The sequence below is a fragment of the Pan paniscus genome, chromosome 13, assembly GCF_029289425.2.
Source record: "Pan paniscus chromosome 13, NHGRI_mPanPan1-v2.0_pri, whole genome shotgun sequence".
NCBI classification, from domain to species: Eukaryota; Metazoa; Chordata; class Mammalia; order Primates; family Hominidae; genus Pan; species Pan paniscus.
This window is the reverse complement of record NC_073262.2, coordinates 134104001-134225896: the sequence shown is the minus strand read 5'-3', so window position 1 is coordinate 134225896 and position 121896 is coordinate 134104001. Positions and strand designations below refer to the sequence as shown.

The following is a 121896-nucleotide window of genomic DNA, read 5'->3' as shown; positions in this document are numbered from 1 at the left end:
TTCCTGGTTGCCCTCCCCACTCCTGTGGCCCCTCCGCCGGCGTTTGTGCTGTGTGACATCCCTCTCCTCCACCGCTGCCTGGGGTTGGGGGCAGTCGGTGCAGTCAGGCCAGGCCAGGCCACCCCTGGGTGAAGAGGGCATTGGGGCCAGAGGGGTCTGCACTGACCACCTCCAAGTTTCTGGGCGGGCCCTGTTCTTAGGCTGTTCCCGCCGCAGCAGAATATAAAGTGCTGAAGCCAGAACCCAGACTGGGACGCAAGGCCCAGAACCTGCGCAGGGGCCACCGGCAATCGGCCACCATGCCCCTGCCCTGCTGTGCCTCGACTTACCCATCTGCTGCTGGGGTAATCCTAACCATCTCTTACTGAAGGACCGTGAGTGCCTTGTTCAAGTTCAGTGTGGTGAGCCCATTGGTGGGAGGTGTTTTTCCTCCCCGAAGACTGTATTTTGAAAAGTACTAATAAAATACAGGAGGTGAGTAGCCAAGGCAGAATTTTAGGTGAATTCTATTTCCTCATTGTTTGACATTTAAAATTTAGAGATGCAAAGGAATATATTTGAATCCATGGGGTTGGGGGGATGAGTACAGAAAGATCTGAGTGCCTTGCTCTTTCCAAAGCACGTGTTTAAAGGAAGGTTCTGGTTGTGTGCAGGGCATTCACAGGCAAGTTTGTGTGTTGTGGGGGGCATACCCCGGGTCCCAGAACCTAGGTGTGGGCTCTGTGTGGCCTTAGGCAAACATCGGACACCATCTGGAGTCCTGGCCTATTTTTGTGGGAAAGGCAACTTTTATCTGCTGGGGAACCTTCAGATATAGGAGGGATGGGGGTTAGGACAGTGTCCCTTGCAGTGGGGGACTTAGGGGAGCCACAAGGGACAGGCTGCTTTGGGCCCCTCCTTCCCCTTTCTGGGAGCAGCCTGCTCTGACAGGATCCAGGCTGGGCCAACCAGGGTCCTTCCCCCTAGGATTGATCAGATCCAACATGAGAAACCGAGACTTTTCCTCTCTGGTTTATCAAGGACCAGCCTGTGGGCCTGGAGTCTCCAGGAGCCACGGTCCCTGCAAGGAGCAGAAGCCTGGCAGAGAGAAAGAACCTCCATGGGAGGTGGAGGACACAAGTGATGGGGACAGAGTACTGGCAGCAGGGAGTTCCTATTCAGCATCCTCACAGCCAGTTCCTCTTAGCCCTTCCTTACCTCGCCCATTAATCCGGTTTGTGCCTAAGCTACTACATGCTGGGTTTCTGTCACTTTCAATTAAGAGGCTCCTCACCAATACACAGATCATGTGGAAAATCCTAGTAAAGGAAAACTGACATTTGTCAGATGCCCACTGTTAGATGCTGTTTTTGAAAAACATGCATTATTGCCGGGAACAGTGGCTCATGCCTGTAATCCCAACACTTTGGGAGGCTGAGACAGGTGGATCACCTGAGGTCAGGAGTTCAAGACCAGCCTGGCCAACATGGTGAAACTCCATCTCTACAAAAACACAAAAATTAGCTGGGCATGATGGCCGGTTCCTGTAATCCCAGCTACTCGGGAGGCTGAGGTGGGAGAATTGCTTGAACCTGGGAGGTGGAGGTTGCAGTGAGCCGAGATGGCACCATTGCATTCCAGCCTGGGCGACAGAGTGAGACTCTGTCTCAAAAAAAAAAAAAAAAAAAAAAAAAGCATTATTGACTACAGCATCTCTGTGAGGCAAATGGAAGAACCAACAACTTTGCAGATGAGGAAACACTTTTTTGTGTTTGGAGACACTAAGGGCCACAGTGTCCACTTGTGCAGGACTCCACAGGGTGGGCCAGCCTGCTTCTAGGCACGGAGTCAGTGGGCCTTGCCTGTCCTGAGACCCCTCAGCCAGACTCTACCCATGAAGACCTTTGCTCTGTGTCTGGGTCCTTCCTGGAGGACTCTGGGCCTTCTGTGGTCTGAGTCTTGGAGCACTGTTATATTGCCGTGCTGTTCAGCTCTGGCAGTCACTCCAGTTGGAGGGTCTATGCCCCTCTGCCCTTGTGCCCTTTTTTCCGCTTTCTTTAAAAAATGTTTAAAAATTATTTTTAATTTTATTATTATTTTTATTATTATTATTTTGAGACAGGGTCTCACTCTGTCACCCAGGCTGGAGTACAGTTACGTGTTCAGTGCTCACTATAGCCTCAACCTCCTGGGCTCAAGTGATCCTCCCCCTCAGCCTCTTGAGTAGCTAGGATTACAGGCATGTGCTGCCACACCTGGCTATTTTTTTTTTTTTAATTTTGTAGAGATGGTGTCTCGCTATGTTGTGCAGTCTGGTCTCGAACTCCTGGGCTCAAGTGATCTTCCCACCTTGGCCTCAAAGTGCTGGGACTACAGGTTGAGCCACCGTGCCCTTGGGCCACCCTAGTATGGGCCGGTGGTGCCTTCCCTCCAGCAGAGGGCGCAGTCTGTGTCCTTAGAGACTCTGGAAGCTCAAGATCAAGTCGGTCTAGGAAATAGGGCTACCTCTTAGCCGGGGGAGGTCTTTCGTTTAAATAGTTAAATACGTACTTAAGTACTTTGTTTACCTCTACACTTTATCACATCCTCCTTGGGGGACTGTCCTATGTGTGAACTTTGTTTTGGAGACACTCTTTTCCCTGATAGAAGCTATACCTCACCCAGCCAAACCTATAACCTAGACTACAGCGGCATAGGAATTTTAACCAATTAGCCACGGGCCCACAGACTAAACAGAAATATTTTCCTACATTCCTGCCAGCAGAGGTGTGTTGACAAGATTTAAAAAAAAAAAAAATTATCCTTACAAAGGAAGTACAAACACTGACAAAGATTTGGTTTCTTTACCATTCTCGAAGTTGCCTTAAATTTTTAACTTTAAGAAAAGAGAGACATTAAAAAAAAATCTTTGACGTTTTTCTATGTTTTGAATCCCCACCGCAACACATCTCACTCAGATGGGAGAAATTAGCAGCCTATGGTGATATCTTGGGTTCCCCAGAACGCAGGCCCTGAGCCAGGGTTTGGTGCACGGGATGTTTATTTGGGATCACGCCCTGTGAAGAGGAGCAGAATGAAGACAGAGCTGGAGAGGGAGAGGTCGAGCCTGTAGTGCAGGCTCAACGACAGCCCCAGCCAGCCCCGCGGGAGCTCTGGAGCTGTGGTTATCCCAAGCTGGGTCAGGATGATCAGACCTCAGACCCCTGCACAGACCAGTGTGGGGACTGGGCCACCTGGGACCTCACCACCTTGGGTGAGATGCTCTCTGCAGGAGCTGAGGCTGAAGGCTATCCAACAACAGTGCTCCCAGCGGCTGGAGGAGCAAGGCCTTCTTTGAGGGGGTCAGGACAGTCCAACCTTGGGGTGGAGGCCGGGTAGGCTGGGTGTCCCTTCTGATGTCTGCCAGGACTTGTTGGTGCCCTCCCCTTAGCCCATCTGCTGCTGGGCTCAGGCGTTAGGACACTGTGCCTGCCCTGCTGGCTCCTGGTCCAGCCTCCATGCCTATTGGCTGGTGCAGACCTCAGCTTACTTGGCCAATGTCTCCTGGCAGAACACACCAAAAAGATGGCTGTTGATCCTAGAGAAATGCTGATTGTTTTCAAACATTAACCCTAACATATAAACAAGAAGGCGCTGAGAACCAGGCTCCCTGATTTGTTGAGTGAGGAAATGCAAGGCTTTGTAGGGCTGAATTTATAGCTTTGTCATACCTCACTTCTCAACACAGAAGAGACCCTACACTCAGCCATCTTTTTATTCTATTGCTCATTCTTTATCCCCTCCTTCTGTCTCTATTAACTGCTTCTCCTCAACAGTTAATAGTGCTCCCCGCTTATTCAGTTTTCATCCATTGCATGCAGTGGACCACATGGGGCCTTTGCAGGGGAGGGAAAAGTATTCCCTACCCTCTTAGGTTCAGTAGCTGGGTCTGCAAAATAATTGGACAAATGACAGATTAACAGGAGAAAAGGGCTGGGTGTGGTGGCTCACGCCTGGAATCCCAGCATTTTGGGAGGCCAAGGCAGGCCAATCACTTGAGGTCAGGAGTTCAAGACCAGCCTTCCGGACATGGTGAAACTCCGTCTCTACTGAAAATACAAAAATTAGCCAGATATAGTGGTACATACCTGTAATCCCAGCTACTTGGGAGGGTGAGGCAGGAGACTTGCTTGAACCTGGGAGGTGGAGGTTGCAGTGAGCCGAGATTGTGCTATTGCACTCCAGCCTGGACAACAGAGTGAGACTCTGTCTCAAAACAACAAAAACAAAAACAAACAAAAAAAGACAGGTAAAAGACATACGCATTTTATTTCATGTTAAAAGTTTTGTTTTTTTTGTTTTTCAAATCGGGTGGACCCCTAAACCAGAATAGGTTCAGCATGACTCCCTAATGTTAAAAGTGTTACCTGGCATGGGGGAGGTGGTGGTGCTTCATAGAAGAGAAACCCCACAAAGCAGACTTGGTGGCTTTATACCATACTAACAAAAGATGATAAATTTGTAGAGAAGTGACAAGGCAAAGGAAAGTGGCTTCTGAACTTTTTAGGGGTAGTAAGCTGTGGGAAGGTAAACATATGGGGGACACTATGGTAGATAGGGCTATTTAGTAAGGCTTGTCTGTGTAGATGTTTCTCAGTGCCATCTCTCTCTCCAGTGATAAGGCCATTCTCCCCTTCCTGGTATGGACAAGGTGAAGGGGCTTCACAAGGAAATATACACCCTGTTTTTCAGGCAGAAAGGGAAAGGGCAGAAAGCTCATCCTGTCTGCTTTTTCTCAATTGCCTTCAGCTCAAATCATCCTTATGCCAAAGTGGCATATTTTGGGGGTGGTCCCCTATGCCTTCAAGCCCAGGTCCCCATAATGGGCCAGGTCACCCCCACTTGCTGACTGCTCCTGTGCTTTGTTTTAGGAACTGCTTCCTCTTCTTCTCTTGCCTGTGGGATGGGACCTTTCCCCAAGCTCCTGTCTCTGGGCTTTTGCTTTCTCACTCTACAATGTCTTCCTCAGCCATCCATCCTGAGCTGGAGTGTACCCTTTCTTTCTGTATTGGACACCCCGGCCCTGAGCGTGCAGCTCTGACTGCCTCCCCAGGTATGATATAGTACTTGGATCCCTGGGGGTCCCCATGTGTTGCCGGGTGGGTTTGCCAACACAACTGTTTACCCCACAGCAAGGAGGGAAGGATCAAGAAGAGCTAGCAGGGAGGGTCCGTCCAGCAGACACTGGACTGAGTGGGTTTCAAGGCAGCACAGAGTGAGTCGGCCAGTGGTGGGGCCCTGGAGACTCAAAGCAACCAATGTGGCGTGGCTGTCACAGCCCCCTGGGAGACTGGGAACTTGTCCCTGCAGAATGCAATGCAAGGCAGAGTTGTGTGGTTCCAGTGGGACTTCATAACTTTTCCCTGTTCTAGGCATGAGCTCTGTCCTTGTTGAGTAGCAGTGACTTCTAGGTGTTAATATGAGCCCCTCATAAACACTTTGATGGGAGAAAGTGTGCTAGCTTGCCACTTTTCTTTTTCTTTTGAGATGGAGTTTCGCTGTTGTTGTCCAGGCTGGAGTGCAGTGGCGCGATCTTGGCTCACTGCAACTTCCGCCTCCTGGGTTCAAGCGATTCTCCTGCCTCGGCCTCCTGAGTGGCTGGGATTACAGGTTCCCACCACCACACCCAGCTAATTTTTTGTATTTTTAGTAGAGACAGGGTTTCACCATGTTGGCCAGGCTGGTCTCAAACTCCTGACCTCAGGTGATCCACCCACCTCGGCCTCCCAGAGTGCTGGGATTACAGCACCGCACCTGGCTGAAACTCAATATTTCTAAAAGCAAACATGCCTGGGACAGTGGCTCATGCCTGTAACCCAGCACTTTGGGAGGCCAGGGCAGGAGGATTGCTTGAGTCCAGGAGTTTGAGACCAGCCTGGGCAACATAGTGAGAAAAAAACTATACAAACAAAAACAAAATAAAACAAAACAAACAAAAAAACACCAAAAGCAAACAAAAAAACAAACACATGATCCAGTCCTTTCCCACCAGCCTCCACTAACCCTTTCCTCATGTCCCACCACCTGTCAGGGACACCTCAAGTCTCCTAATTGCCCAGGCCCAAACCACCCAGGAATCATGTTTTCCTGGCCCCTCAATCCAGCTGGTCACCTGCAATGTCTCCTTTCCCTTTGCTTTGCCACCCCTCCCTGCCAGCCTGAGTTCCATAGGTCTGGGCCATCTCCTCATAGAGCAGCCCCCACCCCCATCACCCTCCTGCACGAAGGTGGCACCATGACCACATAGGCCTTTGCCCTTCTCTCTCCAACAGCAAAGACCCAGCTCAGGTAATTGCCAATGTGCAGCTGCTGCACCCGCATGTTTACTCCCCTTGGAATGAAGTCATGAATGCGCTGGCACACAGCTGCGCAGGCCCGTCTGCAGTAGTCATCAGGACCACATAGCACTCGACTACGTGCCACGCACTGTTCTAGGCACTTGATACATTAACTCATTTAATCCTCACAGCAGTCCTATGCAAAGGTACTATTATCACTTTGTAGATGAGAAAACAGCACGGGAAGATGAAGGTGACACAGTTTGTGGGAGGGAGAGTCAGGATTCAAGACAGCTGGACCCAAAGGACACGCTCGCTACCACTCTGCTGGTGGTGGGCCCAGCATCCCTTCCCCTAGGAAGGCCCCAATTCTGGTCTGACCCTGGCCCCAGGCCCGGTGATGAGGGATTTCATTCCTGTGGCCTCAGTGATTGGTTCAGGGGAGGGCACAGGCACCAAGCCAGGCCTGGCGGCGTCCTCCCCCAACTCTCTTGCCAGAGCCAGTGGGAACAAGCTTCTCTTTTCTCGGAAGGTGACTGAGCTGCCTGAGCACGGAGGGGGCCAGCCCTGGGGAGCTGAGCCGGAACGGCAGAGCCCTGAGGACCAGGGTGAGCCCTGGCCCTGGCCTGGCCTGGCCCACACCCGGCCGTTGTGCTGGTTGACTCATCTCTTTGCTCAATCTGGTTTGAGTTAGGTTTCTGTTCCTTCTGATGGCTGGTTCACCCTTGTGGTCCTAGTGTCTAGCAGTGCCGGGCACATAGTGGATGTTTAAAAAATACTTGTTGAGGCCAGGTGCGGTAGCTCACGCCTGTAATCCCCGCATTTTGGGAGACTGAGGAGGGCGGATTACCTGAGGTCAGGAGTTCGAGACCAGTGTGGCCAACATGGTGAAACCCCAACTGTACTAAAAATATAAAAATTAGCTGGGCGTGGTGGTGCGTGCCTGTAATCCCAGCTACTCAGGAGGCTGAGACAGGTGAATCGCTTGAACCCAGGAGGCGGAGGTTGCAGTGAGACAAGATTGCGCCACTGCACTCCAGCCTGGCGACAGAGCAAGACTCCATCTAAAAAAAAAAAAAGAAAGAAAAGAAAAAAAATTTATTGAAAGCATGAGTGAGGCTGGGTGCGGTGGTTCATGCCTGTAATCCCAGTTCTTTGGGAGTCTGAGGCAGGCAGATCACCTGAGGTCTGGGGTTTGAGACCAGCCTGGCCAACATGGCAAAACCCTGTCTCTCCTAAAAATACAAAAATTAGCCAGGCATGGTGGTGCATGCCTGTAATCCCAGCTACTCGGGAGGCTGAGGCAGGAGAATCACTTGAACCCAGGAGGCGGAGGTTGCAGTGAGCAGAGATCGCGCCATTGCACTCCAGTCTGGGCGACAGAGTGAGAATCCGTCTCAAAAAAAAAAAGCATGAATGAGCACATTTTGAGGTCACCCTGGCAGCTTGATCGCCCTCTGCAGTGGGCCCCAGCTGCTCGATAGCCAGGCCCCAGCACCCCCACCATGCCTGCCTTGGCTTTTGTTCTTATTGCCTCTGTCTGGGAGGCATCCTCCTTCTCTCTTTTAGGGACTGGCTTAATTGCTTCTCTGAGAATCCCCTGATTACTGGGATCTAAGTCCGCAATCTCACACCTCTGAATTAATTGCTTTCATGACGTGGGGACAGTTCCCGTTGCACCTACAGAAAGTGGCAGCTCCTGGTCTGGGCAAGGTGGCTCATGCCTGTAATTCCAGCACTTTGAGAGACCGAGGCGGGCGGATCACCTGAGGTCAAGAGTTCAAGACGGGAAACCCGTCTCTACTAAAAAATACAAAAAATTAGCCGGGTGTAGTAGTGGGCACTTGTAATCCCAGCTACTCAGGAGGCTGAGGCAGAAGAATTGCTTGAACCTGGGAGATGTAGGTTGCAGTGAGCCGAGATGGCGTCCCACTGCACTCCAGCCTGGGTAACAGAGCGAGACTCCATCCAAAAAAAGAAAAAAATTGGCAGCTCCTGGAGGGAAGCAGGTATGCACACCGGGCTCATCTTTGCATCCACCTTGGGGCCTGGTATCACCCTTCCTCATGTGAGCCTTCTGCACGGTGGGGCGGGGCTGGTGACATGGGTCACTGATGCAGGCCAGGTGGGCTGTGGTGGACAGTGTGAGCACATACACCCTAAAGCAGGCAGTTCTGCTGCCTGGGGTCCTGAAGAAACAAGGGCCCTAGATTTTCCCAGAGAAGCAGAAATCCAGATTTTAATGCAAAATCTTTTTTTTTTTTTTTTTTTTTTTTTGAGATGGAGTCTTGCTCTTGTCACCCAGGCTGGAGTGCAGTGGTGTGATCTTGGTTCACTACAACCTCCGCCTCCCAGGTTCAAGCAATTCTCCTGCCTCAGCCTCCCGAGTAGTTGGGATTACAGGCGTACACCGCTATGTCCAGTTAATTTTTTTGTATTTTTAGTAGAGACCAGGTTTCACCATGTTGGCCAGGCTGGTCTCGAACTCCTGAGCTCGGGTGATCCACCTACTTCGGCCTCCCAAAGTGCTGGGATTACAGATATGAGCCACCCTGCCCGGTCATAAAATCTATTTTTTAAATGCTAGCGATTAGTTTACAATTTGAGAAGCACTATGTAGGTTAAACAACCCATCAGTTGGCTGGCTGCAGCCCCAGGGTTCCCATTTGGAGACTCTGCTGGGAACCAGGAAGGACGAGTGAACCATCCATGGCCAGGGCCGCACATGAAGGCATGCGGGTGAGAGCTGCTGAGGGCACTTGGCTAAGGGTGGGGCTGGAGCGGACATCCAGCCGGGGCATCACTCACCAGGTCACACCACCGGGTGCTCCACAGGGTCTAGCCAGAGGGTGGGCTGACAGCTTCCGAAGCAGATGGCTGCCCCATCGCTGCACTCAAGGCCGGGCCTTGCTAATGCTTTCCCAGATGCATTTCTTCACAGACAAGAGTAAAGACCACGTAAAGAGACCTGGGTCTAAGGTGAGCAACTCATCCTAGTTTGCCTGGGGTTTTCCGGTTTTAAATATGAAAGTCCTACAACCCAGAAACCCCCTTAGTCTGAGGCAAACCAGGACAGTCGGTTTGCTTAGACTCCTGCTCCCTCTGCGCCCCCAGCTCACCGGAGGATAATGATAATGGCAGCCACCATGTGTGGGCTTATCAAGTGCCAGACACCATGCATTCTGGCCTGCATCGCTTCCCTTCTGTCTTATAACAGTGTCATGGTATGGATTTATTCTCTCCTTTCTACAGCTAAGTAGGCTGAGAGTGACGTGATTCGCCCAGGGCAAGTGCTGGCGCTGGGGTTTGAACCCACATGGTGTGACTCAGCACTGTCAACTGCACTGCCTCTTCTGCCTCTCAGCTTGAGCCTGCCAGGCCAGCCTAGGCCCCAGGGAAGGCTCCTCGGGAGCTTACCTGGGTGGAGGTTCAGTAGGGATGGGTTTTTGCAGGTCTGAGACATCCCCCTGCCACACTGCCTCCAGCTCTGCCCAGGCTCTTCTCTGTCTGCACATTTGCCCCCAGCGCCTGAATGGGACAGCCTGAGAAACCCTCAGGGGACGTTGTTTCCACTGCACCCCGAGCCCTCCTGTCCTGTCACCGTGTTGCTCACTGCACCCCAAGGGAGGAGGCTGGTGCTTAGAAATAAATGCTCACTGGTGATTTATTGCATGGGCTGGGGGAACCGTCCAGAGCAAGAATGGGCAAGGGAGCAGGGCGTGAGGGTCCCAGGGATCTCTGGAGGCCACTGAACCAGCCCTTTGGGAGTCCCTGTGCAGGGCTCTAATCATAGTTGGGGTCAGCCTGGGCCTGGCGTGGGGTGAGGTGGCTGGTCAGGTAGCGCGTGGCTGAGCGGATGCCCTCCACGGTCCTCTGCTCCACTGTCTCCAGCACACGGGTGATGGTGCGCAGGGCTGAGCTGGTCCCTGACACCAGCCCGGAGGAGAAGGCCGAGCTGACGCTTCCCACCAGGCTGGGGACCGAGCGCAAGCTGGGCCCCGAGCTGTGCAGCAGGTCTGCCACGGTGCTGTGGCCGGAATCCAGGAAGCCTGTGGCTATGGCCATGCCCATGGTGGTCTCGGACCACACCAGGATGTCTGCCAGGGAGCTGATGGAGCCCTCGCCCCTGTCCAGCAGGCTGGTCATGGAGCGCATGTAGCCGTTCTCCTCACTGGCCATGTACAGGCTGGGGTCCAGGGGCCTTCTCCCCAGGGCCACCTCGTGGGGGCCAGGCGACGGGGACACACTGCCTGCTGGAGGTGGAGGGAAGAACCAAGTCTGCAGGTCTCCTAAGCTGTCCACCACATTTGCCCCCATTGCCATTGGGGACTCATCAGATGGTAAAGCTTCAGCTTCAGGGTGTGGGGCCTTTGGATGCTCAGCTTTCTCCTCAGCAGCCTTGGTGGTGCTGGCAGCCTGAGGGCCATGCTGGCCATTGGCACCTGCTGTGACGTGGTCAGCACCACTCTCGACGGGCTGAGCCTCCATGTGCTGGGTGGACTGTAGCTCAGCACTCGGGGCAGAGGGGGCTGACTCCGGCTCTCTCTCAGGAACACTCGCCATTTGTGACATCTTGTCTTTACCCAGGAGGTGACTTGGGAAAACCACTAGACTCTGACTTGTCCTTGAGTCTTGAACCTGCCTGTCCCACGCTGGATTCTGAAGGCTCATAGACGCTTGCAGGGGACTTGGGTTTTGGCTGGGAAGCAGAGGTGTGATTTTTCTGGGTGTCTTCTGGCCGTGTTCTGGAACAACTGCACCCTTGTCTTTGTCTCCAGATGTTGATATGGCCCTGGGGGTGGCCGTCTTGAAGGAGGCCTGATCTATATCCTGCCAGTCAGTGGATGCGACAGAGCTGCTCACCGCCAAGACATCTGCTGTGAGTGGGACCTGACCTTGGGGCTCTCCTGCTGGGCTGTCCTTAGACCTGCTGTCATCCACGTTGCCCAGGGGGTACCCTGGGAGTGCCATGTATGGGGCTGCTGGTGGAGCCGGCCTCCCCCGAGGGCTCTCCTGTGGTCATCTATGCCCTTTGCTGCTTGTGGCGGTTGGAGGGAGTGGCTGCAACCCAGCTGGGCTGAGTTGTCCAAGTGGTGAGGTCACAAGGGACTGTGGCCACTGGTGATGTCACAGATACCCGTAGAGCAAGGGTCTTGAGCTTCTGGAGCAGCCTTCCAAGTGGGCTAAGTCTATGGGACAGTTTGTTGCCAACTTTGCAGGTACATAGGGAAAAAATGACAAATGTTCTTGAAAGGGCTGGAGGCGTGTGTACAGGGGCAAGTACAGCCACAGGGACACAGGAGGAGTGAGAGCTGTGACTCTGACAAATGAGAAGGGATGCAGATGTTGATTTAGAACAGTGTTTATAAGGGACCCCTCCTGGCACCTCTCTGTCTACACTGGTGCCTCAAGACCCCAGTTTAGGCTGGGCATGGTGGCTCACTCTTGTAATCCCAGCACTCTGGGAGGCTGAGGTGGGGGGATCACCTGAGGTCAGGAGTTCGAGGCCAGCCTGGCCAACGTGGTGAAACCCCGTCTCTACTAAAAATGCAAAAAGTAGCCGGGCGTGGCGGCGGGCACCTGTAATCCCAGCTACTGGGGAAGCTGAGGCAGAAGAATTGCTTGAACCCAGGGAGTGGAGGTTGCAGTGAGCCGAGATCGCACCATTGCACTCCAGCCTGGGCAAAAGCGTACTCTGTTTCAAAACAAATAAACAAACAAAACAACAACAACAAACAACAACAAAAAACCACCCCCAATTTAGTCAGTGTTCCTGCAGGGAATCAGTTTCCCAGCAGTGGTGAGTAGGTATAAGCAAAAGCCAAGGGCCTGGGCAGCTCCATTTGTGGCTGTGGGTTTAACCCTTTTGATGTAGGGCAAAAATCTCTATCTTCTCCTTGCTCATCTGGGCTAGAAGGGCAGAGAATAACAAAAGGTCTGCAGACCTCTGAGTGTTTCTTGGAGAAGGATAACCCCAGATACACCTACTTGTGCTTAGCTGGGCACGGTGGCTCATGCCTGTGATCCCAGCACTTTGGGAGGCTGAGGCGGGCAGATCATCTGAGGTCAGGAGTTTGAGACCAGCCTGACCAACATGGAGAAACCCCATCTCTACTAAAAATACAAAATTAGCTGGGCGTGGTGGCGCATGCCTGTAATCCCAGCTGCTCGGGAGGCTGAGGCAGGAGTATCGCTTGAACCCCGGAGGCGGAGGTTGTGGTGAGCCGAGATCGCACCATTGCACTCCAGCCTGGGCAACAAGGGCGAAACTCTATCTCAAAAAAAAAAAAAAAAAAAGCCTACATTAAGAAGATGTTTGGAGAGGAAGGCTCAGTCTGTCGTGTCTGTGCTTCTCCAGGGGTTATCAGCTAACATTTAGTGACTGCTTATGGGCAGAAAAGGGCGCATAGCATCCTTCTCATCACCCATCACCTCTGGGTAGGTACGGTTCTACTAGTATACTCAGTTTACACACAGGCATGCTGAGCCTCACAGAGAATAAGCGACTTACTCAAAGCCACACTATTAATAAGAGCTGAATCTGGGATTTGAACCCTGTCTGGCTTCAATACTAAGCTTTCCAGCACTCTCTCATACCCAGGAGGGATATTAAAAATGTTGAATGAGGGACTGGGCATGGTGGCTCATGCCTGTAATCCCAGAACTTTAAAAGTCCAAGGTGGGAGGATCGCTTGAGCCCAGGAGTTCAAGACCAGCCTGGGCAACGTAGTATGACCCTGTCTCTACAAAAAATAAAACAAAAATTAGCTGGGCATGGTGGTGTGCACCTGTAGTCCCAGCTACTGGGGAGGCTGAGGCCCAGGAGGAGGATTTCTTGAGCTCAGGAGTTCCAGGCTGCAGTGAGCTGTGATCACATCATTGCATCCCAGCCCGGGTGACGGAGCGAGATCCTGTGCCTTAAAAAAGAAAAAAGATATATCTAATGACTGGCATGGTAATCACGCTGGCAGATGCAGACAGAGGCCTCCCATTAGAACCGGTTCCACCACACCAGCAGGTGACAGCTGCTGCCAGCGCTGGGCTGCACCATCAGCAGCATGGTCATGAGTGTATGGAAAATTCCCCTCCCTGAAACTCTCTGCCCTTGTCCTCTATCCTGCTGCCTCTCTGGGCTGGCTCCCTCCCTCCTCCACCTCTCCCAGGATCAGGCCTTCCCTTCACACTCCTTTTACTGACTCCACCCAGCCAGCCTCCACCTTAACCCTCTGAGGCTGGCGGCACTACTGACACCAGGCTCCTTGCTCACTAAGTGTTTATTTTCCCCGCAGATACCCTGCCGCCACCTCAGAGGTCACAGGGCAAACCCAGGCTTGTTGGAGTGTGAGGGGCCGATGAGTACAGCCTGTAGCTTGTAAAGGAGTCCTGGAGAGAATGGTGGCTGCCCATCCCAGATGACCTTCTTCCTTAGTGTCAGACAATTGCTAAATAGAAATTATAGGAGGCTACTGCTTCGGATGAGGCTCCTGCACCAGGCCCCAGCAGACTGGACTAAACGTCAAGGTGGGGTCACTCACACTGAGGTTCCAAATCACCGGGAGACAGAGATGATTGCCAGTTTCCCAAATGGGCCAGTTTCTTTTTTCTTTTTTTGAGATAGAGTCTTGCTCTGTTGCCTTGGTTGGAGTGCAGTGGCGTGATCTCAGCTCACTGCAACCTCTGCCTCCCGGGTTCAAGCGATTCTTTTTCCTCAGCTCAGGCTGGTCTCGAACTCCTGGCCTCAGGTGATCCACCCATCTCAGCCTCCCAAAGTGCTGGGATTACAGATGTGAGCCATCTCGCCCGGTTTTTTTTTTTTTTTTTTTTTTTTTTTGAGACAGCATCTTGCTCTGTGGCCTTGGCTGGAGTTCAGTGTGTGATCCCAACTCCAAGCTGAAGCAATTCTCTTACTTCAGCCTCCCAAGTAGCTGGGAATACAGGCACATTCTAGCCCACCTAGTTAATTTTGTTTTTACTTTTTGTAAAGATGGAATTTCACCATGTTGCCCAGGCTGGTCCCGAACTCCTGGGCTCAAGGAATCTGCCCACTTCAGCCTCCCAAAGTGCTGACATGACAGAAACAGGCCAGTTTCAATCTTCAAGTGGCACGATAATGAAGTTCCTTCCGTTTTAATTTTTTTTTTCTTCTGTCTTGAACTCCTGGGCTCAAGCACTCCTCCAGCCTCAGCCTCCTGAGTAGCTGGGACTATAGGTACGTGCCAACATGTCCGGCTATTTTTTAAATTCTTTGTAGAGATGGGATTTCGCCATGTTGCTCAGCTTGGTTTCTAACTCCTGGGCTGAAGCGAACCTCTCACCTCCCAAGTGCTGGGATTATAGGTGTGAGCCACTGCACCTAGCCTGGTTTTTGTTTTTAGTTTCTGCTTTTTTCCACCCTCTTCCTGTCTATAAAGCCAGCTTTCACTGCTTGATTCATTGGAACCCTTATTCTATTTTAGGAAATCAAGTGTTGCCTGATTCTAGAATCACAAAGCCAATTGAGAGCTTTAAACTAAACTTGTAATTTTGTCTTTTGACACTTAGTGTCAGGACCCTGATTTTATTCAGGGCCTCTGTGTCTTAGCTAAAAGAACACATTTCCCAGCCTCCTTTGCAGGTAGGTAAGAACATGTGACCATGTTCTGGCCATTGAGAAGTAAGCAGAAAGTATTGAGTCGAACTTCAGAAAGGATCCTTCAAAGAGTTTAACATCTTTTTGCTCTTCCCCCTATCAGGAATGTGAAGGCTGGAGCAACAGCAACCCTCTTGGTCCAGCAAGAGGACTGGTCTAGCAACCCTCTAGGTAATCTTGAGGGTGGAAGGCACACAGTAAGAGGGTGGACCAAGCAAGGATGGAAGGACCCTGGGTCCCATGATTGGAGCTGTCCGGCAGCCACCAGACCAGACTATCGCCAACCTCTCAAATTCCTTTATGTGAGGGAAAATAACACTATATGTGCCCAAATGATTATTTTTGGTTTTCTATTACATGCAGCTAAACGTAATCCTAATCCAGTTCTAACAGTTATGAGATCCCTGTCAAGTAGTTGGTCCGTGTTTGCTTGAATATCTTCCAGTCCTAAACAATCAAGAGTAGCATATGGCACTGAGTGTCAGTAGGCCTGACGCTGGGCAGGGGTTATTTCCCCATTATTCAGATGAGGAAACTGAGGCTTAGAGAAGCCAAGCACATAGCAAGGTCAGTGGCATCTGCCTGACTCCAAAGCCCCACACCCCACACAGCTCCCTGCTTTTAGTTAGAAAGTTCTCCCCGCTCCCTATCTTTACCCAGGAAATAAAAACCTATATATTTAAGGTATATGACTTAATTTTTTTTTTTTTTTTTTGAGATGGAATCTCACTCTGTCACCCAGGCTGGAGTGCAGTGGCACGATCTCAGCTCACTGCAACCTCCGGCCCCCGGGTTCAAGCGATTCTCCTGCCTCAGCCTTCCAAGTAGCCGGGATTACAGGCGCCTGTCACCGAGCCTGGCTAATTTTTGTATTTTTAGTAGAGACGGGGTTTCACCATCTTGGCCAGGCTGGTCTTGAACTCCTGACCCGTGATCCACCTGCCTCTGCCTCCCAAAGTGCTAGGATTACAGACGTGAGCCACTGTGCCCGGCTGACTTAATGTTTTGTTGTACATTAGACTGAAATAATCACTACAATCAAGCTAATTAACATATCCCTCACCTCGTATAGTTTCCATCTCCCTCCCTCCCTCCCTCCTTCCCCCACCCTCCTTCCTTCCTCCCTCCCTCTTTCTTTTCTTTTTTCTTTCCCTTCCCTTCCCTTCCTTTCCCTTCCCTTCCTTTCCCTTCCCTCCTTTTCCCTCCTCTTCTCTTCTCTTTTCTTTTCTTTCCCTTTCTTTCCTCTTCCCCCTTCTCTCTTTTTTCTTGTTTTCTTTCAACAGGGTCTCACTATGTTGCCCAGGCTGGAGTACAGTGGTACAATCATAGCTCACTGCAGCCTTGACCTCCTGGGCTCAAGGGATCCTCCCACCTCAGCCTCTGAGTAGTTGGGACTACAGGTGTGTGCACCATGGCTGGCTAATTTTTAAATATTTTGTAGAGATGGAGTCTCACTATGTTGCCCAGGATGGTCTTGAACTTCTGGGCTCAAGCAATCTGCCTGCCTTGGCCTCCCAAAATGCTGGGATTACAAGCATGAGCCACCGCACCTGGCCATTTTCTTTCTTTCTTACTTTGTGTGTGTGTGTTGAGAATAGAAAGTTTCTGATGTCCCCTCATGTGGCCCACTAAAACCATCATGCACCTTATAGGCACCAAGGACAAACTCTGTATTTGGAATTCAGCTTTTGATTCTACATGTTGCACTTTATGTTGACCCTTGTTACATTTCATATGCTTGGGCCGGGCATGGTGGCTCACGCCTGTAATCCTAGCACTTTGGGAGGCCGAGGCAGGTGGATCACCTGAGATCAGGAGTTTGAGACCAGCCTGACCAACGTGGATAAACCCCATTTTACTAAAAATACAAAATTAGCTGGGCTTGGTGGTGCACCTGTCATTCCAGCTACTCAGGAGACTGAGGCAGGGGAATTGCTTGAACCTGGAAGGCGGAGGTTGTGGTGAGCCGAGGTTGCACCATTGCACTCCAGCCTGGGCAACAAGAGTGAAACTTCATCTCAAAAAAAAAAAAAGTTTCATATGCTTGAAAATCGTGCCCAAGGAAGGCTACAGTGGAATGAATAGGCACTGATGTCAAAGGCAGAGAGATTTATTAAAATTGGGGAACAAAAAATAAAGGATTATTTATTTGTAAATAAATATTAAATGAGATCAGTATAGAACAAAATATATTTATTCTGTTATGTGGACAATATATATTTTAGATATATTCTGTACATAAATAAAATACAAAATAAAATATATATGAAAGTTTTCTCCATCTTAGTTAAAAACTTTCCTACTTTTATTATTTTTTTTCTGGTGAAAAGATATATATATATTTAGAATTAGCCAGCTGGACTCAGTTTAGATGATCCCTTTTTTTTTTTTTTGAGATAGAGTTTCACTCTTGTTGCTCAGACTGGAGTGCAATGGCGCGATCTTGGCTCACTGTAACCTCCTCCTCCCGAGTTCAAGTGATTCTTCTGCCTCAGCCTCCCGAGTAGCTGGGATTACAGGCATGCGCCACCACGTCCAGCTAATTTTGTATTTTTAGTGGAGATGGGGTTTCTCCATGTTGGTCAGGCCATTCTCAAACTTTTGACCTCAGGTGATCCGCCCGCCTCAGCCTCCCAAAGTGCTGGGATTACAGGCGTGAGCCACCATGCCTGGCTTTTTTTTGTTTTTTTTGAGACAGAGTCTTGCTCTATGGCCCAGGCTGGAGTGCAGTGATGTGATCTCAGCTCACTGAAACCTCTGCCTCCTGGGTTCAAGTGATTCTTCTGTTTTAGCCTCCCGAGTAGCTGGTACTACAGGAGCGCACCACCACACCTGGCTTATTTTCTTGTATTTTTAATAGAGACAGGGTTTTGCCATGTCGGCCAGGCTGGTCTCAAACTCCTGACCTCAGGTGATCCACTCTCCTCGGCCTCCCGAAGTGCTGGGATTATAGGTGTGAGCCACCGTGCCCAACCACATGATTTCATTTTTGTTGGCAACATCCAAAGCATCATAATCAGCAGCCAGTTGAACATATGCCTTCTTCTCTCCATCAGGCCTATTCAGGGTGTTGACCACTGCCACGTCGATGTCATAGAGCTTCTTCACAGCCTGTTTGATCTGGTGCTTGTTGGCTTTAACATCCACAATGAACACAGTGTGTTGTTGTCGTCTGTCTTCTTCGTGGCCAACTCAGTGGTCAGCGGAAACTTGATGATAACACAGTGGCCAAGCTTGTTTCTCCCAGGGATGCTCTTCTGGGAATATCTGGGCCGCCTCCAGAGTCGCAGTGTCTTGGGCCGCTGGAAGGTGGGTGACGTGCAGATCTTTTTTTTGTGGCTGTGGATACCTTTCAGCTCTGCCTTCTTGGCCTTCAAAGCCTTTGCTTTGGCTTCAGCTTTAGGAGGGGCAAGAGCTTCCTTCTTTGCCTTTGGCATCATCTTGTAAAAAGAGTTCTCTACCTTTATTAAGTAGTTCTCATAAGAGGAAATTCGTCTCAAATAATTTGCCTTTGCTTTCTTTTCAATTCCTTTCTCTCTCTCTCTCTCTCTTTTTTTTTTTTTTTTTTTTTTGAGATGGAGTCTCACTCTGTCACCCAGGCTGGAGTGCAGTGGCATGATCTCGGCTCACTGCAACCTCTGCCTCCCAGGTTCAAGCGATTCTCATGCCTCAGCCTCCCAAGTAGCTGGGACTACAGGCATTTGCCACCACACCCGGCTAATTTTTTTTTTTTTTGAGATGAAGTCTTACTCTTGTCCCCCAGGTTGCAGGCTGGAGTGCGGTGGCGTGAGTGATCTTGGCTCACTGCAACCTCTGCCTCCTGGGTTCAGGCAACTCTCCTGCCTCAGCTTCCCAAGTAGCTGGGATTACGGGTACCTGCCACCATGCCCGGCTAATTTTTGTATTTTTAGTTGACATGGGGTTTTGCCATGTTGGCCAGGCTGGTCTCGAACTCTTGACCTCAGGTGATCCGCCTGCCTCAGCCTCCCAAAGTGCTGGGATTTATAAGCATGAGCCACCGTGCCTGGCCCTCAACTCCCTTCTCTTGGGGAGAATGACTCTCGAATTAAATAATTAAATACTCTTATTTTAGGGTAAACTCAGTTTATGGAATATTATGAAGCTGTATAAAGCCTCTACAGAAACATGGAAAAAGATTGTTATATAATGTTACTTTAAAAAGCAGGAGGTTGGGCATGGTGGCTCACACTTGTAGTCCCAGCACTTTGGGAGGCCAAGGCGGGAGGATTATTTGAGTCCGGGTGTTCGAGGCTACAGTGAGCTGTAATTGCACCACTGCACTCCAGCCTAGGCAACAGAGTGTGACCCCATCTCAAAAAATAAGGCTAGATATGGTGGTTCATGCCTGCAATCCCAGCATGTGGGAGGCCAAGGCGGGTGGAAGGAGACCAGCCTGGGTAACATGAAGAAACCCCATCTCTCCAACAACAACAAAATTAGCCGGACGTGGTGGTGTGCACCTGCGGTCCCAGCTCCTCTGGAGGCTGAGGTGGGAGGGAGGATCACTTCAGCCTGGGAGGTAGAGGTTGCAGTGAACTGAGATCATGCTACTGCACTCTAGCCTGGGTAACATTTATTACTGCGTCAATAAATAAATAGATAGATAAATAAAATTAAAATACGAAAATAAAAAAATTAGGACCAGGTGTGGTGGCATGCACCCATAGTCCCAGCTACTCAGAAGGCTGAGGCAGGAGGATCACTTGACCTGGGAGGTTGAGGCTGCAGAGAGCTAGGATAGCACCAATGCACTCTAGCCTGGGAAACAGGGTGAGAACCTGTCTCAAAAAATAAAATATTTTAAAAAGCAGGATGCAATATTTTATGCACACTATGTGTATTTATTTGCCCATACTCTTTCAGCTGGAAGCTATAGAAACCCAAATCAAATTGACTTCTGCAAAAATAACAAAAATCAAGAAATTTCTTGGCTCACAGGAACCTGTAAAGCCTGGAGGAAAGGGTCTACACAGCAGGTGCTCATGACACTGTCAGGGATTTGGTTCTTTCTCTTCTCTTTGCTCCCTTTGTCATTGATGGCTAGATTTTCAGGGGGATTTCCTCCATGCGGAGGCTGCTAGCGCTCCAGGCATCCTTCCTAACAGCTCAGGCCAGTTCAAAGAGATGCTGGTCCCCTGCGGTTTCGGCAAATCTCGGGACAGGCTCGTGGGCTCCTGGCGTGTCTCAGAAGCAATTTCTACAGCATCCTGATTGCTCAGGCCTGGGTCATGCAACCACTCCTGGCGTGGTTGCGGGGGGGTGCGGCCCCACCCTAACATAAGGCCTGTGGAAGGTAGTGGAATCGTTCCCAGGAGGAAAACTGGGGTGCTGTTACCAAAAGAAGGTGAACTGTGAACTGGATGCTGGGCTGGAAACATAAACTCCACTAAATGATAATGACAGACATGTGCAAGAAAGGCTGTTTATTGGGGGAAAGCCTGGCAGGAAATAGAGCAAAATGTCCGGAAGAAGTTCTGATTATTGTTAACAAAATCAGAAAACGGCCGGGCGCGGTGGCTCATGCCTGTAATCCCAGCACTTTGGGAGGCCAAGGTGGGTGGATCACTTGAGGTCAGGAGTTCAAGACCAGCCTGGCCAACCTGATGAAACCCCGTCCCTACTAAAAATACAAAAATTGGCTGGTGTGGTGGTGGGCGCCTGTAATCCCAGCAACTTGGGAGGCTGAGGCACGAGAATGGCTTGAACCTGGGAGGCAAAGCTTGCAGTGAGCCGAGATCGCACCACTGCACTCCAGCCTGGGCAACAGAGTGAGACTCTGTCTCAAAAAAAAAAAAAAAAAAAAATTAGAAGATACATAGAAGCAAAAATGACTACATATAAATAAAAATTTAAATCACCCTAAGAAATATGGTGGACTGAGTGAGTGGGAAGCCTGCTATCTCAGTGCACACACACATACCCCCTCACACACACTCTCACTCTCTTCAAACACACAGAAATGCTGGATAAAATGTGGTCCACAGTAGGTTAAATACCTAGCTGAGCTAGAAAGAATGGGAGACCCCCATGTTCCAGAAGGGTGGACTTAGACAGGGGTGTCCCTGTGAAGACACAGCCGTGGCCTCAGGGTGCCATCCAGATTGCCGTGTGTGGAGCATTTAGCAAACAAGCGGGGCCCTGGGTGGGCTGGCTGAGAGGGGAGAGTCCACTTCGAGAATCCAGCGAGGTGCTGCCCACCAAACTGGAGAGGGGCAAGGCTGTCCTCTCAGTCCAGGCCCTGAGTGGGGCTGAAAGCCTAAGACAGTGGAAGGAAGCTTCTGCTTGTCATGCAGACGCCGGTGGAAGCAGCTGCCCTCTTAGAACCACGGACCTACTGGGGACACCCAGCAAAGTCCCCAGCCCCACAGAGCTGTGCGTGGTGTGTGTTGCAGTCGGCTGGCGGCCGGTGATTGTGCATCTCTGTGCCCAACTTGGAGTTCAGTGTCGTCAGCTTTGGTGGAATTATTTTCACCACTGAAAGTGGCTACAAATCAGGGCTGTTCCCCCACAACGAATCACGGTTTCCCCGCACAGCATTGAGTCTGATTATGCTCTTTCTCCCAGTGGGGTGGCTGTTTGCCCTGCCCTCTGAAGGGGGCAACCCTCAGGGTTCCCTGTGGAGGAGGACCACACCCCACGACTCCCCAGAGTCCCACAGAGCAAGGCATTCTAGTTTTGTGGCTAACATGTGGCCTTTGGAGCTGGCTGTCTGGGTTCAAATCCTGTCTTTGCTATAGCTAGCTGTGTAATGTAAGGCAAGTTACTTAACACCTCTGTGCCTCAGTTCCCCTAACTGTAAAATGGATATAATAATAGTCCTTACCTTTGGTGTAATACAAAGTATATATTTGGTCTTTGTCCCAGGTCCCTGGCACAGAACTCCAAAAACCTTTGAAATTTCTTTTTATTTTTTGAGACAGAGCCTCGCTTTGCTGCCCAGACTGCAGTGCAGTGGTGCAATCTCGGCTCGCTGCAGCCTCTGCCTCCCCGGCCCAGGCTGGTCTTGAACTCCAGGCTTCCAGTAATCTGCCCATTTCGGCCTCCCAAAGTGCTGAGATTACAGGCCAACGCACCCGGCCTGACATTTCTTTTTTTTTTAGACGGCGTCTTGTTTTGTCGCCCAGGCTGGAGGGCATCTCGGCTCACTGTAACCTCCACCTCCCGGGTTCAAGCGATTCTCCTGCCTCAGCCTCTCGAGTAGCTGGGACTACAGGCGCCCTCCACTATGCTCAGCTAATTTTTGTATTTTTAGCAGAGATGGGGTTTCACCATGTTGGTCAGGCTGGTCTCGAACTCCTGACCTCAGGTGATCCGCCCGCCTCAGCCTCCCAAAGTGCTGGGATTACAAGTGTGAGCAACCACGCCTGGCTTGGCCTAAGATTTCTTGAGTGATAGATAGGAGCATCTTTTTTTTTTTTTAATAGAGACGAGTCTTGATGTCACCCAGGATGGATTGCAGCGACTATTCACAGGTGTGATCATAGTGCACTGTGCCTTTGAACCCCTGGCCTTAAATGATCCTCCAGTAACCCCCCGCAACGAGTTCGCCTTGCCTGCTGCCTAGACAAAGCCAATTTCAAGACAGGGAAATTGCAATAGAGAAAGAGTAATTCACACACAGCTGGCTGTGCAGGAGACTAGAGCTTTATTATTACTCGATTAGTCTCCCTGAGCATTCAGGCGTCAGAGTTTTAAAAGATAATTTGGTGGGTGGGGAGTTAGTGAGTCAGGATTGCTGATTGGTTGGGTCTGAGATGAAATCATAGGGATTCGAAGCTGTCCTCTTGCCCTGAGTCAGTTCCTGGGTGGTGGCCACAAGATTAGATGAGCCAGCTTATCGATCTGTGTGGTGCCAGCTGATCCATCAAGTGCAGGGTCTGCAAGATATCTCAAGCACTGATCTTAGGTTTTACAATAGTGATGTTATTCCCAGTAGCAATGTGGGAAGGGTCAGAATCTTGTAGCCTCCAGCTGCATGACTCCTAAACCATAATTTCTAACCTTTTGGCTAATTTGTTAGTCCTACAAAAGCAGTCTAGTCCCCAGGCAAGAAGGAGGTTCATTTTGGGAAAGGGCTGTTACTGTCTTTGTTGTAAACTGTAAACAAAGCTCCTCCTAAAGTTAGGAATGAACAAGGACAGCTTGGAGGTTAGAAGCAAGATGGAGTTGGTTAGGTCAGATCTCTTTCAGTGTCTCAGATATAATTTTGCAATGGCAGTTTCACTCCCACCTCAACTGGGACTATAGGCACCTGCCACCAGGTTGGAGATAGGAATGTCTTTTGTTATTCATAAGAAGCCCCTTTGACCATATCTTAGTTTATGCTAATGAGGTGACTCTTGATAGGGCCTCCCCACCCCATAGCTTCAGGATGGGGCTGGTCACCACAGGAACCAACCACCTTGATGAGAAGAGGGTTGGCGCAACTTCAGCACCCCTGTGCCCCGCGTCCTCCCCCTTCCTCCAGGAGGCTGGGGAATGAGTTTGGTTACCAGTAGCCAACGATTTAATCAATCATGCCTCCCCAGTGAAAACTTCAGCAATGAGGTTTGGGGAGTTTCTGGGTTGCTGAATACATCCATGTGCGGGGAGTAAGGCCACCCCAGCTCCACAGGGACAGAGGCTCTCTTCTTCTTCCTCTTCTTCCTCCTCCTCCTCCCCCTCCTCCTCCTCCTCCCTCTTCTTCTTCTCCTTCTCCTTCTTCTTCTTCTTCTTCTCCTCCTCCTCCTGCTCCTCCTTCTCCTCTTCCTCTTCCTCCTTCTTCTTCTTCTTTTTCTTCTTTTGAGATGGAGTCTGGCTCTGTTTCCCAGGCTGGAGTACAGTGGCATGATCTCAGCTCACTGCAACCTCTGCCTTCCAGGTTCAAGCGATTCTCCTGCCTCAGCCTCCTGAGTAGCTGGGATTACAGGCGTGCACCACCACGCCTGACTAATTTTTGTATTTTTAGTAGAGATGGGGTCTCACCATGTTGGTCAGGCTGGTCTCAAACTCCTGACCTCAGGTGATCTGCCTGCCTTGGCCTCCCAAAGTGCTGGGATTAAAGGCATGAGCCACCACGTCTGGCCATTTGTGTCCTTTATGATACACCATAGTCATAAGTATATGTTTCTGAGTTCTATGAGTTGTTCTAGCAAATTATTGAACCTCAGCATGGCCAGGCAGAATTGCATATAGCCAGGGGACCCCATTTATGGCTGTCATCTGAAGCAGGACTAAGCCCCTTGGCCTCTGGGGTCTGTGCTAACTCTGAGTAGTTATTGAAGGAATTGAATGGAATTGCAGAACACCCAGTTAGTGTCAGAGAATTGAAGAATTGGTTGTTTGGAAAAACCAAGCACTTCCCGAAAGCATTGTTGTGAGAATGCAAGGAGGTAATGGAGGTCACAGTGCCCTGGAGAGTGCTGGACAGCATGATGGTGGTGGTGATGGTAATGGTGATGGTGATGGTGATGGTGATGGTGATGGTGAAGATGATAGTGATGATGATGATGATGGTGATGATGATGGTGATGATAATGATGGTGATGGTGATGGTAATGGTGATGGTGATGGTGAAGATGATAGTGATGATGATGATGACGGTGATGATAATGATGGTGATGGTGATGGTAATGGTGATGGTGATGGTGATGATGATGGTGATGATGGTGATGGTGAGGATGATAGTGATGATGATGGTGGTGATGGTGATGATGATGATGGTGATGGTGATAATAATGATGGTGATGGTGATGATAATGATGGTGATGGTGATGATAATGATGGTGATGGTGATGATAATGATGATGGTGATGGTGATGATAGTGATGATGATAATTATGGTGATGATGATAGTGATGATGATAATGATGGTGATGGTGATGATAATGATGATGATGGTGATGGCGATGATGATGATGATGGTGATGGTGATGGTGATGATGGTGGTGATAGTGATGATGATGGTGGTAATGATGGTGATGGTGAGGTTGATGGTGGTGATGATGGTGATGCCAGTGATGATGATAATAATGATGACGGTGCCAGGTGTGTTGGCTCATGCCTGTAAACCCAGCACTTTGGGAGGCTGAGGTGGGTGCACCACCTGAGGCCGGGAGTTTGAGACCAGCCTGACCAACATGGAGAAACCCCGTCTCTACTAAAAATATAAAATTAGCCAGGTGTGGTGGTGCATGCCTGTAATCCCCCAGCTACTAGGGAGTCTGAGGCAGGAGAATCACTTGAACCCAGGAGGCGGAGGTTGTGGTGAGCCAAGATCACGCCATTGCACTCCAGCCTGGGCAACAAGAGCGAAACTCCATCTCAAAAAAAAAAAAATGATGATGGTGATGATGATGGTGATGGTGATGATGATGATGATAGTGATGACAATAATATTGATGATGGTGATGGTGATAATGATGGTGATGGGGATGGTGATGATGGTTCATCTCTTATGGACAGGCTGCCTACTGTCGAGAGCTCATGGATGATTTGTCCTTTGAAGGGTTTTCTCACCGGAAGCTCCGCCATTGCCTGGTGTGAGTGGTTCATCCACAAGTGGCAGCCAAGAGCCTCCTGGCAGTGGCATCAGGTAGGTGGTGCCTATTGCACCCCAGAAGTCATCCCAGCTCCAGATGTGAACACGTTTTCTTCCACTAGTCAGCACAATGTTAAGCTCTGTAAATGCAAATCAATTAATTCTTCCAGCATCTTCATGAGGCAGGGCTTGCTGTTTTTCCAGATGTCTACAGATGAGGAAACCGAGGCCTGGAGAGGTTAAGGAGGCCTGTTCAAAGTCATACAGTGGCGGCAGACAGGGTCTCATATGTTGCCCAGGCTTGTCTCGAACTCCTGGCCTCAAGAGAGCTTCCCGCCTTGGTCTCACAAAGTGCTGGGATTATATGTCTTTAATACACAGCAGCTTTTACATTTAAAAAAAATAAAAGGGGGTCATGCCTGTAATCCCAGCACTTTGGGAGGCTGAGGCGGGCAGATCACGAGGTCAGGAGATCGAGACCATCCTGGCTAACATGGTGAAACCCCGTCTCTACTAAAAAAAATACAAAAAAGTAGCTGGGCGTGGTGGCGGGCACCTGTAGTCCCAGCTACTTGGGAGGCTGAGGCAGGAGAATGGCGCAAACCTGGGAGGCAGAGCTTGTAGTGAGCTGAGATCGCGCCACTGCACTCCAGCCTGGGCGACAGAGCAAGACTCCATCTCAAAAAAAAAAAAAAAATGGGGGGGGTGGAGTTTTCTCAACAAGTGAGCCCAAGATTCTCTCGTAGTGAACGTCTGCCTGTGGTGATATCCACAGCTAGGAGGGGACTGACAGAGCTGACACCCTTGCCCCCCGTCTTCAAACAAGGAATCGGAGACCCAGGGTGGGGGTGATCAGGGCAGAAGCAGAGCCCCATCTGTCCAGGCTCTTCACCCAAGGAAGCAGAGGAGGTGCTCCCAGCCTCGGCCCACTTTCCCACAGCCTCGCCCCACCCCTCCCCATCAAAGGATCCTCCAAGCCAGATAGCAGCCTTCATGGGGAAGCAGGGGAGGAGGAGGGGCTGTGGATACTGCTATCTCCCTGTCTGTCCATGCCCTCCAGTGCTCACCCCAAGTGCCCCAGCCCCAGCATCCGGGAAGTGAGGTCTCAGGGCCCCTCTCCCAGCAAACCACCATGGCCTGCACAGGAGCCCTTTCTTCCTGGGTACCTGCTCTTAGCTTGTGGCCCCTCATTTTGAGGCTGGCCCTGCTGGGGCTGTGCCAACGGGCTGCTGCTCCACCATTTCACTCGGTGACCTGGGTGCCATGTACTAGCCATCCTCTTCCTCCCCACAAAGAACACTGATTTTCAGATATTTCAGGGGCCTGGCCCCAGTCTAGCTCCAGGGGTGGGTTCCTGTGGTCTCAGCCATTTCCCTGGGCATCACTGGCTCAGGCCCGTGCTCAGGGCCTTCATGCAGTCCTGGCTGTGGAGTCGTGAGAGCAAGGGGAGGCTCCCTGGAGCCCGTGGGGGGTTTCCTCACTCATTAGGAGGCCCGGGAAGTCATGGTCTTCCTCTCCTCCTATAAATGATCATATCCAGTTAGGCCTCTTGTGACCATGAGGGCATCTGGTCTGAGAAAAGCCCTACATAGAGAATGGCCGAACCAGGGAGATTGCAGAAAAGCAGGGCAAAGCCTTGATCAAACTGCGCCTGCAGCCACCCAGCCACCGGACTTCCTGTGATGGGAGGTGATTGTTTCCATGTTGCTTCAGCCAGTTGAACCAGGGCTTCCTGTGACTAACCACCAAAGGGACGCTGAGAAACAGCAGCCCTAGCCTGAAAGTCACCCAGGGAACCTGAGTGGCGGGGCCCCACCACACTGCCTCTCTGGGAGCACTCTGGCTCCTCCGGCTGCCATGGCCGCAGCTCTCGGGTCACCTCCCTCCTGCTCTGGGTGCTGGAACCCTCCATCCCTAGACTCTTGCCTACACTGGTCCATAAATCACTCCCACAGGCCCCTCCCACACCCGTCTGCAGAGCCTTCCTTGGCACTGCCCCTCACCTATGGCCAGATTCCTCACTTAAATTCAGCATGGAAAGACTCAACATTCAAAAAAGCAAAAGCTGCCGTCCCCGACCCCCAGTCTACACTAGCAAACAGAGAATTGATGAACCGATTCAGTAAGTTGGCATCTGTAGTGGGATGAATTGAGGCCCCTAAAAGATAGATCCATATCCAAACTCCTGGGATGTATGAATGTGACTTTATTTGGACAAAATGGTCTTTGTAGATATAATTAAGTTGAGGATACCCCTGGGCATGGTGGCTAATGCCTGTAATCAAAGCACTTTGGGAGGCCAATGTGGGTGGATCATGAGGTCTGGAGTTCGAGTTCAGCCTGACCAACATGGTGAAACCCCGTCTCTACTAAAAATACAAAAATTAGCTGGGTGTGGTGGTGTGCACCTGTAATCCCAGCTATTTAGGAGGCTGAGGCAGGAGAATTGCTTGAACCCGGGAGGCAGAGGTTGCAGTGAGCCAAGATCGTGCCATTGCACTCCAGCCTAGGAAACAAGAGTGAAACTCCATCTCAGGAAAAAAAAAAAAAAAGAGGAGAAAGGAGAACACACAACACAGGGAAGGCGGGCCTGTGAGGACAGAGGCGGAGAGTGGAGTGAGAGCCAAGAGCTCCTGGAACCACCAGAAGCTAGAAGAGTCAAGGGGGAGCCCAGCCCTGCCGACACCTTCACTGCGGACTTCTGGCCTCCAGAACTGTGGGATAATACATTTGTGTTGTTGTAAGGTGCCTGGTCTGTGGTCATTTGTTACGCAGCCCAGGGAGCTAACAGAACCTCTAAGGATGTGACCCATTATTGAGTCTTGACCCCGGACACTGTCAGACGAAGCACTACTTAATCCTCCCAAGAGCCCTCGGTGGTAGGTGCTGTTTTTCTGTTTGTTTTTTGTTTTTGTTTTTTTGAGACCGAGTCTTGCTTTGTTGCCTAGGCAGGAGTGCAGTGGTGCAATCTTGGCTCATTGCAACCTCCACCTCCCAGACTCAAGTGATCCTCCTGCCTCAGCCTTCTGAGCAGCTGGAACTACAGGTGTGCACCACCATGCCCGGATAATTTTTGTATTTTGTAGAGACAGGGTTTCATCACGTTAGCCAGGCTGGTCTCAAACTCCTGACCTCAGGTGATCTACCTGCCTCGGCCCCCCAAAGTGCTGGGATTACAGGCATAAACCACCGTGCCCGGCTGGTAGGTACTGTTATTATCCCCATTTTACAGGTGAGGAAACCGTGGCTCAGCAAAGAGGACAGCAGGGCTTTGAGCTTCGTGTCTAGCCCACGTTCCCGACTACTGCAAGATTGCGCAGGCTGATGTTGTGGAACCAGCACACCCTTTAGGGAAGCTCGGAACTTTGTTTATCACAGTTAGGCACACCCTTCCTCAGCCTTGTGTCCCTGCTGCAGCCACTCTCTGTCTCCACCTGCTGTGATGGGCACTGCTTACTGTGGTCCCTGCTCTAGCTGCTGCCACCTCCGGGTGGCCACGGGGATCTGGACCCACTGGGCCTCCCATGGCTGCTTCTGGGTGTGTGGGCCTGGACATTTCCAGGGCTCTGCTCTCCCTGTCTGCATGCCCCCATGGCCACGCCCACCTTGAGGAGGGCAGTGCACATGGCCCCTGCCTGCCAACGAGGCCTCTTTGGGGCGGTGCGGGGGTGGGGGGACCTGGGAAGGTCCTTGGGAACCTGGGTCATCGGGCCGACTGTCCCAAAGGGTGCTCTGTCCCAGCTCTCAGCTCTCAGGGCAGCCCCTCTGATCACCAGCCCTCTAGGGGACCTCCAGATTCCACGTCTCCCCAGTACTCCCACTCCCCGAATGTGTAAGAAATCCAGGAGCTGGAGCAGCACTCGCAGCTGGTGTGGGAATTCCCCTTAGAACACACACTGGATTTGTTTGGAAGAAACAGGTTAATAAGCCCCAAGGGGTAGGGGCTGGGGACCCAAACGCATTCTCAAGTTCCAAAGGACGCTGCCACCCTGCTTTCTAGGGAGGGTGGATGCTGTTACAGGGCCTCTGTCGGGAAGAGGTTGGGTTTGGGCAGGGGCTGCGGTAGAGCCCAGTTGTTCTGCAGGAGTGAGGGGTGAGGAGTGGAAGTTCCTGGGAAATGGGGGTATTGGAGGTGAGCAGTGAGGCCAGCAGTGCTGGGAAGGGGGAAGGTCAGGCCTCCCCGGGTGGAGCAGCTGGGACTTGGGGAGAACAGAAACGCCAAGGGGATTTTCAAGTTGTTTGTGTTGAGGTCCCCAAGGTAAATGCCTTGCCTCCTCCTCCACAACATCAAAAATCCCACCTTGCTTGCTCAAGCTTTTGTGTGAGCGCTGGCTTGGGGGCGACTGCAGGACCTGGGTGCTGTTTTCCCCTACGTGTTGGCTTGGAGCAGGCAGAGACTGCCCTTGAGGACGCAGAGAGCAGGGACAGTGGAGGGCTGAGTTACAAAATGGTGCTGGGACGATTGCTAAGTATTTGGAAAATACTGGGTTAGCCCTTCACTCTCACTGCCAGATGGCTCAGAGAGGTAAATGCAAGGAGAGAGAGCGAGCGAGAGAGAGAGAGAGACAAGCAAACTAAAAAATAAAATACATGATCTGGGGAAGAAAAAGTACTTTTTTTTTCTTTTTTTTTTTTTTTTTTTGAGTTGGAGTCTCACTCTGTAGCCCAGGCTGGAGTGCAGTGGTGCGATCTCGGCTCACTGCAAGTTCCGCCTTCCAGGCTCAAGTGATTCTCCTGCCTCAGCCTCCAGAGTAGCTGGGACTGCAGGCATGCGCCACCATGCCTGGCTAATTTTTTGTATTTTTGTAGATACGGGGTTTCACCATGTTGCCCAGGGTGGTCTTGAGCTCCTGAGCTCAGGCGATCAGCCCACCTTGGCCTCCCAAAGTGCTGAGATTACCGGTGTGAGCCACCACGCCCAGCCAGAAGAAGTACTTTCTAAACATAAAAGCCGGTACAGATGGTCCCCCAACTTAGGATGACTTTATTTATTTATTTATTTATTTATTTGAGACAGAGTTTCGCTCTTGTTGCCCAGGCTGCAGTGCAATGGCACAATCTCTGCTCACTGCAACCTCCCAGGTTCAAGCGATTCTTGTGCCTCAGCCTCCCAAGTAGCTGAGATTACAGGCATGCGCCACCATACCCGGCTAATTTTGTATTTTCAGTAGAGACGAGGTTTCTCCATGTTGGTCAGGCTGGTCTCGAACTCCCGACCTCAGGTGATCCACCCCCCTCAGCCTCTCAAAGTGCTGGGATTACAGGCGTGAGCCACCGCGCCCGGCAGGATGACTTGATTTATGATTTTCGACTTTCTGATAGTGTGAAAGTGATCTGCATTCAGTAGAAACCATACTTCAAACTTTGATCTTTTCCTGGGCTGGGAATATGCGGTGGGATCCTCTCTGCAATGCTGGGTGACAGGAGCTGAGGCTCTGGGCCAGCCACGTGATCAGAGGGTGAGTGTTCTGCTCCACCGTGGGCTGTGCTGCCTGTGATTTTGCCCAACTGCAGGCTGGTTGCAGTGCTCTGAGCATGTGTAGGGTAGGTGAGGCTAAGCGATGATGTTCTGGGTGTATTTAGTGCATTTTCCTCTTATGATATTGGGACCCAACCCCATTGTAAGTGGAGGAGCATCTAGCCCACTCTGAGGTGATCCTAAAATAATTTATTTTCTTCTTTTTTTTTTTTTTTTTTAGACGGAGTCTCACTCTGTCTCTCAGGCCGGAGTGCAGTGGTGCGATCTCAGCTCACTGCAACCTCCATCTCCCATGTTGAAGTGATTCTCCTGCCTCAGCCTCCTGAGTAGCTGGGATTACAGGCATGCACCACCATGCTGGCTAATTTTTGTATTTTTAGTAGAGATGAAGTTTCACCATATTGGCCAGGCTGGTCTCGAACTCCTGACCTCAAGTGATCCTCCCGCCTTGGCCTCCCAAAGTGCTGCGATTATAGGCGTGAGCCAGTGCACCTAGCCAGTAAAGTAATTTCAAAGGGGAAAACAGACATAGGTAAAAAAAAAAAAAAAAAAAAAAAAAAAACTAAAATTTTTAAGAACAAACCACAAACTGGAAAAAAATATTTGTACAAATACCATGACGGGTTGACATCAACACAATATAAAGACCCCAAACAGATTAATAAGGCACCATTAGATAACCAGTAACGGAATATGCAAAAGACAAAAACAGACTATTCCCCAAAGAAATCCAGATAGCTAATAAACCTGCAAAAATGTTTAAACGTATCAGTAGTCAAATAAATATAAGACACAAAAACAAGATCCTTCAGGTAGTAGGATTCCAAGTGACTGAATAAAATTGTTTTCCTTGGGCTAGCTGCATTTTCTAGTTTTCCTACAGTAAAAGTCTCTTGCTTTAAGAGACTGTCCTGAAAGTGAAAAGTGTACAATGCGAGACAAATAGCAACAAATGGGCAGCCAGTGTCAGAGACAGAATTCTAGTCATGGTAGAATTGTGGGCAAGTTTTTTCTTTTGAACTTTTGAACATGTTTAAATTCATACACTTCATTTGCCCTTTCAGTATTACTTAATTATTAGGACACATTTGCAAGTTAAAATAAATTCCTTCTTCCCAAGTCCCCAGGAGGCTTTGACCCCTTATGCAAATAGGATTCCTGGGGCCACCCAAACACCCATAGAGTGGGGAAGCAAGTTGAACTGAGAGACCATCCCTCCCACTCATCTCTAAAACAAAGGGTGCTTCAGCCCTCTCCATACCACATACACACCCTCTCCCACCGCCCCAGCCCTCCAGTCAACTTTTCTAGCCTCCAGCCCTGTAAACCAAAAATAAAATTCTAAGACTCCCCAACTGACTGAATGGTCCCCTCCTCTCAGCCAAGGGGATTCCAAAGTAAACCTGAAAAACTAGTTCAGGCCATGATGGGAAGCGGGGGTGTCGGCCATGCTCATCACACTCTCCTCCCTTCGCAGTTCAGGCACAACTGTCCAGCATTAACATTAAAACAGAGATCTTAAGACTGATCAAGCAGACTCTTTGTAGCAATAAATACCAAATTCCAAACTGACTCTAGTACAGCATCACATGACAGTAGGCCCTGAAAGAAATGAAAGTATTTTACTCCCAAATATATTTCTTTGAGATATTTTGAAACGGCCCTGCAAAGCTTCCTCTTGTGGGGGAAATTTATGTTCCATAGAGAAGCCCTGTCCTTTCCAGATCTTTTTCTTATCCTGAAGTGATTAGCTGAGAGTCCAGCTCCTTTTAAAGATCTGAATAGGAGGGGCAGGGTGTGGTGGCTCACGCCTATAATCCCGGCACTTTGGGAGGCCGAGGCGGGCGGATCACCTGAGGTCAGGAGTTTGGGACCAGCCTGGCCAACGTGACAAAATCCCATCTCTGCTAAAAATACAAAAATTAGCCAGGCTTGGTCGTGGGTGCCTGTAATCCCAGCTACTTGGGAGGCTGAGGCAGGAGAATTGCTTGAACCTGGGAGGCAGAGGTTGCAGTGAGGCAAGATCATGCCACTGCACTCCAGCCTGGGCCACAAGAGCGAGAGTCCATCTCAAAAAAAAAGAAGATCTGAATAGGAAACGTGCCATTTTTTTTTGCCTCTAAGGGCAGTCACCTATGAGACTTCATCTACATAATAAGAACCTTGGTCTACACAACCCCTTATCTTAACCCACACACTCCTTTCCATTGGTTCTAGGTCTTTAGATAATAACAACTCTTGGCCGGGTGTGGTGGCTTACACCTGTAATCTCAGCACTTTGGGAGGTGGAGGCAGGTGGATCACCTGATGTCAGGAGTTCAAGACCAGCCTTACCAATATGGTGAAACCTTGTCTCTACTAAAAATACAAAAATGAGCCAGGTGTGGTGGTGCACACCTGTAATCCCAGCTATTCGAGAGGCTGAGGCAGGAGAATCACTTGAACCAGGGAGTCAGAGTTTGCAGTGAGCCGAGATCACGCCACTGCCCTCCAGCCTGGCGAGAGAGTGAGACTCCGTCTCAAAAACAAACAAACAAAAAAACCCCAACTCTTTCAGACAGTTGTCAATCAGAAAATCTCTGAATCGACCTATGACCTGGAAGCCCCCCAGCTTTGAGGTTTCCTGCCTTTCTGGACCAAACTGATATACACCTCACATGAATTGATTGATATCTGCCTGTAACTTCTGTCCTCCTAAAATGTATAAAATCAAGCTGTAACCCAACCATCTTGGGCACATGTTCTCAGGACCTCTTGAGACTGTAACTCAGGCTCAGAATAAACATCTTTTTTTTTTTTTTGAGACGGAGTCTTGCTCTGTTGCCCAGGCTGGAGTGCAGCGGCGCGATCTTGGCTCACTGCAAGCTCCGCCTCCCGGGTTCAAGCCATTCTCCTGCCTCAGCCTCCTGAGTAGCTGGGACTACAGGCACCCGCCACCATGCCCGGCTAATTTTTTGTATTTTTAGTAGAGATGGGGTTTCACCGTGTTAGCCAGGATGGTCTTGATCTCCTGACCTCATGATCCACCCACCTCTGCCTCCTAAAGTGCTGGGATTACAGGCGTGAGCCACTGCGCCTGGCCAGAATAAACATCTTTAAATATTTTACAGAGTTTGACTTTTTTTTTTTTTTCAGTGACAATCCCAGGTTAGCCTGCCGAGAGCTCCGGGAGGTGGGTCATCCCAGGGCCCCCAGAGGCCTGGAGGGTGGCCATGCATTGGCCTAAGGGGGCCCAGGTGCAGACCAGCCTGGAGAGGCTGGAAGTCAAACTATGATGTGTCCACATGGTGGAGCGCCCCTCCATCCCTCATTCCCTTATGACTCCTGTGAATCCTTTAAACACTGGATAGAATCACAGAGATTAAAGACGGGGTGTGCCTGCAAAAACCTGTATCATTCTATTTGAGAGACAAGTCACTCTCCTGTTTTCATGCGCGTCCGTGTGAAGAGACCACCAAAGAGGCTTTGTGTGAGCAATAAAAGCTTTTAATCACCTGGGTGCAGGCGGGCTGAGTCCGAAAAGAGAGTCAGCGAAGGGAGATAGGGGTGGGGCCGTTTTATAGGATTTGGGTAGGTACAGGAAAATTACAGTCAAAGGGGGGTTATTCTCTGGCGGGCAGGGTGGGGGTCACAAGGTGCTCAGTGGGGGAGCTTTTGAGCCGGGATGAGCCAGGAGAAGGAATTTCACAAGACAATGTCATCAGTTAAGGCAGGAACAGGCCATTTTCACTTCTTTTGTGGTGGAATGTCATCAGTTAAGGCAGGAACCGGCCTTCTGGATGTGTACGTGCAGGTCACATGGGATATGATGGCTTAGCTTGGGCTCAGAGGCCTGACACCTGTCATCACAACACAGCCCATGGTCAAATGGATGTTCCCAGAAGCATGTGGATCCCCAGGAGCTGGGATGTTGTCAAGACCTACAGGCAAGACCAGCAGAGGCCAAACCATGGGGTTGTGTCGGGGGTGCCAGGCTCTGTCCTGAGGCTCTCCAGCTCTCTCCCAGGCCCAGGAGAGATTGGCTAGTCATCTGCGTCCCGGGGGTAGAGCCCAAGCCATCCTTACTCCTCCTTCTTGTAGCTCTCAGTCCTCTGCAAGGAGCCAGCTCTCCTCCCCTGGGGCACCCGAGGGCCCTGCCTCCAGGCCGGCACCTGCGGATGGTCCATGGCTCTCAGGGCACACCTCACTGCTGCTTCCTCCAATCCTCCCTGCACCTGCCCCCACCAGGGCCCTGGTCCCCACAATGCAGAGCGGGTGGAGAGAGGGGTTCTTCCACCTTAGCCAGCTTTCCTTGGGGCTACTAGCTAAGGGAGAGTTACTCTGAGCCTCAGCCCTAAACCTGTGGTTTTTAGCCTCTTTGAGTCAGGAGGGAATGATTTGGGGAAGCCCCCTCCACGGAAAAATGTGCTAGCATGGACTCTCTGAGCTCACCTCTAAGAACTGGATGATCTGTGTTTATTTGCATTGCAGGAACCTGCAGAACCCTAGAGCCCACCCTCTGTGTGGCTTGTAGGCAAACAGGGCTATGGACAGGTGTGGGGAGGATGGAGTGGGGTGCCAGCCAGGCGGAGCAGCACCAAGACAGACAGAGGTGGGACCCTGGGGGGAAGCTGCAGGAACACACTCCCTAAATCCTGGAAGGAGGAGCAGGAGGTCTTACTTCCTCCTGGAGGCCCTGGGAGTAGTGAAGGGTTCTGGGCAGGAGAGCAGCATGCAGGAAGGGGGCTGTGGGAGGAAATCTCCAGGAGGGCCCTGTGGGAGCCTGCCTGCCATGCTGCCACCAGGTGAGCATTGCTTTTTTGCAAATGTTTCCCAGAAAGACAGGCCTTGTCTTCCAGGACAAAACAGGAAGGGCAGGGTCAGGAAGTCAAGTCACATTTAGAAGGAATAGAGCAATAGGCCCCACCTGGCGCAAACCGAAAGGTGGTGGTGGGGGCTGGTCAGCAGAGTTTAGGAAATGAGGACTTGGCAGCCAGCACTGTTAGGCGGAGAGGGTGTTCTCCCCAGCAAGTCCCCTGGAGGGGATGGACCCTCAACTTGCAGACACCAGCCTGGGGGCGGGGCCCTCACCCCCAGCGCTGTGTCCACACTCAGTGGCCACCTTGGTTGTTCTTTAGCTTCTGCAGTGGATTGAACTGTGCCCCTCAATAGACATGTGTGCCTGGACCCTGTGAATGTGACCTTATTTGGAATAAGGGTCTTTGCAGATGTAATAAGTTAAGGATCTTGAGATGACATCATCTTGGATTTAGGGTGGGCCCTAAACCCAACGACTGGACTCCTGATGAGAGAAAGGGGATTGAGAATGAGATCCAGGCTGGGCACGGTGGCTTGCGCCTGTAATCCCAGCACTTTGGGAGGGTGAGGCGGGTGGATCACTTGAGTCCAGGAGTTCAAGATCAGCCTGGGTAACAAAGTGAGACCCCGTTCCTACAAAAAATTAAAAAATTAGCTGGGTGTGGTAGTGAGCGCCGTGCTTGTAGTCCCAGCTACTCTGGAGGCTGAGGCAGGAGAATGGCGTGAACCCAGGAGGTGGAGCTTGCAGTGAGCCGAGATCACGCCACCGCACTCCAGCCTGGGCAACAGAGCGAGACTCCATCTCAAAAAAAAAAAAAAAAAAAGAGAGAGAAAAGATCTAATGTTCAAATACATTTGAGAAACACTGTGTGAAACTAGAAATTTCTTTGCTGAGGAACTTCTCTGAGCCTTTAAGAGGCTAAAGAGCTTTGTGAATCACCAGGGGAGTGGGGGAAGGCCAGTACTGCACACAGCGTTTCCCAGACTTATTTAACGCGGGAACCCTTATGTATTATTCAGCTTGGGCTACCATAACAAAAACCACAGACAGGGTGGCTTAAACAACACAAATTTATATTCTCAGAGTTCTGGAAGCTGGAAGTCCAAGATCAAGGTGCCAGCAGGGTTGGTTCTGGTGAGGCCTCTCCTGGCTTGCAGACGACTTCCTTCTCCCTGTGGCCTCACATGTGGCCTTTTTTTCTGAGCACGTGCACTCCTGATGTCTCTTCTTATGAGGACACCAGTCCTACTGAATTAAGGTCTCACCCTTATAACTTCATTTAACCTTAATTACCTCCTTAAAGGTCCTATCTCTAAATACAGTCGCATTGAGGGTTAAGGCTTCAATATATAAATTTGGAGGTGGGGACAAATTGTAGCCCATAGCATCTTACTTCATGGGACTGGTGTCCCCAGATACATCTGGGAAAATGCACATTTAATCACCTTGAACTCTATCCCAGGAGTATGGGATTACTGTTAGTTGGCAAGTGCCTGCCATCCATTCCTGCCTATTTGTAAGGATATTCTTGGTGGTAGCAACAGAGGAGACAGCATGTGGAAGACATACTTTTATCATCTATTTTTTTTGAGACAGGGTCTTGCTCTGTTGCCCAAGCTGGAATGCAGTGGCACCATCTTGTCTCACTGCAAACTCCACCTCCCAGGCTCAAGTGATCCTCCCCCATCAGCCTCCCAAGTAGCTGGGACTACAGTCATGAGCCACAGTACCTGGCTAATTTTTTAATTTTTCTGTAGAGATCAGGTCTCACTATGTTGCCCAGGCTGGTCTCAGACTCCAAGCTCAAGTGATCCTCCCGTCTTGGCCTCCCAACTTGCTGGGATTATAAGGGTGAGCTGCGGCAACCCGGCCAGATACTTTTTTATAGTCCACGACATTTTGCAGCTCCTTCTTTCAAAAGATAGAGTCTATTTTCTCCACTACCTGAATCAGGGCTTGGCCTTATGAGTTGCTTTTGTCAAGGGGACAGTAAGGAGCATAACACAAGCAGAGGCATAGAAAGCATTTGTGTTCATCCCTGAGAGGTCTGAGAATAAAAATAATAGGAAAAGCATTTGTGTGCTGGGGCTTGGCCTCTCTTTCTTCTTTTGGAGCCCAGCTGCTGTGTGAAGTCTGGTCTGCTTGATGAGGAGATTAACCTGGCTCTGGTTGCCCCCACCATCCCAGCCAAATGCAGACATGTGAGTGAGGCCATCTGGGACCCAGACCAACCAGCTGCAGCCCACCTGCCAGCTATGGCCACATAGTGAACCAGGTGAGACCAGCAGAAAAACTGAGGCAGGAGGTAGGAGTTGACTCTGGAAGCAGGGCTCAAACACCTGACCAAATTGAGGACTAGCTAAAACAGGTTGGGGGTGGAAGCAGCTTTCCATAAGACCCTCCCACCAGCGTGCCCATGTTAGTTTACCATTGCCATGGCAACATCTGGAATTTACCATCCCTTTCCATGGCAACAAGCCAACAACCCAGAAGTTACCACCCTCATCCTAGAAATTTCTGCATAAACTTTGTTTGTTTGTTTTGAGATGCAATCTTGCTCTGTCGCCAGGCTGGAGTGCAGTGGTGTAATCTTGGCTCATTGCAACCTCTGCCTCCTGGGTTCAAGTGATTCTCCCGCCTCAGCCTCCCAAGTAGCTAGGACTACAGGCGCACACCACCACGCCCAGCTAATTTTTGTATTTTTAGTAGAGATGGGGTTTCACCATGTTGGACAGGATGATGTTGATCTCTTGACCTCGTGATCTGCCCACCTCGGCCTCCCAAAGTGCTGGGATTACAGGCGTGAGCCACCACGCCCAGCCAACTGTTTTTTAATTTGCATGTAATTAAAAGTGGGTATAAATATGAGTGCAGAACAGCCTCTGAGCTGTTATTCTGGGCACCCTGTCTATGGGGCAGCCCCACTCCACTAGGAGCAGTACCTCTGCTGCTGCTGTGCACGGCTGTGTCAATAGAAGTTGCTGTTTAACACCACTGGCTTACCTTTGAATTGTTTCCTGGGCAAAGCCAAGAACCCTCTCAGGCTAAGCCCCAGTTTTGTTTTTTTTGTTTTTTTGTTTTTTTTTGAGACAGAGTCTTGCTCTGTCACCCAAGCTGCAGTGCAGTGGCGCCATCTTGGCTCACTGCAAGCTCTGCCTCCTGGGTTTACGCCATTCTCCTGCCTCAGCCTCCCAAGTAGCTGGGACTACAGGTGCCTGCCACCATGCCTGGCTAATTTTTTGTATTTTTAGTAGAGATGGGGTTTCACCATGTTAGACAGGATGGTCTCGATCTCCTGACCTCATGATCCGCCTGCCTCGGCCCCCCAAAGTGCTGGGATCACAGGCATGAGCCACCATGCCTGGCCCTAAGCCCCAATTTTGGGGCTTGCCTATCCTGCATCAGAAACACTCAGCTGAGCCCAACCCAAATATAATAATAATAATAACAATAATAATAATAATCGTAGTTGCTTTTTTTTTGAGACAGAGTCTCACTCTATCGCCCAGGCTGGAGTGCAGTGGTACAACCTCAGCTCACTGCAACCTCTGCTTCCTGGGTGCAAGCGATTCTCCTGCCTCAGCCTCCCCAGTAGCTTGGATTACAGACACCCACCACCACACTTGTCTAATTGTCTAATTTTTGTATTTTTAGTGGAGACAGTTTTCACCCTGTTGGCCAGGCTGGTCTTGAACTCCTGACCTCAAGTGATCTGCCGGCCTTGGCCTCCCAAAATGCAGGGATTACAGGCGTGAGCCACAGCCCAGCTGTTGCTTTAAGTTACTCAGTTGTGAGGTGGTTTGTTACATAGTAAGGGCCAACTGATACCAAGCATCTTAGAAGAGACCTGTGACTATCATTGCTTTCTTTTTTTTCTTTTGAGACGGAGTCTTGCTCTATCACCCAGGCTGGAGTGCAGTGGTATGATCTTGGCTCACTGCAACCTCCGCCTCCCAGGTTCAAGTGATTCTCGTGCCTCAGCCTCCCTGAGTAGCTGGGATTACAGGCACCTGCTGCCATGCCTGGCTAATTTTTGTATTTTTAGTACAGATGGGATTTCGCCATGTTGGCCAGGCTGCTTTCGAACTTCTGACCTCAGGTGATCCTCCCACCTGGGCCTCCCAAAGTGCTGGGATTACAGGTGTGAGCCACTGAGCCCAGCCGACTATCACTGCTTTCTATGAATGGTTTTCTCTGGCTGCTCCCATCTGCACCAAGTTAACCTTTTCAGTATTTTAAAGAAACATTCTTGGATGGGCGTGGTGGCTCACACCTATAATCCCAGCACTTTGGGAGGCTGAGGCAGGCAGATCACCCGACATCAGGAGTTCGAGACCAGCCTGGACAACGTGGTGAAACCCCATCTCTACTGAAAATACAAAAATTAGCTGGGTGTGGTAGCATGCACTTGTAGTCCCAGCTACTCGGGAGGCTGAGGCAGGAGAATCTCTTGAACCGGGGAGGCGAAGGTTGCAGTGAGCCAAGATCGTGTCATTGCCCTCCAGCCTAGGAAACAAGAGCAAAACTACGTCTCCAAAAAAAAAAAAAAAAAAAAAAAAGAAAGAAACATTCGTTGCCACCAGCCTTGCTATTAAAGTTTCCTAGCATTTTAAAGACATCAGCATAATGAGTATCAGGTGAAAAGTCTTAAAATTAATACCCCACAAAAATAGGATGTGAGCTTTATTAGGCCAACTCCTGAAGTTACCCATATGTATTGTCTCAGAGGAAATTCAAAACATGTTTTAAATTATGGAATGTGTTTAACATGTAAAAACTGGTCTTGCTTGAATACTCTTGAATATCCCACTGGAAGGAGCTGGTGGAACACTCAGGTTTTACTTGCAAAAAATTTTCCTGAAAGAAATGGCATCATCTTCTGAAAACCAAACTGATGAGACTGTCTTGGTAGGGTTGGGCAGGGGCAAGAGAGTGGGGGTGGGTGGGAGGAGCCCTGGATATGGGGAGAAACCCAGATGTCCTCCCCAGCCAGATCCAGCTCTCTGCTGCCTCCAAGTGCTGGTTCGATGGCATCTCAGGAGAGCGCAGCCTGTGATTCTATGGGATGGCTGATCCCTCAGACTTGAGTCTGAGCCCCAGACCCCAAGTGGCAAGGTGAATAGGAGGTCTGTGCTCTGTACCTCACTCCCACCCTTACCCCAAAAGCTGCCCATTCACTGTCACGCCACAAGGTGTCCGGTGACAGGAGATCAGGAATCATTAGCAACCACTGCCTCTTCCAGAGCAATTTAATTTTGGGGGTCCGGTTAGCATTGTATTCAATACACAGAAGGTCATCCAAACCCCCCACTAAGTGTGAGTTCCATCTGCAGTAATTATATAAGAGTTGAATTGCCCTGAAATTGAACTTTTTGTTTTTGTTTTGTTTTGGTGGTCAAATACACATAAAACGTACCATTTTAAAGTGCAGAATTCAGTGGTATTAAGACCATTCACAATATTGTGCGACCATCACCACTACTTAGTCCCAGAGCTTTTTCATCGCCGGATGGCAACCCATACCCATTAAGCAGCCACTGTATTTGACTTTTGACATAAGGTTACAATTCCTAGACACTTAAACATCTATTAACTTTGAAATGGCATTTTAATTTTTATATTTGGAGTCAATTAATTTTTTTTTATATGGAGATTCACTCTTGTTGCCCAGGCTGGAGTGCAGTGGTTCGATATCAGCTCATTGCAACCTCCACCTCCTGGGTTCAGTGATTCTCCTGCCTCAGCCTCCCGAGCAGCTGAGATTACAGGCACATGCCACCACGTCCTGCTAATTTTTGTATTTTTAGTAGAGATGGGGTTTCACCATGTTGGCCAGGCTGGCCTTGAACTCCTGACCTCAGGTGATCCACCTGCCTCGGCCTCCCAAAGTGCTGGGATTACAGGTGTGAGCCACTGCACCTGGCCAAGAGTCAATTAATTTTTTAAAAGTCACACACATTTTCACAGGACCTTCAAAGCTGTAGGCTTAGGTCTATGCCTGGAGGGTCTGGGTCGAAGGAGGCCAGAAGAGCCCCTCTCTACTCCCACCTCCCCATCCCACCATGGGCTTCGGGGACTTGGGCCCTACTGTCTTCCCCACAGTAGCCCTGCCTCCCTACATCACACTGCCATTGGCCAGTGATTCTTCTCAATATCCCCATGCAGTATAATGATTTTTCCAAAATATGAAAGTATTACATGGCATTATAGATAAGCTGGAACGTGTAGATGAGCATAAAGGGGAATAGCCACCCTCCCCAATTCTACCCCCTTGAGAGAACCACTGTTAACATGTGGGCATGCTTTTCCCTCAATCCCTTTTTCTAGAGAAAATTGCCACTCAATTCTGGGCTTTCTGCATTTTATTTTTTAAAAAGTGCCCAAGTGCCGGGCATGGTGGCTCATGCCTGTAATCCCAGCAATTTTGCAGGCTGAGTTGGGCGGATCATCTGAGGTCAGGAGTTCGAGACCAGCCTGGCCAACATGGTGAAACCCCATCGCTACTAAAAATACAAAAATTAACTGAGTGTGGTGGTGTGTGCCTGTAATCTCAGCCACTCAGGAGGCTGAGGCAGGAGAAATGGGCAGCAGAGTGAGACTCCATCTCAAAAAAAAAAAAAAAAAAAAGCCAAAAGTAACCATTCAAATGACCATACTTCAGCCAATATATATACAAGTCATATTTGCATTTACAATATTGAGATCCTGATGTACTTTCACTTTTAAACTTTGCTTTTGTTCACTTATGAAAATGATATTTTGAGCAATTTTTATCTTTAAACAATTTTAATAGCTTTATAAATTTAAACTTAAATATAAATTTAATACAGTTTAAGATATAACTTTAAATTTAATAGCTGCAGGCTGGGCACAGTGGATCATGCCCGTAATCTCAACACTTTGGGAGGCCAAGGCAGGTGAATCACCTGAGGTCAAGAGTTCGAGACCAGCCTGGCCAACATGGTGAAACCCTGTCTCCACTGAAAATACAAAAATTAGCCGGGCGTGGTGGTGGGTGCCTGTAATCCCGGCTACTCGGGAGGCTAAGGCAGGAGAATCGCTTGAACCCAGGCGGCGGAGGTTGTAGTGACTCAAGATCGCGCCATTGCACTCCAGCCTGGGCAACAAGAGCAAGACTCTGTCTCAAAAAAATAAAAATATGTAATCCCAGCACTTTGGGAGGCCGAGGTGGGTAGATCACGAGGTCAGGAGATTGAGACCATCCTGGCTAACATGGTGAAACCCCGTCTCTACTAAAAATGCAAAAAATTAGCCGGGTGTGGTGGCTCGCGCCTGTAATCCCAGCTACTCAAGAGGCTGAGGCAGGAGAATCCCTGGAACCCGGGAGGTGGAGGTTTCAGCGAACTGAGATGGCACCACTGCACTCCAGCCTGGGCAACAGAAAGAGACCCCATCTCAAAAAATAAAAATAAAATTAAAATATAAAAAATAAAAATAAAAATAAAAAAATAAAAAAAATTACTAGCTACATTCTCATCATATAGGCACATCATACTTTATTTAACCAATTTATCATAGGATGCTTTTTAGTCAGTTTTCACAGGGTTAAGCTGTGATAACAAACCATCCCAACATCTCAGTGGCTCACAATGATAAAGGCTTATTTCTTGCCTGTTTTTCATTTTTTAAATTTTATTTATTTTTTCGAGACAGAGTCTCACTCTGTCACCCAGGCTGGAGTGCAGTGGCGTGATTTCGCCTCACTGGAACCTCTGCCTCCTGGGTTCAAGTGATCCTCCTGCCTCAGTCTCCCAAGTAGCTGGGATTACAGGTGCCCACTGCCACGCCCGGCTCATTTTTGTATTTTTATTTTATTTATTTATTTATTTATTTATTGGAGATGGAGTCTCGCTCTGTCACTCAGGCTGGAGTGCAGAGGCATGAACTCGGCTCACTGCAAACTCCGCCTTCCAGGTTCAAGCAATTCTCCTACCTCAGCCTCCCAAGTAGCTGGGATTACAGATGTGTGCCACCATGCCCGGCTAATTTTTGTATTTCACTCGAGACGGTGTTTCACCATGTTGGCCAGGCTGGTCTCGAACTCCTGACCTCAGGTGATCCGCCTGCTTCAGCCTCCCAAAGTGCTGGGATTATAGGCGTGAGCCACTGTGCCTGGCCCATTATTATTATTATTATTATTATTATTATTATTATTATTTTTACAGTCCAGAGGTCTGTTATTTTTTTAACACCTATTATGCCATGAATTCATAAGGAAGAGGTTCCAGCAGCTCAGGGTCCTTCCCACTGGTTCTCACAAAGTGAGCAGGCTGGCGCTTCGGTTGAACCCAGGTATGTTTCTCTGGCTTCTTTCTTTTTCTGATAATTTTCATTCATGTGTTTCAGGAAGCTATCTCGGCTCTTAGAGTGCTTAACATGCTCAATACGCACATTAATTGTCTTGGCAAGAATCTTGCCCTGAACTTGTTTGTTTACAATGCCAACAGCATGCTGGGGAACACTGTAGACTCTTCCAGTTTTGCCATGGTGACACTTGTGGGGCATTCCTTTTTGAACAGTACCATTCCCTTGGTGTCCACAATATCAACTTTCTTATAGATTCGCATATACATGGCCAAAGGAACAACTCCAGGTTTTCTAAAAGGCCTGGAGAACCTATATCGGGTACCTCTCCTCTTTCCCTTTGTGTTCGTAATTTTGGCGAATTACAGGAAGATGGCTACAGGAAGATGGCAGTTCCGGCCAAAAGGACTCATTTTTGTATTTTTAGTAGAGATGGGGTTTCTCCATGTTGGCCAGGCTGGTCTCAAACTCCTGGCCTCAGGTGATCTGCCTGCCTTGGCTTCCCAAAGTGCTGGGATTACAGGCGTGAGCCCCCGTTCCAGGCATGTTTTCTTTCTTTCTTTCTTCTTCTTTTTTTTTTTTTTGAGACAGAGTTTTCCTCTTATTGCCCAGGCCGGAGTGCAATGGCACTCTCTCGGCTCATCGCAACCTTCACTTCCCGGGTTCAAATGATTCTCCTGCCTCAGCCTCCTGGGTAGCTGGGACTACAGGCATGTGCCACCATGCCTGGCTAATTTTTGTATTTTTAGTAGAGACGGGGTTTCTCCATGTTGGTCAGGCTGGTCTCGAACTCTCAACCTCAGGTGATCCACCCGCCTCGGCCTCCCAAAGTGCTGGGATTACAGGTGTGAGCCACCGCGCCCAGTCTGTTTTTCATTTCTTTTGTAGGCTAGTTGTGGCTGGGCTCTTCTTGGCTGTGTGTCAGGTGTCATTGTAATTCTTCTTCATTCTAGACTGCAAGCCAAAGCAACAGCCCCCATGTGGGATACAGTCTTGTGGCCAAGGACAAGAGCAAGTGAGCAATGGCACTCAGTTTCTGCTCTGAAGGGGCACGGCTCATGTCCACACATGTGCCCTTGGCAAAGGCCATCATGGGATCAGTGGGGCTGGATGAATACTCCTTCCCCAGAAGAGAGAAGGTGGACTCAGCTTTCAGGAAGGGGGAGTGAATGATTGGGAACAATAATACAATCTTCCACAGATGTTTCCATGTTTAAACGATCAGGGAAGAGCTGTTGATTTCTCATTTTCAATGTCATTAGAGCATATATGTACTTTTTTTTTTCAGACAGGGTCTCCCTCTGTTGCCAGGCTAGATGGTGTGCACTGGCACAATCTCAGCTCACCGCAACTTCTGCCTCCCAGGCTTAAGCGATCCTTCTGCCTCAGTCTCCCAAGAAGTTGAGACTACAGGCATGCACCACCATGCCCAGCTAATTTTTGTATTTTTTTTTTTTAGTAAAGTTAGGGTTTCACCATGTTGGCTAGGCTGGTCTCAAACTCCTGGGCTCAAGAGATCCGCCTGCCTCAGCCTCTCAAGGTGTTGGGATTATAGGCATGAGCCACTGTGCCCAGCCACATCTTATATAATTTTATGTATTTATTATTTATTATGTATTTATTTATCTTTCTTTTTCTTTTCTTTTCTTTTTTTTTTTTTTTTTTTGAGACGGAGTCTTGCTCTGTCGCCCAGGCTGGAGTGCAGTGGCGTGATCTTGGCTCACTGCAACCTCCGCCTCCTAGGTTCAAGCAATTCTCCTGCCTCAAGCAATTCTCCTGCCTCAGCCTCCCATGTAGCTGGGAATACAAGCGCTGGTTGCCACACGCGGCTAATTTTTTTTTGTATTTTTAGTAGAGACAGAGTTTCACCATGTTGGTCAGGCTAGTCTCAAACTCCCGACCTCAGGTGATCCTCCTGCCTCAGCCTCCCAGAGTGTTGGGATTACAGGCGTGAGCCACCGTGCCCGGCTCAGGTAATGTTTTTTAAAGCCAAATAATTCTATAGGGCTTATTAAAAAAACAAAAACAAACAAAAAACCCAGCAGCTTCCTCCACCCAAATTACCACACCTCTACCAGTTGATAAGGAACTTTTTTTCAGTCTTACTGTGTGCCAGGAATTGTGCTAATTTTCCCAAGTATATCACTTAATCTTTACACCTACCCCAGGAGGTAAATGTATTACCTCTCCACTGATTATGAAATTTGGCTGAAGAAGCAACTTCTTACCATCAGGGGGCAGACTTGGGACAGGAACCCAGGACGCTGACTCCAGATGCAGAGAGCAAAACTTGAGCCTCAGCAGTTCTCAAGGCATGGTCCTAACCTAGCAGTAGAGTGTCGCTGGAGACTTCCTAGGCATGCGTGTTCTTGGGCCTGCCGCTGCCTGGCTGACTTGGGAACTCGGGCTGGGCCCAGCTGTCTGAGTTGCAATCAGCAGTGAGGAGACTCTGGGAGACACCAACGATTGACCACTGGGCTCTCCTTGACAGCCAGCTTTCCTTCCTGCCCAGGAAGTCACCCTGAGCCCCTTCCGTTTCCCCCTTTCCCTGACTTCAGTGACAGCCCCATCTGCCTGCTGGACGCAGATGAGAGCCACTGGAGATGCTGCCCTGCCCCCACCCCCAGCTTCAGGGACCACTCCAACTGCCCCCAGCGCCTGTCTGCAGCATGGCCTCAGGGTGCTTGTGTGAGGGCCAGAGCCCCTCCCTCACAGTGAGTGGGGGTTCCTGGTCCGCAGTCGGGGTCTGTGTATTGGAGAATCCGGCGTCGGGCGGAGGTGGAATGTGATTCCGAGGGGAAGGCCTCACGTCATGGGCGTTTCTGGACTAGAACGGGGAGAGCCTAGGGTGAGAGAGTTAGGAAAGGGGTCCCAGGCCAGGAGAGGAAGGAGCACCCACGGTCAGGTGGGAAACCCTCGGGACTGTCCTCCTGAGGGGTTTTTCTGAACAGACTGTGTGTGCCTCAATGGAGTGTCTTGGAAACAGCAGGAGAGGTGCCCACTCTCCTCCCTGCCTGAAGCCTGGTGGCCCCTCTGCCCTGGGACACTTGCTCTGGACTTTGAAGTTGGCTGGGCCCTCTTGGGTCTGTGTTCCCGGGAGACCATGAAGGACCTGGCCTGCTGGGTGGTCTCAGACCCGTTGAGACACAGGCCCAGGGCCTGGGGAATCCACCCAGCAACTGGGTTTGGAGCCCGGCCCTTCAGGGGCTTGCCGAGGAGGAGCAAAACCAGGACACCAGAGCCTGGGCTGATGGTCGAATTCATCCGGTCTAGATATCAGCTGTTTCAGATCGAGTCACTTCATTTGGTAACTGTACCCATTTCATTTGGTTCTCTCGTGGGCATTCATTTAAAACATCACTTTCAGCCGGTTGCAGTGGCGCACACCTGTAATCCCAGCACTTTGGGAGGCCGAGGTGGGCGGATCACTTGAGGTCAGGAGTTTGAGACCAGCCTGGCCAAAATGGTGAAACCCTGTCTCTACTAAAATATGAAAAATTAGCTGGGCATGGTGGCACGTGCCTGTAATCCCAGCTACTCGGGAGGCTGAGGGAGGAGAATTGCTTGAACCCAGGAGGCAGAGATTGCAGTGACCCGAGATCGCGCCGCTGCACTCCAGCCTGGAAGACAGAGAGAGACTCGGTCTCAAAAAAACAAAAACAAAAACAAAAAACAACATCACTTTTGAGTCAGACCTCTGGCCCCTTGACCTTCCATGACCCCCTGGCCTGACCAAGCAGTGCCCCTGGTGTGTCTCTCATCTTTACCTCCAGCTAAGCTGGGTATTTATATTTTCCATCTAGGAAACAAGTGGAATAAATACCAAGCCTATGAATGTTAGAAATTTCCAAATTAAGTTCATTGCTGAGCTTTAGAGGGCTTACTTTTGGCCCCCAATTTCCACTCTGGTGGGTTTAATCTCAGCCCTTGAGGGCTCTCTCCCTCCAGGTCATTCCTGTGCTGAGGCCAGGGTGGGTGGGCAGCAGGTCCCCAGTCAATAACCCACACTATGGCTGCAAGATTCTCTTTGGCTGTTTTTTTTTGTTTTCTTTGTTTTTTTTTGAGACAGAGTTTCACTCTTGTTGCCCGGGCTGGAGTGCAATGGCATGATCTCGGCTCACTGCAACCTCTGCCTCCAGGGTTCAAGTGATTCTCCTGCCTCAGCCTCCTGAGTAGCTGGGATTACAGGCATGTGTCACCACGCCTGGCTAATTTTTGTATTATTATTATTTTTTGAGACAGAGCTTTGCTCTTTGTTGCCCAGTCTGGAGTGCAGTGGTGCAATCTCAGCTCACTGCAACCTCTGCCTCCCGGGTTCAAGCAATTCTCCTGTCTCAGCCTCCCGAGTAGCTGGGATTACAGGCGCCCGCCACCATACCTGGCTAATTTTTGTATTTTTAGTAGAGACAGGGTTTCACCATGTTGGACAGGCTGGTCTCAAACTCCTGACCTCATGATCCACCCGCCTCCGCCTCCCAAAGTATTGGGATTATAGGCGTGAGCCACCACACCCAGCCTTTTATTTATTTGTTTATTTATTTATTTATTTTGAGACAGTATCTCACTCTGTTACCCAGGCTGGCAGGCTGGAGTACAGTGGCAGATCTCTGCTCACAGAAGCCTTGACCTCCCAGGCTCAAGCAATTCTCCCACCTTACCCTCCCAAGTAGCTGGGACTACAGGTGCACAACACCATGCTCAGCTAATTTTTGTACTTTCTGTAGGTTTTGCTGTGTTGCCCAGGCTAGTCTTGAACTCCTGACCTCAAGTGAGCGGCCTACCTCATCCTCCCAGAGTGTTGGGATTGGAGGCATGAGCCACTGCGCCCAGCCTCTCTTTGTCTTTCTGCCAGATTCTTGAAGGTCAGCTGCTCCCCACAGCTTAGGGCTGCCCTTGGGCCTCAGGACTTCTTTTGACGCAGCCCTGGGTCCTCTTCCCGGATGTCTCAGGGCAACAGCATCCCTCTCTTGGTCTCGCCTCATGTCCAGGAGCAGGACCCAGGAAACAGGCCCCCTGCCCTCCTACTCTCGCTGCTCCTTACCTCCCCCCTGCCCATCTTTCCCTCCTGTCCTCTAACTGGGGGGAGAGGACCAGAGGACCTTGTCCCCCGCTTCCAGTCAGACACTCTGCCCTTCTTTCCTTCTACTTGCTCAGTAAACCCTCCAAGTTCTCCTGAGACCTTCAGCTTTAAGAAAACAAAAGCCAGAAGGACCTTCAGGGAGGAAGAGGCCCTGCAGAGTGGGTGGCCTGGGGTGGCGTGGGAGGGCAGAGGCGGAGACAGCTGGGAGGCTGAATCAACAGGACTTACTGTCTGTGGATGGTGAGGAGAGGAAGACGTCAAAGCCGAGCCAGAGAGGCCAGGAGGTCCAAACTGGAGACGTGAAGAAGCTGTCCTCTTCATGGGGAAAGTGAAAGCTGCGGCCTCGCCCGTGGGCGTGTCCAGAGGACCATGGAAAGGACAGGGGTGGGAAGAAGCAGGGCCAGGGGAAGAGCTGAGCCTGGATGCTGGGCCTGGAGGGAGGGCAGGGGCAGCCTTGGTAAGGACCACCCTGCGGAGTGAGAAGGGAGCCTGCAGAGGGAGGGCAGAGGGCCAGGCCTCAGTGTGAAGACTGCTTTATTTAGGGGATGGAGGCAGAGGAGCGGGAGAAAGGGCTGGGAAGGCTTACAAATAGTGGACAGGGACCAGCCTGGCCCACAGCCCCACGCGGGCAGTGGGTGGGAAAAGGAGTCGAGGTGTCAGTGCTTCTCCAGTGAGCCCTGTGTGCAGTTGGTGCTGGGCATGGGTGTGTCGGCTCAGTATGAGGGTTGAGTATGTGCTGGCTGAGTACACAGACGAAGGAAGGAAATGTGTGAGTCTGGTCAGGCTGCTGCAACAAACTGCCACAGACTGGGGGGCTCAAAACATAGCAATTAATTTTCTCACAGTTCTGGAGGCTTGAAGTCCAAGATCAAGGTGTCAGCCGGACTGGCTTCTTTGGAAGCCTCTCTCTGGCTTGTAGATGGCCACCTTCTCTGCTTCTTCACGTGGACTTCCCTCTATGAGTGTCTGTGTCCTGATCTTGGTTTTTTTTTTTTTTTTTTTTGAGATGGAGTCTTGCTCTTGTCACCCAGGCTGGAGTGCAATGATGCGATCTCTGCTCACTGCAACCTCTGCCTCCCAGTCTCAAGCAATTCTTCTGCCTCAGCCTCTTGAGTAGCTGGGACTACAAGTGCACGCCACCACACCCAGCTAATTTTTGTATTTTTGGTAGAGATGGGGTTGTGCCATGTTGACCAGGCTGGTCTCAAACTCCTGACCTCAGGTGATCCGTGCACCTCGGCCTCCCAAAGTGCTGGGACTATAGGCATGAGCCACCATGCCTAGTCCTGATCTTGTCTTCTTATAAGGACTCCAGTCATATTGGATAGAGCCCGCTCCCATGACCTCATTTAACTCTACTTCTTCAAAGATCCTATGTCCAAATACAGTCATACTAATTGAGGGTTAGGACTTCAGCTTATGAATTTTGGGAGGACAATTCTGCCCATAATGAGGAGCATCTACATATTGTCAGGGAGAGAAAATATACACACTTAAGTAATGGACAAGATAGTGTACAGTTATTTGCTAAACCGTGTGCTATAAACAAATGAGAAAATAAGAAAGTATATAAGAAATGACTACACATGGAGACACTGAAGAAAATATAGTTCAATAATGCTTTGAACACTCAACCAGCTTTAAATAAGAGCAGAAAATCTCCGGGTGCTGGAAATACAAAGGGAACATAAAATGAGAGAGTTAGTGGGAGGAGAAGTTGAAATGGCTCATGGAGTTTTGGAGCCAGATGTTGGCCTTCAATGCTTTGGGCAGGGGTTTTGAAATTACAAAGGGGACCAAGAAATTAGCATAACTGGCACATCTCGGCAGCTTGAGAGAGGCAAATGCAAAGCCTCTCTGTAGGATTGTTTCTACAATTTAGGAATGAGAGACTCCCATGGAAAGCATCCCCCACTGAGTTGAGCTCACAAGGGGTCAAAAATTAGAAAAGCAACAGTCAGAAGGAAATAGGAAGAATAGCCTCCCAAGGAATAGAATTAATAGAAAAATCTAAAATGTACTCTAATGCAAAGTGTTTAAAGTGTTCACAGGAAAAAAAAAGAGCTATAAACCATAATGTAAGGACTGAATAAAATGAAAACAGGATAGGCAGATTTGAAAAATAATTAAATAAAAGTTATAGCTATAAAAATACAATTACAGAACAGGAAAAAACATCATTGGATGAGTTAAATGGTATTTTAGACACAGCCAAAGAAAGAATTAGTGAATTAGAAAACAAAGCTGAAGAAATTTTCCAGAATGCATCACAATGAGGTAAAGAAATGGAGTTGGGAGGAGAGAATGAAATGATGCAGCAGCCATTAAACAAGAGTTCCAGAGGAAGAGAATAACAGAATGAAAGAGTTCATACTTGAGGAGCTAGAAATGGCCAAACCTGTGCTAAATAATGTAAATAAGTGTTACATAATTAAAACAAGAAAAGAAAAAGACCAATTTCACTTTAATGCAACCACTTATAATAGAAGACCCATATAGTGCTTGCTACATGCCAGGCATTGTTTTAAGCACTTTACATATATTAACTTGTTTTCTAGAAAATAATACTTCAGGGCTAGGCATAGTAGCTCACACCTGTAATCCCAGGGCTTTGGGAGTCTGAGGCAGGAAGATTGCTTGAGGCCAGGAGTTTGAGATCAGCCTAGGCAACATAGTGAGAACCTGTCTCTACAAATATTTTTTTTTTTTTTTTTTTTTTTTAATTAGCCAGGCATGGTAGTACTTGCCTGTAGTCCTAGCCACTCGGAGGCTGAGGTGGGAACCCAGGAGCTTGAGGCTGCAGTGAGCTATGATCATGCCACTGCGCTCTAGCCTGGGTGTCAGAGAGCAAAACCCTGTCTTTAAAAAAGTTTTTTAAAATAAAAAAAGAAGATAATACCACAAAGATGAGAGGAGATTGGCATTAAAATATTCTAAGTTCATTATATTATTTGAGAAAAATATGGAGATTTTAATATGTTTAAATATCGGTTCCTTCTGTATCAAGGGGAATAAATATTAAACTCAACTTGATTTCTTTTTTCTTTTTTTTTTTTTTTGAGATGGAGTTTCACTCTTGTTGCCCAGGCTGGGGAGCAATGGTGTGATCTTGGCTCACTGCAATCTCCATCTTCCAGGTTCAAGTGATTCTCCTGCGTCAGCCTCCCCAGTATCTGGGATCACGGGCATGAGCCACCACACCCGGGTAATTTTGTATTTTTAGTGGAGATGCCGTTTCACCATGTCAGCCAGGCTGGTCTTGAACTCCTGACCTCAGGTGATCCACCTGCCTTGGCCTCCCAAAGTGCTGGGATTACAGGCGTGAGCCACTGCTCCTGGCCAACTTGATTTCTTTCTTTTCTTTCTTTCTTTTTTTTAGATGGAGTTTTGCTCTTGTTGCCTAGGCTGGCGTGCAATGGTGCGATCTCAGCTCACCGCAACCTCTAGCTCCCGGGTTCAAGCAATTCTCCTGCCTCAGCCTCCTGAGTAGCTGGGATTACAGGCATGCACCATCATGCCCAGCTAATTTTGTATTTTTAGTAGACACGGGGTTTCTCCATGTTGTTCAGGCTGGTCTTGAACTCCCGACCTCAGGTGATACACCCGCCTTGGCCTCTCAAAGTGGTGGGATTACAAGCGTGAGCCACCACGCCCAGCCCCAGCTTGATTTCTTAATGATGATCACTGCACCTCCTTCTGCTCCCTGCCTTCTGGGTACTCGGCAGGATGACATTTCCTGGCTGTCTTACCATTGATTAGATGGAGCCATGGGGCTAGTTCTGGCTAATGAGCAGAAGTGATTTGACATCCAGGCTAAATATTTAGTTACCAGTACCCTCCAGGGCTCTAATAGAGTGATGTTCAACATGGTGGTTACTCCATCAGCATCAGCCCATCAGTGACATAGATAAGAATACCCCTCTTGTCTCCCTGTAGAGACCCTGAGAAAGAAAGAAACTTTTCTTGTGTTCAGGGCTGGACTAGAAGCTTCATAGTATCACCAGAGACTCATGTTTCCTCTGCCTTTCAGCTCTGCCATTCTTAGGGTGTGATGTCTAGCCTCCAGGTCACTTCAGGGTCCATGATAGCTGCTGGACCTCCAGCCATCACATCTGTATTCTAGAAAGGAATTAGGAGATGGAGGCTAAGGAGAAGGTATAAAAATAGCTTTCATCAGCTGTCTGTCCCCAACCCTCTCTTTATTTTTTATTTTTTTGTAGCAACGGGGTCTCGTCATGTTGCCCAGGCTGGCCTGAGCTCAAGTGATTTGCCTGCCGCACCCTTCCAAAGTGCTGGGATTACAGATGGAGCCACTGTGCCTGGCTAGCCTCTTTTTTTTTTTTTTTTTTTGAGACGGAGTTTCACTCTTGTTGCTCAGGCTGGAGTGCAATGGCGCGATCTCCCTGCTCACTGCAACCTCTGCCTCCCAGGTTCAAGTGATTCTCCTGCCTTAGCCTCCCGAGTAGCTGGGATTACAGGCATGCACCACCACGCCTGGCTAATTTGGTATTTTTAGTAGAGACAGGGTTTCTCCATGTTGGTCAGGCTGGTCTCGAACTCCCGGCCTCAGGTGATCTGCCTGCCTCGGCCTCCCAAAGTGCCGGAATTACAGGTGTGAGCCACTGCGCCTGGCCTTTTTTTTTTCTTTTGAGATGGAGTTTTGCTCTTGTTGCTCAGGCTGGAGTGCAAAGGCACGATCTTGGCTCACCGCACCCTCCGCCTCCAGGTTCAAGCGATTCTCCTGCCTCAGCCTCCCGAGTAGCTGGGATTACAGGTGCCCGCCACCATGCTTGGCAAATTTTTGTATTTTTAGTACAGACAAGATTTTACCATGTTGGCCAGGCTAGTCTTGAACTCATGACCTCAGGTAATCCACCTGCCTTGGCCTCCCAAAGTGCTAGGATTATAGGCATGAGCCGCTGTGCCCAGCCTCCCTCTCTCTCTTTTTTTTTTTTTTTTTTTTTTTTTTTTTTTTTTTAGAGACATGGTCTCCTTCTGTTGCCCAGGCTGGAGTGCAGCGGCTATTCGCAAGCATGATCTAGCTTACTACAGCCCAGAACTCCTAGGCTCAAGCAATCCTCCAAGCAACTGTGTATGTCTCTCTTAAACCGTTTCCTCGTAAGTCCCACTCTACAACCTCTGAATGGCCTCCTATAGTTGGGAAATGTAGTCATTTAGCTGAGACATGCAGTGTAAATGGTCACTTGGAAAAACAAACAGTCTAGGATCTGTCAGTCAGGAAATAGGGAGAGAGGAAACGACACTGGGTGGGCAGCCTGCAGCCTCTGCCACAGGGCCCAGCCCAAATCTCCTCTCATCTCTCGCAGTCCAGGTTCCACTGAGCAGCCACAGTGATTGTTTAATTTTAAGGCAATACGTGTACATGGTTAAAAAAATCTAGCAGTGTAGCTAATATGATGGTAAAATCCATCCCCTTTTCACCCCATTCCCCACCCTCCCACCCCAGAAACAATCTCTTAAATTTTCTACATGAGGATGAGACCACATCCCTTCTGTGACTCTCCGAGTTGGCCCCTGGGCCCTGCCTTCCTGTCTGCCTTCAGCTCAGGCCACTGGCCCCCTGGTTCCTCATGATGGGTTCGTGGCTTCCAGGGGGTTCCTGGCAATGCTGCCTAGTGGCCTTTCTCCTTGTGTCCTCTCTTCCTGGAACACTCCCCCTCAGTTCTTCAGAGCTCTGTAAAACTGCAGTCCAAACTGGCTTACTTCAGTTCCACCTTGTTCAGTGGCGAGGTTTTCTCCTCGGGCCCCAACCTGTATGTGTCTGAGTCTGCCGCCCTCCAGTCAGGAGCTTAAAACTCTCGGACAGCTGCGCGCCAATGCCATCAACCACTGAGGGACAAAATGGGGCCAGCCTAGGGCACCGTGGGAAAATGGGGAGGGACTCTGACCCAAACGTGAGTGAACTTAGGAGCTGAGGAGCCATTCATTCATTCAGGGTACATCAGGTGCTACCTCCTGTGGGCCTGGTACTGGGGAGACACAAGAGAGTAAGTTGGGCCTGTTCTCCTGGAACTTACAGACCAGAGGTGGAAGACAGACAATAAATAGGAAAATAAGCAAACAGAAGAAGATAGTTTCACATTGTCATTCCTCTGCTTTTCAGTTCTGCCATTCTTAGGGTGTGATATCTAGCCTCCAGAGCACTTTAGGGTCCATGATAACTGCTGGACCTCCAGCCATCACATCTGTATTCCAGAAAGGAAGTAGGAGATGGATGCTCATCTCTCCTACTGTTGTAGGAGAACAGGCTCATCTCATTCTCTTGTGTTCATTGTTCCAAAAGGACATACACAGAAGATGTTATAGAAGGTTTGGGGGCAAGATGTCAGGACATGTGGTTAGAGCCCTAATGGATGAGAAGGTGCTGGGCAAAGAGCCAGGGAAAGGGAATCTCAGCAGGGCAAACAGCACATGCAAAGGCCCTGAGGTGTCAGAGAGTGACCTGGCAGGGGCACAAGAAAGGAGAAGGGGAGTAGAGGTGGGCAGGGCTGGGCCACAGGCTGTGTTGGGCACTGGGTTTATTCTGAGGGTCCTCAGGAGGATTTTCAGCAGACAGTGGTGTGATCTGGTCTGATTTATGGGAGAGCTGGACTTTGCAAGTCCTTCAAGTGATTTCTGTAATTTTCCATTTACAGTGTGGACTTGGGATAGCTTTGTGGGGATTATTTTTGGTTCTCTGGCCATTTTGGTCAAACCAACAGCAGAATGCGTTTTCCAAGCATGGAGCAGCAGGGCAACTTTCAGCAAATGCCCCACCTGCTCCTCCATGACCTCGAGGGCCATCTGCCCTGGAGACACCCACACCCTCCAAATGGTGGACTCCATGCTCTTGGCACACGGACACCCAGCACCTCGCATGCCTGCCTTCCATGAAGGGTAGATGTATCCCTGTGGGCTCTGCAAAGAGACAGAACCAACAGGACATGCACACATGCATGTGTATGTATACATATGTGTATATCTACATATATTATTTATTTCAAGGTGTTGGCTCATGTGATTGTGGGGCTGGCAGGCTGGAGTCTCAGGCAGGAGTTGATGCTGCAGCCTTTTTTTTTTTTTTTTTGAGATGGAGTCTCACTCTATTGTCCAGGCTGAAGTGCAGAGGTGTGATCTCAGCTCACTGTAACCTCTGCCTTCCAGGTTCAAGCAATTCTGACACCTCAGCCTCCTGAGCAGCTGGGATTACAGGCAGGCACTACCACACCCAGCTAATTTTTGTATTTTTAGTAGAGACAGATTTTCACTATGTTGCCCAGGCTGGTCTCAAACTCCTGAGCTCAAGTGATCTGTCCACCTCGGCCTCCCGAAGTACTGGGATTATAGGTGCGAGCCACTGCACCTGGCCAGTGCTGCAGTCTCGAGGCAGAATTTCTTCTCTGGGAAAAGCCTCAGTTTTTGCTCTTCAAACCTTCAACTGATTGGATGAGGCCCACCCACATTTTTGCAAGTCATCTTCTTTACTTAAAGCCAACTCATTATAACACCTACTCTCTACCCACAAAATTTAAAAATTAATAAATAGGCCAGGTGTGGTGGCTCGCACCTGTAATCCAAGCACTTTGAGAGGCCGAGGTGGGCAGATCGCTTGAGCTCAGGAGTTTGAGACCAACCCGGGCAACATGGTGAGACCCTGTCTCTACCAAAGAAAATACAAAAATTAGCTGGGCATGGTGGGATGTGCCTGTAGTTCCAGCTCCTCGGGAGGCTAATGTGGGAGGATTGCTTGAGCCCAGGAGGTCAAGTTTGCAGTGAGCCATGATTGTGCTGCTGCACTTCATCCTGAGTGACAGAGTGACAGCCTGTCTCAAAATAAATAAATAAATAAATAAAGTAATTAATTAATTAAATGCAAAAAGAAAGTCAACTTATGGTAGATGGTAGTTACATTTACAAAATACCTTCACAGCAGCACCTAGATTAGTGTTTGAATTAATAACTGGGTACCGGCAGCCACAGAGGCTCACGCCTCTAATCTCAGTATTTTGGGAGGCCAAGGCGAGCAGATCACTTGAGTTCAGGGGTTTGAGACCAACCTGGCCAACATGGTGAAACCCCATCTCTACTAAAAAAATAAAAATCAGCTGGGTGCGATGGCTCACGCCTGTAATCCCATCACTTTGGGCGGCTGAGGCGGGCGGATCACGAGGTCAGGAGATTGAGACCATCCTGACTAACACGGTGAAACCCCATCTCTACTAAAAATACAAAAAAAAAAAATTAGCTGGACGTGGTGGCAGGCACCTGTAGTCCCAGCTACTTGGGAAGCTGAGGCAGGAGAATGGCGTGAACCCGGGAGGCAGAGCTTGCAGTGAGCCGAGATCGCGCCACTGCACTCCAGCCTTGGCGACAGAGTGAGACTTTATCTCAAAAAAATAAAAAATAAATAAATGAATAAAAAATTAAAAAAATAAAAATTAACTGGATGTAGTGGTGCGCACCTGTAGCCCCAGCTACTTGGGAGGCTGAGGCAGGAGAATTGCTTGAAGCTGGGAGGTGAAGGTTGCAGTGAGCCAAGATTGTGCCATTGCACTCTAGCCTGGGCAACAAAGTGAGACTCCGTTTCAAAACAACAACAACAAAAACAAACAAACAAAAACTGGGTACTAGTTATTAGCTTGGCCTAGCCAAGTTGGCATGTAAAACTAACATCTCAGTAAAATATATAAAACATAAAATCAAAATCCTTATTCTATGATCAACTCCTGCAATCTTTGAGCCAGCCTGAGGCTCTCTGGTGTTGTTGCTCTGAGCAACCCTGTATGTGAGTGTTGGGAACATTAACATTGACCAACTGTCTTTGGGTTGAAGATGAGGGCGTTTGACAGAGGCTGAACAGGCCTGAATTTGTGAAAGAATAAAATTCCGGGCATTCATTTCCCAATCTCGGCCTGGAGGCCAGTGGCGGAGGCTGTGTTGAGCCCATAGCTCTCCTCTCTGCCTTTTGACTCTTGGCCTGTGCTTAGAGTGGCGGTCAGTGAGTTCACAGCCAAAATGACAGGGGCCTCGCTGGGCAGAGGATGCCTCATTGCACTGGTCCCTGTGCCTCCTTTCCCCTTGTTATGGGCTGAGCTACATCACCCCCAAATTCTTGTGTTGAAGTGTTAACCTTCAGTACCCTGGAATATGACTGTATTGGGAGATAGGGCCTGAAAAGAGGTAATTACAGTAAAATAAGTTTACAGGGGTGGGCCTTAGTGCAATATGGCTCACGTCCTTATGAGAAGAGATTAGGACACAGATAAGTGTGTGCACAGAAAGACCCTAAGAAGACCCGGGAGAGAGAAGATGGTCGCCTGCAAGCCAAGGAGAGAGGCCTCCGGAGAAACCAAATCTACCGATATCTTGATCTTGGACTTCAGTCTCTAGAACTAGGAGACGATAAATGTCTGTTGTTTATCCACCCAGCCTGTGATATTTTGTTGTGGCAGCCCTGGCAAATGAATACACCTCTTCTGTGAGGGGCCAGAAGGGTGTTCCTGGTTCCCTAATTTCAAGTCTTGGCTGTGCAATCTTTGCCTTCTCTTAATCGGAGAGTTGAAGATCACAGTCAAGGAGTCTGACCCTTCCCACAGACTCTGCTGAACTCTGCCCCACACCCTTCCGTAAACTCATTTGTCTCAGTCTTGGTGGTTTGTGTGGTCAGATACAGCCCAGCCACAGGAAGAGGCAAAATAAGCTTCAGGGGAAGTGAACACGTCCCACACAGCTTGCCTCTGGGGTAAGGGGCAGTGACAGGGCCTGACTGTTTAACGGTCCCTGCCATTGTTCCCAGGCCTGAAAATGTGTGTCAGCCTGTGTGCAAATCACATCAGGTGGATGCCTGATGGCTGAGGACAGCTCTGTGGCTGTTCTTGACTTTGCTCCACGCCTTGGGCAGTCAGCCAGGGGGACAGCACTCCTGGCCAGTTTCCCTACAGACAGGGCTCAGGGTCAGCTCTACCCCAAGGGGTTTCTTGATTTCCAGCCCAACAAGGGGGATTGCTGTGGCTTGGGTTTCTTCAAAAAGAAGACCTGGAAGCATGAACTTGATGAAATCGTTTATTTGATACGTAAGCCCAGAAAGCATGGTGAGGGGGTGGAGGAAGAGAGATAACGAAGAGAAGAAAGAAAATGAAGTGTGCATTCTGGCTGGGCCCGGTGGCTCACGCCTGTAATCCCCGCACTTTGGGAGGCCAAGGTGGGCGGATCATGAGGTCAGGAGATCCAGACCACCCTGGCTAACACAGTGAAACCCCATCTCTACTAAAAATGCAAAAAAAAAAAAAAAAAAATTGCGGTGGCCGGGAGCGGTGGCTCACGCCTGTAATCCCAGCACTTTGGGAGGCCTAGACGGGCGGATCACGAGGTCAGGAGATCGAGACCATCCTGGCTAACATGGTGAAACCCTGTCTCTACTAAAAATAGAAAAAATTAGACGGGCGTGGTGGTGGGTACTTGCAGTCCCAGCTACTCGGGAGGCTGAGGCAGGAGAATGGCGTGAACCTGGGCGACGGAGCTTGCAGTGAGCCAAGATCGCGCCACTGCACTCCAGCCTGGGCGACAGAGCAAGACTCCATCTCAAAAAAAAAAAAAAATCGCCAGGCATGGTGGTGTGCACCTGTGGTCCCAGCTGCTTGGGAGGCTGAGACAGGAGAATGGCGTGAACCTGGGAGGCGGAGCTTGCAGTGAGCCGAGATCACGCCACTGCACTCCAGCCTGGGTGACGGAGCGAGACTCCGTGTCAAAAAAAAAAAAAAGAAAATGAAGTGTGTATTCATTCCCAGGCCAGTCAGGACTATGGGCAGGCAACACGGTGGGGACCCCCTGAGATACCCTGTGGAACATGGCTTAGAATTGTCCCGCCCAGGGACAAGGAAGCTGTGGTGCATTTGTTACCTATTTTTATTTTTATTTATTATTTATTTTTTGAGACAGGGTCTGGCTCTCTTGCCCAGGCTGGAGTGCAGTGGCGTGATCTCAGCTCACTGTAACCTCTTGCCTCAGCTGCCAGAGTAGGTGGGATTATAGGCATGTGCCACCCCACCCTGCTAATTTTTGTATTTTTGGTAGAGACAGGGTTTCACCATGTTGGCTAGGTTGGTCTCAAACTCCTGGCCTCAAGTGATCCACCCGCCTTGGCTTCCCAAAGTGCTGGGATCATAGGCATGAGCCACTGTGCCTGGTGTATTTTTAAAAACAGTTTTATTCATATATAATTCACATACCCATTGAAAGTGTACAGTACAGTGTTGTGTTTGTTGTTGTTGTTGTTTTGTTTTGAGACAGAGTTTCGCTCTTGTTGCCCAGGTTGGAGTGCAGTGGTGTGATTTCGGCTCACCACAACCTCCACCTCCCGGGTTCAAGCGATTCTCCTGCCTCAGCCTCCCCAGTAGCTGGGATTACAGGCATGCACCACCATGCCTGGCTAATTTTGTATTTTTAGTAGAGACGGGGTTTCTCCATGTTGGTCAGGCTGGTCTCAAACTCCCCACCTCAGGTGACCCACCCACCTGGGCCTCCCAAAGTGCTGGGATTACAGGCGTGAGCCACGGCACCTGGCCAAGTGCAGTGGTTTTTATTGCCACCATCTATGTACAATCATTATCATAGTCAATTTTAGAACATTTTTATCACCTCAAAGAAACTCCATTCTTTTTAGTGATCACGTCTATTCGTCCCTCCCTCAGCCCTAGGCAACCACTAATCTGTTTTCTGTCGCTATAGATTTTCCTGTTCTGGACTTTGCTATGAATGGAGTCATATAATATGTGGACTTATGTGACTGGCTTCTTTCACTTTTCAAGATTCATTCAAGTGATAGCATATATTACTACTTTGTTCCTTTTTATGCTTAAATAATATTCCATTGTATGGATATACCACATTTGTTTGTTCATTAATCCATTGTTGGACATTTGCATTATTTCTACTTCTTGGCTATCATGAATAAAGCTGCTGTAAACATTCATGTCTATGTATAGGCACATGTTTTCATCTCTCTTGGGTATATCCAGGAGTAGAAGTGCTGGATCATCTGGCAACTCTATAATCATTTGAGGAACTGCCAGCCTGTTTTCCTAAGTGGCTACACCATTTTACTTTCCCACCAATAGTGTATGAGGGTGTTAGTTATCCATTGCTCTGTAACAAATAACCCCAAAATATAGCAGCTTAAAACAATTAACATTTACTCTCTCACACCATTTCTGTGGTAAGCTGATGGTTCTGGCTCAGGGTCTCTTAAGAGGTTTCAATCATCTTGAAGACTTGACTAGGGCTGTAGGATACTCTTCCAGCATTGCTGGGTGGCTCACTTGCTTGGCAAATTAGTGCTGGCTGTTGGTAGGAGGCCTTGGTTGCCTGCTGTGTGAACCTGTCCACGAGGCTGCTTGAGCATCCTCACAACATGGCAGCTTGGTTCCCCCAAAGCAGTGATCCAAAAGATTGTAAGGTAGAAGCTGCAATGCTTTTGTTTTTAAATATTTTTAAATTGTCATAAAATACACATAAATTTTATCAACTGAACATTTTCAAGTGTACAGTCAGTGGCATTTAGTACATTCACATTGTTGTGTTACCATCACCACTATCCATCCACAGAATTATTTTTATCTTGCACAATGGAAGCTCCATACCCATTAAATAACAACCCCCCATTTCTCTTCCCCAGGCCCAGGCCACTACCATTCTACTTTCTGTCTCTATGAATCTGATTACTCTAGGTATCTCTTACCGTATTTGTCCTTTTGTGACTTATTTCACTTACCATAATATCCTCAGGCTTCACTTGCTTTGCAGCATATGTCATAATCTCCTTCCTTTTTAAGGCAGAATAATATTCCATTTTATGTATATACTACATTTTGTTTATCCATTCATCTGCCAATGGACAGATGAATGGGTTGTTTCCACCTTTTGGCTTTTGCTAATGATGCTGCTATGAACATGGGTGTACAAATATCTCTTCAAGTTCCTGCTTTCAAATGTTTTGGGTATATGCCCAGAAGTGGAATTGCTGGATCATATGATAATTCTATTTTTAATTTTTGGAGGAACTGCTGTGCTGTTTTCCATTCTAGTGATGCCATTTTGCATTCCCGATGACAGCGCACAAGTGCATAAGGGTTCCAATTGCTCCACATCCTCAGCAACTCTTGTTGTTTTCTGGTTTTTAAAAAATAGTAGTCAACCTAATGAATGCGAGGTGGTATTTTGTTTTTCATTGTGGTTTTGATTTGCATTTCCCTAATGATGAGTGATAATGAGCACCCTCTCACGTGTTTACTGGCCGTTTGTATAACCTCTTCAGAGGAATGTCTATTCAAGTCCTTTGCTCAATTTAGTTTTCACAATGCTTTTATGATCTAGCCTTGGATGGCATATGCTGTCATTTCCTCAATATCCCGTAGAACAGTTCAGCCCTGTTCAATGTGGGAGGCAACTACACCAGGGTGTGCACACCAGGACGCGGGGATCGCTGGGGCCATCGTGGATGCTGGCTGCTCATGGCGCATTTCTCTACTAGTGCCACCCCTAGAAGGAGCATGTTCCTGGGTGTTAACTCCCTGGCACTCTGGCCTAAATCAGCACATACAGAAGACACTCCACTGTGCTAAATAGCGCCCCCAGGCGGAGAGAGGAGCTGTCAGCACGTTCAAGCCATGTCTGCAAATGTCTAAGGGAAGCCAGTGATCACATCGAGTCCCACAGTGGGTCTCCTGTGTCCTCTGTCCTCACTGAGAGGCCACCACAGCTCAATACTTGCTCTGATGCCAATATCCATCCCCTCCTGTGCATGAATATGCCGTGCCCTTGATCTGTTCCCAATCTTGTGGTCGAAACTAATTCTTATCTGCTCCTCCTGTAGTTGGTCCACAGTTATTTCTGCAGATGCCCCAGGACTTCTTTTTTTGAGTCGGAGTCTCGCTCTGTCACCCAGGCTGGAATGCAGTGGCATGATCTTGGCTCACTACAAGCTCTGCCTCCCGGGTTCACGCCATTCTCCTGCCTCAGCCTCCCTCCAGGACTTCTTGAATTACAGTTGACTTTTGAACAAAGTGGGGGTTAGGGATGATGACCCCATGTGCAGTTGAATATCCGTGTATAACTTTTGACTCCCCTCAAACTTAACTACTAATAGCCTACTGTTGACTGGAAGCCTTATAGATAACACATACAGTTGATTAACATGAATTTTGTATATTATGTGTATTATGTACTATATTTTTACAGTAAAGCTAGCTAGAGAAAAGAAAATGTGACTAAGGGTCAGGTGAATGCCTGTAATCCCAGCACTCTGGGAGGCTGAGGTGGGAGGATTACTTGAGCCCAGGAATTCGAGACCAGTTTGGGCAACATAGCGAGACCCCATCTCTATGAAAAATAAAAAATAGGAGGCCGAGGCAGGTGGATCACGAGGTCAGGAGATCGAGACCATCCTCACTAACATGGTGAAACCCCGTTTCTACTAAAAATACAAAAAATTAGCTGGGCGTGGTGGCGGGCGCCTGTAGTCCCAGCTACTCGGGAGGCTGAGGCAGGAGAATGGCGTGAACCCGGGAGGCGGAGCTTGCAGTGAGCTGAGATCGTGCCACTGCACTCCAGCCTGGGTGACACAGCGAGACTCCGTCTCAAAAATAAATAAATAAATAAATAAAATAAAGTAAAATAAAAAATTATCTGGGTGTGGTGGTGCACCTGTAGTCCCAGCTACTTAGGAGGCTGAGGCAGGAGGATGGCTTGAGCCTGGGCGGTCAAGGCTCCAACGAGCCGTCATCATTCCATTGCACTCCAGCCTAGGTGACAGAGTTAGACTTTGTCTCAAAAAAAAAAAAAAAAAAAAGGCAGCCTGGCCAACATGGCAAAACCCCATCACTACTAAAAATACAAAAACTATCTGGGCATGGTGGTACATGCCTAGAATCCAGGCTACTCAGGAGGCTGAGGCAGGAGAATCACTTGAACCCGAGAGGGTTGCAGTGAGCTGAGATCACATCACTGCACTCCAGCCTGCGCAACAGAGCGAGACTCTGTGTCAAAACAAAACAAAACAAAATGAAAAAAAAAAAAAAGAAAAAAAGAAAAAGCCCACCCTGTAATTTACATATCTGAAATCCAACCCTCCATGTCATTACATTCTTTACAGGTTTCTCTTGGCAACATACCTTGCCTGGATGCCTTTCCAGGACAGCCTGTGTGGCCTGACCTCCCTCCTTCAAACGCCTGCACACCATTCCACAGCACTGGTGTCCCATTATTGTCTGTTCTCTATTGATAAAGATAGCAGGTGCCTTTGGGGTCCCTGTCTCCTCCCCTTGGTGGGACTTTGATTCCAGCTGCATCTACAGAAAAAGAGTCCCAACTCAGCTTGGCACCTTGCATCTTTGTTTTCTGCCCCAGGACCTTCTCTGATACCCAGGAGCCCTCTGGACCCTTGTACAAACACAGCCAGAAAGGGCTGCAAAGTTAACATCTCTGGAGGAAGTCAGTTATCCACAAACTATCTGATCTTTCAGGGAGATGGTTCTAGCAGGCATGTGGGACACTCTGCTTTCAGAAGCTAAGACAAAGACAAGTCTCTAGGGGGCTAAGACAAGGAAAATTCATGTGGTCTCCAATTTTTCCCTATCACAACAAGGTTATAACTAGTACCACTTATCTCTCTATATTTGAGCTACTATTTATTTATTTTTGAGTTGGGAGTCTTGCTGTGTCACCCAGGCTGGAGTGCAGTGGCATGATCCGGTTCAAGTGATCCTCCTGTCTCAGCCTCCTCAGCAGCTGGGACTACAGGCACGCACCACCAGGCTCAGCTAATTTTTGTACTTTTTGAAGTAGAGTTGGGGTTTTACCACGTTGGCCAGGCTTGTCTCGAACTCCTGACCTCAAGTGATCCGCCCGCCTCAGCCTCCCAAAGTGCTGGGATTACTGGTGTAAGCCATTGTGCCTGGCCTGAGCTACTATTTTTTTCTGTAAATTTCTACAGGTAAAGTTTCAGAGCCAAAAGGATAGACTTCTATATATTGGTAGCTGTTGCTAAACTTGTCCTCTAGAAATGCTGTCATTCCCATGTACAGTGATGGAGCGTGTTTCCTTCTACCTGGGAGCCTGGGTGCTATGAGAAGTGTGTCTATGCAGTGAGTGGGCAACAGCTCAGAGTGAGGATTCAGATTAGGTTAGGAGGGGTCTGGTAGGGGCAGTGATGGTAGCAACGGAAGGTGAATTACACACTGAGGAGGTTGGCCCGAAGAGGAAATATGGCGAAAATAACAGAAGACGAGTTTCTTCCTCTCAGGGAGGTGTCGTAGGGATGAATGCTGTGGTGTCAAATTGGAATTACAGGTACTGATGTCAGTGCATGCTTTTCAACATTTATAGATAGATATAAAAATAAGTATCAGGCTGGGTGCAGTGGCTCACGCCTGTAATCCCAGCATTTTGGGAGGCCAAGGCGGGCAGATAGCCTGAGGTCAGGAGTTTGAGACCAGCCTGGCCAACATGCTGAAACCCTGTCTCTACTAAAAATACAAAAATTAGCCGGGCGTCGGCTGCCCCGTCTGGGAAGTGAGGAGCACCTCTGCCTGGCTGCTGTGCAATCTTCCAAGTGTGAAGTGACAGCCTTTCTGCAGGTGTACCCAACAGCTCCGAAGAGACAGCGACCATCGAGAACGGGCCATGATGACGATGGCGGTTTTGTCGAAAAGAAAAGGGGGAAATGTGGGGAAAAGAAAGAGAGATCAGATTGTTACTGTGTCTGTGTAGAAAGAAGTAGACATAGGAGACTCCATTTTGTTCTGTACTAAGAAAAATTCTTCTGCCTTGGGATGCTGTTAATCTATAACCTTACCCTCAACCCCGTGCTCTCTGAAACATGTGCTGTGTCAACTCAGGATTAAATGGATTAAGGGCGGTGCAAGATGTGCTTTGTTAAACAGATGCTTGAAGGCAGCATGCTCGTTAAGAGTCATCACCACTCCCTAATCTCAAGTACCCAGGGACACAAACACTGTGGAAGGCCGCAGGGTCCTCTGCCTAGGAAAACCAGAGACCTTTGTTCATGTGTTTATCTGTTGACCTTCTCTCCACTATTATCCTATGACCCTGCCACATCCCCCTCTCCGAGAAACACCCAAGAATGATCAATAAATACTAAAAAAAAAAAAAAAAAAAAAAACCCCAAAAAAACCCACAAAATTAGCCGGATGTGGTGGTAGGTGCCTGTGATCCCAGCTACTTGGGAGGCTGAGGCAGGAGAATCGCTTGAACCCGGGAGATGATGTTGCAGTGAGCTGAGATCATGCCACTGCACTCCAGCCTGGGTGACAGAGCAAAACTCCATCTCAAAAAAAAAAAAAAGTATCAATATATATGTGTGTATACATACAGTATATACAGTATGTGTGTATATATCTATATATTTATACATACATATATTCCCTAGCTCTGCCCACTGGAGGGTCTGGGAGCAGCAACAACCCAACAGTAATGAGCACACTCAGCACCCAGATCTTGAGCACTGATTTCATTACCACCAGATCTGACCCAGATCTCATGACTATTATTACATATATATATATATATATATTTTTTTTTTTTTTTTTAAGCAGAGTTTCGCTCTTGTTGCCCAGGCTGGAGTGCAATGGTGTGATCTCAGCTCACTGTAACCTCTGCCTCCTGGGGTTCAAGTGATTCTCCTGCCTCAGCCTCCCAAGTGGCTGGGATTACAGGCAAGCGCCACCATGCCCTGCTAATTTTGTATTTTTAGTAGAGTCGGGGTTTCACCATGTTGGTCAGGCTGATCTTGAACTCCTGACCTCAGGTGATCCACCTACCTCGGCCTCCCAAAGTGCTGGGATTACAGGTGTGAGCCACCACGCCTGTCCTTTATTTATTTATTTATTTATTTTTTTGAGACAGGGTCTTGCTCTGTCCCCTACACTTGTGTGCAGTGGTACAAGCATAGCTCACTACAGCCTTGACTTCCTGGGCTTGGGTGATCCTTCCATCTTAGACTCCCAGGTAGCTTGGGCTACAGGCATGCACCACCACACCTGGCTAGTTTTCGTATTTTTGGTAGAGATGGGGGTTTCGCCATGTTGCCCATGCTGGTCTTGAACTCCTGGGCTCAAGCAATCTGCCCGCCTCGGCCTCCCAAAGTGCTGGGATTACAGGCGTGATTACAGGCGTGATTACAGGCATGAGTCACTGCGCCCGGCTGATCTTGGTTTCCATTATTCTCCACTAAAGGAGCCAGAGCTCCTTGGAAAATGGCTTATTCCAGGATAGCCCAGAGAAATAGGAGATGAGCCTAGAACATTGTATTGTGCCAGAAAATACAAAATATTCATAATGACACATCAAAAGGATACACGATCCAACTTGAAGGGGCTCCCACTGGTCAAATCTGGGACAAATTTGAACATCAACACAAATAATGATAATGAATTAGTATCCTTTGAATAGAATAAGAAATCATGGGTCCACATGGATATAAATAAAAGTGATAAGAGGAAGTTTCTCCTTCTAGTCAAAGTCAGCTCGGAAATGAAGGGATGATGGGGTTTAGAATCACCATTTGGCAGCCATCATAGTAATAATTTATGCATACAAGAATCATACACAGGCCAAGCACGATGGCTCCCGCATGTAATCCCAGCATTTTGGGAGGCCGAGGTGGGTAGATCCCTTGAGCACAGGAGTTCGAGACCAGTCTGGGCAACATGGTGAAACCTCATCTCTACGAAAAAAATAGAAACATTAGTGGGCATGGTGGTGTGTGCCTGTAGTCTCAGCTACCCAGGAGGCTGAGGTGGGAGGATCAGCTGAGCTTGGGAAGTCAGAGCTGCAGTGAGACGTGATCGCACCACTGCACTCCAGCGCCTGGGTGACAAGCAAGACCCTGTCTTAAAAAAAAAAAAAAAAAAAGTCATAAACAGATGCTAAAGTTCTCCTGGGCATCTTTTTGCAAAATGGTTTTGCCAACCTTATAAGCCTGCTGGGACAAGCTGTCCCCCAACCCTGGGTCTCACAATGCCTTGTGACTCCATTGTGCTCACACTAGCCGTCTGCCACCCTCTCTGAGGCTGGGTGCCTTTGACAAGGGCTTGAATCCCTGAGTGGCAGGGTCATCTGTGGTTTGTTCTGGCTGCTTGGCACCTGGGCTGTCTGCCAGGGGCTGTGGATGACCCACTGGGTGGGGAATCTGCCCCTCCTCCCCTCCAGAAGGCTGCAGGACCCATGCTCACCCGACCCATGCAGCGAGAGTGCAGCAGCAGGACCTGACTTTGTGGCATCCTGTCTCTCACCCCGGGGCAGGGGGTCCAGGGCAAGTGCTTCAAAAGGCGGGGACATGGTCCCAGCCTGGGGCCAGTGTCCACGGGATGCCGGGTCACACTGCCAACCCTTCTAGCTGCAGCCCCACCGTCTCCCTGCCCCTCCAGCCTTCTTGTTGATTCTGTGAGCTGCCGGATGTTTTTCAGGAAATCCGGCCTAAATCAGCTGGAGCCAGTTTTGATTTTTGAAAACCAAGATCCTTACCTGTTGCAGTAGCTTACACCTGTAATCCCAACACTTTGGGAGACCGAGGTGGGTGGATCACTTAAGGCCGGGAGTTCAAGACCAGCCTAGACAACATGGTGTAACCCCGTCTCTACAAGAAATACAAAAATTAGCCAGGCATGGTGGCGCATGCCTGTAGTTCCAGTTACTTGAGGGGCTGAGGTGGGAGGATCGATTGAGCCAGGCAGGTTGAGGCTGCAGTGAGCCGAGATCGCACCACTGCACCAGCCTGGGTGACAGAGTGAGACCCTGTCTCAAAAAAACAAACAAAAACAAACAAACAAACAAAAAAACAATTCAACAGGAGGATCTTCTGGCACCCTGTCTTTCAGTCTTCACATACCTGGCCTTCTCTTAGCTTTAGGCCAACTGTGCCCATGCTGGTGCCCGCTCCTCCATCACACACCCTCAGTGCACCTGCCTTTGGTCCCCTTTCCCTGTGTCCAGCAGTTGCTGTTGATAGGCCCAGCACTGTGTACTTACCTCCTGATTCAGTCTTTGTTCCTAAGAACACCCCAACCCTAGAAAGACGCATTCCGTATGCGTGCACCACTGTCATTTCATCACCACTTTCCGGTTCTTTGATATATTTCCTCCAATTTAATGTTATTCCCTTTGTAATGCTGACCTTCCTCGCACTCTGAATATTTACTGCTTTAGTATCTATTGGCTGTGGCAGCAGCCTGCCTTGGGAACAGGCAATAATGGAGAAGGTTTGGAAAAGAGTTGTTGAACTGACTAAAAGTGGCCTGCTTTTTAAAAAGTGGCACGATGTGCCAGTGATTCTAAACAATGTTGGTGATAAAATATTACTCCTGCCAGGCGGACTGCCTCCTTAACACCTACTCCCTGGTAGGCTACTGCCTATTGGACAGGGGGAACTAATGGTATTCATAGAACACTTCTAAACTCAACCAGAACAGAAGCATTTAGTGGTAAAGAAGCATTATGTCTGCAACTGACTCTCATAGTCCCCCAAAAATATAGGAATCCTTTGTATTATTCTTTCAACTTTCCTGTAGGTCTGAAATAATGCTAATATAAAAGGTTAAAAAGGTCAGGGCTGGGCGCGGTGGCTCACACCTGTAATCCCAGCACTTTGGGAGGCCAAGGTGGATGCATCGCCTGAGGTCAGGAGTTCAAAACCAGCCTGACCAACATAGCGAAACCATGTCTCTACTAAAAATACAAAATCAGCCTAGTGTGGTGTCACGCACCTGTAATCGCAGCTACTTGGGAGGTTGAGGCAGGAGAATTGCTTGAACCGGGGAGGTGGAGGTTGCAGTGAGCTGAGATCACACACACCATTGCACTCCAGCCTGGGCAACAAGAGTGAAATTCTGTCTCAGAAAAAAAAAAAAAAAGTTAAAAGGGAAAAGAAAAAAAACTACTAAATCAAACACAGCAAACTGCTGCAGACTAACAAGTTCCTGAGTCCTGATGCTGGTCACCTGTTGCAGGGGGAGAAACTTTTGTTCTGAAACCTCCCTCTGATCATGACTATGAGAATTTATAAATGGGAAGACCCCAAGAGGAGCTTCTGTAACACACCCAAGTGTGGTGTGTTAGCTGGGAAGGCTGGTGGACTTGAGGGTGGCCTTTATTGCTTGGAGGAGTAGGTGCCAGGAGCACCCTGTGGGCACACAGTAAGATCTGGCCCCAGTCCAGGGTAGCATGAGGGACACACAGACCCTAGACATGAGAGACACAGGCTTTTTCTGGCCTTCTCACTGTGTGACTTGAACATGTCCTCCCTTTGGCCACAAGCGGAGGTTGGGGCCTGGTACACAGGCTGAGCCCCTGTGAGGAGGTTACCGGCTCCCTGTGCCCAGCACCCTGCCTGAAGCCTGTGAGCTGGCTGTCTCTGGGCGAGCTCAGGAACAGGCCTCACAGCCCTCAGGGGGCAAGGGGCTAGACAGTCCCCAGTGGTCCCCTCTAGGAGCAGGAGAGGCAGGGGCGATGCTCCCCGGAGGTCTCCTCCGCTGCTGGTCCCCACCTGGCTGCAGGGCCCCGGCTGCCTGCACTGTGGCTGGGCTCCCTGCAAGCCTGTGTGCTCTTTTCCACTGGGACTCAGCTCTCCTTCCCGGGGTGCTGGGGACCTTGCCCTTCCAAACCCTACTAAGGACAGCTCCCACCCCAGCCCTGCCTCCCAGCAGCTTTCTGGTATCTTCCAGAGAATTCCAGGCTCTTCAACCCTGCACTGAGTGCTTAAACCCACATTATCACTCTTAATCCTCATGGCATCCCTGAAGGACAGGGGCTATGTTTGTGTTTAACAGGCAAAGAAGCTGAGGCCTGAAGCACAAAGTGGCTTATCTGAGGCCACGCTGGCAGAATGCGGAGTCTCACTCTGGCCTCACAGCCTCCAAAGCCTGTACTCACCATGTTCCCTGCCTGGCTTGACCATCTCTCCCACCAGTTTCTGTGAGCAGACCAGGGCTGGTGGCTCAGGGAGCATGGGTGCATGATCACACAAAAGCCACGTGGCTCCCTGAGGTGCAATCCCAGCCCCCAAGTTCGGAACCCCATCACCTGAGGGGCCCAGACCATCCTCCTCTAGCTCCTGGCCATGGCCAGGCTGGGACCCCACAGAGCAGAGCTGGGTAGGGAGCTCTCTGACTTTGGGAGGTGCCCTGATGGGTACAGCGACTCTCACTTGCTTCGGATATTTACTGTTCTTGTTCTCCATGTTTGCCCAATGAAGCCTAGTGATGGGGGTCCTGGGTGATCCCCATTGCCCAGGCTGCAGAACAGTGCCTCCCTCCTGTCTAGAGCTACAGTGTCCCCAAGCTCATCTCATCCTCTCTGCCTCCCCTCTGTAGGCAGTAAGTGGGGTGGGGTTGGGGCGTTTCTGGGGGAACCATGGGCTTGCCAGGGGCTGCTGGTCAGCCCAAGGCTGAGAAGGTTCTGGTTTAAGCCTGGCCTGAGTTTAAGCAGCCCCTCTTGGCTCTCAGGGACTCAGCAGGATGAGGAGGGGATACGGAGCTACTTACATGCCTCTGGCCCCATGAGTCCTGCACACGCCTGGGACTTGGGTGGTATCTCAGCAGCTCCTGGAGGTCCCAGTGGCCCTCCCTGAATGCATTTGCTGTTGTGCAGAGTTGGGTCCTTGGCCCCCTCATCTGGGCAGACGCCCACCAGCCAAGCTTAGGAGATGGATGTGTACACCCAGAAAACTGGGGGATGCCACCTCAGGACGGAGCAGGAGCAGCAGGATGTCATACGTTTCTGATGGGACGCTATCGTGGTGGCCTTGAGCTCAGGCCCAGAGGCCAGGGCCCCTAGGGCCCTCTGCACAGTGCGGAAGTGAGGGGCCACAGCCATTGTGGCCACTGAGCCTCTCCTTTTTGGGGGCTGCTCTTTAGCCTTTGATGGCTGCTAATGTTATGTGAATGATGCAACCCGCTGTAGGAATTCCTGACTGGCAAGAGTCATTCTGCCTCTGCAAGGCTGGGTGGGTCCTTCCCCATCCCCTCCAGGGTTGTGTGAACCAAAGGGTCCACAGGGACTTTCGGACTGCTCAGAGTCTGTGCAGAGTGGTATGTGTGTGTGCGTGTGTGTGGTGTGGTATGTGCAGAGTGATGTGTGCATGCATGTGTGCGTATGTGTGTGTACATGCATGTGCATGTGTGTGTGTGTTCCAGTGAAGGGCTGGGGTCCAAATGCTCCTCACTTGCTAAGAGCAGCCTGTGATGCCACAGTGGGCTCTGTTGCTGAGTGATGTCATCCCTCCTTGCCCGTCTGTTGTGCTGGCAGCCCTGTTACTGAGGATTTCTCCTGGACTAGCTCATCAGGGGCTGAGTAGTTAATTCCCAGGGCACCACAGAATCCTTTCTCCCAAGGCCCTGAGGACCACGTGCCCCTGCACTTCCCACAACCGTCCCCTGCCTGGGACTCTGTTTACATGTGGAGTTCCTGGGAAGGCCGGCCTGGTGCAGGCTCCTTGAGGGCCTAACTCCCATCCCCAAGCCCAGACAGTGACTTATGGAATTGGGGGGCAGTGGGGAGGAGGAGGGTGCAGGAAAGCTGGGGGAAGGAGGAGCCTCCAGTTGCCACTAAATGGTGACAATCCCACCCCACATTTCTTGAGTGTTGGCCATGTGCCAGCCCCTGTGCTGAATCTTGGCGCTCAGTGTCTCATGTCACCTTCACAATAGTGGCGATGGTGGTTAGCCCATTCTACAGGAAGGGGAACTGAGGCACACAGAGCTTCTGAGCTCACGGTGGCCTCTCGGGGTCCTGTGGCTTTGTAACCTCTCCTGGTGCTCCTCAGTGTGATTCTGGGGCATGGGGCTCTCCAGAGGGCGTTTGTCAAACATGAGGATTTCTGGGCCTTGCCCAGGCTAAGGAGACAAAACTCTGGGCAAAGGCCCCGGAACCAGCATTTTACTCTGTGTGATCCGTCATTTCTAGGGTCCCTAGAAGTTTCTGATGAAACAGCTTCCAGCTAAGGAGCTGATTGCAGGACTAGGGAGTGGGAGCAGGTGAGGCACTGGGATTTGCATGTGGGCAGTGTGGGGGAGCAGGAGGCTGTGGCTGGGCATTCTTAACCCTTCCCTAAATTCCCTCCATCCTTGTCTATACCCCCACCCTTGGTACAGTGATGGGGGCAGAAGAACATTTGAACGGATAAGGGGGACAGTATTTGGGGCTGAGGACAATGGTGAGGAGAGGGTGGCCCAGGGAGGCAGGTGAGGAGTGGGGAGGTCCACCACCAGGCTAGACTTTGGTGTGCTCTTTTTCAGAAGGCAGTGGGGGGGCCCCAAGGAAGGGTTTCGAGGGGGTAATGGTCGTTGGTGGCTGTGGGAGGATGGACTGGAGGGAGAATAGGGGGCTCTTGCCCAGTCCTGCAGGGCCGAGCGCCTGGACTCAGGGACTGGAGGCCCCGAAGGGAGCAGCGGGTGAGAGGGGCTGCGGAGGCTGCAATCATGGGCCTTGGGACGGAAGAAGAGGCCTGGAGCCTGGGAGGATGAACCGCACCGGGGCATGTCGACTTCAAGGGGCTGGTGGGCCGTCCCTGTCCTTGGAGGTGGGTCTGAATGGGGGGCAGGAGGAGCTGGAGGCCGCAGGGAACCGTGACGGCGTTAAGCTAAACTCAGCACGCTGGAGGGCGGGAATCACATGTGAGCCCCAGGTCTCTCGGGCTCCTCCTCTGCGGCTCTCTGAGGCTCAGTTTTCTCATCTGTAAAACGGGTTGTTGTGAGGGTTCCGTCAGATAACGCTGCTTGTGGAAGCGTCGCCTCCGACGGCCGCGTCCTCCGCCAGTGCGGGAGGGGGCGCCGCCCGGGCTGCGGGGACTGCACTGCCCCCTGGCGGCGTTCCCGGCCGGACAGGCGGGGCGTCGGGGCGCGGGCTGGGGCCGCTGTCAGTCAGTCCACTGGCTCCCGCGCCGCGTCTGTGTCCGTCGCTCGGAGGGTGAAAGCCGGGGTCTCGCGGGCCGCAGGCCGCATGGTAGGTGCGCAGGCGCCGGCGTGGGCTAGGGCGCGGCAGCTGGGCCGGGGCTCGGTGCGGGCAGGGTCGTCCTAGGGCGGGAAGGGTCCGAGGGCTCCGTCGGGGCGCCCCCCGTCCCTGCCACCGGGGAGCCTCGCAACTTCTCGGGTCATTTGTGTCTTCCGGCCAGGGGCGCCGGGGGGCTGCGGGCTTGCGACCCTTCCTCGAGGACCAGGGCGCCTCCCTCGAGGACCAGGGCGCCTCCCTTGAACCCGGGCTGGCGCCTGCGCGTTCCCAACTGGTTCCCGAGGCTCCCGCGCTGCTGTGCAGCGGGGGTGAGGGCGGGCGGGAGGAAGGGTGTGGGGCTCAATAGAGGAGAGGGAACCCCAGAACTGGCAGTGCCAAGGGCGTCAAATATGGAGACTGAACAGTTCAGGTGACAGAAAACAGAAAAAAGAATCAACTTGTGGATGAAGCATTTGTAGTGTTTAGCCTTGACACTCCCTCACTTGACTCTCATAGTGACTGGGTCCCCAGAGCAAGGGGGTGATCCCCGTGCCCTTCCGTATGCCAGGCAGGCCCTGTGTTAATGCCTTTAATGGATTAAACTCCCTGGATCCTCCTAATAGGGAAACAGCCTCAGAGAGGTTACCTCGCTAAAGGTCACACAGCCTGGAACTGGGGAGGCTGGATTCGAATCCAGGCAGTTGCTTCCTGAGCGCTTGCTCTTGAAGACCCTGCAATACCAGGCATTGTGCCCATTTTACAGATGCCCAAACGAGTGCCTCATCTAGCATCATTGCTTGAAAGAGGAGACACCCAAGATCTGTCATTTACTCAAAGGTTCCAATAGATCATGAAATTTAAAATCAAAACCCCATGTGTTTTTTTTTTTTTAATGTAGATTTTTACTTTTTCGTTGTTTGCTTTTTGTTTTTTTGAGACAGGGTCTTTCTCTGTTGCCCAGGCTGGAGTCCGGTGGCACAATCTCCGCTCACTGCAACCTCTGTCTCCTGGGTTCAAACAATTCTCCCGCCTCAGCCTCCCAAGTAGCTGGAATTACAGGCGTGTGCTACCACGCCCGGCTACTTTTTGTATTGTTAGTAGAGACGGGGTTTCACCATATTGGCCAGGCTGGTCTTGAACTCCTGATCTCAAGTGATCCGCCTGCCTCGACCAAAGTGTTGGGATTACAGGTGTGAGCCACTGCACCAAGCTTATTTTTACATCTCTGACTTGTGGATGAAAGAGTTTTTTCTTTCTCAGTGGTGCCTAAAATAACGGTCATCATAGCGCTAATGTCACCTTTGGCTTGATGAGTGAGGACAGAGCCAGCATTCCCTGAATGATCTTTCTGGGCATCTCTCCCCTCTGTTCCACAGACTCCTCTCTGCCTCAATTGCTCTGTCCTCCCTGGAGACCTGTACCCAGGGGGTGCAAGGAGCCCCATGGCTTGCAATGGCAGTGCGGCCAGGGGGCACTTTGACCCTGAGGACTTGAACCTGACTGACGAGGCACTGAGACTCAAGTACCTGGGGCCCCAGCAGACAGAGCTGTTCATGCCCATCTGTGCCACATACCTGCTGATCTTCGTGGTAGGCGCTGTGGGCAATGGGCTGACCTGTCTGGTCATCCTGCGCCACAAGGCCATGCGCACGCCTACCAACTACTACCTCTTCAGCCTGGCCGTGTCGGACCTGCTGGTGCTGCTGGTGGGCCTGCCCCTGGAGCTCTATGAGATGTGGCACAACTACCCCTTCCTGCTGGGCGTTGGTGGCTGCTATTTCCGCACGCTACTGTTTGAGATGGTCTGCCTGGCCTCAGTGCTCAACGTCACTGCCCTGAGCGTGGAACGCTATGTGGCCGTGGTGCACCCGCTCCAGGCCAGGTCCATGGTGACGCGGGCCCATGTGCGCCGAGTGCTTGGGGCCGTCTGGGGTCTTGCCATGCTCTGCTCCCTGCCCAACACCAGCCTGCACGGCATCCGGCAGCTGCACGTGCCCTGCCGCGGCCCAGTGCCAGACTCAGCTGTTTGCATGCTGGTCCGCCCACGGGCCCTCTATAACATTGTAGTGCAGACCACCGCGCTGCTCTTCTTCTGCCTGCCCATGGCCATCATGAGCGTGCTCTACTTGCTCATTGGGCTGCGACTGCGGCGGGAGAGGCTGCTGCTCATGCAGGAGGCCAAGGGCAGGGGCTCTGCAGCAGCCAGGTCCAGATACACCTGCAGGCTCCAGCAGCACGATCGGGGCCGGAGACAAGTGACCAAGATGCTGTGTAAGTGTCACGGCTGGGAAGAGGGGCTGAGCCAGGCACTGGGTATGAGTTTGGGGCTCCTGGGGCCTGGGAGAAGGGGCTGAGTATCTGGGTTTATGGGGGACGAGGAACTCCTCTAGTCTTGTGTGTGTGTGTGTGTGTGTGTGTGTGTGTGTGTGTGTCTGAGTTGCACTCCTGTGTACTCATTTAGATTACCCTACTAGAATCTTACACCAAAAATACCTGTTAATGGCTAACGGTAGGATTGTGTAATTTGTGGAGTCCAGTGCAACATGAAAATTCAGGGTCCCTTTTTCAAAAATGAATAAGAATGTCAAGACAGCAACAACAGAGCATTAAACCAAGCCCAGGACCCTGCTAAACTTGGGGCCCTGGCTCTGGAACCAAAACACAGAAAGGGCAGGGCATGTGGTTGGGCTCCAGGATGACAGAAAATGGGATCTGGACCCTCCAGGTCTCAGGTCTCTCCTCTTCTTTTTTTTTTTTGAGACAGGGTCTTGCTCTGTCACTCAGGCTGTGGTGTGACCACGGCTCACTGCAGCCTCAACCTCCCAGGCTCAAGCGATCCTCCTACCTCACTCAGCCTCCTAAGTAGCTGGGGCTACAGGCACGTGCCACCATGCCTAGCTAATTTTTTCATTTTTGTAGAGACGGGGTCTCACTATGTTGCCAGAGCGGATCTTGAACTCCTGGTCTCAAGTGATCCTCCCACCTCAGCCTCCCAAAGTGCTGGGATTACAGGCATAAGCCATTGCACCCGGCTCTCTTTGGTTATTAACGTGTCTTGGCCTTGTTCTTCTCGGCAGCAGCCTGTGAGGCATGGCCACCGGCACGCCATCTTCTTTCCTGAGGAACTGCTGTCTTTCCTTAGAGATGAGTGAAAAATCCCAAGAAGGATTCTGATGGGCGTGGCCTAGGTCATGCCCCACCTCCTGAGCCAGAGTGGCAGGATGCCGAGGTGCACAGCCCCCAGTGGAACTACACAGTGAGATCTGGGGGGAGCAAAGTCCCCCAGAGAAGGGGAGGAGGGTGTTGGAGAGGCCAGGTGCTGAATTTCCCCCATGCCATGTCTGCGGTTCCCTGGGAACCGCAGGAGTGACCATTTGTCTAAACAGCCCCATCCCGAGGCGTGTCTGTGAAGGCCGGGCTCAAGGCACAAGGGATCAGGCCAGAGACCTGCGGATTAGGGCAGGCCAAGGTACTGGGATGAGGCTCTGGATCTCTGTGGCCTGGACCTGGCTCTTTTTCAAAAGCTGTGGCCCTGGGGAAGCAAGACAAACTGATACTAAGCTGATCAAAGATCCGCCCCATCCACCTACCTGCATCCCAGCTCAGCCCCACCTCAGCAGAGCCTGAATCAGGCCAGTGGGGTGAGCCAGGTCAGCAGAGGGCCACTGAGACTTTGGACAGAGCCAGCTAACTGGGGGCCACCCCATCTCCAGAGTGACTCGCTCCTCTCGCCCCTCAGACACCGTCCCAGAGCTCAGTCTCTTGTGCAGCTCCTGAAACGGGGCTGACCCCAGAGCTATGTGCATGCCTCCCAGCTCTGCACGGTGAAGCCTGTGCTCGGGACCAGCTGCCCACTGCTGCCCTGCCTCCTGCCTACTACCCCGTCCCCTCCCTGAAAACATGGGTGGGCAGAGTCTGCAGTAGGTGCTTAGCTGGGGTGGCTCACCCCTGGAAGGTGGGCTTCCTGCTTGCTGGCCTTCTCTCTTCCCTCCCTCCCTCCCTTGTCCACTTTCCGATGGCCCTCTGTGCACCAGGCCAGGGGCCAGGGAGGTTGTGAGCAACGTCCTTTTTGAAATCTGGGATTATGAGGAAAACCATGCTAGGGTATGATGGGGAAGATACTGCCCAGGAAAGCTAGTGAGTTGCAGCAGCAAACCCAAGAAACAAGAAACAAAAATCACAGCTGACCCTGTGGCAGAGACCCAGGGAAGGGCATAGTTGGGTAAGAACAAGGCAGGAGGGATTTGGGGAGAAAGAGTGAAGGTTTGCCAAACTCTCCTTCCTTTTGTTAGGGAGGGGGTGGGCAAGGGCCTGGCAAGTAAGATGGGGGGCAGGTTAGTGCAGGGCAAGACATTCAGATGGGCCTTGGGGAGCTGGGGGCTGGAGCTGAAAAGGCCGGGGCCAAGGCAGGCAGTGTGTGTGTGCGTGCATGTGTGTGTCTGTGTGTGTGCATGCATGTGTGTGTGTGTGCATGCGTGTGTGTGTCTCACTCTCCCTGGCCCCATGACCTCCGGTCTGCCGCTCTCTGAGCACGTGCCCCATTCTTCTTTTCTGTACTTATGCATCAGCAAGCATGGCCCCCAAGTGGGCATCCAGAGTGGCCCTAGCCCCACAGCTTGTATCACCCCAGAAGCTCAACAGCCACAGCTAAGTGTCACCCAATTTCATATTCCAGGGTGAGAGAATCTGATTGGGCCGGCTGGGCTTAGGTGTCCACACCTGGTCCAATTGGCTGTGGTCAGAGGCAGGGATATGCCCCATTGCCCACAGTCAGTGACCATGGTGAGGGCAGCCTCTCTGAGAGAGGCATGGCCAGAACAGGCAAATTTCCAGAAACTTCCACCTGGGTGATAGGTGAGGGTGGCCTGTGGGATAGGAGAGGATGTGAAAATGGGTGACCCAAACTGAAGCCCAGGAAGGCAGCTGAGGGGCCTCGGGCGGGCACTCGGCCTCCCTTCTCTGTCCCTGCAGTTGTCCTGGTCGTGGTGTTTGGCATCTGCTGGGCCCCGTTCCACGCCGACCGCGTCATGTGGAGCGTCGTGTCACAGTGGACAGATGGCCTGCACCTGGTCTTCCAGCACGTGCACGTCATCTCCGGCATCTTCTTCTACCTGGGCTCGGCGGCCAACCCCGTGCTCTATAGCCTCATGTCCAGCCGCTTCCGAGAGACCTTCCAGGAGGCCCTGTGCCTCGGGGCCTGCTGCCATCGCCTCAGACCCCGCCACAGCTCCCACAGCCTCAGCAGGATGACCACAGGCAGCACCCTGTGTGATGTGGGCTCCCTGGGCAGCTGGGTCCACCCCCTGGCTGGGAATGATGGCCCAGAGGCGCAGCAAGAGACCGATCCATCCTGAGTGGAGCCTCAAAGTGGCTTCACCTGGAGGGGCCAGAGGGTCACCTGGAGCTGGGGAGACACATCTGCCTTCCTCTGCAGGGATGCCTTCACGTACTGTCCCTAGTTCAGCCTAGAAATTCTGACCAGCACCTCAGTTTCCCTCAGAGGGAAACAGCAGGAGGAGGGATCCCTGACTACTGAGGACTCACACTGACCAGACGCCACACCTTGTGCTTCTTATCCCTCCACTGCCACTCCCCCAGTTCAAATCCTTACCCTGCAGAAATATCACAGTTAGCTGGGGCTCAGCAGTCCTCCCTCTGGGGACTCCCTGCCACCACTGCCAGTTTCTGAAACGGTCCCACTGGGTCCTCACTGTCCTTCCCAGTTCCTGTTCAGGTTCTGGCAGGGGCCCAGGGATCCAGGGGACCTGGTTCCAATCTCAGCCCTGCTGTCACCACCTTGTCATGCGCCATCAAGCATATCAGTCTACCTTTCTTTTTTTTTGAGACAGAGTCTCACTCTGTCGCCCAGGCTAGAGTGCAGTGGCGCGATTTTGGCTCACTGCAACCTCCGCCTCCCGGGTTCAAGCGATTCTCCTGCCTCAGCCTCCCGAGTAGCTGGGACTACAGGCGAGCCCCAGCATGCCCAGCTAATTTTTTTTAATTTTTAGTAGAGACGGGGTTTCACCATGTTGGCCAGGCTGGTCTCAAACTCTTGACCTCAGGTGATCCGCCGACCTCGGCCTCCCAAAGTCCTCGGATTACAGGCATGAGCCACCACACCCGGCCAATCAGTCCACCTTTCTAGGCCTTGGTTCCTTGCCTGAAAAATGAAAGAGGCGCTGGCTTTCCACAGTGTCATGCTTTGGCACTTTAGCTATGGTTTTCTTTCTGTGTGTGTGTAAGCCACTGCTTATAATAAAACCAACAATACCCTCAGACTGAAAGGGCGGAAGTTATTATCTGCATCTTTATCAACCCCAAGCCCCACTTCCTCCCTGACCTCCCCATGCCCTCCCCAGCCTCTCCCAGCACAAGTGGGGCAAAGCCAGCATGCAAGCAGACCCCACCACCACAGCCCACCTCCGTCCTCACATACGTGCAGGCTGGCTCGGGAGTCCAGTGAGCAGAGCATTGGACTTGGCTGGCCAGAGGGTCTCTGAGGGCAAGAGACATGGCCAACCAAGGGCAAGGAGTGACCCTGTGGAGGGTTCTGCCGAACTCAATGCAGTGAGAAGAGGGACAGGGACAAGTCCTTGAAACTGAGCCCCATTCTGAATCCCTGCAGGCCAAGTCATTGCTCAGCCAGGACTCAGTTCATGGAGGAAACTTGTCCTGCTGCAGTCCTGAGTCTTGTCCTCCTGAGAGGAAGCCCTGGCTTCCATGGCTGGGAGCTGGAGGATGACCTTCGGTCGGTCTGTCTGGGTTCTCCCTGCAGACAGCTTCCTAGCTCATGCCCATAGCTCATGCTCCCTGCCGAGAAAGTGGAGGACGTGGTACAGGGTTGCAGATGTTTAGTTTTAAAAATTCAATTATAAAAATAATAAATGCTCATGATAGAAAATTTGGAAAGTGCAAATAAGCAAAAATGAAAACAATTTTAAAAATGTAAAACCTCTCTTGCCAGGGAATAGGGGGAAGGGCAAGTGAGGAGTTCTTTAATGGGTGAAGAGTTTCAGTTTTGCAAAATGAAAAAGTTCTGGAGATCAGTTGTGCAACAATATGAATATACGTAACAATACTGAACTATACACTGAAATGGTTAAGATGGTACATTTTATGTTATGTGTATTTTACCACAATTTTTATAAAAAGAGGATTAAATCTAAAGGAAAGAAAAAATTAAAACCACCCATAACTTTACTCTGAAGCAGTAACAGTGGCATGTTTCCTCCTAGTGATGTGTCATATGGTGGTTTTATTTTATATACACAATACACATACGCAATTTTGTATCTGGCCTTTTGTCCAGTGGATGTTCTATCCAAGCTCACGCTTGCACTCATTTGACTCATGGGATCCACTCTGATGGGCCTTGGCCAGCCCCGGGGGAGTAGGACTCGCATAAACCATCTGGGTGAATTCCCAGATGCTGGCCAGGAAGGCCTGGATGCCCCCTGCCTACTAAGTCCCTGGCTCGGGGGAGGAAGAGCCATCCTGTCAGTCCTGCCCAGTGGACAAGTTCTGGGAGAAGCACAGGGGCTCCCGGACAGAGAGCAACAGAGGCTGGGGGTGGGGAGTGGGGACACTGAGGACAATGGGAGAAAATGGGAGAAGTGGGGACGTCGTGGAGGCCAGAGAGTGGATGAGGGAGCTGAGGGGAGGCTGGTTGACGGAGGTGGTTTCCTCAGTGGGGGGCCCTGAGCCTGCCCTGACTTGAATGCACACAGTCAAGCCCTGAGTGGGGACAGCTCCTAAGAAGTGGGCCTTGGGGGAGGGTGGGGGATAGGGGAGGGGAGTGACTGCAGGGGCAGGGAGATTCTGCAGAGAAAGGAGCCTGTGAAAAGCTGTGCAGAGCCGTGAGCACCTGAGTGCTGCCCCTGAGCTCCCAGGGAAGTAGCCTTGGGGTGGGAGGGGGAGATGCCGGATCCCAAACTGCAGGCTGGACCCTGAAGTTGTTTCTCAAGACCAGCTCTGGACTCCCAGAGGCCTGCTTCAACCACAGTCAGAGGCACCTCATGCTCGAGGCACCCTGGACAGCACTATGAAGGGCCTTCATGTGCAGGCAGCAAGCGGACGGGCAGTGGGGTTGTTAGAAGGGTGCCCCTCTGGGCCAGGTGTGGTGGCTCATGCCTGTAATCCCAGCTCTTTAGGAAGCCAAGGCAGGTGGATCACCTGAGCTCAGGAGTTCAAGACCAGTCTAGGCAACATGGCGAAACCCCCATCTCTACAATACACACACACAAAAAGTAGCCAGGTGTGGTGGCATACACCTGTGTCCCAGCTACTTGGAAGGCTGAGGTGGGAAAATCACCTGAGCCCAGGAGGTCGAGGCTGCAGTAAGCCAAAATTGTGCTACTGTACTCCAGCCTGGGCAAATTGGAGTGAGGCCCTGTCTCAAAAAAAAAAAAAAAAAAAAAGAGAAAAAAAAAAGAAGGGTGCCCCTTTGTGAGCACCATGTATGTCTCCGCAGCATGTCAGCAACAGGTCCTGTCAGTCACTGGTTCCCATGGAAAACGGGAATAGCAGATCTGAACTCAGCCCTTGAGAAACAGGGATGGCAACGGAAAGGGCAGAAGCAAGACCTGGCAAAAGCACCAGTCATGCTGGGGCTGCATTCTCCTTGGTCCCCAGTGCTACTCCCAGGTCAGGAGGCCTCCATGCTTCTCAAAGTATCTAGCTCATCTGGGGCTCAAGTCACCTCCCCTTCCGACTGAGGTCACCACATCCCTCCTCCTCCTGCGGAGTTCAGGCCCTTTCTACTTCCCCTCTTCTCCACTCCTGCTGCTTTCCTGGGTGACGTCAGAGTCCATGGGTGACCCCACTGCTGCCCTGGGTGCCAGCTACTGATGGTTCCTGCAGCTCTGGAGACCCCACCCCAGTCTCCTAGCCCCTTGGTCACATCCTCACTCCCAGTGCCTCCAGGTGCTCTCCCATTTCAGAAAGTGTGAGCTCTTGACTGCTACTGCCTCTATCCTGCTCTCTGCTCCTATGACACATTTATTCTTTTATTTTTGTTTGAGATGGGGTCTTGCTTGGTCACCCAGACAGGACTGCAGTGGCACAAACATGACTCACTGCAGCAGTCAACCTGCTCGCCTCAAGCAATCCTCCCACCTCAGCCTCTCAAGTAGGACCACAGGTACACATCACCATGCCTGGCTAATTGTTTTTCTTGTGTTGTAGAGGCACCATCTCGCCATGTTGCCCAGGCTGGTTTGAAACTCCTGGGCTCAAGCAATCTGCCCACCCTTGGCCTCTTAAAGTACTGGGATTACAGGCGGGAGCCACTGCATCCGGCCATATTTATTCTTTAACCTCATCTAGACTTCCAGGTTCTAGACAGCTTTCTCCCAATCCATCAGCCTCCTCTGAGCTTCACTTCTTTTCTGATCCCACCATCAGTTAATCTACCCTACTCTGCCAGCGTTCCTGAGGGTGAGTACACTGGAATAATTCTTCGCTTCTCAGAAAAAGTCTTAATTTCCTTGAAAATTGAAAGTCCAAGATTAGTCTCATCAACAAACAAAGCTGCATATGCCTACCCTTCCTTCTGTTAGGCATCTACTCAGCAAAGGTAAAGTGTGTAGCACTGCACATCTGTTCTCTTCATTACCAGGTGGCATTTCCAGATCATTCCTGGCATCTGGGAGCCTATCTCATTTTTGTACACTTCTCCAAGTCTTCCCCTTTCCCTATTCTTGTCTTCTAATGGATCCATCAGGTTCTTGTTCCAAATTTCCTTGTAGCGTGCTGGCTTCAGCAGCACATATACCAAATTTCCTTGTAGAGAGGAGTTGCCTTGTGGGGGAGAGGGGGCACACCCTAGCATGTGAACTCCTTTCTTATTGGGGGGAATCTCTCACTGTGTGACTCAGTGGAAGACTAAGCCCAGTCTCCCACTTACAGGGGTGAAAGAGTTCTGGACACTCTCCACTGCTGACATCTATTGGTACATGATGGACCAAGCCAGCTGGGTGACCCAACGTGGGACCCGTATCTGGAGCAAATGACACTAAGACGCACAACAACAGGGGCAGGCGTGTCCAGGGGCAGCAGCACTGACAGCAGTATCCTGCCCAGTCTGTCTTGGGTTCCGCCCTTTTTCTCAGCCAGGTTTTCCTGCCTTCCTGTTGATATTTGAGCTACTGAGAGCATTTCAATAAGTTCTTTTTCTGCTGAAGTTGGCTGGAGTCATTTGCAACCAAGAACCTTAACTGATCTATCCACTGGCTTGAAGGTTACACATTCTGTTTGTTCTACTAGCAGTTATCTTTACAGTTTCTAAGATTAGCAAATATTATTGATTTCTTTTAAACTGCAAACTATAGTCTGTAATATTCTGTAATTATTCTAATCCCCCTCCTCCTCCTGGCAGGAAAAATGAGGACAGATTTCAGAATTTGATCCTAGAAACATACGTACACTATTTTATTTTATTTTATCTTATCTTCTTATCTTATTTTATACAGACAGGGTCTCACTATGTTGCCCAGGCCGGTCTTGAATTCCTGGGCTCAAATGATCCTCCTGCCTTGGCCTCCCAAAGTGCTGGGATTACAGGCAAGAGCCACTGCGCCTGGCTCATACTTACATTTTTCTAACAGTCTAAACCTCTTCAGCACAAGAAAAGAACCCCAGTGTGCTTCTAACACACTGAGTTAGTAGAGTGGAGTGTGGAGGTGGTGAGCAAGGACTCTCTGGTTGGGCTGCCCAGCTGTGACTCCTGGTTCTGCTGCTAATTATCCTTACATGTCAGAATGACCTAAGGCCAAAGTCAGACTGGACTGAGAGGTACTGACATTTCTAAAGAAAGAATGTACAATCTGCCTGCACACAAATGAGACTCAGAGGCAAAAACTGACAGTCTGCAACATCGTTCCAAATGGTGTCCAGGTTTCTAAATCTACAAGGTGTAGTCTGAGGATGGTGGTGACTCTCTAAAGTAAATGTTCTTTCTGTGGCCCCTTCAAGGCAATACCCCAACCTAACATTCAAGTTTCTGCACAAGGCAGGGCAGGAAAACTGGGGACTGGGCAGGATCAAAGTCCTGACGCATAGGTGCGGGACAGTGGGGACTCAGGGAAGGCGAACTTGGGTAAGTGTGCCCTGGTCAATAAGAAGAGGCCATGGGCTGGAATTAGACTGAAGAGCCTGGAAGCTGCAGCCACATCCTATGGAACATCCACAAGAGTTTCTGGAATCTTTTAATCTAACATTCAAGCCCCTTCTTCAGCTCTAAGCAACACAGGCATCATTCATCCAACATTTATTGAGCACCAACCATGTGCCAGGCACTTTTCAAGGCTGAGGCGGGGTGAAGGAGAGGGCAGATAAACATACTGGCATATAAGTGCTTTGACAGCTGGAACTCAGGCATCGAAGAGAGGCACCTGCCCCAGCCGAGGGAAGGCTTCCAGGAGGAGGTGATGTGCCCAAGTCCTGGGGAGAAGGGTCTGACTGGCCCCTGAGCTTTGGCCAGGGAAGCAGTTCCACCAAAACTGAATCAGGGGAGGAGGTGGAGAGCCTAAAGGGAATGAGGGATGTCAGGAGGCAGAATGAACACTGGACAGGCACACACAAAAGCAAAGCAACTGAGGTCCACTATCATCACTGCTGGCGTGTGGACTTCCCTGGCCACCCTTCCTGGAACTTGGACTTGGAACCTTCCCTCCAGTCTTTCTCCCTGTTCATCTCACCTCCTTTAGATGTGTTCAGGCAGGATTTCTTTTATTTGCATTTCAGGAAATTTGAAAAAAGTACAAAAAACCACCAAAAAAAATTACTTCCATTCCCAACACCCAAATTAACTGCTGTTAACATTCTGGCAATTTGATTCCATCATTTTCCTGCATATTACCCCCCTTCAATTTAATGAGTAGGCTGGGCGCGGTGGCTCATGCCTATAATCCCAGCACTTTGGGAGGCTGAGGCAGGCGGATCGCCTGAGGTCAGGAGTTCAAGACCAGCATGGCCAACATGGCAAAACCCTGTCTCTACTAAAAATACAAAAATTAGCTGTGCGTGGTGGCACGCGCCTGTAATTCCAACTACTCAGGAGGCTGAGACAGGAGAATCACTTGAACCGAGGAGGCAGAGGTTGCAGTAAGCTGAGATCGTGCCACTGCACTCCAGCCTGGGTAACAGAGCAAGATTCCGTCTCAAAAAAAAAAAAAAAAAATTTAATGAGTAACAGATTATCCCCAATCATTTGCTTTGTAAAACAACACTGCTGGCCAGGCGCGGTGGCTCATGCCTGTAATCCCAGCACTTTGGGAGGCCAAGGTGGGCAGATCATCTGAGGTCAGGAGTTCAAGACCAGCCTGGCCAACACGGTGAAACCCCATCTCTACTAAAAATACAAAAAGTTAGCTGGGTGTGGTGGCAGATGCCTGTAATCCCAGCTACTGGGGAGGCTGAAGCAGGAGAATCACTTGAACCTGGGAGGCGGAGGTTGCAGTGGGCCAAGATCGTGCCATTGCACTCCGGCCTGGGCAACAAGAGGGAAACTCTGTCTCAAAAAACCAAAAAACCAAAAACCAAAGACAAAAACAAACAAAAAAAGGCCTAAAATGATCTAGTGGAAGGTTGATCGTTATCCTGGATGGATCAAGCTGGCAACACTCAAATTGTCTGATCAATTTTAACACCACTGAATGTGGAACAACCAGATCTGAAGTGGTTAAGTGCCCCCTAGAGGGACATTACAGAAGTACACAGCACCAAAAAGAATTCTTGCAAAACAGCTGAACCTGAATCTAACCAAGCCTCTAGTTTACAAAAACACTGATGAAGGAATATGGTAAAGAACCACAAGATTGTCAACCAAGTCCAGATTAGAGACAATTCTACAGGACAACTGACAGTTTCTCCAACAAATAAAAGGCGTTTTTAAAGGGGAGGTTCTCGATTATAGGTTTTCAAAAGATTTAACGGCCAGGCGTGGTGGCTCATGCCTGTAATCCCAGCACTTTGGGAGGCTAAGGTGGGAGGATCACTTGGGCCCAGGAGTTTGAGACCAGCCTGGGTAACAGAAGGCAATCTCTTCTCTACAAAAAATGAAAAATAAAGAAAATTGGCCTGGTGTGGTGGTGCACCAGCTACTTGGGAGGCTGAGGTGGGAGGACTGCTTGAGTCCAGGAGGTCGAAGTGAGCCAAGATTTAGCCACTGCACAGCCTGGTGACCGAGGGAGACTCCATCTCAAAATTTTTTTTTAAAAAGAGACATATCAACTAAATGTAATGTGTAGATATTTTAAAATCCTAATTCAAAACAAACCAACAATTAAAAGACACTTTTTATTTTTGTTTTTTAAAGACAGGGTCTCACTTTGTTACCTAGGTTGGAGCACAGTGGTGGGATCACTGTAGCCTCAAACTCCTGGTGGGCTCAAGTGATCCTCCTGTCTCAGCCTCCTGTGTAGCTGGGACTACTGGCACACACCCAGATAATTTTTTTTTTTTTTGGTAGAAATGAGATCTCGCTGTGTTGCCCAGGCTGGTCTCAAACTCCTGGCTTCAAGCAGGAGGATCCCTTGACCCCAGGAGTTCAAGACCAGGCTGGGCAACATGGCAAAAGTCCATCTCTACAGAAACAACAACACCCCCCCCCAAAAAAACCCCCAAAATTAACCAGTGCATGCCTGTGGTCCCAGCTACTCAGGAGGCTGAGGCGGGAGGATTGCTTGAGCCTGGGAGGTCAAGGCTGCAGTGAGCCATGATGGCACCACTGCACTCCAGCCTGGGTGAGAGCAAGTTCTTGTCTCAAACAACAACAACAACAAAAAACTCCCAAAGTTTGCAATAAAGATTAACGTATATGTCTCTCCAGCAGTTTGAATGCTCTCTAGGTTAGACACATGCAAGTGGATTTGCTAAAGGAAGGAATGAGTATTTTTACCTTTACTAAAACTACCAAATTTCTCTCCAAGTGTTTGTAACAATTTGCCCTTTCACCAGTTTCTCCACAATCCCAAACACTCGTAATTTCTGTCACTCTGACAGATAAAGTATCTTATTAAGTTGCATTTCCCTAATGGTTGTATAGTTGAGCATGTCTTCATATCTTTGCCACTCAAATTTCTCCTGAAAATGGCTTTTCATATCCTTCAGCCATTTTTTTTCTTGATTTGTATTTCATTCATATTACAATATTAAATTTGTTTTGTATATGTTACAAATATTTCTAATTTGTTCCTTATGTTTTAAATTGGTTTATAGAAACTCCTGCATCCAGATGTTGTAAATTGTAATGTGGTCAAATCTGTCATCATTTCGTTGGTAGGGGAGAAAATATTTTCCTCTCCCATCTTAAGGGTTATGGCTGACACCCCTATAACAAGGTTAATGAGAGAAAGGCATAACAAATTTAAAGTCTTATGTGACACAGGAACCTTAAGAAACGAAGACCCCATGACCTAAAGAAAACTGTATTTTTATGCTAAGTCTGATGAAAGAAGTAGATAGTTGTGCAGAAACATGATTGGACAAAAGGGGCATCATCTAATGGTCATACATAGGGGTGGGAGGAGACTTCGGCATGGCCCGTTGGCTCAGATTCTTTCTTGCGTCTCTGCATGACACTTCTCCTCCCCAGGTATGGCGCAAGACTCCTCTGGAATGAGGGTCTTACAACCTACTTCACATGAGGTAGACCAGTGAATTCCTTTATGACCCTGCTTTATGGGAGGGAGCAGATTACAGAGACCTTGCTTCTGTGGTTTTCTCAACTGCCAAGGTGCCATATTTTGGCACATTTATGGATTTTGCTTGTGACTTATCCTGTCCTTGTTATTGATTTTAATAATACTTCCTGGCAGGCAGTGGTGATTCAATTTGCTAATACTTTATTTGAACCCTGCATCTGTTCTTAAATGAAATGGGCTTTTGCCTTTTCTTCAGTTGTTCTTGATCAGATATATATAATATTTTCTTAAAATATTTGGGCTAATCTCATAAAGTTAGCTAGGTAACAAGAGTTTGGTGAGGTACCAAATCTAAAACAGGTAGGCAGATTGTTTTTTCTATTCTCATTCTTTCCCAGTTTGGGTCTTTCTGAAGCTAGGATAAGGCCAGGGCTCCTTACTCAAGATCACCCTTCCCTATACCCCAAACACACACAATATCCCCAAAGTGTCACTGTTCAAGTTCCAACATGGGGCTAACTCCGAGGAGCTTGATCCTCCTACTGGGGCTACTGGTGTTAATGGCCATGAGGCCTTGTGAGAGCACATGTTCATGACAGTCCAACTCAAAAAACTACGAGAGTATTAAGTGATGGAGAATTAAACCTTAACTACCGAGCCTTAACTTCTTTAAATGAAAAATGAAACTTTTACCATCTAAGTCACACGTGTGTTTTGAGACGTCCATGATAAAATTTTGAAAAAGCACCCAGTACGCTGGGTGGCACAAACACGCAGCGGGCGAGGGCCCCTACAGCAGCGACAGCCTTAACGGAGTGACCCTCAGCTGTCGTCTCAGTGCCTCCTTCACGGCTGGAAACGGCGAGGACGCTAACATAGCCCTCACTGGGCGGGACGCGACTTAAACGGTTTAACGACCCCGAGCGCTGGGGTCCGTAAGGGCGCCGGCACACGCGCCCTTACGGACTGGTCGCTTTTAATGACTGCTATTCACTTTCCGACTGCCCCTCCGCCATGGAGCGTCGCACCGCGTGACCGTCACCAACTCCTCGAACTCTGGGGCACCTCGGCCTTCTCCCGCGCCAACCTGGCGCGAAGACCTGGGACACCGCGCGCACCTGGACCAGCGAACCCAAAACCCCGCCTCCCGCGCTAGACCGCAGCAAAATGTCCGCTCCACGCGCAGGCGCAGCACGTGCGGCCCCCTCCACCCCGGCTCAAGACTAACGCCCCCAGGCTCCCGCACCGCCCGCCCCTCCCAGGGTCGCGGCTCAGGATTGGTTCAGGGGTTGCGCGGGCTCTGATTGGGCGAGGCGGAGTCACCAGGGCGCCGTATCTTTACGTGGCCGTGTTCCCCGCGCGCCTTGGACTGGGGCAATAGCTGAGAGGGCGTCACCAGCGTGTCGGTGCCCGCGGTTTTCTTCGGGCTGTCCCCAGGCGTCGTGCCCGCGTCCGTCACGCGCGGTGGCTTGCAGGGGCGCACCGCGACAGCCTTAAAGGAAAACCTGTTAGGGACAAGGGCTGCTGTGGGCAGCGAGGGTTATAGACTCGTGTGTGTTCTGAATTCTGGTGGGGGTAGTGATGGACGCTGACCCAGTTCACAGAATTATCTGACTGGCGAAGTAAAGGTACTTGAATTGCAGGTACTGTTTTTGGCCCTTTGTCCCCTTTATTTTGGCCCAGTGTGCTTCCATTTGAGTAGTCTGTAGTGGAACTATATATATATTTTTAAACACGTGACGGATCAGAATGAGAGGAATAGGAAGGAATTCCTGGGAATTTGTCTTTTTTTTTTTTTTTTTCTTAAGGAGTTTCCACTTATCAATTGTGGCAAAAGAAGAGGTATGGGAGACCTCACCTACAACATCAAAAATCACCTTTTGTATTTGTTTTTCTGTTCGCTGGTGTGAGTAAAAGATACCAAATGAAAATTAAAAGTTAAGATGAGGCCTAACATAAGTTTATTCCAAATGCCAGTTTACTGTTGGAAATACCAGAGACAAAACGTGCCTGGCTTGGAATGTGTGAAGGCCTTGTCATGTGCCTAATAATAATCTTGTCTATTTTGAGCAGGAAAAAAAGTCAAGGTGAACTGAAGAAAATAAGTCTTTCCCCAAAGGAGGTAGAAGATGGGGAAGATGAGATGTCAGAAGCTAAGGACAATGGCAGTAGAGATGAGGTAATTATATGTAGAGTTGAGCAGAGTAGAATTTATTATTAATGCCAACAATTAAAATCCAGAGTAAAGCAGTTAAACTGCATTGTTTAATCTCAAAAGTTGGCCGGGCTGGGTGGCCGTCGCCTGTAATCCCAGCACTCTGGGAGGCAGAGGAGGGTGGGTCGCTTAAGCCCAGGAGTTTGAGACCAGCCTGGGCAACATCGCGAAACCCGTCTCTACTAAAAATACAGAAATTAGCCGAACGTGGTGTCTCCCACCTGTAGTCCCAGCCACTCGGGAGGCTGAGGCAGGAGAATCGCTTGAACCCGGGAGGCGGAGGTTGTAGTGAGCGTGCCACTGCACTGCAGCCTGGGAGACAGTCGGTCTCAAAGCAAAAAAAAAACAAAAAAACAAAAAACAACCACAAACCTCAAAAGTGATATTGCAAACTGTTCAACTAGTATTACAAGTCCACACTAAACTGGATACCAAAACCTGACCAGGTCATTTTGAGAAATCACAGACCACTCTCTTTAATGAGCATAGATACAAAAATTCCAGAAATATTAGCAAATTGAATATCAATGTTATGCAAAGAGTAATACATCATAATGTATCGTGACCAAGTGTGGGTTATTTTGGGAATGCCAAGGTGTTCTTTGTTTGTAAAGTGATACTGGTTTTCTGGTAATACTGGTTTAAATCTCTTCATTCTTTAAATTGATTCATTAAAATCCATTCATTTATGGCCCAGGAGGGCGGTGCTTTCCCTCAGCCCTGCCTGGCTGTTTTAAATTAAAAAAGAAAAAAGAAAAAAAAAAGTCTATTACTTTGTGTACCTGCCAAACATGTTTTCATATTTCTTCTTTTGACATAGTCCTCACTATGTTCTTCTGAGAGTCTCTCCTTTGGAATTTGAAAATAGATAGGTTTAAGTTGAGTCCTGAAAGAATTAAGGTGGGTTAGTGGGTACACAGCTAATGAATATGGAATGTTTCATATGTGCAGCCATTGTACAAGGGCTTTATGCCAGGGGTCCCCAAGCCCTGGGCCACAGACTGGTCTATGGCCTGTTATGAACCAGGCCGCACAGCAGGAGGTGAGTGGTGGGCAAGTGAGGGAAGCTTCATCTGAATTTACAGCTGCCTCCCCATTGCTTGCATTACTGCCTGAGCTCCGCCTCCTGTCAGAATCAGCTGCAGCAATAGCATCTCATAGGAACACAGACCCTATTGTGAACTGCACATGTGAGGAATCTAGGTTGTACGCTCCTTATGAGAATCTAATGCCTGATGATTTGTCACTGTCTCCCATCACCCCCAGATGGGACTGTCTAGTTGCAGGAAAACAAGCTCAGGGCACCCACTGATTCTACATTATGTTGAGTTGTATTTCATTATATATTACAATGTAATAACAGAAATAAAGTGCACAATCAATGTAATGTACTTGAATCATCCCTCTCCCCTCCCACCGGATGCATGAAAAATTGTCATCCACAAAACCGGTCCCTGGTGCCAAAAAGGTTTGGGACCACTGCTTTATACATTGGTTCATTTCATCCTCACTGTGACCGGGTTAGGTAGGCATCATATAGCTCCATTTTTTAGACAAGAAAGCGTGCTCGCTTCGGCAGCACATATACTAAAATTAGACAAGAAAGCAGATTTAGCCATTAACCAGCTTGCTCATGTTTCCAGAACTAATAAGTGACAGCCAGGGTTATACATAGGTCTGCTGAATCCAAACCCCCTATACCTTCCCCATTCATTTCTCAGTCTTCTCCTAAGCAGCTTGTTCTGAGAGGCAGATAGCATTTATTTGTTGTCCACTTTGAGCAGCTGGTTGTGTGATAGAAACTTTCTTCAACCCTCTTCAGTCTAATTGTTTTAATTAATCAAAAGTAAAAGTGGGTTTTGGGTGCTCTTGTCACACACACTTATTAGGGATGATGGACTTGTTAATTTACTTGACTGTAGTAACCATTTTGCCATAAGTATATTAAAACAGTTATACACTTTATACAATTTTTTAAAAAGTAAAAGTAGGGAAATCATGAAAATTATCCATCCATACCTTTTGATTTTAATTTAAGACATTATGTATTCTTTTGGCAATATTTTGATACGGGACCAAGGCCTTATCTTTGAGTCCACTACTGGAGTAGCTTATCTTCCCTGCATAAAATACACACATAATGCATCTTCTGCAATTTAAAGTTTGTTTCTTTAAAGCAAAGGAAAACTCTAACATCCTAGTAAGTAAAGCAGTTTGAATACAGATTCCCACAGTTTTACAGCTTTTCCCATTCTTTTATGGTTGCTCATGCACCCTTAACTTGATTGCAGTTTTTTAAGCTTTATCAAATACCTCCAAAGCACTGAAGTTTGTTTTCAGAGACTCAATAACTTTTTGCATTTATTTTATTTTATTTTTTGAGATGGAGTCTCACTTCTGTTGCCCAGGCTTGAGTGCAATGGCTCAGTCTTGGCTCACTGCAGCTTCCAGCTCCTGAGTTCAGGTAATTCTTTTGCCTCACCCTCCCAAGTAGCTGGGATTACAGGCATGTGCCACCACGCCCGGCTAATTTTTTATTTTTAGTAGAGATGGGGTTTCATCATGTTGGTCAATCTGGTCTCAAACTCCTCACCTCATGTGATCTGCCCGCCTCGGCCTCCCAAAGTGTTGGGATTATAGGTGTGAGCCACTGCACCCCACCCTTTTTGCGTTGATCGTATTGGTTTATGTGATGTTTAGTTAATTTTGCAGTTGAAACTGCAAATACAGGTTAGCAAACAACACAGCGGGTTTTTATTAAAGATACAGTTCAGCTCACAGGAATAGAGACATCACATTAGTAGGAGTACCACAGAGTGGCCCACTCATGCTTGGGATTTCATAAGCATCAAGTTATTATAGTAAGACCTGTTTGGAATTGAGACAGTCATTTAATCCAGCCAGTTGGTTAAGTTGACATAGATAAGAGAGCATGTACTGTATCGGTTGAGTATCCCTTATCCGAAATGCTTGGGACTGGAAATGTTTTAGACTTCAGATTTTTTGGATTTTGGCATACTTGCAGATACATAAAGAGATATCTTGGGGATGGCACCCAAGTCTAAACACAAAATTCATTTATGTTTCATATATACCTTATATACATAGCCTAAAGGTAGTTTTAGTTTTCCCTCTGGTACACTGAATAAACTGTGTTTTGCACCTGCATTTTGACGCTGACCCGTCACACAGAGTCAGAATTGGGGCTCTAATGACATGAATAATTGATGTATATTCTCCTGGGTCAGTAGCGTCCCTACTTGTAGAAATCTGGATGCTTCCCTGTGGATATTCTGGTTTGTTAGTGCTAAGTGAAGTCTGAGAATTTTTCTTTGTTTTTTTTTTTTTTTTTTTTTTTTTGAGATAGAGTCTCACTCTGTCACCCAGGCTGGAGTGCAGTGGTGCGATCTCAGCTCACTGCAACCTCCACCTCCTGGGTTCAAGCAATTCTCATGTCTCATCTGCCCAGGTAGCTGGGACTACAGTGTCCACCACCATACCCGGCCAGTTTTTGTATTTTTTTTTTTTTAGTAGAGACAGGGTTTCACCATGCTGACCAGGCTGGTCTTGAACTCCTGGCCTCAGGTGATCTGCCCACCTTGGCCTCCCAAAGTGTTGGGATTACAGACATGAGCCACCATGCCCAGCATTCTGTTTTTTAAATTTTCTTTCTTGAGACAGAATTTCACTCTTGTTGTCCAGGCTGGAGTGCAGTGGCGTGATCTCGGCTCACCACAACCTCCGCCTCCTGGGTGCAAGCAATTCCCCTGCCTCAGCCTCCTGAGTAGATAGGATTACAGGCATGCGCCACCACGCCCAGCTAATTTTGTATTTTTAGTAGAGACGGGGTTTCTCTATGTTGGTCAGGCTGGTCTCAAACTCTCGACCTCAGGTGATCCACCCACCTCCACCTCCCAAAGTGTTGGGATTATAGGCGTGAGCCACCGGGCCTGGCCTTGTTTTTTTTCTTTAGACAAGCATGTCAGGTGATTCTGGTGCTGGAAGCTTTTTACTACATTTCTCTAGGAGAAATTCATCCTAGAGAGTTGAAATAGTTGTTGACTTACATGCACGACCCGAATCTTGCACTTAGTGACTGTGCAGTGTGATGGTAGCTTCATGAAGAGGCATCTTTTCATTGTTGCTGTTTCTCCTCCAGGTTCTTGTCCCTCATAAGAATTGCAGGAAGAATACCACTGTCCCAGGAAAGAAAGGGGAGGAAAAGTCTCTGGCTCCTATGTTTGCTGAGAAGTTAATATCACCAAGCAGGAGGGGAGCCAAGCTCAAGGACCGTGAGAGCCACCAGGAGAATGAAGACAGGAACAGTGAGTTGGACCAGGATGAGGAAGATAAAGAATCCTTCTGCAGGGGGTTCCTGGTGAGTGGCTGTGAGTTAGAGACAAGCTGCTGTGTGTGCCATTCTACGGCACTTGGGGAGAGGTTCTGTTAAAAATCCATCCCTCTGAAAACTGCCTTGGCAATTCCCGGCTGATTCTTCGGGATGGGCCTCATTGATGGGGAGTCTCAGTGGATGTTTGACTTTTGCTTTCTACCTGACCCTAGTCAGAGATTTTTTCTTTTTCCTTTTTTTTTTTTTTTTTTTGAGACAGAGTCTTGCTCTGTCACCCAGGTTGGAGTGCATTGGTGTGGTCTTGGCTCACTGCAGCCTCTGCCTCCTGAGTAGCTGGGACTACAGGCGCACACCACCACACTGGCTAATTTTTGTATTTTTAGTAGAGATGGGGTTTCGCCATGTTGGCCAGGCCATCTTGAACTCCTGACCTGAAGTGACCTGCCCACCTTAGCCCCCCAAAGTGCTGGGATTACAGGCATGAGCCACCATGCCTAGCCCAGAAATTTTCTCTTTGAATACTATACATTGATGAGTTCTGTCTTTATGCTTATGATCCACGCAGGTAGGTCGTCTCAGATTTAATTTTCAGTGGTTTTTTTCTGTCTTGATGGAGTCTGTGTAACATTTAAAATATTGCTACCAAAGCAGTAATTCTTACTATAGTTATTAAAATGCAAGAACAATACATTTAAAATTATTTCATAATAAAGTTAAAATGAGGCTGGGTGTTATGGCTCATACCCTGTAATCCCAGCACTTTGGGAGGCTGAAGCAGGAGAATCGCTTGAGGCCAGGAGTTCAAGACCAGCTTGGGCAACAGGGCGAGACCCTATCTCTACAAGAAATTAATAAATTAGCCAGGTATGTGGGCATGGTGGCTCACACCTGTAATCCCAGCACTCTGGGAGGCTGAGGTGGGCGGATCACGAGGTCAGGAGTTCAAGACCAGCCTGGCCAATGTGGCGAAACCCCTCTCTACTAAAAATACAAAAATTAGCCGGGCATGGTGGTGCGTGCCTGTAATCCCAGCTACTTGGGAGGCTGAGGCAGGAGAATCACTTGAACCCAGGAGGTGGAGGTTGCAGTGAGCCGAGACTGCACCACTGCACTCCAGCCTGGCAACAGAGTGAGACTCCGCCTCAAAAATAAATAAATAAATAAATAATAAATTAGCCAGGTATGGTGGCACACACCTGTAATCCCAGCTACTAGGTAGGCCGAGGTGAGAGGATGGATTGAGCCAGGGAGATCAAGGCCTCAGTGAGTCGTAGTCTCACCACTGCATTCCAGCCTGTGCAACATAAGTGAGACCCTATCTCAAAATAAAATAAAAGTTAAAGTGGCTGTGAATTTTTTTCTTAGATATTTGTATACAGCCAGATATAAAAGAACAATTGTTCTCTGAGAGGAGAATTTGTCATTCTCAACTAGTCTATGTAATAATAATTGATTAGGTGGCTTCCCTTGTGATTCTAGGGGTGGGGGAAAAGATAAAGCTGGGATGAAAGTTAGAGAAGACCTTCCCATGAGGGCTGAAGATGATGAACAGGATGACGACAGTGGCAGTGACAAAGGCAGTGAGGAAGAGGAGGAGGGGGAAGGTCGGATGATCTGAATCAGCCCTGTTAAGCAGTATGGCTGGCATCATGGAATGCTAGTTGTAAGTGAAGCCCATCAGAAGGGGCTGTTGTATTTATTTTATTAATTTTAATAACTTTCTTATTAATTTAGAAATGCTTTTAAAAGTACCCTGACCAGACTCAACTCATGAGTCTTGTGACAATTAAGTGTAGCTTAGGAATGATGTTTGTGGATAGTATAAAAGTTTCCAGTTTACTCATTAGTGGCCCAAGCAGTTGATTACAAATGCAATATTCTGGCTTTCACCCACAGAACCTATCAAAGAAACACCTGATAAACAAAAGAAGGAAATGGCCAATCAGAAAGAGTCCCCTGGAGCCAAAAAGCAGAAATTAGGAGGTAACAGGCCGGGTGCGGTGGCTCACGCCTGTAATTCCAGCACTTTGGGAGGCTGAGGCGGGTGGATCATGAGGTCAGGAGATCAAGACCATCCTGGCTAACACAGTGAAACCCTGTCTCTACTAAAAGTACAAAAAATTAGCCGGGCGTGGTGGCGGGTGCCTGTAGCCTCAGCTACTCGGGAGGCTGAGGCAGGGGAACGGCGTGAACCCAGGAGGTGGAGCTTGCAGTGAGCCGAGATTGCGCCACTGCACTCCAGCCTGGGCAACAGTGCCAGACTCTGTCTCAAAAAAAAAAAAAGAAAAAGAAAAAAGAAATTAGAAGGTAGCTTGTTGGCCGTGGTTTAAGGCACAGGAGATGCATGGAGAATGTCACATTGGCAACAACTTAGTCTCCATTAGCCCAAATGAGCAACAATGGGATTTGCTACAGAAGCTTGGTGTTACAATTTTCAGTGGATTTTCTTTTAGTGCTACTTTTTCTGAACTGAGTTCTTTTTTTTTTTTTTTTTACCTTTTTGTGTAGCAACTGAACCATGTGTAGCATTCCAGCTGTTTGTTGGAAACCTGAATTTCAACAAAACTGCTGCTGAACTAAAAGTTGGCCTCAGTGAATTTTTTGCTAAAAATGATCTTGAAGTTGTTGGTGTCAAAGTTGGCTTGTCCAGGTAAATACCAATCAACTAAGAAGGTTTTTAAGAGCATATCAGCCCAGCACTTACTATTCCTGGAGAATTGAGATGTTCCAGTAGCTTTATACTACTTCATGATGGTTCATAGGCTGCTGTCTTCTCAGGTCCTTTTGTTACCTGCTCTTCACCCTTTGGTGGGATTTTACCTCAGTCACTTGCAGTTTAAAATGAATATGTAAAATCCTTCAGTGGCTCATGTTTAGTAAATCTGTTATATTAAACTTTGCTACCCCATTTTCCCAACCAAAATATTAAAATAATCCCAAGATCTTCCAAGTCTTAGAGACGGGGTCTCGCTGTTTTACTCAGGCTGGTCTCAAACTCCTGGGCTCAAGTGATCCTTCCACCTCAGCTTCCCAAAGTGCTGGGATTACAGGTGTGAGCCACTGTGCCCTGCCTGTTTCTTAAAAATTAAAAAAAAAAAATTTTTTTTTTTTGAGACAGTCTCCGTCTGTCGCTCAGGCTAGAGTGCAGTGGTGCGATCTCACTGTGGCCTGCTTGTTTCTTAAAAATTCCAAAAAAAATTTTTTTTGAGACAGTCTCCCTCTGTCGCTAGAGTGCAGTGGCGCGATCTCAGCTTACTGTAGTCTCTACCTTCCAGGTTCAAGCAATTCTCCTGCCTCAGCCTCCCGAGTAGCTAAGATTACAGGCGCCTGCCACCATGCCCAGCTAATTTTTGTATTTTTAGTAGAGACGGGGTTTTGCCATGTTGCGCAGACTGGTCCTGAACTCCTGGTCTCAAGTGATCCGCCAGTCTCAGCCTCCCAGAGTGCTGGGATTACAGGTGTGAACCGAGCCAAAAATAAATACATAAATAAATAACTTTTTTTGAAACAGGGTCTCACTCCGTTGCCCAGGCTGGAGTGCAGTGGTGTGATCATGGCTCACTGCAACCTCTGCCACCTGGGCTCAAACAATCCTCCCACCTCAGCCTCCTGAATAGCTGGGACTACAGGCACACATCACCATGCCTTTTTTGTACATGAGGTTTCGCCATGTTGCCCAGGCTGATCTCAAACTCCTGAGCTCAAGTAATCCTCCCACCTCAGCCTCCCAAAGTGCCGGGATTACAGGTGTGAACCATTGTGCCCAGCCAAAATTTGTAATTTCAAGCCACACTTTCTATAGCTCTTGGTTAAATTTTGTCAGTTGTTAAGCAGAAAACTAATAGAGATGTCAATAGGCAAACTCTGCACTGATTCTCAGTCCTTGCTCTAGAATGAGGTCTCTTGACTTCAGCATTACTGACATTCTGGGCTGGACAATGTTTTTTTGGAGACAGGGCCTCTGGCTCTTTCATCCAGGCTGGAATGCAATGGTGCGATCTCGGCTCACTGCAACCCCTGCCCTCCAGCTCAAGCCATCTTCCCACGTCAGCCTCCCGACTAGCTGGGACCACAGGCATGTACCACTATGCCTGGCTAATTTTTGTGTGTGTGTATTTTCTGTAGAGACAGGAAATACATGTTGACCAGGCTGGTCTCAAACTCCTGAGCTCAAGCAGTCTGCATGCCTTGGCCTCGCAAAGTGCTGGGATTGCAGGCATGAGCCACTGCACCGGGTCTGGGCTGGGCAGTTCTATGTTATGGTGGCTGTCCAGTTCATTGTGGGATGTTTAGCAACCTCCCTGGATTCTACCCATTAGACACTAGATGATTCCCTGTTTGTAACAGCCAAAAATGTCTCTAGAGATTGTCAAGCTTGCCCCCTGGGTAAGAACTAGTTCTCCATAGTTACTTCACAGTACTGACTGCCAGTTTGTGGAGCCTTGCTTTTAAATTGTAAATTAGCCAACTGCTCGTGACTTAGTGCTAATTTCTATTCCAACAGCTAGTGTGATTAGCTAACCAGAGGCATATGCTTTTCATCTTACCTGTGTGTGCTTTTTCCCTTTTCTTCTACATCTCTGTAGGAGATTTGGTTATGTGAATTTTTTTTTTTTTTTTTTTTTTTTTGAGACAGTCTTGCTCTGTCGCCCAAGCTGGAGTGCAGTGGTGCTATCTTGGCTCACTGCAAGCTCCGCCTCCCAGGTTCCCGCCATTCTCCTGCCTCAGCCTCCCAAGTAGCTAGGACTACAGGCACCCACCACCACACCCGGCTAATTTTTTTGTATTTTTTTAGTAGAGATGGGGTTTCACTGTGTTAGCCAGGATGTTCTCGATCTCCTGACCTCGTGATCCACCTACCTCGGCCTCCCAAAGTGCCAGGATTACAGGCGTGAGCCACCGCGCCCAGCTGGTTATGTGAATTTTAAATCTGCTGATCAAGAAAAAGCCTTGGAACTAAGTGATACAAAAGTCCTTGGGTATGAAATTAAAGAAACCAAAGGGAAAGGAAACAAAGGTATGCAAACAAGGTAATTTGTTCAAAGGTATCCGTGTATCTAGAAGATTCTGGGTCAGGCAGGAATATCACATTCTTTCTAATTTGATGCAAGTAGTCCTCAGTTTCCGACAGGCCACCTGCCTCCGTGGCACCTTGCCCTCTCTCCTGTGCTTGAGCTGCATGGCTCACCTTTCTCTGTCATAACATTCTTTCCAGGACTCAGTCTCTGGCTACTTGAAACCCATCCATCCAGTTTTAGCTTAAATATCACTTCCTCAGATCAGAAAACTCTTTCCTTACCCCCACACTAGGGTAAACTTCTCTACTAGACTTCCTCATTGCCCCTTTTACTTGTCCATCCTGGCACTTATCGAAGTTTATAACTACATGACCCTTCATTTACCAGTCTTCTCCAACAAGAACACATTCCTGAGAGCAGAGGCCAAGTTTGTGTTTTCACAGCGAGCATGTAGCACAGGCCCTAGCCCAGAGTATGTGTTCAAATATTTGTTAAACTAATGAAGATGTATTGTTTCCACTTTGCAACTCTTTGAGGGGTATTTTTTCTTTTTTCTTTTCTTTTTCTTTTTTTTAAACAGAGTCTCGTTCTGTCGCCCAGGCTGGAGTGCAGTGGTGCGATCTTGGCTCACCGCAACCTCCACCTCCCGTGTTCAAGCCATTCTCCTGCCTCAGCCTCCCGAGTAGCTGGGATTACAGGCACGTGCTACCACACCCGGCTAATTTTTTGTATTTTTAGTAGAGACGGGGTTTCACTGTGTTAGCCAGGATGGTCTTCATCTCCTGACCTTGTGATCCGCCCACCTCGGCCTCCCAAGGTGCTGGGATTATAGGCATGAGCCACTGCGCCCCACCCAAGGGGTATTTTTTCTATCTTAGGGGACTTTTGATGCTTACTAAATCTAAACTCACCAAAAATATTCTTTTGTTTTTATGTAGATCAAAATGCCAAAACACTTTTGATCAAGAACCTGCCTGACAAAGTCACTCCACATGAATTAAAAGAAGTGTTTGAGGATGCTTTTCAAATCAGATTAGTGAGCAAAGATGGGATGAGTAAAAGGTATGTTTTGCACCTTGTACTGAAAAAGAATGTATGTCTACTGGATACAAACATAATGGAATTTCCTTACATTCTCTCAAATCTTTTATGCCTGATTTTAGAGAAGGAAAGAGTAGTTATCCAGATTTCTGCCAGTAGGCATAAAAAGCCGAAGGGGACATCATAAAGGGACAGCCAAAACTCCTAGAAAACTGTAGTGGTGCTATAGAGAAATAGAGACTTCATCTGCTACCAAGTACAAGATTGAAGATTGGAATTTATTCATAGATTATGTACATTCCGTCTTCTCTCTCCAGGGCTGACTCCACTAGAATAATGTACTTAGTAACTTGCTTAGACAGGTACCAAAATAGCACATAGAATTGAATTGTTAGGTTTATGTTGTAACCAATTAATGAAACACTGTCCTTCGATATCTAGGCTTTGGTAGAGTAAGAGAGTGAATATGGTGAAATTAGAGAGGGTGGAGTATAATATATTTTGAAGGGATTGTCACTGAGGTGAAAATTGAGTATTGGGTTTACAGATACATTTGAGCTAAATGTGTTGGTGTAGGTGAACTCTAAAATAATCTGTAGCAGTATGTTCTGATGAACATAATCTCTAGAAAGAATACTACAGATCTTACAAGCATAAGATAGAACTGTATGTATTGACCTGGAAAGCCATGATAAATATGGGAAAACAAATCTGAAAGAATAAATTCCAAATTGTTAGCAGTGTTTACTAGGAGGAGATTTGGGAGCACTCTGCCTATAGTCTCCAGAAAACCGGCAAACAAGTTCCTGCCAAAAGCTATATAATTTCTCGAAGTTTAATTAGGTTTTAATTAAATATACTTAAATCTTTGTAATCATTTCTCTACCTGAAGAATTACTGTATCACTTCTCAGCCTTTTGGCTAAGATCAAGTGTAGTATCTGTTTTTTCAGTTTAATATCTGATATGTCCTAAATTAAAAATAATAAAAAATAAATAAAGGGGAGATAAGAGAAACCAGAGACTCCATGGCCATGTGAAATAAAGCATAGTACCTATGCCAGAAAAGAGTGTGGTGCAGGCTGGGCATGGTGGCTCATGCCTGTAATCCCAGCACTTTGGGAAGCCAAGGCTGGCGGATCATGAGGTTAGGAGATTGAGACCATCCTGGCCAACATGGTGAAACCCCGTCTGTACTAAAATACAAAAAATTAGCTGGGCGTTGTGGCATGCTCCTGTAGTCCCAGCTACTCGGGAGGCTGAGGTAGGGGAATTGCTTGAACCCGGGAGGCAGAGGTTGCAGTGAGCCAAGATTGGGCCACTGCACTCCAGTCTGGTGACAGAATGGGACTCCATCTCAAAAACAAAACAAAACAAAAACAACAACAGAATGTGGTGCATTATGTTTAAGAATCTGACTCAGACCAGGCACGGTGGCTTATGCCTATAATCCCAGCACTTTGGGAGGCCGAGGCGGGGGGATCACCTGAGCTCAGAAGTTTGAGACCAGCCTGGCCGACGTGGTAAAACTCCGTCTCTATTAAAAATACAGAAGATTAGCCAGTCATGGTGGTACACACCTGTAATCCCAGCTACTCAGGAGGCTGAGACAGGAGAATCATTTCAAGCCAGGAGGTAGAGGTTGCAGTGAGCAGAGATCGTGCCACTTCACTCCAGCCTGGGCAACAAGCAAAACTCTGTCTCAAGAAGAAAGAATCTGACTCGATATGTCCTTATTCATACCTTTCACCAAATTAAATTACAGGTTCATTAGAGATTTCATGTAAAATATGAAACCATAAAGTATTAGAGGAAGACATAGAGAATATTTTTGGGTTTTATTTGTTTTAATAATCTTCAGGAGAGGAAGGCCTTTTGAAGTATGACACAATCCTGGAAGTCCCAAAAGAAAAGATATATAAATTTGGCTAGGCACAATGACTCACACCTGTAATTCCAGCACTTTGGGAGGCCGAGGCGGGTGGATCACCTGAGGTTAGGAGTTCCAGACCGGCCTGGCCAACATGGTGAAACCCTGTCTCTACTAAAAATACAAAAAAATTAGCTGAGCATGATGGTGGGCGCCTGTAATCCCAGCTACTCGGGAGGCTGAGGCAGGAGAATCGCTTGAACCTAGGAGGTGGAGGTTGCAGTGTGCTGAGATCATGCCATTGCACAACAGCCTGGGTGACAAGAGCGAGGGAAACTCTGTCTCAAAAAAAAAAAAAAAAAAAAGATATATAAATTTGACTGCAGAAATATGTTTTTATATGGAGGAAAAAAAAATCCCCATAAGCAAAGTCAAAAGACAAGTGACAAACCAGGGAAAAATATTGGTAACTCATCAAAACTGAAGACTGGTTTTACTGATATAAAAGTGCACCAGAGGCCAGGTGCAGTGGCTCACGCCTGTAATCCCAGCACTTTGGGAGGCCGAGGCAGGCGGATCACCTGAAGTCGGGAGTTTGAGACCATCCTGGCTAACATGGTGAAACCCCATCTCTACTAAAAATACAAAAAATTAGCCAGGCATGGTGGTATGCGCCTGTAATCCCAGCTACTCAGGAGGCTGAGGCAGAAGAATCGCTTGATCCCGGGAGGCAGAGGTTGCAGTGAGCCGAGATCGCGCCACTGCACTCCAGCCTGGGCGACAAAGCAAGACTGCCTCTCAAAAAAAAGTGCACCAGGCCAGGCATGGTGGCTCACGCCTGTAATCCCAGCACTTTGGGAGGCTGAGGCAGGTGGATCACCTGAGGTCAGGAGTTCGAGACCAGCCTGGTCAACATGGTAAAACCCTGTCTCTACTAAAAATACAAAAAATTAGCCAGGCATGGTGGCAGGCACCTGTAGTCCCAGCTACTCGGGAGGCTGAGGCACGAGAATCACTTGAACCCGGGAGGCGGAGGTTAGTGAGCCGAGATTGCACCATTGCACTCCAACCTGAGCAACAAGAGTGAAACTCCATCTTAAAAAATAATAATAAATAAATAAAAATAAAGCATGTCCCCGCGATGAAACCTTCTGAAGGCCAGGTGTGGTGGCTCACACCTGTAATCCCAGCACTTTGGGAGGCCAAGGTGGGCAGATCATCTAAGGTCAGGAGTTCCAGACCAGCCTGGCCAGCATGGTGAAACCCTGTCTCTACTAAAAACAGAAAAAATTAGCCAGGCGTGGTGGCAGGCACCTGTAATCCCAGCTATTCGGGAAGCCGAGGCAGGAGAATCGCTTGAACTTGGGAGGCGGAGGTTGCAGTGAGCCGAGATCACGCCATTGCACTCCAGCCTGGGCAACAGAGCAAGACTCCGTCTCAAAAATAAATAAATAAAATAAAAGTGCACCTAACAAATGAGTAAGAAAAATACCAACAATTTAGGGGAAATACAGGCAGGCTACAGACAGACAGGAACGGAGTTTTAAGCATAGGAAAAGATACTCATCTTCACTCATAGTAAAACAATTTAAAATAAAATCTACACTGAGATACAACTTTTTACCTATCAAGTAGTCACAGATCGAAAGGTTTGTTAGCACAGTGGAGAAGAGGGTAAAGAAACTGGCATGCTCATACTTTGTTATTGGAAGTGAAATTGGAGAAATCTCTATGGAGATTAGGTACTTAGCCATAGCTACCAAAGTTACGGTTGCAGTTACCATTTTATCTTGCAGTTCCACTCCTAAGAATTTATCCTACAGATAGTCTCAGACAAGTGTGAAATAATGTATTGCAAAGTTGTTTGATGCAAAATTAGAATTAACCTGAATATCAAGCAACAGGTGGTTAAAATTGTCTGGCAGATCCATAAGATATTTTTCTATATAGCTGTAAAAAGGAATGAGATCGCATTTTGTGTACTGAAGGGAAATAATCTCCAGTATACATTATTAAGTGAAAAAAGACAAAGTGTATATTAAGTGAAAAAAGACAGTGTGTACAGTATTCTGCCTTTTATGTAAAAACATAATGGAGAACACACTGTACACAAAAAATAACATGGATCAAAGACCTAAATGTAAGAGCTAAAACATAAAATCCTTAGAAGAAAACACACTTTGTGCACGACGATTAAAGAAAATTGAGAAGTTGGGCTTAATCAAAATAAAAAATGTTGGTGTGGTAGATAGAGCTCCCTCTCCCCTCTCCCCTCTCCCCTCCCCCCTCCCCCCTCTCCCCTCTCCCCTCTTTCCACGGTCCCCCTCTGATGCCGAGCCGAAGCTGGACGGTACTGCTGCCATCTCAGCTCACTGCAACCTCCCTGCCCGATTCTCCTGCCTCAGCCTGCCGAGTGCCTGCAATTGCAGGCGTGCGCCGCCACGCCTGACTGGTTTTCGTATTTTTTTGGTGGAGACGGGGTTTCGATGTGTCGGCTGGGCTGGTCTCCAGCTCCTAACCGCGAGTGATCCGCCAGCCTCGGCCTCCCGAGGTGCCGGGATTGCAGACGGAGTCTCGTTAACTCAGTGCTCAATGGCGCCCAGGCTGGAGTGCAGTGGCGTGATCTCGGCTCGCTACAACCACCTCCCAGCCGCCTGCCTTGGCCTCCCTAAGTGCCGAGATTGCAGCCTCTGCCTGGCAGCCACCCCGTCTGGGAAGTGAGGAGCGTCTCCGCCTGACTGCCCATCGTCTGGGATGTGAGGAGCCCCTCTGCCTGGCTGCCCAGTCTGGAAAGTGAGGAGCGTCTCTGCCCGGCCGCCATCCCATCTAGGAAGTGAGGAGCGCCTCTTCCCGGCCGCCATCACATCTGGGAAGTGAGGAGCGTCTCTGCCCGGCCGCCCATCGTCTGAGATGTGGGGAGCACCTCTGCCCTGCCGCCCCGTCCGGGATGTGAGGAGTGTCTCTGCCCGGCCGCCCTGTCTGAGAAGTGAGGAGACCCTCTGCCTGGCAACCGCCCCGTCTGAGAAGTGAGGAGCCCCTCCGCCCGGCAGCCACCCCGTCTGAGAAGTGAGGAGCGTCCTCCCTCCTCGTCTGGGAGGGAGGTGGGGGGGTCAGCCCCCCGCCCGGCCAGCCGCCCCGTCCGGGAGGTGAGGGGCACCTCTGCCCGGCCGCCCCTACCGGGAAGTGAGGAGCCCCTCTGCCCGGCCAGCCGCCTCGTCTGGGAGGGAGGTGGGGGGGTCAGCCCCCCGCCTGGCCAGCCGCCCCGTCCGGGAGGCGAGGGGTGCCTCTGCCCGGCCGCCCCTACTGGGAAGTGAGGAGCCCCTCTGCCCAGCCAGCCGCCCCGTCCGGGAGGGAGGTGGGGGGGTCAGCCCCCCTCCTGGCCAGCCGCCCTATCGGGGAGGGAGGTGGGGAGGTCAGCCCCCAGCCCGGCCAGCCGCCCCGTCCGGGAGGGAGGTGGGGGGATCAGCCCCCCGCCTGGCCAGCCACCCCGTCCGGGAGGGAGGTGGGGGGATCAGCCCCCTGCCCGGCCAGCCGCCCTGTCCAGGAGGTGGGGGGGGCGCCTCTGCCCGGCCGCCCCTACTGGGAAGTGAGGAGCCCCTCTGCCCGGCCAGCCGCTCTGTCTGGGAGGGAGGTGGGGGGGTCAGCCCCCGGCCCGGCCAGCCGCCCCGTCCGGGAGGGAGGTGGGGGGGTCAGCCCCCCGCCTGGCCAGCCGCCCCATCCGGGAGGTGAGGGGCGCCTTTGCCCGGCCGCCCCTTCTGGGAAGTGAGGAGCCCCTCTGCCCGGCCAGCCGCCCCGTCCGGGAGGGAGGTGGGGGGGGTCAGCCCCCCGCCCGGCCAGCCGCCCCGTCCGGGAGGGAGGTGGGGGGATCAGCCCCCGGCCCGGCCAGCCGCCCTGTCCGGGAGGTGAGGGGCGCCTCTGCCCGGCCGCCCCTACCGGGAAGTGAGGAGCCCCTCTGCCCGACCAGCCGCCCCCTCCGGGAGGGAGGTGGGGGGGTCAGCCCCCCGCCGGGCCAGCCGCCCCGTCGGGGAAGTGAGGGGCGCCTCTGCCCGGCCGCCCCTACTGGGAAGTGAGGAGCCCCTCTGCCTGGCCAGCCGCCCTGTCCGGGAGGGAGGTGGGGGGTCAGCCCCCCGCCCGGCCAGCCGCCCCGTCCGGGAGGGAGGTGGGGGGGTCAGCCCCCCGCCCGGCCAGCCGCCCCGTCCGGGAGGTGAGGGGTGCTTCTGCCCGGCCGCCCCTACTGGGAAGTGAGGAGCTCCTCTGCCCGGCCACCACCCCATCTGGGAGGTGTACTCAACAGCTCATTGAGAACGGGCCATGAAGACAATGGCGGTTTTGTGGAATAGAAAGGGGGGAAAGGTGGGGAAAAGATTGAGAAATCGGATGGTTGCTGTGTCTGTGTAGAAAGAGGTAGACATGGGAGACTTTTCATTTTGTTCTGTACTAAGAAAAATTCTTCTGCCTTGGGATCCTGTTGATCTGTGACCTTACCCCCAACCCTGTGCTCTCTGAAACATGTGCTGTATCCACTCAGGGTTGAATGGATTAAGGGCGGTGCAAGATGTGCTTTGTTAAACAGATGCTTGAAGGCAGCATGTTCGTTAAGAGTCATCACCACTCCTTAATCTCAAGTACCCAGGGACACAAACACTGCGGAAGGCCGCAGGGTCCTCTGCCTAGGAAAACCAGAGAACTTTGTTCACTTGTTTATCTGCTGACCTTCCCTCCACTATTGTCCTGTGACCCTGCCAAATCCCCCTCTGCGAGAAACACCCAAGAATGATCAATAAAAAAAAAAAAAATAAAAAATAAAAAATGTTTGTGTTTCAAAGGCCATATTTAAAAAGTCAAAAGAAAATCTGTAGACTGGGCCGGGCGTGGTGGCTCACGCCTGTAATCCCAGCACTTTGGGAGGCCGAGGCGGGCGGATCACGAGGTCAGGAGATCGAGACCATCCTGGCTAAGATGGTGAAACCCCGTCTCTACTAAAAATACAAAAAAAGTTAGCCGGGCGAGGTGGTGGGCGCCTGTAGTCCCAGCTACTCGGAAGGCTGAGGCAGGAGAATGGCGTGAACCTGGGAGGCGGAGCTTGCAGTGAGCTGAGATAGTGCCACTGCACTCCAGCCTGGGCGATAGAGCGAGACTCCTCAAAAAAAAAAAAAAAAGAAAAAGAAAATCTATAGACTTGCCGGGCACAGTGGCTCACGCCTGTAATCCCAGCACTTTGGGAGGCCAAAGTGGGTGGATCACCCGAGGTCAGGAGTTAGAGACCAGCCTGGCCAACATGGCAAAACCCCGTCTCTACTAAAAATACAAAATTAGCCAGGCGCGGCGGTGAGCGCCTGTAATCCCAGCTACTTGGGAGACTGAGGCAGGAGAATCGCTTGAACCTGGGAGGTGGAGATTGCAGTGAGCCGTGATTGTGCCATTGCACTCCAGCCTGGGCAACAAGTGAAACTCCGTCTCAAAAAAAAAGAAAAAAGAAAAAATCTATAGACTGGAAGAAAATATTTGCAAATCATATATCTGATAAGGGACTTGTGTCCAGATATATAAAGAACTCACATTACAATTCAACAATAAAAAGGCAACCCAATTAAAAAATGGGCAAAGGATTTGAATGGACGTTTCTCCAAACGAGGCATATGAATGGCCGATAAGCATGCAAAAAGATGCTCAACGTTAGTTGTTAGGGAAATGCAAATCAAAACCATGATGTGATACACTTCACATTCATTAGAATGGCTAGAATAAAGAAGGCAAACAGTAACAAATGTTGACAAGGATGTGGAAAAGGTGGAGCCCTCATATGTTGCTGGTGGGAATGTAAAATAATGCAGTTGCTTTGGAGAAGTTTGATAGTTTCTCAAAATGTTAAACATAGAATTGCCATATGGTCTAGAAATTCTCTTAAGTATCTACCTCAAAGAAAAGAAAACATATGTTCACGCTCTCCTGCAAATGTTCATGTCAGCATTATTTAATAGTCAAAAAGTAGAAATGACCCAAAATGTCTGTCAGTTGATGGATTGATAAAGTATGGTATGTCATTCTGTATATGACATGTCCAGTATAGCCAAATCTATATAAACAGAAACTAGAGCAGTAGTTGCTTGTGGCTTGGAGTGAGAATGGGTTGGGAGGAATGAGGAGTGACTGCCGATGGGTACTTTCGGGGACAATACAAATGTTCCAAAGTTAGTTTACAATGATGATTGTACAGTTGTGTAAACATATTAGAAACCATTGTAAAGTTTAAATGGGTGGATTTTATGATATGTAAATTATATCTCAAGCTTTTTAAGAAAAATTGTGTGTGCATATACATTTGCTTTTATATACACAGAATGTTCCCTCTATGGTTAGAAATTGGGTGGCCTGGAATAGGAATATAAGGAAGACTACACCATATCCTTTTTTTTTTTTTTCCTTTTTCTACATGTTCTAAACCATATCCTTTTCTACTTTTTGGATTTTGAATCTTGTATATTACTGATTCAGAAGACAAATAACTGTCTGTGGCCCTAAATGCTGACTGTTCTTCTCTCCCTCACCTCATCCCCACAATTGCAGGATTGCATATATTGAATTCAAGTCACAAGCTGAGGCAGAGAGAGCCTTGGAAGAAAAGCAGGCAACAGAGATCGATGGGCTTGCCGTAGTTCTCGACCATATTGGAGAGAAAAGCCAGGGCCAAGAAACTAGAGATAGAAAGAACAGCACCTGGAGAGGTGAGGGGTCCCAGAGCTCTGAGGATTGAGATTTACCAGGGTTGTCACAGGTGGATCCCAAGGGATCCTCTGGTATGAGGTTAGGGGCACTCGGCACTTTATTTTTTTATTATTATTTTGAGACAGGGTCTCACTCCCTTCACCCAGGCAGGAGCGCAGTGGCACAATCATGACTCGTGGCAGTCTCGATTTCCTGGGCTCAGGTGATCCTCCTACCTCAGCCTCCCGAGTAGCCAGACTACAGATGGGAAGGCCACTCAGCACTTTATTTTTTATTTTATTTTATTTTATTTTTATTTATTTATTTTTTTAGATGGAGTCTCTCTCTGTCGCCCAGGCTGGAGTGCAGTGGCACAGTCTCGGCTCACTGCAACCTCTGCCTCCCAGGTTCAAGCGATTCTCCTGCCTCAGCTTCCCGAGTAGCTGGGATTACAGGTGCCCGCCACCACACCTGGCTGAGATCACACCACTGCACTCCAGCCTGGGTAACAGAGCCAGACCTCTTGTCTCACAACAAAAAAAAGGAAACCCATCAGTTTATTTTTTCTTTTTTGGGCACCCTCTAGGATTTTGTTTGAACAAGCTCTTATATCTGTGGTTTCAGAATTAGATATTTAATTCTCTTCAGATATTAATTTTCTTCAAGTAGAGTTTTTGCAGGTTTAAACAAGTGACCCCAAACCAGTGTCCCTAATTTGCCTTATCTGATCGGCAAACATGTTGGCTTATTCTGTAAGAGACCATTGAATTTGTTATGAGTATTTCAAAAAATCAAAAAATTTCACATAAACCCCTGGATTTCCAGCTTCTTTTGATACAACAGAAAATCTGCCCAGGTGCAGTGGTTCACACTTGTAATCCCAGCACTTTGGGAGGCTGAGGTGGGTGGATCGCTTGAGCCCTGGAGTTCAAGACCAGCTGGGGCAACATGGAGAGACCCCATCTGTAAAAACAAAACAAAACAAAACAAAACAAAATTAGCTGGGCGTGGTGTTGCATACCTGTAGTCCTAGCTAACTCAGGAGACTGAGGTAGGAGGATTGCCTGAGCCTGGGAGGTCGAAGCTACAGTGAGCCATGATGGTGCCACTGCACTCCAGCCGAGGGGACAGAGTGAGACCCTATCTGTCTCAAAGAAAAAGGAAAGAAAATGCAGCCATGGTGGCACCGTGGCTGCGTTCCCACATGGCAGCAGTTGGCTGGCGATGAGAAGTAGCTGTTTCCTTTTAGGTGTGGCCTTTGCTCTTGTTTGCTGGTAACCCCCACAGTTCCTGAGGGTCTCCCCACCAACAGCGGTGGGAACAGCACAACACTTGCACTTTTAAACATAGAGTTAATACTTTTTTCTTAGAAAATAGCCCTTTTTTTTATAGTAAAGATGACATGGCTGGGCATGGTGGCTCATGCCTGTAATCCCAACACTGGGAGGCTGAGGAGGGCAGATGATGAGGTCAGGAGTTCGAAACCAGCCTGGCCGGCATGGTGAAACCCCGTCTCTTAACAAAAATTAGCCGGGTATGATGGCACATACCTGTAATCCCAGCTACTCAGGAGGCTGAGGCAGGAGAATTCCTTGAACTCGGGAGGTGGAGGTTGCAGTGAGCCAAGATCGCACCACTGCACTCCAGCCCGGGCGACAGAGCGAAACTCTGTCTTGGGGAAAAAAAAAAAAAAGGATGACATTTTAATATTTCTTATGCATTTGTCTCTTCCACAAGTGGAAAGACAAAGTATAGAACAAGACATCCACACTTTTCAAGAAAAATGGGAGAGAGCCTATTTTTTTTTTGTGGAAGTAAAGAATGTTCCTACATGTTGAATATGCAAAGTCTGTCTGTGTTGAAAGAGCATACCCTAAGACACCATTATGAAACAAACCATAGCAAGAACCACGATGGATATACAGAAAAGATGCATGACAAAAAACTTAACAAACTGAAAAAAAGACTGAGATTTCAACATGACTTGCTTTTGAATGTGAATAAAATAGGTGATGTTGCTATGGAGTGTAGTTATATATTAAGTGAGAAAATTGCCCAGGCATCAAAACCTTTTACAAATGGGGAGTTTATAAAAGAATGCTTGTTGAATGCAGCAGAAATTATGTGCCCTGAACAGAGACAAGCATTTGCAAATATAAGACTAACTGGTAACATTATTGCTCAGCATGTTGATGATATGGCTGAAAACTTACAGGACAGGTTTCAAGAAAAAGTGAAATCATTTGTGGCTTTCTCTATCGCAGCTCATGGGAACACTGATATAAATAATGCTCCCCAGTTGGCTGTGTTCATTCGTGGTGTTGATGAAACTTTTGATGTGACCGAAGAACTTTTAGATATGGTACCCATAACAGGCACAGCATCAGGAAATGACATATTTTTATGTGTTGAGAAAAGTCTTAAAAAATTTAATGTAGACTGGTCAAAATTAGTAAGTGTTAGCACAGATGGTAATTCTGCAATGGTTGGTGTTAAACAACTTGTTACAAAACTAAATCTAAGGTGGCAGGGCTTTGCAAAGGCACAGAACTTAAGTGTGTGCATGGCCTCATTCTCCAGGAGTCACTTTGTGCTAAAAAGTTAAAAATGAATCACGTCATGGACATAGTAATTTACAGCATAACCTGGATACATTCCCATGGCTCAAACCACAGAAAGTTCAACACTTTGTTCAGTGAGTTAGATGCACAATATGGAAACCTGTTCTGTGACATGGAAGTGAAGTGGCTGAGTCGTGGTATGGTGCTAAAGTAGTTTTTTGAACTGTTGGAAGAAATTGACTTTTTCATGTCCTCTAAAGGAAAATCTGTGCCTCAGCTCACTAGCAAAAATTGGGTCAAAGACTTAGCCTTTTTGATTAACATTACAACACATCTAAATACATTGGATATTTCTCTGCAAAGACATTCACAAGTGGTTACACAAATGTATGATTCAATTCACTAATTCCTAGCAAAATTGTGTCTTTGGGAAACTCATTTGACAGGGAACAATCTGGCCCACTTCCCTACACTGAAATTAGTTTCTGAAAATGAAAGCGATGGCCTGAACTATATTCCAAAAATTAAAGAATTGAAGACTGAATTCCAAAAAAGATTATCTGATTTCGAACTTTATGAAAATGAACTGATACTGTTCGGTTCACCTTTCTTGATGAATATTAATCATGTGAATGCAGAGCTGCAAATGGAGGTTATTGAATTGCAGTGCAACACTATACTGAAAACTAAATATGATGATGTGCGAATCCCAGAATTCTACAAATTCCTAGGTAATGGTTACCCTAAATATAAAAAACATTGTGCAAAGATTCTGTGCATGTTTGGAAATACCTATGTTTATGAGCAGCTATTTTCTCTTATGAAACTAAGTAAAACTAAATATTGCTCCCAGTTAAAGGAAAGATGAATTCTCTGCTGCACGTTGCTATGCAAGATTCACAACCTGATGCTGATTGATATCTTGGGCCCTAAGAAAGGAATGTTAGATTTCGGATTTCAAATCTGAGAAGTAATAAATTACGAAACTTGGGATAATTATTTCTATTTTCAAATTATATTTTTTCAATATGAAGTTTAGAGTACAATCTCTGGCATTATATATGTTTGTTAAATCTTATACCATATAAAATAAAGTTGGATTATACTTTTGGTGGTTTTTTACACCTCGCCTTTCTGGCCTTTTTTCAAGTTTATAAACCTCTGCCCTAAAAGAAGCCACATTTTTCTTAAAGGCACTTGTGAGCCTGGGATGTGAACAAAGGAGTCAGGTGGATGAACTGAATGTTTGGACACCTTGTGCGACCCTATCCCTAAGCACGACAGACCTGCCACAGTCATCTTGGGGTTCAGGCCAGGGTAACTAACCCCCTTCCCTGTACAGGCTGGGTGTCAGAGCCATTGGACTTTTTTGTGGTGCTTCCATTTGGATTTACACACTTCTTTCGAAGTTCCAACATTGTTGGTCAGCTTACAGTCAGTGTGGCTGGCGCAGAAACATTCTGCCTCTTACAGGCAGGGATGCTTGTTCCTTTGGCATTGGGGCACCCAGGGGAGTGCACAATGGGGTGTCGATGTGTGAAAGAGCAGATTTTTCCAGGGAGAAGGCCTGTAGCTGCCAGCAGAGTCTTAGGTCTGTGACTCAAACAGTGTTTTTCCACTGACATAGCGAGATGTCTACTCACTACTCTAGAAGCCATATCTTAAAAAATTAGTCTAGCCAGGCGTGGTGGCTCACACCTGTAATCCCAGCACTTTGGGAGGCCGAGGCGGGTGGATCATGAGGTCAAGAGATCGAGACCATCCTGGCTAACACAGTGAAACCCCGTCTCTACTAAAAATACAAAAAATTAGCTGGGCGTGGTGGCAGGCTTCTGTACTCCCCGCTACTTGGGAGACTGAGGCAGGAGAATCGCTTGAACCCGGGAGGTGGAGGTTGCAATGAGTGGAGATCGCGCCACTGCACTCCAGCCTGGCGACAGAGCAAGACTCTGTCTCAAAAAAAAAAAAAAAAAAGAAAAATTTTGGGAAAATACTTGTAATCTCAGCAGAGGTAAGTCCTGTAAATATTTAGGCATGCTTTCTTTCAATTTTCTTTCTTTTTTTTTTTGAGATGGACTTTTGCTCTTGTTGCCAGGCTAGAGTGCAATGGCACGATCTTGGTTCACCGCAACCTCCGCCTCCTGGGTTCAAGCGATTCTCCTGTGTCAGCCTCCCGAGTAGCTGGGAGTACAGGCACCTGCCACCACGCCTGGATAATTTTGTATTTTTAATAGAGACAGGGTTTCTCCATGTTGGCTAGGCTGGTCTCGAACTCCTGACCTCAGGTAATCCGCCTGCCTCGGCCACTCAAAGAGCTGGGATTACAGGCGTGAGCCACCATGCCTGGCCTTCTTTCAGTTTTCAATGTGCGATTTTATGTGGTTGAACACATTATGGATGGATCATAGTGTATCCTGCTCTCTGCCCTCCCTCCCCCACTCAACAGTAAGCCCTAAACAGCTCTCAGTCTTAAGGCTCAGGTTGTGTTTATTTGATTCCTCAGGAGCGCACTGATGGGCTTTGCTAGCTGGTGAGTTCTCTCAGCAACATGTGAGCATGGCTGAGTTGATTTCTCAATGTAGGGTCCCTCTTCCTTTCTGCCAGGCTCATAGAAGGCTGGAAAAAAACCCTGCCTATTCCAGGAAGGAAAGGCAGATCTCACCTCTGGAGATCCTCAGGACAGCCTCAGTGCAGAGGTCTTGGGACTGCTAATGAGTGTGAAGCTGAGCTCCAACAGCCACAGCAGAGCAAAGAGATTAAGACGGAGTGGCTTTAGGGCAGGGCGGTGAGGTCTTGGGGCTCTGGTAGCCTCTGAGAAAGCCAACTTAGACGGCAAACCCAGATTCAGATTCCCTTCTTTAATAAGAGAGACTTGACTATAAATGTGGGTGACAGTGCGGTGGTGAGGACCAAGTGGGCGCTCACAACAGGCCTCTGGAGGATGAGTGAGATGGCAGGGCAGGGCCAGGCTCTTCTGCAGAGGAAACTTGGGGACCATTTCGGAAAGGATGAGTGACTAAAGGTACAGAGTGACTTTGAGGATGACAGTGCAGCCGATGACAAGGCAGGGCAGTGGGAAGAGGGCCCAGGCATGGAGATCAATGTTGGTTGGGGTTAAGGATGGGGAGACTGGCTAGGCAAGGGGCCTCTGAACGTCAGGTCATTATGGTTGAGCCTTTTGGCTCTGGGTGAGCGAGGCACAGGCCCAAGCTCTGCTTTCAGCTGCGTTCCCCTGTAGGAGTGGAAGCAGTCAGTCTCACAGCTGCACTCTTACGCATCTGACTCCTGGCTCCTCGGAGGCTCATGCCATCTGGCCCTACCCTTCCCCACTCAGCTGTGGTCATCTAGAACCCTATCTGGCTTTTTTGTTGTTTTTTTTTGTTTTTGTTTTTGTTTTTAGACAGGATCTCACTCTTGCCCAGGCTGGAGTTCAATGGTGCAGTCACAGCTCACTGCAGCCTCGACCTTACAGGTTCAAGCTGTCTTCCCACCTCAGCCTCCCAAGGAGCTGGAACCACAAGTATGTGCCTCCATAGCTAGTTTTTTAAAATTTTTGTAGAAATGGGGTCTTGCTATGTTGCCAGGCTGGTCTCGAACTCCTGGGCTCAAGTGATCCTCCTGCCTTGGCCTCACAAAGCGATAGGATTACAGGCATGAGCCACTGCACCTGGCTCCCTATCTGTGGGCAGCAAGCCACACAGGTGCTGAGGCAAGAGACCGAGGGCATGAGCTGTTGCAGTATTATAAAATATATAAAATAAGAATAGTTATACTAGCTATAGATCATAGATATGATTATATATGAATATCATTAATCATTAGTTTGTAGCAATGACTCTTTATTCCAATATTATAATAATCCTTGCTCTGCAATCATAACCTAGGAAAAACCAGGCCATACAGAGATAGGAGCTGAGGGGACATAGTGAGAAGTGACCAAAAGACAAGAGTGCGAGCCTTCTGTTATGCCCGGACAGGGCCACCAGAGGGCTCCTTGGTCTAGCGGTAACGCCAGTGTCTGGGAAGACGCCGGATGCCAAGTGGACCGTGGTCTAGTGGTAGCATCAGTGTCAAGGAAAAACACCTGCTACTTAGCAGACTGGGAAAGTGTGGCAGGGGGTGGTCTCCCGTTCCCCGGGGGAGTTTAGAGAAGACTCTACTCCACCTCTTCAGGCCCGCCTGCAGTTATCCGGAGGCCTAACCATCTGTCTCCCTGTGATGCTGTGCTTCAGTGGTCACGCTCCTAGTCCGCCTTCATGTTCCATCCTGTACACCTGACTCTGCCTTTTAGATAGCAGTAGCAAATTAGTGAAAGTACTAAAAGTCTCTGATATGCAGAAATAATGGCGTAAGCTGTCTCTTTCCTCTCTCTCTCTGCCTTGGCTGCCAGGCAGGGAAGGGCCCCCTGTCCAGTGGACACGTGACCCATGTGACCTTACCTATCATTGGAGATGGCTCACACTCCTTACCCTGCCCCTTTGTCTTGTATCCAATAAATGTCAGTGCAGCCTGGCATTCGGGGCCACCACCAGTCTCCGCGTCTTGGTGGTAGTGGTCCCCCGGGCCCACCTGTCTTTTATCTCTTTTTCTAGTGTCTTTATTTCTACAATTTCTCATCTCCGCACATGGGGAGAAAAACCCACCGACCCTGTGGGGCTGGTCCCTACACCTATCTGGTATTTGTTAAAGAGCCTAGACCCCTGGCTCATGGGCTTCTTCCCATCCCTACTTCTGGGACCTCAGCCTCCCAGCTGGTCCTGGATATTCAGGTCCCAGGTGTTTACCTGCCTTAAGAAGTCCATAGGTGGGGCCTAGCGTTGTAGCTCATGCCTATAATCCCAGCACTTTGGGAGGCCAAGGCGGGTGGATTACCTGAGGTCAGGAGTTCGAGACCAGCCTGGCCAACATGCAGAAACCCCATCTTTACTAAAAACACAAAATTAGCCGGGCATGGTGGCGCATGCCTGCAATCCCAGCTACTCGGGAGGCTGAGGCAAGAGAATCACTTGAATCTGGGAGGTGGAGGTTGTGGTGAGCTGAGATCGTGCCATTGCACTCCAGTCTGGGCAACAAGAGCGAAACTCTCTCAAGAAAAAAAAAAAGAGTCTGTAAGCGTTCCTTCACCCGTGAAAATGTGAATGGGACTCCTCACTCTCAGTTGCTTGCACTATTCTTAGGTTCTTTTCCCCTCAATAACATCTCCAGCTCTCTGATTTCTCTTTCTCCCAAGTCTGTCAGTCCCCTTCAAAATCTCCTTTCAGATGCATCCTATCCCACATGGACCAACTTACCACTCTTGCCAGTATCCCTAAATCTCTGGTCTTCCTAGCCCCTCTGTCACCTGCTCCATAGAAATTTCTATCCTGAGTCAATTAATACATGTCCCATGCTCCTCCCCTATTTTGGGGTGCTAGCAGAAATCCTACCTCAGGGGCTGGTTGGTTTCATTCTAAGCTTGTGGCTCCAGTCTCATCTGGGCCAGCAGTGCTCCCCTACAAGCTTTTATTTCCCTTGTCCTCCTGTTCTTCCCTGGAGTCAGAGCCACCATCTCATTTTTATTAGGTAACTTCATCTCCTGATAAAAGCCATTTGAGAGAAATCTCCCCACCACCTTCCTGCTCCCGCATACTCACCCTACATGCTTGCCTGCTCTGACGTCTCCAGCATCCTTCCTCCTGTCCTCAGTGGCCTTCCTCCCAGCCGTGGCAGCTCCCTCTCCCTACGCTCCACTCTCCATCCCCTGCCTTCAAGGGCTCAAGGACTTCCCTCTATCCGCTGTCTGCTTTCTCTCTGTCTTTTTAGAAATTTTGTTTCTACTGGCTTTTGTAACAATATGCCCACATCTCTGGCACACTCCCTTTACATGTCTATTTTAAAAAATGTATAAAATTGACACTACTCAAAATTCAATAGGTACAAATGGAAGTCTCCCACTCATCCTCTAGCTACCCAGCTCCTTTGTATAGAAGGAGCCAATATTATTGGCTGCTTCTTGTCTTCCACTGTTCAAGACAAGGAATTATGTATTCTTTTCCTACCGATTTTGTTTTGTTTTGTTTTGAGACAGAGTCTTGCTCTGTCACCCAGGTTGGAGTGCAGTGGTGCAATCTCCGCTTGCTGCAACCTCCACCTCCCGGGTTCAAGCAAGTGTCCTCCCTCAGCCTCCCAAGTAGCTGGGGCTACATGTGCATGCCACCAACGCCCGGCTAATTTTTTGTATTTTTAGTAGAGACGGGGTTTCACCATGTTAGCCAGGATGGTCTCGATCTCCTGACCTCGTGATCCGCCTGGCCCGGCCTCCCAAAATGCTGGGATTACAGGCGTGAGCCACCACGCCCGGCTTCCTACCGATTTTTGACACATAGCAACAAGCTATAACACATTTTCCTATACCTTGCCTTTTTGTCGTTGAAAGTATTCTGGAGATCATTTCATATCTGTAATGAACAGCTGCTCCCTTTGTTTTTATAGCTGTAGTGCTCCATTGCATGGAGGTACAAGAATGTCCTTAACCAGTTTATTAGGTTAACTCTACCTGCTATAGTGGATGGACCCCAGTTCTTAGCAGTGCAACACAGTTAAGTGTTTGTTTCTCACTCATGCTACATTCAGAGTGGGGTATTCCTGGGCAGGTGGCCTTCTGTGTGGTCATCTGGGGACCCAGGCTTCCTCTGTTTTGTTCCTCTGTCCTGTTCTGGGTCACTGGAAAGATCTTCATTCAGCAAGTAGATAGGAGAGAATAAGGAGGATCCAGTGGGAGCACTTGGTGCAGGCCAGGCCTAGATATGTTTTCACCACTCATGGTCCTGTGCCACACCTCTAGTCCCAAGGAGGCTGGGCAGGTGCTGCAGCTACACATCAGGAAGAAGAGGGAATGGGTTGGCTGAGCGGCTAGCCTATCTCTACTGCCCTTGGCTCCTGTTGAGGCTGCCATGTTCTCAAGAGAATCCAGAACCAAGCCTCTCCCTAAGCGTGTGCCCCCTTCCAATCCTGCCCTCTCCTTCTGTTCACAGCCAAAGGTCTTGGAATAGTCCCCCAATTCCCTGACTGCCGTTCTTCATCTACAACTCCTCTGTGCACCTGTGACACCTGTTATGTCTCCTCAGCCCCCCATCAAAACTCTTTTCTCAAGGACACCAGGGACATCTGCAGCAAAGGCTTCTAGAAAGATGGTTTTTAGATCTGATCTTAATCTCGGCAACATCTGACACCGCCACCCTTTCCTCGCCTTCTCATTTCCCTCCTCTCTGAAGGCTTCGCAGGCTGTCCCCTCCCTCTACTGTCCACTCCATGCTGATGTTCCTCTGATGACTTTCCCCACAGCTTGTCAGAAGCTTTGCCTTTTGGCTCCACAAGATGTTGAAAGCTCAGCTTGTACTTTCCTTGCCATAGCCCTGGAAATATTCGTTTCTTCCAGAGTCTTGGTGCCTTTTATTGAGAACAGCATTCAAAACCAAGATCTGGCCAGGCACAGTGGCTCATGCCTGTAATCCCAGTACTTTGATGGGCCGAGGCAGGTGTATCACCTGAGGTCAGGAGTTTGAGACCAGCCTGGCCAACATGGCGAAACCCTGTCTCTACTAAAAATACAAAAATTAGCTGGGTGTGGTGGTGGGCACCTGTAATCCCAGCTACTCAGGAGCCTGAGTCAAGAGAATTGTTTGAACCCAGGGGGTGGAGGTTGCAGTGAGCCGAGATTGGGCCACTTCACTCCAGCCTGGGTGAAAGTGAAATTCCATCTCAAACCAAACCAAACCAAACAACAACAACAACAACAAAAACAAGATCTGGGTGTTGGGTGAGTTCAGTGGTATTGGGTGTTAGTACTTTCAGGCCCTTCCAGTGGATAGACTTAGGAAATACATGTCCACACATGTGCATCTCTAAAGCTCTTTCTATATCTGTACGTATTTTAAAAACCAGGAGTTCACAGTGATGTCTCCAATGCCAGTCCAACACCATAATGTTCATCCTAGCCTACTCTTCTTATTATTAATTTTTTAGAGACATGGTCTCACTATGTTGTTCAGGCTGGACTGCAGTGGTGCGATCATAGCTCACTGTGGCCTTGAATTCCTGGGCTCAAGTGATCCTCTGCCTCAGCCTCCCAAGTAGCTGGGACTACAGGTGTGCACCACCACACCTGGCTAAATTTTTTATGTTTTATCTTTTTTGTAGCGATAGGGGTCTTGCTATGTTGCCCTAGCTGGTCTTGGACTCCTGACCTCAAGCAGTTCTTCTGCCACAGCTTCTCAAAGGGCTGGGATTACAGGCATGAGCCACTGCATCCATCCCCTTTCCTTATTTTTAGCCATTTTCCTGATGGTGAGAAATCTGGCTCTTGCTAGCTGCAGTATATATACTTGCTCAGTGCCAGAATCCACATCAAGTAGTTCATGGATTTCTAACTCACACCTCTGTGAAAAAGAAAGATGTGAGTTAGATGTGAGATGTGTGCTCCTCTACCAACGGCAAAATATTGTGCAGTTTTTCTCCCCTTTAGTCATAGAGCATATAGTCAAAACACTGCTTCTAAAGCTACATAGGTCACTGCTCCCCTAGGATGCCCGAGTGCACGTTATTCATTTGTAAAACAGCAAGTTCACTTGTTTCTGTTCGTATTCCATTTTGGGCCATCTCTACCACCCTTCTCCAATTCCTTGTTGATTTAAATTTTTTTTTTCTATGAAACACAAATAGTTCTATAAGTCAGAATTATACAAAGATGTACCATTGACTCTTGAACAATGCAGGAGTTAGAGGTGCCAACCCCCTATGTAGTTGAAAATCCACATATAACTTTTGATTCCCCAAAAACATAAGTACTGATAGGCTACTGTTGATTGGGAACCTTACCAATAACAGGAACAGTTGATTAACACATATTTTGCATGTTATATGTATTACATATGTATTCTTACAATACAGAAAACATTATTAAGAAAGGCCGGGCACAGTGGCTCATGCCTGTAATCCCAACACTTTGTGAGGCTGAGGCGGGCAGATCACCTGAGGTCAGGAGTTCAAGACCAGCCTGGGCAACATGGCGAAACCCTGTCTCTACTAACAATACAAAGAAGAAAAAAAATTAGCCAGCTATGGTGGTGGGTGCCTGTAGTCCCAGCTACTCAGGAGTCTGAGGCAGAGAGAATTGCTTGAACCCAGGAGGTGGAGGTTGCAGTGAGCCAAGATCATGCCACTGCACTCCAGCCTGGGCAACAGAGCAGACTCCATCTCAAAAAAAAAAAAAAAAAGAAAATCGTAAGAAAAAATTTACTATTCATTAAGTGTAAGTGAATTATTATAAAGGTTTTCATCCTCATCTTCACATTGAGTAGGCTGAGGAAGAGG

The 121896-nt window shown here is 49.1% G+C and overlaps 2 protein-coding genes, 1 non-coding gene and 1 pseudogene across 12 annotated transcripts; 3 read left to right on the top strand and 1 right to left on the bottom strand.

The window, feature by feature from the left end:
• The first annotated feature begins 439 nt into the window (after nt 1–439).
• Nucleotides 440–81386, top strand: NMUR1 (neuromedin U receptor 1). Of its 3 annotated transcripts, XM_034955361.2 has the most exons (7): nt 440–474; nt 11075–11175; nt 15029–15227; nt 17982–18234; nt 25433–25519; nt 75520–76414; nt 79115–81386. In XM_034955361.2, exons 3-7 carry the CDS (start codon nt 15166–15168, stop codon nt 79495–79497), a joined length of 1680 nt encoding a protein of 559 aa, XP_034811252.1. In that variant the 5' UTR covers nt 440–474; nt 11075–11175; nt 15029–15165; the 3' UTR covers nt 79498–81386. The 3 variants fall into 3 exon arrangements, with proteins under 3 accessions (XP_034811252.1, XP_034811253.1, XP_003821915.2); XM_034955362.2 differs by lacking the exons at nt 440–474; nt 11075–11175; nt 15029–15227 and having other exon boundaries at nt 18096–18234; nt 25390–25519; XM_003821867.4 differs by lacking the exons at nt 440–474; nt 11075–11175; nt 15029–15227; nt 17982–18234; nt 25433–25519 and adding an exon at nt 73548–74158.
• TEX44 (testis expressed 44) lies at nt 1211–14997 on the bottom strand. Of its 7 annotated transcripts, none has more exons than XR_010109419.1 (5): nt 9714–11385; nt 9105–9229; nt 7147–7360; nt 4107–4224; nt 2805–3035 (listed from the first exon to the last, which is right to left on the bottom strand). XR_010109419.1 is itself a non-coding variant. In XM_003821868.5 (1 exon), exon 1 carries the CDS (start codon nt 11265–11267, stop codon nt 10080–10082), a length of 1188 nt encoding a protein of 395 aa, XP_003821916.3. In that variant the 5' UTR covers nt 11268–14997; the 3' UTR covers nt 9272–10079. The 7 variants fall into 7 exon arrangements, 1 of the variants encoding a protein (XP_003821916.3); XR_010109421.1 differs by having other exon boundaries at nt 3005–3522; XR_010109420.1 differs by lacking the exon at nt 7147–7360 and having other exon boundaries at nt 1211–3522.
• Nucleotides 81387–90011: 8625 nt separating the features above from the next.
• LOC100988264 (uncharacterized) lies at nt 90012–101296 on the top strand. Of its 2 annotated transcripts, none has more exons than XR_008624609.2 (4): nt 90012–90428; nt 90859–90964; nt 95160–95378; nt 100150–101296. It is a non-coding gene; the product is annotated as an uncharacterized LOC100988264 (transcript). The 2 variants fall into 2 exon arrangements; XR_010109550.1 differs by having other exon boundaries at nt 100147–101296.
• Nucleotides 101297–102311: 1015 nt separating this feature from the next.
• Nucleotides 102312–102439, top strand: LOC112439221 (U2 spliceosomal RNA; annotated as a pseudogene).
• Nucleotides 102440–121896: the final 19457 nt, after the last annotated feature.

Coding starts and splice junctions, on each gene's coding strand:
- TEX44 (XM_003821868.5), bottom strand. CDS start 11,267: ATGGCACTCCCAGGGTACCCCCTGGGCAACGTGGATGACAGCAGGTCT.
- NMUR1 (XM_034955361.2), top strand. CDS start 15,166: ATGATTGGAGCTGTCCGGCAGCCACCAGACCAGACTATCGCCAACCTC. Junction 18,235..25,432: donor GTGTCTTGGGCCGCTGGAAG/GTGGGTGACGTG, acceptor TGTCCTTTGAAG/GGTTTTCTCACCGGAAGCTC. Junction 76,415..79,114: donor ACAAGTGACCAAGATGCTGT/GTAAGTGTCACG, acceptor CTGTCCCTGCAG/TTGTCCTGGTCGTGGTGTTT.